Source organism: Carica papaya, chromosome 4 (genome assembly GCF_054855325.1).
Source record: "Carica papaya isolate Zhongbai chromosome 4, ASM5485532v1, whole genome shotgun sequence".
NCBI lineage: Eukaryota > Viridiplantae > Streptophyta > Magnoliopsida > Brassicales > Caricaceae > Carica > Carica papaya.
The window spans coordinates 29047556-29169731 of NC_142312.1; the positions used below are offsets into that span (position 1 = coordinate 29047556).

The following is a 122176-nucleotide window of genomic DNA, read 5'->3' on the forward strand; positions in this document are numbered from 1 at the left end:
TATCAATATTTGGTTTTCTGTATCGGTGTTAAGTATGATATTCTTACAAGATTAGTGTAGTTTATTTCGCTATTTAACCATTTCAGATTAAGAAGACCAAAATGCGTATCCTAAACAGTAAGAGGGTTGTGAATAAAGATTACCTTCTAAACTCCATCAGAGTTGCCCGACGGAGACTAACTCCATTATTTTGTTTTATTATAACTATTTGTTCCACTACTACGAACTTTTATAGAAAGATATTTACGTAGCCCTATTGGACATCCTGATTTACTGTGTAAGAAATATAAACCCTAAATTCTAAATTACTTCCGCTTATAGTTGATATAATCCAATATTTAAATTTTCTTGAGTATTGGGCTTTTACAACTATACTCTAAAAATATCATGTCTTCCCCCTTCATATGCAAAATGCTATATAAAAAATCAAAGACAAATAGGGTTCTAAAATCAAAAGGAATAAAACCTACTTACCAACCTCACTGCAAGAATCTACTCCTTGCAAAATTCAGAGTTGGATCTAGCCTTGGATTTCTTAATTAGAAAGAACTTTAGAAAATGAACATTCAAGAGCTTTATAAGGTTCTATAGTGGAGACTTTTATATACAAGTGTCTTAGGTATATCTCAAAAATTCAAGTTTTGGTTGTTAGAAGTGTGTTGATTTCTTCAATGATAACATCTTTCTAAACATTAAATTTAAAGACTTTTAAAGAACAACTTGGCTCACTTATTGAATTTTCAAACAATTTTTTTTTTCTTATAAAAATTGACATGCAATAAGTAAGATTCGTTGTAACACCCAACATTTGCTTTTTATTTTTATTTTTATTTTTTAAATATAGTTATTTATTTATTTTATTTATTTTAATTTAATGAAAAAAGAGATAAAAATTTGTTAATGATTAAATTAAAAATAATTTAAAAAAAAGATATGAAAATTTGGGTTATGAGGATATTTTTTAAAAAAATCGAAAATAAGGGGTCAAAACACAATTTAGAAAAAATTACGCTACGTCAGAAGCCCGGTCAGTAGCCTCGACCAACCAGAACACGTCAGGTCGCAGAGGCGATGATGTGGGAGGCCACGTGGGCGATCCGCGTGCGCGCAGTCGAATGGCTGAGGTCCATTCCCGCGCGCACGGACGACCCAGATTGAAATCGCGCACGGAATTCCTAGATTGAATCGCACATAGAATTCTCAGATTGAATCGCGCATGGACGACCCAAATTGAATCACGATGAACGGTCCAAATTCACTCTCTATTTAATCGCAATCGGACGATTCATATCAAAAGCGATGGACGGCCCAGATCAAAAGTGGATGGGTATAAATAACCCTATCCGCACCCAAACCCTAACCCTAGCTGCCAGAACCCCTCCCCGGAGAAGATAACCCGGAGCCGACTGCCGCCACTCGCTGCCACACTGGAGTAATTTTTGACCGCCAAACGAGGTAAAAATTTTATGCTTTACTCAGAATTTAATTTTAAACATACTCATGGCCAAATCGGAGTAAAAAGACCAGTTAATTGGCCGAAAAATGCTGACAAAGCCCGACACCGCCGCCGTAGGGTATTTCAAAAAATGCCTCCATTGATGCCCTTTTCGATTCCCGTTCGATGTGATTTTTCCACTGTTGTGATTACCGTTTCCTTCTCTACAGGTTGACCGGAGCGAAATACCTAATTGCAACGTGAGCCGGTGGAGCCACCGCATCAAAGAGCCCCGCCACTAGTGAGTTTCGATTTTTTACATTTTTTCGGTCAACCGATGGCCCTAAGTGTGTTTTCTTGCAGGAACTGATGTAAATTTGGCTGAATTCGACCAAAAATAGCCAACCTGAGACGGATCACCATCGCCAGAGCACGGCGGGGCCGCCGTGCCGGGTTTTCAAAATTGGTCGATTAAGCCCTAAGACTGATTTTTTTAGGTTATTTGGGACATTTGTAGGTACAGTAAGAGCGTTTCAGTTTCGGAAGAAAAATTCATAGAACCTAAGAACCACCCGTAGTCGCAGTAAACCATATAGCTTTTCAGTGTCAAATCAAGTAAGGACCCCTCACCCTATTCCAATCATAAAATTGAAGTTTGAATAAATAATAATACAGTATTTTGTACAAATTAAATAAATGTGCATAATTAATTACGGATTTCTAATGGAGCCTGAACTGGACATTATTTTTTGTTTATTTCTTTTGATTTATTTTACAGTCTAAAGGCATGATGATATCTGCTTTATGGTTTAAATACATGTATTACTGCCTTACTTGATCACTGTTTGATTTTGGAATTTAAGATATGATTGTATTACTGGATGCATGTTCATTTGTTTATGTGATTATGATTGATTTGGTAACGGGGACTAAGGAAAAACAGGAAAATGGTGTGATCAAATAAAACAGATAAGACGATAGCCTCACTAGATATCTTGGAAGATGGTGGACGGATCGGGTTCATAGGGAACCTTACCATGAATGTTGTCTCATACCGGGTAAGGTATGGAGACTTGGTCATTTGGCGCTCATACCGGACGGGGTATGGGGATGGCCCGCTTCACCCTCATACCGGACGGGGTATGGAGGTTTAATGTCTTGGCACTCATATCGGATGGGATATGGCGACGGCTTTGTAATTAAGATTGTTAAGGAAAAAAGTTCACGTGTAGCGAGAACACCCCTACAGATCCCCATGGATACTAGTGAACTAGTGAAATAAGAAACGGTTATGATTTAATTATTATTAATGAATATGAATTTATGATACGTTCTATGTTACTGATTGTGCATGAAGTTATAATCTATATGATGTTATTGTCTTTATAGGTTGTTTTCATAAATTCCATAATGGTAACTGAACTGTAAATGATTTTACGATTGATAAACGAATTTGCTAAATTTAGTGCTCAATTAGTTGTTTTGATTTTCTACCAACTTTTACTTCTGTACCGGTGATATAGTGTGATGTCCTTACTGGGGTAGTGTAGCTCACCCCTTATTTAACCATTTCAAATAAAGAGGATCTGGTTTCCGAGCCCGATCTACAAAAAGATTGTATGTAGATGCTAGATACTTTATATTTTCCTTTACTTTTCTCATTTCTCGTGTTTCTTTTAGAGAATTTATTACATAATATTTGTTAGTATTTTTAAAATTATTGTGTAAGGGATGTAAACCTTAACCTTTTATTTCAGTTGGTATCAAAGCCGCTTACTCGGACCCATTCCTTATACAATGATACTCAGAGAAACACCAAATCAATAAATTATCACTCAACTCTTCCTTGTGAAATACATGTACATAGAGATGAGAAGAGGAAGACCCCCACTAAACCGGGAAGCTCGGGATGGTTCGCTTAAGGAAGATGTTGACCAGATATTTGAGATGCTAGAGAGACTCATTACTACCCAGCAAGGCCAAGAGAAGAGGAGGGAGCTATCTAACCCTCCCCCATTGCCATAGGTTGAGCCACCCCTAGAGCGAGAGGATCCCGAGCCACCCCGGTACGACCCTGCTCCTCTACAGTACCACCCGGCACTACCGCAGTATGATCTGGTACCCCAGCCATAGTACCACCCAGCACCGCCACAGTATAATCTGGTGCCCCCACCGTATCAGCAAGTACCACCACAGGGCCCCAGTCTATCCTCAGTCTGGCCCAGTCCCTCTTCCACGGGACCCAGTTCCTCCCACGATTGACCCAAACTATATAGAGATGTACAAGAGACTAAACCCATCTACTTTTGCAGGGGGATCCTCTTTTGAAGATGTCAAGTACTGGTTGGCTGAGACAGAAAATGCCTTCAAGACCCTAGAGGTGACTTCTGAGCAGAAGGTCACCTTTGCTACCTACATGCTAGTGGGAGAAACAGACCGCTAGTGGGAACTCAAACAGACCACCCTGCCTGTTCTAGTTACTTGGGAACAGTTTTTAGCAGCCTTTCATGTAGAGTACCTCCCAAAGCATCTCCAATATTTGAAGGAGATAGAGTTTGTCCAGTTGGTTCGGGGGAACATGACTGTGTCAAAATATATTTCTAAGTTCCTAGAGTTGGGTCGATACTCCCCTGAGTTATTGTTGGACGAAGACAGGAAGGTGAGGAAGTTCCAGTGGAGCCTCTGCCCGGAGATCAGGCAACATTTGTTTGTGCTGGAGGTCGTGACTTATTCGGTCATTCTGGCCAAGGCACAGCTAGTGGAGAGGAGCCTCCACACCCTCTCTGAGGCAGCAGGGAACCTCAGACCCTCAATTTCACCCCGCAGACCAGCACTGCGCCTGTCCAACAGAACAAGAGGCCCAAACCGGTGATCTAGGCTCTTCCTCAAGCTCGAGTGGCAGGACGTGATAAGATCTGTTAGCATTGCAGCAGGGATCATGGGGACTGACCTGCTACCGCCTTAACAACACTTGTCGCATATGTGGTAGTGCCCAATATTATGCGAGAGAGTGCCCAATGAACCAAAACTAGGGTAGACCTCCTATCTAGGGTAGGGCTTACAATCTCACCCAGTAGGATGCTGAAGCCAATCCGGACGTGGTACAGGGTATGTACACTATCTGTAACTATCTTGCTCATGATTTAATTGACACTGGTGCATCGCATTCATTTTTTTCACCTGTTTTTGCATCAAAATTTAATGTATTACCTGATAAATTTGATTCTTTGTTGTTTGTGTCTACTGCTGGGAGTATCACACTATTAGGAGAAGTTGTCTATAGAGCTTGTGTCGTAGAGATAGCAGATAGGAAATTGAGTGTGGATTTAATAGAATTAGACACGGGGGATTTTGATGTAATTTTAGGAAGAAATTGACTAGTGACATATCACGCCACTGTAGATTATTTTAGTAAAAAGGTTATATTCAATCCTTCTAATAAAGAGCCATTTACAAATTAATAAAATCATTTAATACTTATTCCTTGATGGTAAGTTTTCTTATTCGTCGAGTACTTTAACCCTACTAGTTTCTCTAACTAGACGAACCCAAGAAATAGAATTTTATTCAAGAGATTCTGGTAGTTTGAGACTTTCCAGATGTATTTCTAGATGAACTACCCAGACTGCCAGTGGATAGGGAAGTCGAATTCACCATAGATCTACAGCCAAACATCCAGCCTATTTCGGTTGCTTCTTATCGCATGAACCGCGTTGAGATGAAAAAGTTGAAAAAATAGATCAATGAATTGCAGGACAGTGGTTTTATCAGACATAGTGTATTCCCTTGGGGTGCGTAGTCACTTTTTTCAGAAATGGAGATGGAACGTTGAGGTTATGTATTGATTACAGCAGACTGAACAGAGTCACAATCAAGAATAAGTATTCCCTTCCCGGGATTGATGACCTCTTCGATTAGTTGCAAGGTGCTGCATTCAGGTTACCATCAGATGAAAATCAGGACGGAAGACATCCCCAAGATAGCTTTTCGAACCAGGTACGGATACTATGAGTTCCTGGTCATGCCATTTGGGCTAACCAACGCCGTAGCCATCTTTATGGATTTGATGAACAAGGTCTTCAGACAATTCTTAGATCAATTCATTATCGTATTCATCGATGACATCCTGGTATATTCAAAAAGTAGAAAGGAACGTGCTCACCATCTAGCTCAGGTTTTGCAGGTTCTCAAAAGAAAGAAGTTGTATGTAAAGTTGAGTAAGTGTGGATTTTGGCTTGAGTAGACTACCTTCCTAGGACACATCATATCAAATGATGGAGTATCAGTGAACCTTGAAAAGGTTGAAACGATGCTCGGGTAGGAGAAATTGACATCACTTAAAGAGATCCGTAGTTTTCTAGGAATAGCAGGCTATTACCGTAAATTTATTGAAGGATTTTCTAGTCTAACTGCTCCCCTGACCCAGCTCACAAAGAATAATATCAAGTTTGAGTGGAATGAGGACTGTACTTATGCTGGCCTTACCGAGTGGATCGGGGGGATATACAGTTTACAGTGATGTCTCCTATCTAGACATGAGTTGTGTTTTAATGCAGCATAGAAAGATCATAGCATATGGATCCAGACAGTTATAGAGTCATGAGAAAAACTATCTCACGTATGACTTAGAGCTTGTCGCAATCATACACGCCTTGAAGACTTGGCGCCATTATTTATATGGTGAGACCTTTCAAATCTATACCGATCACAAGAGTTTGAAATATATATTCACTCAAAAGGATATCAACATGCATCAGAGAAGGTGGATAGAACTTCTTAAGAACTATGATTGTGACATTTTGTATCATCTGAGTAAGGGCAATGTGGTAGCCGATGCACTCAGCAGAAAAAATGCTGGTATATTAGCCCATTTGATGGTTTCAGAATGCAGGCAGATTGAGGCCACATAACAAGTTCGGCTTCAGGACTTGAGAAGAGTCACATGTTTGGGTCATTTGACCGTTTAGCCTGAGTTAATCTAGAGAATAAGGGAAACTTAGTCAACCGATCTCGCCCTAGTAGCCCTCAAGAAAGATGCAGAACAGGGAATTAGCTCAGAATTTCGAGTCTCCGCTGATGGGTTGCTCCGATTTCAGGACATGGTGTGTGTTGTAGGTGACAGTGAGTTAAAGAGAGACATCATGACAGAGACCCATAGCTCAAAGTTTGTCATGCATCCCAGAAGTACTAAAATGTACCAAAGTATACGACTCCGATTTTGGTAGAACATGATGAAAAAAGATGTAACTGACTTTGTTTCTAAATGTTTGGTATGTCAGCAGGTCAAGGCAGCGCATCAACACCCAAGTGGGCTACTTCAGCCATTACCGATCCCAGAATAGAAGTGGGAACATATCACTGTAGATTTCGTGACAGGATTACTTAAGGCATACTCAGGACATGTGTCATCTGGATAATTGTCGACCAACTTACGAAGTCTTCCCACTTCTTGGCCATCAGGATGACTGATCCCTTGGACAAGTTAGTAAAAATGTATATCCAGAAAATAGTCAAATTGCATGGAGTCCTCGTGACAGTGATGTCTGACCGGGACACCAGGTTCACTTCTCGATTTTAGAGTAGCTTTCAGCAAGCCGTGGAAACAAAGTTGTCCCTCAGTACTGCATTCCACCCTCATACTGATGGACAGTGAGAACGGACAATCTGTACACTTGAGGATATGCTTTGAGCTTGTGTCCTTGACTCTGGGGGCCATTGGGACGATCATCTACCCCGATAGAGTTCTCCTACAACAACAGCTACCAAGTTAGTATTGGCATGGCTCCGTATGAGGCGTTATATGGGCGCCCATGCAGATCGCCGATTTGTTAGGAAGAAGTGGGTAATAGAAAATTGTTTGGCCCAGAGCTGGTAGAGGAAACTACATCAAAAATATTTAAGATCAGGAAGAACATTCAAACGGCTCAGAGCAGACAAAAGAGTTATGCGAACACCCGAATGAGAGATTTAGAATTTGAGAAAGGCGACTAGGTGTTCCTTAAGGTCACTTCTTTCAAGGGAATCAGTAAATTCGGCAGGAGGAAGAAACTGAACCCTCGATTTATTGGACCATTTGAAGTCTTATATAGGATTAGTTTTGCTGCCTACAAACTAGTACTGCCTCCAGAACTTTTTAAGGTCCATAATGTGTTTCATGTGTCCATGTTATGCAAGTACAACCCATACTCCTTTAATGTCTTGACCCACAAGCCTCTTCTACTCTAGGAGGATTTATCATACGATGAAGTACCCGTTGGCATTGTGAATCGAAAGAGTAGATTACTCTGCAACTGAAAAATTCTATTTGTAAAGGTCGTATGACAGAACCACACACAGCGGAAGGCTACATGGGAGCTAGAATCAGACTTTATAGCCTAGTATCCCCAGCTGTTCGATTGAAAGTGAGAGACAAATTTGAGGGACCAAATTTCTTTTAGGGGGGGGAGGGAGAGTTGTAACACCCAACATTTGCTTTTATTTTTATTTTTATTTTTATAAATATAGTTATTTATTTATTTATTTTATTTTATTTTATTTTAATGAAAAAATGGGTAAAAATTTGTTAAGGATTAAATTGAAAATAATTCTGGGAAAAAGTTGTAAAAATTTAGGTTCTGGGGGTATTTTTGAAAGAAAAATCAGAAACCGGAGGTCAAAACGCAATTTAGAAAAAATTATGCCACGTCAAATGATCGGTCAGCAACATCAACCAACCAAGACGCGCCAGGTGGCAGAGGTGCTGATGCGGCAGGCCACCCGGTGGGGGAGCCACGTGGGCGATCCGCGTGCGTGCGATCGAACGGCTGAGGTCCATTCCCGCATGCACGAACGGCCCAGATTAAAATCACGCACGGACAGCCTAGATTGAATCGCGCACGGACAGCCTAGATTGAATTGCGCACGAATGATCCAGATTGAATCGCGCACGGACAGCCCAGATTGAATTGCGCACGAATGACCCAGAATGAATCGCGCACGGACAGCCCAAATTGAATCACAATGAACGGTTCAGATTTACTCCCTATTTAATTGCGATTGGATGGTCCAAATCAAAAGCGATGGACGACCCAGATCAAAAGTGGATGGGTATAAGTAACCTCATCCGCCCCCAAATCTAAACCCTAGCTGCTAGAACCCCTCACCGGATAAGATAACCTAGCCGTCGGGAAGCCGACCGCCTCCACCTGCCGCCGCACCGGAGCAATTTCTGATCGCCAAATGAGGAACCTTTGCTCAGAATTTAATTTTAAATGCACTCATGACCAAATTAGAGCAAAAGGACCATCCAATTGACCAAAAAATACTGGTAAAGCCCGGCGGTGCTACCGTGGGGTATTTCGAGAAATGCCTCCGTTGAGGCCCTTCCCGATTTCCGTTCGATGTGATTTTTCTACCATTGTGACATCGTTTCCTTCTCTACAGGTTGACTAAAGCGAAACACCCAACTGCAACGTGAGCCTCAGGAGCCGCCGCACCGGAGAGTCCCGCCGCCGGTAAGTTTTGGTTTTCTACATTTTTTTGACCAACCGATGGCCCTAAGTGTATTTTTCCGCAAGAACTTATGCAAATTTGGCTGAATTCGACCAAAAGTAGCTAAAAATAGCCAATCCGAGGCGGATTATCGCCGTGCTGGATTTTCGAAATTGGCCGAGTAGGCCCTGGACTAATTTTTTGGGTCATTTAGGACATTTTTAGGTACTGTAAGCGTCTTTCAATTCCCAAAGAAAAATTCATATAACCCAGGGATCACCCGTAGGCGGAGTAAACTATTTAGCTTTTTGATGTCAAATCAAGTAAGGACCTCTCACCATATTCCTATCATAGAATTGAAGTTTGAATAAATAATAATGCGGTATTTTGTACAAATTAAATAGATGTACATAATTAATTACAAATTGCTAATGGAGCTTGAACCGAACACTATTTTTCGTTGATTTATGTTGATTTATTTTACAGTCTAAAAGTATGATGGTATCTAGTTTATCTACTTTATGGTTTAAATGCATGTATTACTGTCTTACTTGATCACTGTTTGATTTTGAGATTTAAGATATGATTGCATTACTGGATGCATGTGCATTACCGGATGCATGTTTATATGATTATGTTTGATTTAGTGACGGGGACTAAGGGAAAACAAGAAAAAGGTGTGATCAAATAAAACAAATAAGACGACAGTCTCATTAGATATCCTGGGAGATGGTGGACAGACCAGATTCATAGAGAACCCTACCATGAACGTTGTCTCATACCAGACGGAATATGGAGACTTGGTTATTTGGTGCTCATACCGGACGGGGTATGGGGACGGCCCGCTTCACCCTCATACTGAACGGTGTATGGAGGTTTAATGTCTTGGCGTTCATACCGGACGGGATATGGGGACGACTCTGTAATTAAGATTGTTAAGGAAAAGGGTTCACGTGTAGCGGGGATACCTCTATGGATTTCCATGGATACTAGTGGGCTGGTGAAATGAGAAATAGTTATAATTTAGTTATTGTTAATGAATATGAATTTATGATATGTTCTATATTACTGATTGTGCATGAAGTTATTATCTACATGATGTTATTGTTTTTATACCAATGGTAAATGAACTGTAACTAATTTTACGATTGATAAACGAATTTGCTAAATTTAGTGCTCCATTAGTTGTTTTGATTTTCTACCAACTTTTACTTATGTGCCGGTGATATAGTGTGATATCTTTACTGAGCTAGTATAACTCACCCCTTATTTAACTATTTCAAATCAAGAAGACCTGGTTCCCGAGCCTGATCTGCAAGAAGATTGCAAATAGATGTTAGATACTTTATATTTTCATTTACTTTTCTCATTTCTCGTATTTCTTTCATATAATTCATTCCATGATGTTTACTTAGTACTTTTAAGGTCATTGTGCAATAAACCTTAACCTTTTATTTTATTTCCGCACTTAAATTATTATATATTTTCGCTTGTATTTACGGAGTCGTTACATTAATATTAGAATTTAGATCAAATTTTTAATGTAAAAGGTACTTAAATTTGATTGAATAACATACTCTATATACTAACTAAAATCGTTAAAATTTTTAATTTAATTATTAAAATTTATATCACATGAGTGATTTTTAAAAAATATCTTTTTAGCAAAAGAGAAAAATATTCATAGCTTTCATATATAACTATATAACTATATACATTTACATTACCAAACTTTATTATTAGTATAAATAGTAACCAATTTGATTTTAATTTTTTTTTTTATGTAATATATGCCTCAAATTGAAATAGAGTACCTAGAGAATTAAACAAGAAGCATAAATCTTTATTCCCCAAATAGAAGGCATAAAATCTTTTAAGGAAATTAACAACACTTTAACTATCTCAATGTTTAATTGGAATGTTGTGTGTGAATAATAAGCTAATAAAGTTATAATAAATATTTATTATTTTATAGGTTATTTATTATAGGTCTAGAATTAATTGAATTTTTTGATAAATATAAAAAGAAATCATTAATGCTATGAAATTTCCTTGTGAAAAAATATATAAAGAGGAGGCAAAATTCAATAAAGATAACCTTAGCATAATTCGATAATTTATTATCTTATCCTATCATTATTATGTAATAGTAAATTTAATATAAACAAAGTGGTAATTAACACGAAATTTTCTTATGACAAATTATGATTAGATTTTGCTTAAATGTGTGAATAACCTTAAATCTTAACTTAATCAAATTTTGTATTTGAATAATTCATAATTTACATATTAAATAACAACAATTCTACAATTCAAATTTATCATTTCAATATTGATTTTTTATATTTAATAAAATAAATAATAATTTGTAATGATAAAAATATAATTAAATATATTATATGGGAATATAAGAAAAAAATAATAATATGTCGGTCACATATCACCGACTCGATAGTTTTAGAATTTATCTCAATTTTTTCAGTCAGATACTATCTGCTACAATTGAAAGTTGAAATAAACGTAATTTTTCACATTATGGAGTACCATACATTAAAATTCTATTATCTACCATGATCCAAACATAGTGTAAAATAAAAATTATAAAGAACAATATTTTATTTAACATTATGCAAAAAGTTGGATTACATCATTAATACTATGAAATTTCCTTGTGAAAAAATAACATTAGTATTGAAAAAATTCAATAAAGATAACCTTGGTATAATTCGACAAATTATTATCGTATCTTATCATTATTATATAATAGTAATAATAAAAATAAAGTGGTAATCTTAACTTAATCAAAAATTTTATTTGAATAATTCGTTTCTTTTATATTAAATAACAACAATTGTACAATTTAAATTTATCATTTCAAGATTTAAAAAATTTTGAAGTAAATTAATACGAAACACATGCTAATAATCTCAATCTTAAATTTTTTTACTTTTCAAGAAATTATAGGATTTGACAAACTTCTCGATTACAATAAGATATTTAAAAATTTATAAAAATTAGAAATAAATAATAATTTTAAAAATCAATTATTTTATTAATTATTATCTATGCATATAAATTGTATAAAAAAATTTAAATAAATTTATATGTCATAATTAATTATTACACTTGACCTTTGGTCAAATAGTATTTATTTACTTTTAACTAAAAAATAATTTTTATTTATTATAAAAATATAACAGGAAGAATAAATATAAATATGAAAAGGAGGTGGCCCCACCGCAGCTGAGGCACGCACGTGAACAACATTGATTGGTGATTGCGCAGCCCATAGCGGCTTGTGAACGTTGATCCGGCGGTGGGTCCCAACGAATACTTTCAGTTTCCATTCTTACACCTGTCTTGCACAGATTCCACAATGAGAGATAATTATAAAATAATAAAATACCAAATTACATTTTATTTTTAAAATTTATTAAAACTATCAAATTTTTCCCAACGTTCCTATCAATTCTAAAACTATTTTTCGAATTGATATTATTATTATTATTATTATCTAAAAATCTATTATCACTTATTTTTATTTAATTATTAACAGAGATAAAAATATAATTATTTCATTTAATTTTTTTAATGAATTTATTGATTTTCTGATAATATTTACTTTATAATAAAATATATATTATTAAAAAAATAATTTGTGATAATTGTGTGTGTGGCAGTACCATCACACATTTTATCACTTTCAATTTTTCCTTGAAGTTGATATATTTTTTGAATAAATTTAAATTCGTAAATTTAAATACCATGTAAAAATATGAAAAATACTAAATTAAATTCCATTTTTATAATTTTTTAGACCTCCGATTCACTAAAAATATTTTCAAAACAGATTTAAATTTTAGTTAAGTATAAAAAGTTATAATTGTCATATATATTAAACTATAGTTATAATCAAATCTCCATCATGCTTGCTATTGAAGTATTAATATGTATCATTTGGAGGGATGACAATGATGATTACAGGAATACGACGTCGTGCCTGCTAGGAGACAGATCGATCAACCATGGTATTATGGTAATTATGACTCTTAAAACTACGTCGTTTAAGAAAACATCTCTAAGCTCCAATTAGCATAATAATTTTAATTTACCGTATAATTAATATTTAATTAAGAAAAAGTACGTAATTAATTTTTGAATAGAAGTAAAGATAATATTTTGTAGGACCCACTGGGTAACGAATGACGGGACAGAGAATGGTGGATTAATTAGCTACGGCATCTAATTATGTTTTCTAATTAATTTTCCACTAACAACCTTCTGCTTTATTTTTTGTTTTCAAACTTAAATTAATTAAAAAATTAACTTAAAAGAAAAAACTAATTAGTTTGATAAAATTAGAAATTTAGGGAAAAAGAATTATTTTTGAAGGTTTATTATTTATATACCAAACTAAAAATTTAGGAGAATTTATTGCGTTACGGTTGATAAAAAAAAAAATATATATATATATATAATATTTTTAAATTGTAATTTAAAATATTCTAATTATTTATTTATTTAGATAGAATAATTTTAATGAGACTTATTATTTTTTTGACTTCATATACTCATCTTGTCTTGAATGATATCAATTATTTTCGCTATTTTAATTATTATGATACTATTCGAGTTCTCTTATTCAAGTACTAAAAAATTTAGGAGAATTTATTGCATTACAATTGATACAAAAGTGTATATATATATATAATTCTTAAATCGTAATTTAAAATATTTTAATTATTTATTTATTTAGATAGAGTAATTATTACGCTGATAGATTAACGTTCGAAATTTATTATCTTTTAACCTCATATACTCATCTTGTTTGGAAGGGCATCAACTACTTTTCCTATTTTGATTACTACGATATTACTCCTCGAGCCCTCTTATTCAAGCACTACTTTTTTTAAAAAAAATATTATATTTTCTTTTTTGGTGAGGAAAGAAAATTCTATTTACATTTGACTTTTGATAATTATGCTATAAATTAGGGTGTTAATTTGTGATTTATTTGATGGGTTGGCCCAAAAAATCTTAAAATATTTGGATTATTTTTGGGCTTACAATAGGAATATTTGGTCATTGAGTTTTGACCCAACAAGAATTTGAGGAATACAAACAATAATATAAAAAGGTTCATTGAATTGTTTTGGATAGTTTAGGAAGAAAATAAATCATGGTTAATTGAATTCTAAATTTTATTTATTGGGTTATTATAAATCATAAAAATAAATATATGTATTTTTATATCATTTTATTAAAATAAATAAAATAGTCATCATTATAATATATTAATATATAATTTTTTAAAATATAATATAATAATAATATTATTATATATTAATTATTTACTACAAAATTTATATAAACAGAATATTAATATACTAACAAAATAAAATTAAAAACACAAAAACGGTGCGTTGGCTCGGAAAGGAAAAGGGAGTCCCTACTTTTTCATCTTCACCGTCAAAAAGCATCTTCTTTCTCGAGTCCTCTGCTCCAAGATCGAGGCCATGTCTTGTTGTTCTTCTTCGCTTCGATTATTTGCAGCCAAGATCCCCATCTCTCTCATCCAAAAACAATCGCTAATTGGACCAGCGAAGCAGCTAACGAATCTGGCCATTTACAGACCGATCTCCTTCCAGAAGATCCCAACCAGAAACCCATCGACATTAGCAGTCTCTGCGTCAGCATCGAGCTCCATGGACCTGCAACCCATTGAAGAGCTACCTCCAAGGCTCCAGGAAATCGTCAAACTCTTTCAATCCGTTGAAGAACCGAAGGCCAAGTACGAGCAACTCATGTTCTACGGGAAGAATTTGAAGCCACTCGATACGCAGTTCAAAACTAGGGAAAACAAGGTTGAGGGCTGCGTATCACAGGTCTGGGTTAGGGCTTATCTCGATAAAGACAAAAATGTTTTCTACGAGGCCGATTCCGACTCGGTTCTTACCAAGGGTCTCGCTGCTTTGCTTGTTCAAGGACTATCTGGAAGGTCCGTCCCGGAAGTTTTGCGGATCTCGCCGGATTTCGTGGTGCTCCTCGGGTTGCAACAGAGCTTGACGCCCTCGAGGAACAATGGATTCTTGAACATGTTAAGGCTGATGCAGAAAAAGGCTCTTGAGTTGTCAATGGAAGCCGAGAAGGGTGAAGGTTCCTTTGCTAGATCAAATTCCGCGGCGAGAGAAGATGGTAGCTTGGGGAATTCGAGTGGTGGGTTGAACGAAAGTACCGTGACAAGTTCAGAGAGTGAAAACCGAGTTACAGGTTCGAATTCGGGAGGGAACGCGGATGGGTCGAACTCAGGTGGCTTAGGGAGTAGAGGGACGAGGATTAGAGAGAAGTTGGAGAAGGAGCTCAGTCCTGTTGAGTTGCAGGTGGATGATGTATCGTATCAACACGCTGGTCATGCTGGTGTGAGAGGCAGTGATGGAGAGACTCATTTCAATGTGAGAGTTGTCTCTGAGGCATTTGAAGGGAAGAGTTTAGTAAAGAGGCACAGGTTAATATATGATCTGTTGCAAGATGAGTTGCAGACAGGACTGCACGCATTGTCCATTGTGGCAAAGACACCATCTGAGGTCGGTGCAAGATGAAAAAAATTAGTTTTGCTTTTTGCTATATCTATCTTTTCTTTTATTCAATTGGGATGAAATTATAACGAAATTTTATGTATTAGATTTGTAAAGGAGTTTCCAATTGTTTGGAAAAGTCTTAAACTTTGAACAAACGTGTCTTCGATTATCGTAAGATAAATGGGTTGCAAATCTCTCGATACATATAATTAAATTAATCTCATATGTGAATATTTTTTATTGTAAAATTCATTTGCATCTTTTTTTTTTTGCTACGGCTTAAAATTTCCATGTCTTTGTCTAAAGAATGGTATTGGATTTATTCTATAGGAAGGGTAGATAGGTTGTGTAACTATTATGTTCAGTAATGGGAATCTATCTCTCATCCAGTCTAAGAAACTCTTTCCTAGCGTTTCAGAACTGCTTGTGGATTATAAGGTGGAAGAGGAAATTATCTAGTTATTTCTTAACAAAGCTCTAGGTGAGTTGCTAGTGTATTTCAAGGTCAGGATGGTCTGCTCAATCTTTTGTTAGTGGTGTCTCAGATAATTGGAAATAGCTTGGAGGTTGATAAGAAGTGGCATGCTAACTAAATTAGTTTCATGTACCTCGAAATAATGTTTAAACCATATGGAGTACATACAAAGGGTCAAAATGCGATAGAATTTTTTTTAAGGAGTAAAATTTAATGGAAGAAGGTTGATATTGGAAAAGAATGAAAGTTGACATGCACTGGAAAACCTAGTTTTTATGTGCAACAAGCTTTATCTTTTAATTACTTCCAATTTTGTTTGAGATAGTTAAGGTAGATTTGAAGGTAATGATCATTATTCTCCAAATTCGGACAAAATGTAGCCTCATGTGCCCTACTAGGGAAATACTAAGGTGGCTTTCTGCTTGGATCTACTGTTGGTAATTTAATGTTAGGTTCATCATAATTTCTTCTAAGGTAATGGATAGGTAAGTTATAATTGGCTGAAGTATATTATATTCATGGGATAAAATGTTTATAAAAGTCTCTACTTTTTCAAGTGTTGAAGTTCTTTACGGAATAGGTGGTATTCCTCGATCATTTTTCCTGTTCTTCATTGAAAAATTAGAGGATCCTCTGCAAGATGGTACCAGAATCTTGAGGATGGAGAATTTGTTGCAAACTGTATTTTTCATTTATAAAGTTACTGAATGTTTCTCCATTAAAGATTGCATATGGTGTAGATGGTAAATTCGAACACATTTTTGCAGCAGAATACAACAAATACTTTACAATTTATTAGTTATTTGGCTTCTGGTGAAGTCAGTGATTTGTCCTCTATAAATAAAGAACAAAAGGTCAAGTGATTTGTCACTTAACGTGCTCTCCTAATTTTATCTTTATGTACTTCATTGATTGATGAGATAGTCATGTACTGCTCTGTAAACTTATAATTTATGAACTTAATATCTTATATTCAAAATATAACCTGCTAGAAGATATCCTCTGCTACTTGAACTTAAATTTCTTTTTTATCAAATTCACGCGTGCTTATGTACTGTGAATATGCAGCAAGGCATCAGGTTACTTCTGTAAAAAAAATCTCCATGTGAGCAGGTAAATTATTTCTTGCAGCTCATTCATAGCCTCCATAGGTAAGCAAAAATTCAGCTTGAGCGAAGTATGTATAGTGTAAAATGAAATATTCTCTCTTTAACGTTCCCTTTCTGTCAATTATTCTGCTGCTTTCTCTGCTTGTTTTCCAATTGATGCTATTGTTGAAATTATAAGGATTCATCAGGGTCTTAAAGAGCCCTCTGTTTTTTCCATGTTTATGCAAAAGAAAGAAAAGGCTTAATATTTAGATTGATTTAAAACCTGTTTGATTTTTTTTTTGATTCCACCCTTTTCTTATAACCCCATGTTCGTAGAGTTAGAAAGTTGGTCAAGAGTTTCTAAGATTAATGGCTTTATCGGTTAAAGAGAAAAGAAAATGAGGGAAAGAAAAGGAAAAAGAGCATCTTAGAACACTGTGGAACCATATTACAAAAAGAAATCAGAATGTTGTGTACATCAAAAACTGATCTCAATTGAGTCGGAGGAGGCTAAGTTGTTGAAGCAGCTGAGAGAATATCCTTTGCATCTTCATCTCCTTGTTTTGCAGCTATGAGCAACTAGAACACCTGTTGGTGGACCAGTCATCTCTAACTGGCATCTCCCATGCAGCCAGTAAGAAAAATGGATCATACCCAGACTGGCTCTTACTTTAAAGGTACCCCTTATGTTGTACCTAATCCTGTTGTTTAGCACCTGCTTCCGAAGTTCCATGGAAAGATTTTGTGGTAAATAGACCAAACTTGATATGAAGTGTAGTGATTCCAACCTGGTTTCTCCTCTTCTTTGAGAGAAAGGTTGAACAGCTTGAGTACCTATGAGTCTGTCCAAAAAGTAGAGCTCCATATCCAGATACTCGAACCTCACATCAATTTTCCTGTTTGGGTTGGAAAAATTTGCCAGGAAGGTGAAGTCCCCATTAAAATACTCAGGTGAGTCAAAGTAGATGCTGTTGAGGCTTGCTGAGGGAGCATCAAACACAGGATTCCTGGGTTTTATGCCAAGGAAGATAATCAAAGTAGCAATTCCAAAAAAGATTAGAACAAGGCTGAATATGAGACAAAGCACTGCACCACACCATATAAGAGGATTTGTCCGGTTAGGTTGGGGTTGCCTGAGTGGCAGCTGCCTGAGCTTTTCTGATTTTGCAGTGGCAGGATCTGTTCTCCGCACTGCTGTTTGCTTCGATATGACTATTTCGTTAAGAGAAACTGGAGTTGCTTGCCTTGCTGGTGGTGGAGTTAATGGAGGTGGAGGTGGAGGTGGAGGTGGAGGTGGAGGTGGGAGTGAAAGCATCTCTTCTGATAATTTGGTAAAGAAGAAGAAGAAGAAGAGTAAGAAGAAGAAGAGAATGGAAGGGAGAGAAACTTATTGGGTAAGTTATATAATATGAGAGATGTGTTCAAATGTTTAAATAAACTGGTGGGATATGGATTAAATAAAGCAGAGAGGGAGAAAAGAAGCTTTTGATGGTGAGGTAGTGGGGGCTGATGTTTTGTTTTGAGATTGGGAAAAGGAGGTATTAGTGGATTTATAGCTAAGAAAACTACAGTGTTTGAGCTTTGATTGCCACCCTTTAGCTTTTCCTCATTTCTGGATTATTTGAAAACAGAAATGTAATAAAGTGATTTGGCCAATTCAGTGGTTTGGATTCTGTTAGATGCATCAAAAAATGGTTTGCCAAATTTGAGACAGGTTATTGCATAGTTTTACTTTTGACTGAGAGTGTTTGGGACCATTTACCTTTTAAGTGTTCCATAGAAAACTAACTTGTTTATCTGACAAATGAGGTTTTAGACCTGAAATATAAACAGCTGATGATCATGCAAAAGCTTAATTTGTTTTGTGCAATGTGCAAAACAGGGAAGCTTACTTTGTTTCTTATACTTTTAAAAAACAGTTGAAATTCTCGATCTCTATTTTCTCCAACTAACATTATTTTGGAAACCGTTAAGATAGCAGGTGATTCGTGAAGTAACCTATCACTTCGTTTAAATTTACGGAGATAGATTCCGCGTCAGCAACATATTAACGTTCACGCCCGCAAATATTTTTTTACCGTCTTCCCTTTATCCGAGTAGGTCATCATCTTCTCCATCTTCTTCGGCCCCAACACAGTGTGTAAACCGATAAATTTAAAAAAGATAATAAGTCACTTGACACGTTACTTATTACCTCGGAGATTTTCAAAAGATATTAAATTTGCTATCATTGTTTAGCCCTAAAGTATTGTTAGCTAAAATTGTTTTTAGTTTCTTTATATATTTACCCATGTTTGTATATTTATATCAACATATTTATACATCCTCTTACTTTGTCAATCATTTTAGACTAATGAGATAGTTATAATTTATTTATCATTAACGTGTAATAATTATCCAATTTGATTTTAATTCTTTGTTATTCTTTTATGTTACATAGATTAATCGAGCTTCTCTTCGATAAATATATTTTTTCACTTGTATCATATATGTCATTAGATAGAGATATTCAGTCTCCATAGGTGGGAATTTTTAGAATTTCATGACCATCAGTACTACGTAATGCATATATATATATATATATATATATATATATATATATGGTATATCTTACTAAAAAAATATGTATTGTGTATAAGTATTTGTTCATGGAATTCATTGAACAAATATTTATGTTGCAATTAATTTTATATTGTTATTCAAACTAATATTTTAGCCATTGTTATGATATTCTTCATATGTAAGTAAATGTTGGGTGTACCATCTTTGTCAAATTACGTATTTTCACGGCACATAATGAAAATTACACACACATATTATATATATATATATATATATATACGTAGTAGTGTTCTTTTTATTTTATTTTTCGATTTAAAAATTGCTAGATTCACATATAATGTACCTCAGTTACATCACTTCGTCTAATATATACATATGTAATTTTTTACAGATTAGTTATTGACAAGTCTTCTAATTTACACCATATTATTTAATTATAATTAAAATATACAACTACACACATATATATAATATATATATATATATTTATTACCGACTAATTAAGAAGCTTCATTGAAAAGCAAGTTTGGCTTTTTCTTAAATCAGTCAAATCAGTTTATAAACTGCTTTGACTGTAAAAAATTTATTTAAAAGTCCAGTATATATGACTTCTGACCGATATATATATATATATATATATATACACACAAATATATAAAGCTTACTAATTTTATCAGCTGTAATTTTTACAAAATTAAATAACCTTAGAATGATAAAATGATAAGATTTTGTTCTTATCGATATCTTTATTCAATTTACTAACTTTTCAATCGATGGTTGAACACTTTATTATATACATATCAGAGCCGCCATACATATAATATATATGTATACGTCTGGCCGGGGGTTGTTCCTTTATGTTTTTTCTCAGTTTTTTCGCAACAATGCTAATCTTGAAAAGGATACCATATATTGACATATATATATGTATATATGTATGTACTTACAGAACTGTAGAAGGATCAGAGGAGCAATATATTAATAGGTACAGAACTGTAGAAGGTGAATAATTAGGGTATAAGAAAGACCATATGCATTTTAGTTAGAAATATTGAGATTAATTAATAAAGACTAATGAGGAGAGAGTTGTATATATCATACACATATATGATTATGTGTACTTACATATATATAACTATCTAAATATTGGGGAAACTTATTTGAATCTTCTGCAGTGGTTTTGGAACCGGTCTCCGGAATTCACGTGGTTTTGATTACGAACACACGGATATATATTATTATATATGCATATATAATAAGCAAGGACCACTGAGCCTCATATGTACACGCACACACACATATATATATATATATCCATCTATATATACTTAATGGCACCCAGTTCTTGTGTCGTGTGTTGAGAAGAAACCTCCTCTACTTCTGCTGTCTGCTCTTCCTTCTATCTCTCGACAGACACACACACGCACATACATATATAATTCTGTTCATCCTTGCGGTCTGCATATATATTATACATATACCCGTGTCAGGTATATATAAGATCTTAATCACAACATGAAGGTAACTACCCTCGTTTTGCTTAATAAATTTTCGTTAATTCTTCTTCTAACTTCTTTCTTAATTTCGTATATTATCATATATATGTGTGAATCAAGCATATATGTATACCTACCAACCAATATCATACATTAATATATACTTGGTGTACATATATATATATATATATAATAATAATCAAATTTTTATCATGAATTATTTCAGCAAAAGATAGTGATGAAGGTTACAATGAACTGCCAAAAATGCAGAGCTGAAGCCATGAAAGTTGCTGCCAAAACAGACGGTAAAACTTGATTAATATATAACCATCTCAAACCCATATACTTACGTAATGATATATATATATATACATATACGTATATAGATGTCCATTTATATATGGGTAATTATTGCAGGTGTGGCATCCGTGGCAATAGAGGGTCCGGATAAAGACAAGATGGTGGTGGTGGGAGATGATATTGATACGGCGTCGTTGAGTCTTGCCCTGAAGAAAAAATTAGGTCACTCCGTCATCCTCACCGTGGAAGAAGTAAAACCAAAGCCTCCTGAAAAGAAACCAGAAGAAATTATTAAGGCACTTTACGAATATTGGCCTCCACCTCCATATCGTCCCTGTCCAATCTACTGTTCTGAAATTTACAGTGAACCTCAGCAATCAAATTGCTCTTTGATGTGATGTATATATATAATTATAATTATAGCTATAACTATAATTTCATGTAATAATAATAATATTTATCGTTTTAAACTATTTATTACCTAATATTTTTAATTCATCGTAATTTGGATCAATTATATTGTTTGTACCCTCATGTTTCTTAATTTCCAAGCATATTCCTTCTTATTTCTAATTTATATATTTAAGTTTATATACTGGTTAATTTGTATTATAAGTGCTGCCTTGTGTGGGTTTAATTTGTAACTAATTAAGTTGACTCTTTCTTAATTTAAAAAACCAATTACGTATGTGTGTGTACAATAATATATCTATACATACATATCACATGCAAAGTTGACCTTAATCTTGTATATTGCAAAGGTCAATCTTCAATTATTGCTAATTCATTTGTTAATTAGACTAATCAAATATTAAAGTTTGATTTAACTAGATAATAATAAATAAAAAAATTCAAAGTCTCCAATAAATTTTCTTCCATCAAGACTAAATATATTAGACTATAAAATTATTTTTACAATACTAACTATATGTAATAAAAATAATATAATAGACATTCTCGTATCAGTTTAAAATTTATGAAAAATTTAATTTAATTTTTAATACGATCGGAACTAATAGTGTTAGAATTCTAATTTCGAGAATCTCATTATCATTTTTTTAATTTTATATACAAGTAGATATAATTTAAATGTTATATACATATATATATATATCTATATCTATATATGTATATAGATTACTCCTATCAAGCTCGGTTTGATTCATGTTTTAGCATCAAGCAAATTCAAACTTTGGAACTTAATTCCAAGCAAGTCCAAAGCTTGAAGGCGATTAAGAAGGTCAATATAAAAAATATGCTTTATATCGTTATAATTACTATTACATGCATGCTAAGAATATTAAATTTTGTAAAATTATATGTATATATAGGATATTAATTTTAGTTTTATTTTTGGTTTTTACTAATTTTTTTTTCTTATATTTCCTTTAAATTATAGTCTTCAATTTCTAAAACCTCCATATTTAGAATTTAATTTTTTGATCATATTTTTAAATAAATAATAAATAAATCATATATATGACTATATACTAATAATGGATTATTAGGTTAAGTTTACATATGGTAAGTCAAGCTGCTCAAGTGGATGGGGGATTCTAAATTTAGCCACTAATTAATCGGTGAATTAATTAGTATCCAATAGCATTTAACTAGGATATATGTATGTATATACATATATAAGGATGCTATATATTAGTTGGGGGCATTAATATTTAAAGATCCAATTATTTTCCAAAAATTATAAGTTAATGGTTCTTATAATAATATTCAGAGCTCGTATAGTATATCATATATATGTATATATCATATAAATATAGAAAAGTCATATATATATATTTAAAAAAGTTATGAATAGTCGATTGAAATTAAATAAGCTAAGAAAGTGACAATTCTATAGTACTACCTAGACGTATTAACTCTTATTAAATTCAACTATTTACTTTGTTGATATTTGTATATATTTCGTTACTATTAATTATGATTATATATTTGTTAATATCAATTTCAAATATGCTGTATCGATCGATTGATAATATCTATAAGGCCAGCGATGAAGATTTTTGTTGAGAATATGATTGTTTGTGGTATAACTTTTATTTAACGAAATTGATTAGATTGAGTAATTCACTGAGTTTTTAAAATATTCTCAATAAGTTTACGAATTTTTAATTCGGATTTGATCATATAAAAATATATATTTTTCTCTAAATTAGAATCCCTCCAAATCGGGCACAACTAAAACGAATAACATGTAAGGTAATAGTGGCTTGTTTCTCATAACAAGCATGTGTAGTCGTGAACAATTTGATCCCTGCCTTCTCCAGCTCTCTGTTTTGTCGGAAAGAAAAGAGAAGACTTCTTTTCGAGTCTCCCTTAGCCGTTGTCACAATTTGATTCTAGAAATTAGAAACCATTCGCATTTCTCCTTTGTTTTCTTATTTTTCTCCTAGTAAAATGACTTTTTATCGTGTCCTTTCTTGTTGCTTCCTTGCCTCATCTTTGGCTTATCGTCGATCATCTGTTCTTATCTACTTCTAACTATTCGAAATAAACTTGTTATTTTTCAAATTAATTCTCTTAAAATAAAACGAGATTAAAAATGATTGAGATGACGTCCACGTAGTATCAACATGTACACTCAATCAGCAGCTTCAGAACTAAAATACACGTGGCTTGTTATATCTCGTGACACGTTATGATGTTGGAAAAAACTTAAAGAAGATGGAAAATTTTGAAGAAAAAAAAAAATACTTCACACACGAATAATTTTGAATATTTTTGTATAATTTAGAGGAGATTTTAGTATTTTAACCAATATATTTCTTCCTCTAATAATACTATTTTTTTTAATTAAAAAATTATCACTCTATAGTTAATTAATTCTTGTAAACTTTTAAAAATCTTAATCAATAATCATTAGCGTGTCCTCCAAATTGCTTAGCCACCTTGTCAAGATTCCAAATCTTGAAATGCAACTATATATATATTTATATAAGTACATCGATGATTCATTATATTATTATAGTCATAATAATTATATATTGATCATATACTATTCCTACTTGACTAATGTACACAGTAGTTGAGGATAACAATTATGAGAGTAATCATGATGATGATTAATGTGATTATTATTCTTAATTAGATCATTGCTTAAATCACGACTTCAAGTCCGAAGATTTTAAAAGCTAAGACTAATTCAAATATTGTACGGAACACAATATATAAATATATATATATATACACACATATATATATTTAAATCATCCACATCAAAAGTTTCTTCTGCATGACGATGATAATTATGTTAATATAATTGCAAATTAAGCAAAAAAAAAATTCCGACAGTTAGCATTAGAAAAATAAAAAATTAATTATCATAATTAATCAGCAATCGAGACCCTAATTCCATAATAAGCATATATACATATATATATATGTATAATTTAGTACTTCCATGGTCGTACAAATTAAAGAATATAGATATCATAATTTAATTCCAAAATATATTAACTATAGTAAATTTTGTGAATAATATACAATATATATATATATATATACTTATGATTGAAATCATAATTCACAAAAATTGATTTCAAATATTAATAAATTTCGTTTACTTACCAATGAACAATTCATTATTGGAGTGTTATATATATATATATATATTTATATTGATTTGATTGAGTCTTCGATATATATTATATAAATTTCCAAATGACTTGGACTTAGATCATTTAAATTTCCAAATCACCATTTGTCAAATTGCTACATATGTTTATTATTATATTTTGAAAAGGACTAAGATTCTTAATGATTAATTAATTTTTATTTGAATCCTCAATAAACTACTACCTGTTTGTTTGGTAGGTGCGAACTCAATCTGTTTGTTTGCATGTGTATATATACATAAATATATATATATATATATATATACACACACACACACATTTATTGAAGTTTATCTCACTGTTTAAAGAAATTAGTCTAGGCTAATTTAGTTGAAATGTTGTAATCATTGTCTAAACTTATTCCTTTGTAAAATCTTTTAAAAGAAGTATATTATACTCCGCTAATCATATGCGACCCATTGAATGCATGATGTGGAAGGAAAAAGTTAGTTCCTACGAAACTCGACAAATGATTAATGGTTAGTTACCTGATATTGACTATTTTCATTATTGATATTGTAGATTTGAAATGTAAAATTAGCATTATTTCTACGATGAAAGTCCTGAAACGATTGAATGTATCTTTATTTGGTGCACAAAGGTTTAGAAGGTTAGGGGTAGATGTCTCGGATGGTGGAACATCATGTGGATCAATCTTGGTTTCTTGATAACCTTATTAACGTTTTGGTATACCGTTGACGAGAAAACTTCCCCAAAGAAAATCATGGAGGTGCTATTTTTTGTTGTCACATGGTATTTGTAGCTTGCTAAAAATAAGATACTTTTATAGAACAAAAATATTATTAAAACGAATATCAGTAACCTTACTAAAGTCATATTAGTATGGTGGGTAAGGTATTTGAATAAAAAATTTACTTCAGTATTCGATAAATGGTCTTATCTCCTTATATGTAACACCCCAAGTGTATTATTATTTTTTTAATTTATTTTATTTTGTAATTATTGGAATTTTATTTGATTTTTAATTTAATTTAATAAAAATAAAAATAATAATAATGATAAAATTGGGTAAAAATATTATTAGGAATTAATTGAAATTGATTTTCGGAAAAAAGGGTGAAAATTTAGATTCTGGGGGTGTTTTTGAAAAGAAAATCGAAAACCGATGGTCAAAACACAATTTAGAAAAGTTGTACCACGTCAGCAGTCACGTCAGCGGCCTGGTTAGCAGCCCCGGCCAACCAGGACGCGCCGCGTGGCAAGGAAACGCTGATCAGGGGACGAGTCACGTGGGCGATCCGCGTGCGCGCGATCGGACGGCCCAGATCCGTTCCCGCCCGCACGGACGGCCCAGATTTAATCCCAATTAAATCGCGATCGAACGGTCCAGATTTAATCTTGATGGACGGTTGAGATTAAAAGGCAAAGGGTATAAATACCCCCATCCACACCTGACCAAAGAAACCCTAGCCGCCAGTGCTCGCTGGAGAAGAAGAACCAGAAGCCGGAGGAGCCGGCCGCCGCCACTCGCCGCCGCACCGGGGAAGTTTCCGACCGTCGATCGAGGTAAATTTTCTCCCCCTTGCTCGTTTTTCGACGCTGAGTCCACCTATGGCCAAACTAGAGCCAAACCACCAACCAAATGGCTGGAAAACCCAGCCGAAATCCAACGGCGCCGCCGCGCCCCTCCTCGGTTTTTGCCTCCGATGAGGCCCTTCCCGACCTCCGTTTGATGTAAATTTTATACCACTGTGATCACCGTTCTTTTCTCTATAGGTTGATCGGAGCCAAATATCAAAACACGACTCACGCCGGAGGAGCCGTCGCACCCGAGAGCACCGCCGCCGGTAAGTTTTAATTTTTCGTAATTTTTCGGCCCACCGAGGGCCCTAGGGCTGTTCTATCGCAGGGACCGATGCAAGCGTGACCGAATTCGGCCGAAAACGGCCAACTCAAGGCGAATCGCCGCCGCAAGCGGTGTATATATCACTATTTTATTGACTATGAGTTGAATGACTGAGAACCCGATGTTGTGTGTTGTCTTGTTTGGTATAAACTACTGGTTTGCATGTTTGTGTGTGATTTAATGATAGTGAGTGAGGAAAAAAGGAATAAAAGGTTACGTGAATTGATAAGTGGATAATATGGACAGCCTGACTAGATATCCTGGGAGATGGTGGACGGACCGGGTTCCTAGGGAACCCTACCGGGAACGTGGTCTCTCATACCGGACGGGGTATGGAGACCTTATGTGTTTTGCCGCCCATACCAGACGGGGTATGGGGACGGCCCGTTTCACCCTCATACCGGACGGGGTATTGAGGTTCATGGTTTTGGTGCCCATACCAGACGGGGTATGGGGACGGTTCTAGAATCAGGTTATAAATGTTAAGGGTTCACGGGTAGCGGAACCCCTATGGATCCCCATGGATACTAGTAGGTTGGTAAATGAGGAAAATGTGTTGTTTAATGTTTGGAATGCAAAGATGTGGTAAGTATTATGTTATACAGTTCATATGATTTCATGATGATGATAATGTCATTGCTTTCATATGTTGTTTTATGGATTTCATCGAGGTAAGTGGACAGTAAAGATTTTTATGTTAATAAACGAGTTTATTATAAATTATGCTCCATTGGTCTTTTTTGTGTTTTCTATCCACCTTTACCTCCATGGTGGTGAGATAGTGTGATGTCTTTACTGGGCTGGTGTAACTCATTCCTTATTTAACAATTTCATATCAGGAAGACATTGTTCCCGAGCCCGTTCCGCAGGAAGACGGCAAAGGGGACGCCTAAAGACTCCGTAGTTATATTTATAGTTCTTATTTTCGAGTATCTCTTTTAGTTAGTTTGTTCTTTTATATTTTGAGCACGTTTTTGGTTTTTTGTGTAAGGGATGTTAATCAAAAATTTTATTACACTTCCGCATTTGACATTTTTAATACACATATTTCATTCTAAATTTCCGGGGCCGTTACAGTTGGTATCAGAGCCGCGCTCCCCGGACCCATCTCTTACACAATAATGCTTAGAGAAATATTCACCGATAAACCGTTACTCAACCATTTCTTATGAAATGCGGGTGCAGAGAAATGAGGAGAGGAAGACCCCCACTAAACCGAGCGGCCCAGGATAATTCACTTCGGGAGGATGTAGACAGGCTATTTAAGATGATGAAAGGATTCATAGCTGTCCAGCAAGGGCGAGAGGAGAGAAGAGAGTTACCCAACCCTCCTCCACTACCGCAGGTTGAGCCTTCGCTACAGCAGGCTGATCCCGAGCCACCCCGACACGAGCCTGCTCCTCCACAGTACCACCCGGCACCACTACCGCAGTACAACCCGGTGCCCCAGCCACGGTACTACCCGGCACCGCCACAGCACGACCCAGTGCCCCCAGCATATCAGCAGGTGCCACCACAGGACCCCCCCAGTCTATCCCCAGCCAGGTCCAGTCCCTCTTCCACGGGACTCCGCTCATTCCTTGATCGATCCGGGCTACATAGAGAGGTACAGGAGACTGAACCCCTCCACCTTTACAGGGGGATCCTCTTTTGAAGAGGCTCAGTACTGGCTGGCGGAGACTGAGAGAGCTTTCAGGATCTTGGGAGTAGTTCCTGAGCAGAGAGCTGCCCTTGCTTCCTTCATGCTGGTAGGGGAAGCAGGATGTTGGTGGGAGCTCAAGCAGGCCACCCTACCTACACTAGTCACTTGGGAGCAGTTCTTGGCGGCCTTCCATGTGGTGTATCTCCCTGAGCACATCCGACACCTAAAGAAAATAGAGTTTATTCAACTAGTTCAGGGAAACATGACAGTATCTGAATATGCTAGTAAGTTCCTAGAGCTGGGCCGATACTCCCTGAAGACATTGATGGATGAGGGCCGAAAGGCCAGGAGATTCCAGTCGGGTCTCTGTTCAGAGATCAAGCAACACTTGGTAGTACTGGAGCTCAAGACATATTCAGCAGTCTTAGCAAAGGCACAGATTGTGGAAAGAGGCTTCAGCACCCGTCCTCAGCCAGGAGGGAATTCCCGACCCTCAGCTCCGTTCCGCAGGCCAGCACCTACGGCGCCTGCCCAACCAAACAAGAAACTCAGACCAGTTATCCAGGCCCCTCCTCAGGCTCCAGGGGCAGCATGTGGGAAAATCTGTCAACATTGCGGCAGAGATCACGGGGAGCGACCCTGCTACCGCCTTAACAACACTTGTCGCATTTGTGGCAGTGCCCAGCATTATGCCAGAGAATGCTCGAGGAACCAGAATCAAGGGAGGCCTCCTATCTAGGGCAGAGCTTACAACCTTATCCAGCAGGATGCCGACGCCGACCCAGATGTGGTACAGGGTATGTATACTATCTGTGACCATATTGCTCATGTTTTATTTAACACTAGTGCATTGCACTCTTTTGTTTCACATGCTTTTACTTCTAAAATTAATGTATCACCTGATAAACTTGAATCACCGTTGTTTGTATCTACTGCTGGGGGTGAAACACTACTAGGGGAAGCTATTTATAGGGCTTGTGCCGTGGAGATAGCAAATAAGAAACTGAGTGTAGACCTGATAGGGTTAGACACGGGGGATTTTGATGTAATCTTAGGAATAGATTGGCTAGCGGCGTATCACGCCACCATAGATTGCTTCAACAAGAAAGTTGTATTTAATCCTCCTAACGAGGAGCCATTTACAAATTAATAAAATTATTCAGTACGTATTCCTTGATGGCAAGTTTTCTTAACTTCTAGTGCCTTAATCTTGTTGTTTTCTCTGACTAGGCAAGCCCAAGAAGGAAATTTGTATTCAAGAGATTCTTGTAGTCCGAGACTTCCCAGATGTGTTTTCGGACGAACTGCTTGGTCTGCAAGTGGACAGAGAAGTCGAGTTCACTATAGACCTACAGCCAGGTACCCAGCCCATTTCGGTTGCCCCTTACCGCATGAGCCGCGTTGAGATGGAAGAGCTAAGGAAACAGATGACTGAATTGCAAGACAGTGATTTTATTAGACACAGTGTGTCCCCTTGGGGTGCCGGAGTCACTTTTGCAAGGAAGGGAGATGAAACGTTGAGACTGTGCATTGATTACAGAGGATTGAACAAGGTCACGATCAAAAACAAGTATCCCTTTCCCCGGATTGATGACCTCTTTGATCAGCTACAGGGTGCACAAGTCTTCTATAAAATAGACCTACGATCAGGTTACCACCAGGTGAAGATAAGAACAGAAGACAAGAACAGAAGACATCCCTAAAACGGCCTTTCAAACCAGGTACGGACACTATGAGTTCCTGGTCATGCCATTCGGACTAACTAATGCCCTGACAATCTTTATGGATATGATGAATAAGGTCTTCAGAGAGTTCTTGGATCAATTTGTCATCGTGTTCATCGATGATATCTTAGTCTACTCAAAAAGCAGAGAAGACATGCTCACCATCTGGCCCAAGTTTTGCAGGTCCTTAGAGACAAGAGGTTATATGCGAAGTTGAGTAAGTGTGGATTATGGCTTGAGCAGACTGCCTTCCTAGGACACATCATATCGAAGGAAGGGGTATCAGTGAATCCTGAAAAGGTTGAAGCGGTACTTGGTTGGGAGAAGCTGACATTAGTTAAGGAAATCCGTAGCTTCCTGGGAATGGCAGGTTATTACCGCAGGTTCGTTGAAGGATTCTCCAGTCTAGCAGCTCCTCTAACCCGACTCACAAAGAAGAATGCCAAGTTTGAGTGGAATGAAGATTGCGAAAGACGTTTTTCAGAATTAAAGAAGCGGCTGACCACTGCACCCGTGCTAGCCTTACCGAGTGGATCGGGAGGATATACAGTTTATAGTGATGCTTCCTATCTGGGCCTGGGTTGTGTCCTGATGCAGCATGGAAAAGTTATAGCATACGGGTCTAGACAGTTAAAGAATCATGAGAAGAACTATCTCACCCATGACTTGGAACTTGCCGCAATCATTCATGCCTTGAAAACCTAGCGCCATTATTTGTACGGAGAGACTTTTCAGATCTATACCGATCACAAGAGTTTGAAACACATATTCACTCAGAAGGATCTCAACATGCGTCAGAGAATGTGGATGGAACTCCTTAAAGACTATGATTGTGACATCTTATACCATCCGGGTAAGGGTAACGTGGTAGCAGATGCCCTCAGTAGGAAAAGTGTAAGTATCTTAGCTCATTTGATGGTTTCAGAATGCAGACCAATTGGGGCCACACAACAGGTTCGACTTCATGATCTGAAGAGAGTCACATGTTTGGGCCGCCTGACAGTCCAGCCCAAGTTAATTCAGAGAATAAGGGAAGCCCAGACAATTGACCCCGCCCTGGTAGCCCACAAGAAGGATGCAAAACAGGGAGGGAGCTCAGAATTCCGAATATCTGCCGATGGACTACTTCGTTTCCAAGACAGGCTGTGTGTCCCAGGTGATAGTGAGTTAAAAAGGGACATCATGACGGAGTCCCATAGCTCGAAGTTTGTCATGCATCCAGGAAGCACCAAAATGTACCAAAGCATGCGACCCCGGTTTTGGTGGCATGGGATGAAGAGAGACATAGCCGACTTTGTATCTAAATGTTTGGTATGTTAGCAGGTCAAGGCAGAGCATCAGCGTCCAGGTGGGTTACTTCAGCCTTTACCAATCCCGGAGTGGAAGTAAGAACATATCACCATGGACTTCGTATCAGGGCTACCCAAGGCACGTTCAGGACACGATGCCATATGGGTAATCGTTGACCGACTTACTAAGTCTTCCCACTTCCTAGCCATCAGAATGACCGATTCATTGGACAAGTTGGCAAAGATGTACATCCGGGAGATAGTCAGATTGCATGGGGTTCCAGTAACAGTAGTGTCCAACAGGGATCCCAGGTTCACTTTCCAGTTTTGGAGTAGCTTCCAGCAAGCTATGGGAACAAAGCTATCTCTTAGTACTGCTTTCCATCCCCAGACTGATGGACAATCAGAGAGGACAATTCATACACTTGAGGATATGCTCCGAGCTTTTGTCCTTGACTTCGGGGGCCATTGGGACGACCATCTGCCCCTGATAGAGTTTGCCTACAACAACAGAGCAAGTATCGACATGGCTCCATATGAGGCGTTATATGGGCGCCCATGCAGATTACCGATTTGTTGGGAGGAAGTGGGTGATAGAAGATTGTTCGGCCCGGAGTTGGTAGAGGAGGCCACGTCCAAGATAGTTAAAATCAAGAAGAACATTCAGACAGCTCAGAGTAGGCAGAAGAGTTATGCAGATACCCGGAAGAGAGACCTAGCGTTTGAGAAAGGCGACCAGGTGTTTCTTAAGGTCACTCCTTTCAAGGGAATTAGTAGGTTCGACAGGAGGGAAAAATTAAACCCCCGGTATATTGGACCATTTGAAATCTTAGACAAGATTGGTACTGCTGCCTACATACTAGCACTGCCTCCAGAGCTCTCCAGAGTCCACAACATGTTCCACGTATCCATGCTACGTAAGTACAACTCGGACCCTTCTCATGTCTTGGCTCATGAACCGCTTCCACTCCAATAGGACTTGTCTTATGAAGAAGTACCAGTCGATATCACGGACCGAAAGAGTAGAATACTCCGCAACCAAAAAATACCATTTGTAAAGGTCGTGTGGCAGAACCACACGCCCAGGGAGGCTACTTGGGAGCTGAAATCAGAATTTAGAGCCCAGTATCCCCATTTGTTCGACCAAGAGTAAGAGGCAAATTTGGGGGACCAAATTTCTTTAAGGGGGGGAGAGTTGTAACACCCCAATTGTATTATTATTTATTATTATTTTTTCAATTTATTTTATTTATTTTATTTATTTTATTTTGTAATTATTGGAATTTTATTTGATTTTTAATTTAATTTAATTTAATTTGATTTAATTTAATGAAAATAAAAATAATAATAATGATAAAATTGGGTAAAAATATTATTAGGAATTAATTGAAATTGATTTTGGAAAAAAGGGGTGAAAATTTAGATTCTGGGGGTATTTTTGAAAAGAAAATCGAAAACCAGGGGTCAAAACACAATTTAGAAAAGTTGTGCCACGTCAGCAGCCACGTCAGCAGCTCGGTCAGCACTACGTCAGCAGCCACGTCAGCAGCTCGGTCAGTAACCCCAGCTAACCAGGACGCGCCGTGTGGCAAGGAAACGCTGACCAGGTGACGGGCCACGTGGGCGATCCGCGTGCGCGCGATCGGACGGCCCAGATCCGTTCCCTCGCGCACGGACGGCCCAGATTGCATCGCGGTGGATGGCCCAGATTTAATCCTAATTAAATCACGATCGAACGGTCCAGATTTAAACTTGATGGACAGTTGAGATTAAAAGGCAAAGGGTATAAATACCCCCACCCACACCTGACCAAAGAAACCCTAGCCGCCAATGCTCGCTGGAGAAGAAGAACCAGATGCCGGAGGAGCCAGTTGCCGCCACCCGCCGCCGCACCGGGGAAGTTTCCGACTGTCGATCGAGGTAAATTTTCTCCCCCTTGCTCGTTTTTCGACGCTGAGTCCACCTATGGCCAAACCAGAGCCAAACCACCGGCCAAACGGCCGGAAAACCCAGCCGAAACCTAGCGGCACTGTCGCACCCCTCCTCAGTTTTTACCTCCGATGAGGCCCTTCCCGGCCTCCGTTTGATGTAAATTTTATACCACTGTGATCACCGTTCTTTTCTCTATAGGTTGATCGGAGCCAAACATCAAAACGCGACTCACGCTGGAGGAGCCGCCGCACCCGAGAGCACCGCCGCCGGTAAGTTTCGGTTTTTCGTGATTTTTCGGCCCACCGAGGGCCCTAGGGCTGTTCTATCGCAGGGACCGATGCAAGCGTGGCCGAAAACGGCCAACCCGAGGCGAATTGTCGTCGCCGGAGCACGACGGAGCCGCCGTGCCGGAATTGCGATATTGGCTGAATGGGGCCCTTGGTCTAATTTGGGATTTTTTGGGACACGTGCAGGTACCAGTAGTGCGTTTCAGTTTCCCAGAAAAAATTCAGGAAAAATTAGGGACAGCCTGTAGGCGCACTGTAGAGCCGTATTCAGACTCCGAAACAAGTAAGGACCCTTCACCCTGTTTCCTATCACGGTATTAAAGCTAAATAAATAATTAAACTGTACTGTGTGACTTCATAAATGTATAATTAATTAAAGTTGCCAATGGAGCCCGAGTCTGATACAGTGTTGGTCTGTTATTGTTTGATTTAATTTATAGTTTTAAATGCAGTATGATGTCTGATGTTTTCATTTCATAGTTTCGTGTGCATATATCACTGTTTTATTGACTATGGGTTGAATGACTGAGAACCTGATATTGTGTGTTGTCTTGTTTGGCATAAACTACTGGTTTGCATGTTTGTGTGCGATTTGATGATAGTGACTGAGGAAAAAAGGAATAAAAGGTTACGTGAATTGATAAGTGGATAATGTAGACAATCTGACTAGATATCCTAAGAGATGGTGGACGGACCGGGTTCGTAGGGAACCCTACCGGGAACGTGGTTTCTCATACCGAACGGGGTATGGAGATCTTCTGTGTTTTGTCGCCCATACCGGACGGGGTATGGGGACGACTCGTTTCACCCTCATACCGGACGGGGTATTGAGGTTCATGGTTTTGGTACCCATACCGGACGGGGTATGGGGACGGCTCTGGAATCAGGTTATAAATGTTAAGGGTTCACGGGTAGCGGAACCCCTATGGATCCCCATGGATACTAGTAGGCTGGTAAATGAGAAAAATGTGTTGTTTAATGTTTGGAATGCAAAGACGTGGTAAGTATTATGTTATACAGTTCATATGATTTCATGATGATAATAATGTCATTGCTTTCATATGTTGTTTTATGGATCTCACTGAGATAAGTGGACAGTAAAGGTTTTTATGTTAATAAACGAGTTTATTATAAATTATGCTCCATTGGTCTTTTTTGTGTTTTCTACCCACCTTTACCTCCGTGGCAGTGAGATAGTATGATGTCTTTACTGGGCTGGTGTAGCTCATTCCTTATTTAACCATTTTAGATCAGGAAGACATTGTTCTCGAGCCCGTTCCGCAGGAAAACGGCGAAGGGGACGCCTAAAGACTCCGTAGTTATATTTATAATTCTTATTTTCAAGTATCTCTTTTAGTTAATTTATTTTTTTATATTTTGAGTATGTTTTTGATTTTTTGTGTAATGGATGTTAATTAAAATTTTTATTACGCTTCCGCATTTGACATTTTTAATATACATATTTCATTCTAAATTTTCGGGACCGTTACATTATATAAGATAACACGAGACAGAAATGATGATACTATATAATTATATCACATATGTGTAGATAATAATAATAATAATAATAATAATAATAATAATAATAAAACTCTTGATTTATAGCTATATGCTACATATATGACTAAAAACGTATGTGTATTGTGTGCTATATGCATACCAATATATATGTATGTGTATAAATATCTGAATTTTGCATGATTATTTATTTAATCTACATACATATCTACTGTATAATTAAAATAACTTTCTAAATAAATAAAAATTAAATCATAAAAAAATAAATAGCAGTAATTTCAAATTTCTAATACTATAGAATATATAAAATAAGGAAAGGGAAAGTATATATGAATAGAACAATCAATTTAAATTCTAAACCAGTCAACTAAAACCATTAAAGAACATAAAATAAGAAAAATATAAAACTATAGTATATAAATAAGAAATATATAGTATATAATTTTAATTTTCTCTGATTATATATATTTAATTAATTAAGAAAAGATGAAATTAGAATACTTAAAACTAGGAAATAAAACATAAAATTGAAAATAAAAAAAAAACCAATATACCATGGAAAGAAAAAAAAAAAGAAATCGAAAACATGCATAGAAAATACGTTACACACATATATACATATATACACACACACACATACATACATAAATGCATACAGAAAAAAAAAGAACAGTATTAGTTAATTTTTTTGGTCTTCTAATATTTTTATTTGTCAACAGAAGAAATTAACCATTACATTTTAGTTTTAAATACACACTAAGCATCAAATTTAATTTTCTTTTTTTTTTTAAAAAAAAAAAACCCTAATTATTCCCTGAAAAACTCCATAGAATTTATACGTGCTTAACTACAATCGGACTCCTTACATTATGCTTCCCATCTGTCCATGTCAATTGCCCAAACACATAATCCCTCTTCTTCCCCTCCAAACCTTTTGCCTCCACCACAACTTCAAACCTCTTCTCTTCTCCATCTTTCTCGAACTTCAAGCTCGCCGGCTTCACCGCCACCGACACTCCCGCCGGAGCCTTCACTCTCGCTGTATACGTCGCCGGTCCACCGCCGACGTTCTTGACTCGGCGAGTGAGTGTTGCTTTGCCGTCCAGATCAGGAACCGCCATTGATGGGTAGTTAAAGCTCGCCAAGGTGAATGATTTGGGACACGTGTAGTTCTTTCTTGTGAAAAAACGAAGGTTTGTCTGGTTGTAGCCACGACCACATAAGTAGTTAAGGTAGTCATCCTCGTTCATGTCGTAAACCAGACCAGGATCCATAGCTCGGTTTGGTCTGACATGTCCTGCTCCATACCCAAATGGGTTTGCTTTGTTGTTGTCTGAATCAAGCATGGCCTCCGCTTCGTTGTCACGTATTCTCGCTGCAGAGTTGACAAGTTTACTTTTTAAAGTAAAATTCGTATAATATAGAGCACCTACTATAAGGGGTTTGCTTTGATGTTATCATATTAGTGAATTTATAAAAGGAATAATTAAATGAAGAAGATGAGTACCAGAAGTCATGATGGCGGATTTAATGGCGGCCGGACTCCATTCGGGGTGGAGGTTTTTGAGAAGGCCAACAATGCCGGAGACGTGGGGGCAAGACATTGAAGTTCCGGACATGGTGATGAAAGGAACTCGCCGTTTGTCAAGATCGCTCTCAATTGGTCCAGTTGCTCCAGTGAAAGCAGCGATGATACTCACTCCAGGAGCAGTTATATCAGGCTGAAACATATGCATATATATACATACATATCAGACTTAAAGTACGAATTGTGGAACTGTAAATTGTGTATATGAAAAGTAAGACCTTGAGAATTGCTGGGTCAAGAACATTGGGTCCCCTGGATGAGAATGCCGCCATGAATGGAGCTGGTTTGACGGGCATGTCTGTTTTTACTGGAGAAATCTGTGCTACTGGATTTCTATATAGAGAAAGGTAAGGTAATTATAATTTTGGGGAAGATGAATTCATTGATTGATTGAGTAGGAAATTGAATAAAATTAAAAAATTTAATATTATATACTTGGTGGATTTGATGTAGGCATATACGGCCTGACCATCACTGTAATTAATATGTGAAGCTGGGAGAAAATGAGGATCTGGGATAATTTCATTCCCACTTTTTTCATCATTAGCCAAAATCATCCCCACGGCTCCGGCAAGATAAGCAACCGCTCCCTTCTCAGCTCGCCCGTTAACGCCTCGAATGCAGACAATTATCTTCCCCTTCACCTTCTTGCTATCCAATGATCCCGCCTCACATTGTGCACTGTCATAAATCATTAATTCAATGAGATTATAAATGAAAACTCGAGCGTAAAAGTAATGTGTTCGAACCCAAAATTTAGTCCTTACGCCTCTAGAGCCGAAGCATTAGCAGCTTTCGCATCTTTAGCACTAATCAATGGGTAGAACTTTTCCGGCAAAGATTTCGCGGAAAGACTTGCTCCCTGGCATATGCAAAGACAAAATGAATTGGAATTGCATAAAGGGTAGAATTAATTTGAAGGGACTAATGTATGTGTACCTGGTAAATTTTCTTGTTTCCAAGTGTGACAGTACTAATGAACTCTCTATCTATGGTGGAAGCTCCTACTGTGAAAATCCATGGTGACAAATTTGATGCAGTGCCAGCATCGGGACCTGAATTTCCGGCTGATGCAACAACAACAATGCCTCGTCTAACAGCATGGAAGGCTCCTATAGAAATTCCATCTTGAAAAAATTCAGAAGGACTTCCACCCAGAGAAACTGATAATACATCAACACCATCCCAAATAGCGGTGTCAAAAGCCTTCAGGATATCTGAATCAAAGCACTCAGCACCTCCCACTGGTTTCCAGCAAACTTTGTAGGCAGCCACGCGAGCATTTGGCGATCCACCTCTGGCGGTTCCATTTCCGTATCCAAAAATATTGGCTCCCGACACAGGGCTGCCGCCGGCCGTTGATAGGGTATGTGTCCCATGACCCTCTAGGTCACGGGCAGTCACTGTGTTGTTGGATTCGTCACCAACAAAGGCGAGATAACCCTTGTTAAAGTACCTTGCTCCTATCAGCTTCCTGTACATGAATTTTTTTGGCGACGGATTAATTCTTAACATAACAAGTGTCGGATATTAATCAACATGAATTACCCTTTTATATTTCCTGTAATTACATACATATATACATATGCGTACATGACATATGATTAGTAGAAAAAAAAAAAGAAAAGGGAAAAACCTGTTGCATTTAACTGGTTCTTCTGTGTCATCCTGACATGTTCCTCTCCACCTCGAGGGAATTGGGCCCATTGATTCGTCGTTAAAGCTTTCAGATTCCGACCAGACGCCTAACAAAACCAATCAAAATGAAAAACTTATGATCCACAGAAAAGGAAATTTCATCATTTCCCTTTTGCCAAACAGACTCATAGTGGGAAACACATAAGGAATCCCAAAACAATCCCACTTGTTCCTCAGATACCCAGAAAATGGTAGACAAAAAGAAAACTGTACGTCAGCTTTAAATGATGGTTACATTATAAATAGCAAATCCTTCGAAAATTTTTAAGTGGGCTTGAAATTTCTCACCAAGAACGTATTTGATTATGTTCAATAATCTTATAATTTAATTAATTGACATAGTTTATAAGCTGTAATCGTCAATAAATTATGAGTTTTGATTTAAAAAGTCTGCCAGAAAAATCTCATTATATGAAGTAAAATCTAATTTAATCAACTGTTTCTTAAACTCATAAAACCTCCACAGCCTCAAGATAATGTAAATCTAACTAATAACTCAACACATGTTTGCTAGTAAATATCTATATCTCGTACTATATAAATTAAATTTTAAGTCTAACCCGCAATCTAACTCTAAGTAACTCCGAGTTATACGGAAAAAAAAAATCTTGATAATCTCGAAATAAAGAAATCAAACCTAAATCCAACATTCAATTACTCACGGTAGGCTACAAAAGTTTTGAACTTTAGTCTTGAATATTATACCCTTCTCATGATGTAAAGCTTAATGGCAGAATATATTGCAATCAGAGTCAACTTTTTTTTTTTTCTCATGCAATAAGTTAGTGCTCAAACGTGCAGACATCATTTCAATCACCCATAAATCCATGCAAATATACAAAAAAATTGCTTCAATTTCCACAGAAAAATGGATTGGTTAATGCTAAAATATGAAAAGAAATGCAAATTAATAGAAATTAAATATGTTCCAAACAGAGTATAAGTATGATTACCAGTATCAAGGTTTCCAATAATCACATCTTGGCCAAATCTTGCCTTGGTCCAGAGAGAGCCAGAGGGAATTATACCATCTCTTTCCAATCTGAGAAAATCCCATGACCTTGTTGTGTGCAATTGTCTTCCTTTGTTCAAGAAAACAGACACCACGTTTGGATGCTCTGCAAATTTTTGTTTTTTTAATTTCGCATTTTGAAAACAGAGAGATGAATTTTTGTATCTTTGAAAATCGAAGTAGTTCGTGATAGTTCGGTTATGTTTGGATTGAATTTCTTACTGGCGAGTTCTGATGCTTCTTCTTCCTCGAGCATGGCAGCAAATCCATTTATAATGTGAGTGTAAGAGTAGAAGATTTTCTCTTTTGCCTTCTCTTGGCTGCATAAAAAACATACAAAGATTACTATTTGATCATATATATATATAAGGGAAGTGTAAGTAGTGATTTTTAATTTATTCAATGGAAATAACTCAATGACCTTCCCACGTAGGAGCCTAGCAAGTCATAATGAGAATTAGTGGCAATGTCGAGATCTGCCGCTGTTGGGTCTGCACCATGGGAGTGCTCTCCCATGTAAACAACATAGGCCTGCGTGAGGAAGAAGAAAAGATCATCAAACCAATCAAACGAAGAAGATGCAGAGTGTCAAATTCTAAAGCAAAAAAAGAAATGGTGATTCAGACTAGTTAATATAAAACCCAGATGGAAAACAGAGAATAAATGGCGATTCAGACTAGTAAATCAAAATTCCAAATGCCATTACTTGAGAAACAGAGAGCAAAAATGGAGATTCAGAGGAGTTAATAAAAAATCGAGAAGACAATGGTGACTCGGACAAATAATTCAAAAACCCAGATGGAGTCAACCCGTTACTGTAATCCCTCAGAAAAACAAAGAACAAAAATGATGATTCAAACAAGTCAATAAAAAACCCAGATGGATTTTCGTTTTCCCCATAACTGTAATCCTTTAAAGAAAAAAAAAAACAGAGAAGCCATGACTGTAAATAAACACTTGCCTTGGGCACTGCAAAGGCCGGAAAAGACAAAAGAGAGAGAATTAACAACGTTGAAAGAAGATAACAAGGAACACAGCCCGCCATTGTTGAACCTTTGAAGTTCATAAACCAGAGGTATCAATGGTGATAAGATACATATAAAATCACTCGTCTCCTTCGGTCTACTTATAAAGCTCTGGTTTTTCTGGTCTTCTAAGCAAATCCGACTCTTCCTTTCCATTAGGAGAAAAGCCTCTTGATATTTAATTCCGTCTTTGAAGCAAAAAATCCCGGAATCAAAGATAATTTAGGCTTGAGTTTTTAAAATTCAAGCATTCAATTTACGTTTTTATAGTAATAAGGAGAGTTATGGGTATGATCTGGTTGATAATTACATCAATAATTTTTTAATTTTTTATTATTTTTTTTGGGTATATCATGGCTGAAATTATTTTTGCCTCTTGAATCCAATTTTGACATTCCTTTTGTTCTCAACATCACTTCATGAAATTTACTGTAAATGGGTATTCTTTATAAATAATTATTTTTCATGGGTCTCTCTCTCTCTCTCTCTCTCTCTCTCTCCCTCTCTCTCTCTCTATATATATATATATATATATATATATATATACACACATGATGTGTACTCTTAACCCATCAAATTTGAAAAAAGTTTCACCTTTAAGATAGAAACAATGTGAATGGTGTATGTAAGTAAATAAGTATAACTTACTATATTTATACACCTATATGTAATTTTAAATATTTTACATGTATATAAATTATTGACTATTTTTACATCTTTTTGTTTATAAATGGTAAAATATTTTTAATAATTTATATAAATTAAAATAAAATATTATATTAGTATATATCTATTACCTAAACTGAATTTTATTCAATGGGTTTTACTTATAAAAAAAAATAAAGTATAATGAAGTAGCATTACAATTGGAATTAATCATAATGAAATAAGGATATGGATGGATTATAGTGTTTACACCAAAAAAAAATCAAGAAAAATCAGAAGTAATCAAATGAGTTTTAAATAATTAAGTAACTAATTGGGTTTTTTAATGGAGTTATATATATATATAAATACATATAGATTACTTGTATAATCAAAATAAAATTGTTTTATTTTTATTTTTTTTAAAAATCAGAATTCCATATGTATATTCATCTTTATCACATATCTTGATAAGCATATTTAATTTTTAATTAATAAATAATCTATTTGTATTCTTATCTAAATCCCTAAAAGATTTTAAAGACTAATTTTTTTTTAAAAAAGTTTCTAAAAATTTTAACTAACCAAAGTTGGAATCTCCTTGTTTATTGCTACCAATTAAATTAATTGAATAAAATAAATTGGACTAATTAAAATGCTTATTTATTTAATTTTTTATTTCATATTTTAATCATGTAATGACCTAATTTAATGATTTTTTTTATGACTTATATATCATATAAAAGATTAGATTTTTATTTTTTTTTTGACATATAAATAATTAAATTTCTCTACAAATAAATTATTAAATAATTAAATTCAACCAAACCCAAAAAAAAAAAAAAAAGATGCCATTAACTATAAAGATACCAAAATAATATTCTCCCCCTCCGTTTTTGAACTTTCCTTTTAACTCCTCCAGTTCTTAATTTTCTTTCAATCAATTTCTCTTCTAATTCCATTTTCTAAATCAAGATTTTGGAAGAAGAAGAAGAAGAGCCATTTGGGTTTAATTTGCTTCTCGAAAAGGTCAGTACTTCCCAATCCTTTACTCTTGCACATGCGTATATAAACGTATATATCTATATATGAAGTTTCCCATCTCTTCTTCTCTAAACTTGCTAATCTGGATGGATTCTGTATCTTCTTTGTATTGGGTTTTAAGTCATCGATCTGGTTATTTGCATTCTCGGAAATTTAATAGTCTGAAGACAAAGGAACCTCATGTTGAGTTTTGTTTCTTAAGTTTCCCCTTCCTTTTTTTTTCTTTTGCCAGCAAATAAGAGTTTGAATTTCTTTTTCCTAAGTAAACTAAGGATATGTTTTCTTTTTCCTAACATGTGCAGTGTGTGTATGATATTCTTTTTGACAATAAAAAGTTATTTAATTCCAGCTAATTCCTTGTTTAAGTGTTTACTGTTGCAATTTGGGTTTGTGATGTTGGAATACGTGATTGTTGAATTTCATAGAAGTGTTCAATTAGGTTTGCTGGTTTCAGTGTGTAAATTGTTAGTCAAAAGTTACTTGTTTTTCTTTTCTAATTGTAAAATGTTGAATCATTATTACAGAAATCCTAAGATAGAGTTTAGAGAAAGAGAGAGAGATGCAAGGAAAAGGGAGAGATGTCTTGTATTAATTAAGTCAGGAGTACACATATGTATAGATATGTTTAAGTAAGGAGGTTAAGTTAGTAAATTAAGATGATTAACTCTAGTATTCCCGCTGAAGACGGATGACAAATGTCAAGTACAGATATATTGGACAGTAGAGAGAAAAATAAACTTGAAGACGATGCTTTAGTAAAAAGGTCCATGAATTGATGCTAAGAATGAATGGGCAGAAGCTTGACATGACTGCTTGTAAGTGATTCCAAACAAAATGAGGGTCCACTTTGAAGCAATATATATGGCTACCTAGTTATCGCAGAATATTACAGTGGGATCTTCATAATCATATAAGAGCTGTGTAAACCAAACAACCTCATTAGTTGTAGCTGCAAGCGCTCAGTATTTAGCTTTAGCTGAGGAATGTGCAGTAGTTGTTTGCTTTTTCACTTTCCAGGATACCAAAGAGCTTCCAAGGAATACACAGTAACCAGTTATAGATTTTCTGGTGTCTTTGCAGGACACGCAATCAGCATCTGAGAAAGTAGCTTGATTGACAAATCTGAAGGAACATCAGTCCTTGAGCACACTTGTTCTTAAAGATATCTTAAAAGTTGATGAGCTAACTCTAAATGAGGTTCATGCGTTTGAGAGATACATTGGCTGAGTTTGTGAACTGTAGATGCAATGTCAGGCCGAGAAAGAACCAAATACATCAATCAGCCAATGAGCCTGCGAAACTGAGAAGGATCTTTGAGCAAAGGACCTTCTGCAGCACTTAAAGAATGCTTGGAATCCATGGGAAGATATGCTGGTTTTGAAGCCAGAAACACTGTATCTTCAAGAAGTTATTGAGTGTAATGTCGTTGAGAAAGATAAATACCTGCAAATGACTAAGCAATTTCGAGACCAAGTATTTGAAAACTCCCAAATCTTTCAATTTAAAATGGGAATATACAAGATTTTTAACTCTTGTATACCAATCAAAGAAAGCCATGCAATGACAATGTTATCCACATAGATCAAAAGAGCAACAAATGAGATGCCTGATCCCTCAATGAATAAGGATTATCCGATTTAAACTTGCGAAACTCAAACTGAAGAAGAAAATGGGTGAGCTTGTAGTTTCATTGCCGAGAAACTTGTTTGAGTCTATAAATGGACTTGTGGAGCTTGTATACCATTTAGCTATATGAACTGAGATTCTCCACCTAGCTTGGATACCCAAATGGAATGTCCACGTAAATCTTTTCAAAAAAGGATCCATTCAGAAAGGCATTATTGACATCCAGTTGGGTCAGACGCCATTTTTGAGAAGTATCTAATGCAAGCATGACTTTCACGGCAACTAGCTTAGTCACAGGAGAAAGTTCTCATAAGATCGACTTTTTCGGTTGAGTCTATCCTTTTGCTTCCAAACTAGCCTTTCATCGCTCCATCTGATCTATATTTAATTTTATGAACGCATTTACAACCAATAGCATGTTTACCTGGAGGCAGGGGAACAACGGACCAAGTGTGATTGGACTCCTTTGCATCTAGCTAAGCTTGCATCACTTCTCTCCAATCCTTGTGAGGTACCACCTGATGATAAAACCGTAGCTCAAAATTAGAAGACATGGCAAAAGATAGTGACCGCGAGCTGAGAAATTCTGTCATAAGTAAAACGTTGTGACAAAGGAGATCAAATTGATTCCTTAGCAGCTGAACCGGAATGCAGGGACAGATTATTGTGATAATCCCTTAGGTATGATGGAGGACGACTTGTCCTTCAAAACCTTCTTATAATAACATTGTTCTCCAATGCTGTTATTCTTACCAGTATGAACTGGAGAAATAACCTAAGTTAATAAAGACAAAGTAATAAATGTTTAACCAACATTTTAATGTTTAAGAAAATGCTAACTTTTAATGTATTCACTTTTCCAATTGACCAATAATAGTAAAGCGGATGATCGTCAAAGTTTCTTGCTTTGTTATTTACCCGAAATAACAAAGTTGAAATGTTATTTGACAACTTGGTATCTTTGGTATAGGGTTTTTATTACTCGTTCCATTTTTCAAATGGGTGCCCAGAGAAAAGTATACTCTGCTGGAAAAGAAAAAATTTGTGACAGAGAGTGGCTTCATTTGTGGTATCTTTTCTATCTACGTTTCATTTCATCTGCTCTTGACTTTTTGTCTCTTGGCAAGTTGGTAAAACTCTAGGCATTTATTCTTGTATTTATCATCTTTTGGGATAACTCTTTTTATGGACCTGTGAAAGATTGAAACTTTATCACAATTTAGGTTAGAGGTTGAGAATTTACAAAAAAGAAATTATCAATCTAATTTTCTAAAAAATGAAACCCTAATTCTATAGCATATAGATCAACACTACAGATTAATATACTTGAAAGCCATCAACAATGAACTAATGTTTTAGATTGATGAATTCTTGAAATGAATAATAACTTTCTTTTCTTTAATACCAGTAGTTTAGAAATATACTCAGGCTACGGCTAAATAAGTACAGTCTTTTTTTTGTGAATTTTCAAATGTATTCTCCAAAAACTTTTGATTTATTCCAAACATAACCTTAAGGGATACGCAACTTATAATGTTTAATCATTTCATTTCATTCCAAATAACCACGAATTCACATTTCACATGTTTGTATTTATAGTTACACGGGTAACATGTGGTATCTGACATGAAAACCAATATATATATTGTGTACATATAGGTCATAAACAAATTGCATTTGCCAAAAGAATTAGCTTCATATAAGTTTGTCTCCATCCTAAATTTTTCTAACAAGCCATCTTCATTGCCACAATAAATAGCAGCACTGGCTTAACACACCTTCCACAACAGTTTAAGACCATTTTCAGAATCCTTTCCAGGCACCGAGAACTTCATGGAAGACTTCGGATATCAGATCCCGATCTGCACACTGCAAGAAGACGTTGAAATCATTACCGATGTCAAATATTTTGCCAAACCTCACAAGATACCCCATGCAGCTGGCCTTCAGTTTCGGCAATTGATATGTATATGCATTCTGGAGTCTCTCCAGTACATTTTTCGTATCAATATCTTCCAGAAGACTGTCATGGCATGCCTCTTTCAAGTCAGAGATATCATACTTATCAGCAGCTTGGAGTAGTGCCAATCTGTGGGTAAGAAAGTCTTCATGTTCAATGTTTCCATAGATGTAACCGAGGAGTGCCTGGCAAGCTTCGATTGACATGTCGGAGATATTCACAGTTGATAATTCTTTCTCCTTCAGGTCATGTGCAAACATGCTGCGGAAAACAGGTGATCTTGCAGCAAGAATGGCACGATGGGCTCCAATGCTCCCATCAGAGGCGTTAATTACTATATCCGTATGAATGCTTTCTGTTAACATTCGACCAAGGGATGCAAGAGCTGTTGCATTTGATCGTTTTTCTGAAAATCCTGCAGCCCAAATGGAGCAAGGTTCTCCCCCCTGTATATTCAACCACAAGCTCTAATTTTTAGTTAAGGTATGACAATAACACAGACTGTTTACAGAATTTCTACTTTACATCAGTTTTTGCAGCTTACTTCACATTCTAATTTATGACGTGAACCCGAATGTGAAACCGTGGTAAAAACAACCCAGTAATGGTACAAATATCCACAAGTATACACAAACAGATCAAATGGATTTTTCTCAGTTCAGGATTAGGTTCATGACTAAAAAGAGACAGTAAGGTCCTGTTTGGTTCAGTTCCAAATTGCAATTGAACCAAAAATACCAGATTTGTTAACTAGAAAAGGCAATATAATGGAGATAGGAGATGGATGTGTACGTCTGGAGATGTAGTCTTCAAGTCAAGGAATTCAACGTCGATGATGATTTTCCCTGTTAACGGGACCTCAATTGCCCAAACAAAGTCTTCGTTGCTCTTCAACTGCTTATCTGTTATTTCTGCATAAACCAGGAATCAACCAAGAGAAAATCTTCCTACTATTATGCCCCATCCGCATATTTTATGAAATGTATTGTCCTGTTTTCCACTTACCTGGGTGAGTGAGAGCCTTCCGGTCACCAGCAGAACAGACTACTCGAATAACAAATGATGCAATTGGGGGATTGTCTCTTGTTATATTTGATATTTCTGGGTATAATTTAATGCTTAACACTCTGTTCTTCTCCACCGATAAATGCCTTCAAATTCAAGCCAACAAGAAAAAGATTAAAGGGACTGAATGATCAAAAACAGAACATAGATATTTCTAGTTTCCTTCTATTTCCCCACTTTCAACAACTGAGTTTTCAATAGGATAACCATCATCATACTCAATCCACCACACAAAATAAACCCTTTTGGATATTCACAAAAGAAACAAAAACATAGAAAAAACTGACAAACAAACACTACCCATGACTTGAAACACATGAAAGTTTAAATATTTGAGATTCTAGTTTCCTTCCATTTCCCTGATCAAATTTCACTCCCATGACCATCATTATACTCATCCACAATATTCAAAAGTCAGAGAAAATAAAAACAAACACAGAAAACTGATAAACAAACACTAGCCATCTCTTCAAACACAATCAATATTCAATAACTGAGATTCTAGTTTTCTTCCATTTCCCCAGTTTCCAGTTCCAGTACCAAGTTTCACTTCCATCATCATACTCATGCATCATACCCAAACAAACCCTTTAAGTCTTAGTAAGAAACAAAAAACAGAAACACAAAACTGATATACAAACACCAACCAATACCCATTACTTGAAACAGAAGCAAGATTCAATTATTGAACTTCCAGTTTCCTTCCATTTCTCCAAATCTCTAGAAATCAAGTTTCGACCCCACGATCATCATCATACACCCACCGCACACAAACAAGTCCTCCAAATAGCCATAACACACACCAAAAAGAAAAATGATAAACAAACACTACCCGTAAGTTGAAACACAAGCAAGATTCAAGATGATCTGAAAAGGATTCTCACCAGTTCCACTTTCCGATCTTGAAAGGATCGGATTTGCGGTAAGTGCAGGAAGCAAGATTTTCTATCCTCCATTGGGCTAGACGCGACGTCGTTTCCACTCTGTAAGCAGAGTCACTCATCCTAGCGAAGGCAAGAACCGACGCGATCTCATTGATGCAATCCAAAATTCCTTCGAACAAATGCTCCCTTGACTTTCCCAGGTTTACGATTGTTAATCCGCCTCTGGTTATCACCCCTCGTAAACATCTAATTTTAGAACCTTCTAACCCCTGCTTTGTCTTCTTCTTCCACTTCACCTCCCCACCACACAAAACCCACTGCAGTGATCGAAAGAAACAACCGCTGATGTGGGTTTTTATTTTTTCTTTGATGGGTTTTCTGGCACGCAAGAGCTTTGGAGTTTTGGGTTTACGCCATTGATGATAGTTAAGTTTTGGATTGAGCAGAAAGGAAGATTTGGTAAAGATGGTAGTTGGCCTACACTGCTGATGATCAAGAATTCAATGTGTTGGTGATTGGTTTTATAAACGGAGGTTTTTGGATTAATTATTGGAGAATTTTTTTTTTTTTTAAAATTGTCTGATATTCATTAAAGCGCTTATGGATTTTCTTTTTTCTTTTTTTTTTTAAAAATTTTGTAACTTCTAAAATTTGAACTCCATTAAAGCATGTATCAGTCTTACGTAGGATCATAACTGTAGTGGAAAAAGAATTTTTTCAGGTTTCAGTTTTTGGTGCTTCCAAGAAAAGAATCTGTGCCTTGTTTGGTTTCGACTAATTTCTTTGCTCCCAATTAAAGATTTCAATTTTCTTGCAACTTCTGTTCCATGTCCAAACGGCTACCTATACATACATACAGTGTGTATGACTCTATTTTATCAAATGAAAAATTAGTTTTTTGCTTCTTTTTTTGATAAATTAACCTTATATCATTACAAATTAAAATTAATTTTATTTTTAAAAAATAATTTAATTTTTTATTAATACCCATTATTTTTTAGTTAAATATAAAACTTATATAAGTAATTTATTATATATGTATTTGTTTTTGGTTATTGGAATAATCTTGGCTTGAAAGGGAATGGTTGAAGAGTTAAACTCATGAGTAGGAATCAAGGCTACATCTAAAATTTTGATATCCAAACAAGGAATAAGACGGATGAACTTCTATTAATGTCTATGTGTTGTTACCATTAAATTATTATATCATCACCATCATCATCATCATCATCTACCCCATCAATAATTTTTTCTCATTCATTTTTTTTTTTTGGTTACAATTTAAATTCCATTATATTTATAATCTTCATAAAAAATAAATAAATAAATTATATTTTGCCCTATAATTTTTTATATTTCTTAAATAAACATAAATATTGTATCTCTAAGTTATTATACAAATTTTGTCTCTTCAAAATTTAGTATGTTAAATATATATATATATATATATATATTTTTTTTATCATTCATAGCATATATTAATACTTAAAATGACTTATTGTTTAAAATCTTTAAAAAAAAAGATAAATTTTTTTTGTTATTTTATTCATTATTCAAGTTACATTTGCTTTATATTGCATTATGTTTTATTACTTACATAATTTTTATTATATCCTTATCTATGTATGTTATAAAAAAAAAACAATTATATAAAGGCATATATAATAGTTCATTATGTACAAATCTTGGAACCATAATTTATAAAAAAAAAAAAAAAAAAAAAGAGGAATTGAGAGTCTATTGACATTGTATTGTTCGAGGATATGGAAAGAGAAAATTGTGTTCTAGACTCATGATTGAATTTGGGGGTGCTTTGGAATCTTTGGTTCCTCTATTTTTCTTTCAAGTGGAATTAAAATAGATATAATATATACATATGTATATAGATATATGAAGAGAGAGAGAGAGAGAGAGAGAGAGGTTATTTGAGAAGCAAGGTATCTATTTTGTGGGTCATGTGGGAGAAAAAATCAGAATCCTTTGGGCATTCCAATTTCCAAGTAATCTGAAAAGTGACCTCTCATATAATCACATCCATACACCTATACATCCATACACCTATACGTCCATACACCTATACACCCTCTTGATTGTGCCCTCTCATTCTCTCAATTAATGAAATTGATACAAGAGGTATTTCATAAACCCCTTTACACCCAAAAGTATAATAAATTTATTAAAATTAAAAATCTAATTAAATACATTCACAAATAATAAATTTTACATTTTTTTTAATAAATTTTAAACTCATTCATATTTTTTTAAATAGAATATAAAAATTTTAAACGTCAAAGATTAATATATTCTTAGTCTATTAGAATTATTATAACTTTGTGTGCAAGTGGGATATTGGCTTCTTCATGAGTGTGGCTAAATGCAACAAAGCATGATTAAAAATTTATTAAGCACTAATCAAATATTAATCCACTTAGAAACTAATGATGGGTGTTAAGAAATAACCTTTAATCAACACCTTATCAATGGCTTTAGACTCGATTTAATTTGATAATAAATTAGCCGTAGAGTTAGATGCATTGTGGGGTAAAGCATGGTTTCTCTCTTTGTATATTATATATATATATATATATATATAGGGTACAACATATCAAAATCAAGGTTCCCTGTATAGGTGGTAGTTGATTATGTTGTTTGGTATTATTCAACAAGTAATAGTGACATGAAAAGGAAATTTACTAAATAATAATATTATTAGAGAAGAATTTGTATTTAGAAAATATAGAAAAGAAGATTCTTTTGCTACGGGCACATATAATATACATATATATGTGTATATATATGTATATATATATATATATATATATTAGTGAAGAAGATTGAGCAATTGGAGAGTTCAGAAGATGAGTCAAAGTCATGGCAGCCATTTCATATCAACCTACTTACAGTCAAAAGTTGGAAAGTTGGTTTTAATAAGAAGGGGTGGCAGGGTCACGTGGCAACCATCTGCTAATTTAGTTAGGTTCTTCGGTTCTAGAAAAATATATTTGATCTTTAATCATAAATTCCAGTGTGAATTAATCTCAAAATTTATAATTTCCCCATATCTATATATATATATATATATGTGTGTATATATTTGTGTGTATGTGCGATATCATGTCTTTATGTATTTAGCGAGCGAATGTATGTTTTGAGTATCTATATGTATACTTACTAGTGATTATATATACTATTTCCTATCGTGAATTAAAGTTCTAATAAATAGAAATATTGTATTTTTGTAATTAATAAATATGTATAATTAATTAAGATTGTTAATGGAGCTCGAATTAGATATATTTTTCTATCAATTCATGTTTTATTTATTTTACAGTTTTAAATGCATTATGGTATCTGTCTTATTTATTCTATGATTTTGAATGCATGAATCACTGTTTACTTTACTACTGCTTGATTTTGTGAATTTAATATATGTTTGCCTTGTTGTATGCACGTTGCTTGCTTAAATATTTATGTTTGAATGGGTAACGAAGACCAAGGATAAATAGGAATGGGATTGAATTGATAATTGGATAAGATGACAGCCTCACTAGATATCTTGAGAGATGGTAGACGGATCTGGTCCATAGGGAACCATACCGGGAACGTTGTCTCTCATACCGAACGAGGTATGGGGACGACCCACTTCACCCTTATACCGGACGGGGTATTGAGGTTCATTGTTTTGGCGCATGTATCGGACGAGGTGTGGGGACGGCCCTGGAACTAAGTTTGTTAAAGTGAATGGTTCACGTATAGCGGGGACCCCTATGGATCCCCATGGATACTAGTAGGCTGATAAAATAGGGCAATTGTTGTTTGATGATTGATATATAAAGTATGACATGTGCTATGTTACCGAGTATGTATGAATTCATGATATCTATGATGTTATTGTTTCTATAGGTCGTTTTATAAATCCCATCGAGGTAAGTGGACGGTAAATGGTTTGATTATTGATAAATGAAATTGTTTAAAAACTTTTTGCTCCATTGGTTGTTTTTGTTTTTCTACCAACATTTATTTCTGTGACAGTGATATACTTTGACATCTTTACTGGACTAGTGTACCTCATTCCTTACTTAACGATTTCAGATCAGGAGGACTTGGTTCCCGAGCCCATTCCGCAGGAAGACGGCGAGTAGATACCTAAATATTTTATAGTTTTCCTTATAGTATTTCATTTAGTTAACTTATTCTTTGATATTGTTAGTACATTTAAGTTATTTTATAAGGGATATTAATCAGAACTTTTTATTTCGCTTCCGCATTCAGATTTTTTATATACATTTCCTTTTAAATTTTCGGGGCCGTTACAGTTGGTATCAAACCAAAGAATCGTTACTCAACCCTTCCTTGTGAAATGCAGGTGCAGAGGGATGAGGAGAGGAAGACCCCCACTAAACCGAGCAGCCTGGGATGGTTTGCTTCGGAAAGATGTTGACATAATATTTGAGATGCTGGAAAGACTCATTGCTGCCCAGTAAGGCCGAAAGGAGAGAAGGGAGCTACCCTCCCCCACTATCACAAGTTGAGCCACCGCTGCAGTGAGAAGATCTCGAGCCACCCCGGTACGAGCCTACTCCTCCACAGTACCACCCGGTACCACCGCCGCAGTATAATTCGGTGCCCCAGCCACAGTACTGCCTGACACCGCCACAGTATAATCCAGTGCCCCCACTATATCAGCAAGTACCACCACAGGGCCCCCCAATCTATCCTCAGTTTGGCCTAGTCTCTCTTCCGCGGGACCCAGCTCCATCTTTGATTGACCCGAGCTACGTAGAGAGGTACAGGAGACTGAACCCTTCCACTTTTGTAGGGGAATCCTCTTTTGAAGATGCCCAGTACTGGTTGGCAAAGATGGAGAAGGCTTTCAAGACCTTAGGAGTGGTTCCTGATTAGAATGTCACCCTTGCTACCTACATTCTAGTGGGAGAAGCAGATCGTTGGTGGGAACTCAAGCAGACCACCCTGCCTGTTCCAGTCACTTGGGAACAGTTCTTAGCAGCCTTTCATGCGGAGTACCTCCCAGAGCACATCCGATATCTAAAGGAGATGGAGTTTGTCCAGTTAGTCCAGGGAAGCATGACGGTGTCAGAATATGCTCGTAAGTTCCTGGAGTTGGGCCGATACTCCCCTGAGACGTTGATGGATGAGGGCAAGAAGGCTAGGAGGTTCCAGTGGGGCCTCCGCCCAGAGATCAATCAACATTTATTTGTACTGGAGCTCAAGACATACTCAGCCATTCTGGCAAAGGCACAATTAGTGGAGAGGAGCCTCCACACCCTTCCTCAGTCAGCAGGGAACCACAGACCCTCAGCTCCACCCCGCAGACCAGCACCTACTGCGCTTGTCCAACAAAATAAGAGGCCCAGGCCGATGATCCAGGCTCCCCCTTAGGCTCCAGTGGCAGTACGTGGTAAGATCTGTCAGCACTGCGGCAGGGATCACGGGGACCGACCATGCTACCGCTTCAACAACACCTGTTGCATATGTGGAAGTGTCTAGCACTATGCGAGAGAGTGCCCGAGGAACCAGAATCAGGGAAGACCTCCTATCTAGGGCAGGGTTTACAACCTCATCCAGCAGGATGCTGATGCCAACTCGAACGTGGTACAGGGTATGTACACTATCTGTAATCATATTGCTCATGTTTTGTTTGACACTGATGCATCGCATTCATTTGTTTAACCTGTTTTTGCATCCAAATTTAATGTATTACCTGATAAACTTGATTCAATGTTATTTGTATTTACTGCTGGGGGAGGGAAACACTATTGGGAGAAGTTGTCTACAGGGCTTGTGCCGTAGAGATAGCTAATAGAAAACTGAGTGTAGACCTAATAGAATTAGACACAGGGGATTTTATGTAATATTAGGGATGGATTGGTTAGCGGTGTATCATGCCACCATAGATTGCTTTAGCAAGAAGGTTGTATTTAATCCTCCTAATGAGGAGCCATTTACAAATTAATAAAATCATTTAGTACTTATTCCTTGATGGCAAGTTTTCTTAATTGTCAAGTACCTTAACCTTGCTATTTTCTCTAACTAGGCAAACTCAAGAAAGAGAATTATATTCAAGAGATTCCAGTAGTCCGAAACTTTTCATATGTGTTTTCGGACGAACTACCCGGATTGCCAGTGGACAGGAAAGTCGAGTTCACCATAGACCTACAACCAGGCACCCAGCCCATTTCGATTGCTCCTTACCGCATGAGCCGCGTTAAGATGGATGAGCTGAAGAAACAGGTCACTGAATTACAAGACAGTAGTTTTATTAGACACAGTGTGTCCCATTGGGGTGCTGGAGTCACTTTTGCCAGGAAGGGAGATGAAACACTAAGACTATGTATTAATTACAGAGGATTGAACAATGTCACAATCAAGAACAAATATCCCCTTCCCAGAATTGATGAGCTCTTCGATCAGTTGCAGGGTGCGCAGGTCTTCTCCAAAATAGACCTGCGATCAGATTACTATCAGGTGAAAATAAGGGCAGAAGACATCTCCAAAACGGCTTTTCAAACTAGGTACGGACACTATAAGTTCCTGGTCATGCCATTTGGGCTAACCAACGCCCCAACCATTTTCATGGATCTTATGAACAGGGTCTTCAGAGAATTCTTGGATCAATTTGTTATCATATTCATCGATAACATCCTGGTCTACTCAAAAAGCAGAGAAGAACATGCTCATCATCTAACCCAGGTTTTGTAGGTTCTCATAAGAAAGAAGTTGTATGCCAAGTTGAGTAAGTGTGAATTCTGGCTAGAGCAGACCGCTTCCTAAGACACATTATATCAAAGGAGGGAGTATCAGTGAATCCTAAAAAGGTTGAAGCGGTACTAGGCTGGGAGAAATTGACATCAGTTAAAGAAATCTGTAGCTTCCTGGGAATGACAGGTTATTACTGCAGATTCGTCGAAGGATTTTCTAGTCTAGCGGCTCCCCTAACCCGACTCACAAAAAAGAATGCTAAGTTTGAGTGGAATGAGGACTGTGAAAGAAGTTTTTCAGAATTAAAGAAGCGACTGACCATTGCACCCATGCTGGCCTTACCGAGTGGATCAAGGGGATATACAATTTACAATGATGCCTCTTATCTAGGCATAGGTTGTGTTTTAATGCAGCATGGGAAGATCATAGCCTATGGGTCCAGACAGTTAAAGAATCATGAGAAAAATTATCTCACCCATGACTTAGAGCTTACCGCAATCATACACGCCCTGAAAATCTGGTGCCATTATTTATACGGAGAGACCTTTCAGATCTATACCGATCATAAGAGTTTGAAAAACATATTCACTCAAAAGGATCTCAACATGCGTCAGAGAATGTGGATGGAACTCCTTAAAGACTATGATTGTGATATCTTGTACCATCCGGGTAAGGGCAACGTGGTGGCAGATGCTCTCAGCAGGAAAAATACAGGTATCTTAGCCCATTTGATGGTTTCATAATGCAGGCAAATTTGGGCCACACAACATGTTTGACTTCAGGACTTGAAGAGAGTCACATGTTATCTGACCGTCCAGCCCGAGTTAATCCAGAGAATCAGGGAAGCCCAGTCAGTCAACCCCGCCCTAGTAGCCCGCAAGAGTGATGCAGAACAGGGAATTAGCTCAGAATTTCGAGTCTCTGCCGATGGGTTACTCCGATTCCAAGACAGAGTATGTGTCCCAAGCAACAGCGAGTTGAAAAGAGACATTATGACAGAGGCCCATAGCTTGAAGTTTGCCATGTACCCCGGAAGCACCAAAATATACCAAAGCATGCGACCTCGATTTTGGTGGAATAAGATGAAGAGGGATATAGCTGACTTTGTGTCTAAATACTTGGTATGTCTGCAGGTCAAGGCAGAGCCTCAGCGCCCATGTGGGTTATTTCAGCATTTACCTATTCCGGAGTGGAAGTGGGAATATATCACCATGGACTTCGTAACAGGATTACCCAATGCACGCTCAGGACATGATGTCATCGAGGTAATTATTGACCGGCTTACCAAGTCTTCCCACTTCTTAGCCATTAGGATGACCGATCCCTTAGACAAGTTAGTAAGAATGTATATCCAGAAAATAGTTAGATTGCATGGAATTCCAGTGACAGTGGTATCCGACAGGGACCCCAAGTTCACCTCTCAGTTTTGGAGTAGCTTTCAGCAAGCCATGGGAACAAAGCTGTCCCTCAGTACTGCTTTCCATCCTCAGACTGATGGACAATCAGAAAGAACAATCCGTACACTTGAAGATATGCTCCAAGCTTGTGTCCTTGACTCTGGGGGCCATTGGGACGACCATCTGCCCCTGATAGAATTTGCCTACAACAACAGCTACTAAGCGAGCATTGGCATGGCTCCGTATGAGGCGTTATATGGACGCCCATGCAGATCGCCGATTTGTTGAGAAGAAGTGGGCGATAGAAAATTATTCAGCCTAGAGCTGGTAGAGAAGACCACATTTAAGATAGTTAAAATCAAAAAGAACATTCAGACGGCTCAGAGCAGGCAGAAGAGTTATGCGGACACCCGGAGGAGAGATTTAGCGTTTGAAAAAGATGACCGAGTGTTCCTTAAGGTCACTCCTTTCAAGGGAATTAATAGGTTCTGCATGAGGGAAAAACTGAACTCTCAATTTATTAGACCATTTGAAGTCTTAGACAGGATCGGTATTGCCGCCTACAGACTAGCACTGCCTCCAAAACTCTCCAAGGTATATAATGTGTTCCATGTATCCATGCTACGCAAGTACAACCCGGACCCCTCTCATGTCTTGGCTCATGAACCGCTTCCACTTTAGGAGAACTTATCTTATGAGGAAGTACCAATTGGTATTACGGACCGAAAGAGTAGATTACTCCGCAACCGAAAAATATCCTTTGTAAAGGTCGTATGACAGAACCACATGCCGAGGGAGGCTACATGGGAGCTAGAATCAGACCTTAGAGCCCCATACCCCCAGTTGTTCGATCAAGAATAAGGGGCAAATTTGAGGGACCAAATTTCTTTAAGGGGAGGAGAGTTGTAACACCCAAAAATATTTATTATTATTATTATTATTATTATTATTATTATTATTTTGTAAAGGTCGCCGGAGCACGGTGGAGCTGTCGTACCAGAATTCTGAAATTAGCCGAGTAGGCCCTGGGTTTGATTTTTGAGTTATTTGGGGACATGTGCAGGTACCATAAGCGCGTTTCAGTTCCCAGAGAAAAATTTAGGAAATCTAGAGACTGCCCGTAGGCGCAGTGAAAAACTAATTTTAGATTTCGAATCAAGTAAGTATCCCTCACTCTATTTCCTATCATGAATTAAAGTTCTAATAAATGGAAATATTGTATTTTTGCAATTAATAAATATGTGTAATTACTTAAAGTTGCTAATGGAGCCCGAATCGGATATATTTCTTTGTCAGTTTCTGTTTTATTTATTTTACAATTTTAAATACATTATGATATCTGACTTATTTATTCTATAGTTTTGAATGCATAAATCACTGTTTACTTCACTATTGTTTGATTTTGTGAATTTAATATATATTTGTCTTGTTGTATGCACGTTACTTGCTTAAATATTTATGTTTGAATGGGTAACGAAGACTAAGGATAAATAGGAATGAGATTAAATTGATAATTGGATAAGATGACAACCTCACTAGATATCCTGGGAGATGGTGAACGGATCGGATCCATAGGGAACCCTACCGGGAACGTTGTCTCTCATACCGGACGGGGTATAGAGACTTTAAATATTTTGGCGCTCATGCCAGATGGGGTATGGGGACGACCCGCTTCACCCTCATACCGGACGGGGTATGGGAACGGTCCTGGAACTAAGTTTGTTAAAGTGAATGGTTCACGTGTAGCGGGGACCCCTATGGATCTCCATGGATACTAGTAGGCTGATAAAAGATGGCAATTGTTATTTGATGATTGATATATAAAGTATGACATATATTATGTTACCGAGTATGTATAAATTCATGATATCTATGATGTTATTATTTTTGTCGGTCGTTTTATAAATTCCACCGAAATAAGTGGATGGTAAATGGTTTGATTATTGATAAATAAAATTGTTTAAAAAAATTTTTGCTCCATTGGTTATTTTTGTTTTTCTACCAACCTTTATTTCTGTGACAGTGATATAGTATGACATCCTTACTGGGTTAGTGTAGCTCATTCCTTACTTAACAATTTCAGATCAGGATGACTTGATTTTAGAGCTTATTCCGCAGGAAGATGGCGAGTAGATGCCTAAATATTTTATAATTTTCCTTATAGTATTTCATTTAGTTAACTTATTCTTTGATATTGTTACTATGTTTAAGTTATTGTGTAAGAGATATTAATCAGAACTTTTTATTTCAATTCCGCACTCATATTTTTTATATACATTTTCTTTTAAATTTCTGGAACCGTTACAAATATATATATATATATATATATTGAAAATGAACATTAAAAATATTAATTATTCGTACATTAAATAAAGGAAATAATCTCCCTTTACTACATAAAAAGCCTTTTCAAATTTCTGTGAACATATTTAAATATTGAAACATTTAACGTGTAATATTATCACCAAGCTTTATATACATATATACATATATCATTATTAAAACATATCTACAATCTCAAGCTGCAAGTACTGAGAACACCAATTAAAAATTATATAAGTGTATATATTACACCCACCTTATGGATACATATATACATGTATAAAAGAAGAGAAATCATATTTCTCCAAGTTAAGACTATACTAAGTATCAATGGAACCAAGCTCATATGTCTTGTCTTTCTTAATGTTTTTATCGATTGTTTTCATCTATAGCCACATTGCCAATTTTGTTTTTTATTACCTAAAATTATTAATTCTTAATTTTTTTATTTTTATATCTAATATAGTTGATCTTATTGTATACTGGGTGAGATGCGTAATAGTCTGATTAAATGGAGAAATAGAAGATCGTCAACTTTTTTTGTAATTCATTGTTGAACTTATTTCAATTCAATGAATATTCTAATATTATGCTTTAAAAATTACTCGAATTTTATATTTTTTAACACGAGATTCAAAGTCTAATGTGTATTTTATAAATATAATATATATCTAATTTTATATATGAAATATACGATAAATGTGGAATGTTGGAATATTTCTATTGATCAGTCATATTATTTACGTTAGATCAATCATCCAATTACTTTTATTTGAGTTATCCTGAAAATGTCCAATAATTATATATAAAAATTAGACAATCAAATATATTTCTGGATTCACCCTACTTCTTACAAAGTTTTGTTATAATATCTATAAATGTCTTTTTGTTTAGATGTACAGCCCGGTACATAATCATACAGAAGGAATCAGTTTATTAAACTCTTAAATGATACAATAAGAATTGATGCTAAACATCTCTCTAGTGTTTGTACATGCTCCCACAGCAATAACATACTTTCGTTAGTACATTTGTTAACATAAGTATGTAATTATATATCAAATCATAATTTAGCTAGCAAGCATAACGGCCAGATGCATGTTCATTACATATATATACATCCAAGTATAACATCCTTGGTATCATCTTCGGATTGTGTTGTACAAACTGTCTCTACCTACAATGTTCTCCCACCATACTAACGTTTCTAAGCTTCTTGTTCTTAATTATTATATTCACAAGTAATTATTAGAATTTTTGTCTGCCACCTTTACTTAATTACTAACCTAGTTTTCCTAACCACGAAACAAGAACTGTATAATTTGCTACTTTGTACCCTAATTAATCAAGACCCTTCATGGGTACAAACAGTTTTAAGCACCACAAATCAATGGCTTCCTTCTACCTGTTCTTGATCTACTTCTTGATGTTCAGAAAAACCAGTGGAAAAAACTGTAATCAATATTTTTGTGGAAGCCAACCTGTTCGATTCCCTTTCCAGCTAAAAAATCAAACAACTGACTGTGGGTATCTCGGTTTCGACCTCTTCTGCAACTTTAATGGAGAAAGCATTCTTAATCTCCCTTACTCAGGAGACTTCATTGTAAAAAGTATTGATTACGCAAACCAAACTCTAAAAATCAACGATCCCAATGGCTGCATCACCAAGCACTTCCTCAACTCCTTTAACCTCTCCGCCACTCCATTCCATCCATTAACGACGCTACCCCTCACCTTCCTCAACTGCTCATCAAGTAATATTTCGTTTGACCCGTTCGTGGAGTCAACAACGGTTGGTTGTCTCAGCAATGATAATTACACTGTTGTGGTTTTACGCAGCTTTGATTATGAGTTTGCGAGCGAGATGAATCCGAACATGCCATGTGAGAAGATTTCTACTGTTACTGCTCCAGTTTCTTGGTCGTTTGGATCGGATTTAAGTGATGGTGTTAGATTAATTTGGTTTGAACCTTCCTGTGGAGCCTGTGAGTATCAAGGAGGGAGCTGTCACTTAGTCAGCCACACTGACCTAACGTATCTTTGCTCCCTTCCTAACAAACATGGTACACCTTCAATTCTTTTATATACACACACACACATATATATATATATATATGGAGTCTATATATAGATGACTTGGTTAATGGGTTGTTTGTAAATTCAATCTTTTTGCATTTACAGGTCTTTCAAAGCCGGCTTCACTGGTTTTAATGTGTATAGGAGTGCCAGTTTTTATCTTGCTGGCAATTATAGTTCGCATATGGCAGAAGTTGGGGGGTAACAAAGATGAAGGTGAGGCTCCACAGACAGTGACAGAACCGCCATTGCCGCCGGTCAGCCATCAAGAACCGGTTGTTCTTCCTAGGGGTTTAGATGAAGGGAGGATTGCAGCATATCCGAAAATGGTGATTGGAGAGAGTGGGAAAGTAGCCGAGAATTTTGAGAGCAACTGCCCGATATGTCTATGTGATTATAAGCCAAAGGAGACTCTGAAGATTATACCTGACTGCACCCATTACTTTCATGTCGATTGCATAGATGCTTGGCTTAGGGTTAACGCTTCATGCCCTGTCTGTCGCAATTCACAAACAACTTCGTTCATCGTCTAGACCTACTTCTCTATCCTTCTCTGTTTCTTTCCAACATTTTCATCTATGTTTTATCAAAACAGTAGGTATATACATACATATCTTATATATGCATGGTATGTATAGAGATGGGTATTGACGTATATTGGAACTGATATGAAAATATATATGCTTTGCGGCTAAAAATTTCACATCTTTATTTTTATTCTTATGTGTTTCGTATAATTAGAGAACATCTTTGAAGAAAAATAATAGAACCCAGATCGTTGCACTAAGATGTTGTATACTATATATTTAATTAAAACATTTTAAATCAAAAACTTGGCCTATTAGAGTTGGTTAGAGCGTCGTGCTAATAACGCGAAGGTCGCAGGTTCGAGACCTGCATGGGCCATTTTATTTCTTTTTTTATTTAATTAAAGAAAAATCCTAAAAGACAGATTATTATACTAAATATTTTTTAAAGGAAATTTTTGAAAATAATAATAATAAAAGACAGATTGCAATATTAATTTTTAATGTTTAGAGTAGTTATATCTTTTTAAAATAATTTTTTAATATTTTATAACTATTGAATAGGTAGTGAAAAATATATTTAAAAATGTTTAGAATTTTCGCAACTTTCAACTTATTTTTTGACACTTTTTAGTAATTTAATAGCTTTATAAATTCACGACTCTCGACATATTCTTTTGATATTTTATAATAATTCAATAACTTTATAGATTATTATCTAATATTATATAGATTATACCGTATTGTTAAGTAATTTTCTCATGACATAACTTAATTATTGTCAAACATTATAAATATATCAAGAAGTCATTCAATTCTGAAATAAAGAATCCTGTAAAATCACTGGTCTCAACACAAGTACAAATCCATCAACATACAGAATTCATAATTTGTAAATAGCATTGAGAGGGGTGAAATATAAATTGATTCAGAGTCATCTTCCACAAGTAGCTCTCTGAAACCTCTCATGCTTGCTATTTCTTTACCAAATAATGGATTTGAGAAGGAAAATGGAAGATTCTCTCCTCTGTACATTCTCTGTGCCAATTTTCTGCATGCAAATTTCAAGCTACCAAGTGCTGTTCATCATTATATGACCACTACATAAGTTGTAAAATGAAATAATTAAACATCTTTGGAGACATACAGCAATTTGAATGTCAGGGTACCCAACAAATGTAATAATGAAACAACCCAGAAAAAGAAAGGGGGGTGGGAGGAAGAAAGACATAACAATCCACCAATATCACGCCAAGTAGAGACACGAATGCGTTTTAATTTCTATTTGATGTCAACATTTCTGTTGCTAAACAGTTTGAAATAATGCTTATGAGCGGGTACCCAAATTATCAATATTTGTGATGTAAAATATCTTCAAATAAATGGTTTTCCCCGCACTTAAGAAGGGAAAGTCGAGAACTGGCAAGTTATCTTTAACCACCAAAGAGAAATCCTGCAGCCTGCTCTTCATTTCCATTGAATAATTTAAGAGCTTGTATCACTGCACCTCTTTCGAACCCTAGCTCAACAAGCTTCGCAACTTTGGCTTCAAATTTATCTCCCTGCAGTCAAATGATTTTAGATTAGAACTTGTTTACAGAAATTAAACTCAAATCTCAATCCTCCCTGTATGTCCATCTATTACGATTTACACCAGACAAATGGGTGACACCCAAGTGAAAATGAAAATAAGAAGATACTTAGAAGGGAGATCTTCAAAAACAAAAATACAAGAACAATTTACCAGTGATGTGCCACCACTTGCAACTCCTGCGAGCAAATAAAAGAAACAAAGAAAATAGATGGAGTGTTAGGCAGCTAGTTAACAAACAAGAAGCAGTACATATAATAATCTAAACAAAGAAAATAAAATCAGTTTCAAGCAAACTATTTTCACAAATCTCTTTAAAGTTACAAAACTGCTTAGCCAATGGATAAAATGCTAAAATGAAACTCCACCCCCCCAAACAAGAAAATGTTTGTTTCCTCATATTGATAGCTCTAATCGCAAGAACTCTTATGGCTTTCACGAAGCGCCTCTAATTGCCAGGATGCCCAGTAATCATCCTACTAAAGAGGAACAAACAAGCCATTCTCTGTATAGTTTGATTTCTCACTAGGATGTATACATTTAAACAAAGGGGGAGGGGAGATGAAGTTTAACTAACCTGAAGATTGACTAGCCCCAGGCACACCAGCACTCTTCTCTGTTGGCCCAATTGTCACCTGAATAATCACATGCATTAAAATTCCAAATCCATAAGAAACTGCAAAAGAAAGTATTGGTATCTGTACATCTACAATAATTGATAAAGAAATCTTAAGTTCAATGCTCTTTTTTCCATAATCCTAAATAGCAGCATCAACCAAGGAAATCTTTGTCCCAAAAGGCCTCTCCTAAACCCTGATGAGTTTGGGGAATTTTATATTTCCAGCAAGTTGGTGTACTTCATGCATGGGAAGCCATGAAAACTGAGGCAACAGTGCTAAGCAAGGAACTGTGATACTGAAGCCAATGCTGGATTCTTGTGGGAAGTTGAAATTTTGAACCCACTGCCACAAACCAAAAATACACTCAAATTGAAACCACTCTTCTCTGGTTTCTCCTTATCCACATTTGTGCTAGATAAAGGACCGCTGTACTCGAATTGCAATTCACTAACATTGAGAAATAAATAATCCATTTATATTTACACCAGTTTCATCTGGGACTCACATTTAATGGATACCTGTACTCTAATAAGCTTTCTTTTAGGGAAATATTCTACTGGCCCTAAAAACAAGCAGAATTTAGTAACTTGGTTTTCAATAGATGCAAACAAACCTTACTTGTTTTAATTATCAGACAACAAAGAATAAGGAATTATCTACTTAGTAAGAGCACACATAAACAGTAAGCTTACTGCAGTTCCTGAGCTAGATGCCTCTTTAGAGTGCCTCTCTTCATCAAGAAAGCGAGATGGAATGTCCTTTTCTGAAAACAGAAGATATTTTGTTAACAGACTCCCAAATGTTACAGTCACATGCAAGAGAGAAAAATGAGCGGATGCTTTGAGAAACATTTAACATTATACTGTAAAGAGATTGTCAGATCCACCTTGCAAGAACGGTACAGAAACTTCTCCTCCACCAACTTTCAGTACATTTTCCTTCAAATCAATTGTGCACTGGGAGAGAAAGGGTAAAAAGAATTAAAACTCCAACTAAATTTTATTAGAGCCCCGGAATGGATGGGGATCAGCTATTAGACTGATTGATGATGCTACCTGATGCTTGCGAAGCATATCCAGCCCAAAGAGGAATTCCATATTGGGAGAATCCAGCACCAAGAAGGAGCAGGGGTAGAAGTTACTTCCAATCTACAATATAGATGGAAGTACAGGGTGATCAACTAGCAAATGAATATGCAAAAAACTAAAGAGATATCAACGTGTATGCATACTTAATTTAAGCCCATGTAAAAAGAAAAAAAAAAAAGAACTGCATTTATTTTCATATATAGGATTATCATTGGCCCTTAAGGTTCCACAAAGAGATGTGACTCTCTTAACCTCTCCTATGGGACAGATTTGACCCCAAATTCTTATGCATCACATAAGACCACCAACTAAACTACTTCCAACCTAAAGAACTGTGGATGTATCTGTATGTTTGTGTACACACACATAAACAAACACATATACACAAAATAACTCTGTATGTGTATATAAGAATGGTGACTTTCAACCAGAAAATTATAGGCCTCCTACCTTGATTGGAGCAACATGTATCCGGCCCAAGATCTCTGACTGACCAACTCCATGCGCAATACCTTTATACCGTTGATCCAAAAGCCTCAGCAATCTTGAATTGCACAAGGCAACAAAAGAACAATAAACTCTTCCATTTTAAACTTCTATGGAGTAGACAACAGAAATGATAACAATAACCAAGAAGGCAATTATGTTATTCAAATAATTCAATCATATTACAATAAAATGGAATTTCTATAGCTATACTACAGCAGTGAAACAAAACAGAAAAAACAATTATATGTGCTAATACTAACCCACATCGCTCAGCACAGCTTTTTGATATTATCGTTGACTGTGCACCACTATCAACAAATGCCTGAAAAAAGGAAAACAATGTCCATAATGATTCTCTTGCTTCCAACAGATTTAATTGATGTACGTATTATGATGACGCACAGCTTAAACAACTCAATCATTTAATATCTCTGAGGATACTGTCAAAAGATCTCACCCTAATGTGCAAAAGAAAGCAAGGTCATTAATATGACAAGGTATTCAATTTTGTATTGATTTAGCAAATGAAAGAAAAGCAAGGGCAACAACACTAAAAAGATGAAATAGACTAGCAATGTTCCATGCTGAATCAAATAAAACAATACTACTATGCATCAGGAGTATGGGTCAAGCTTATTTCAGTCATCCCCACCTTCAAAGCAACGCCGTTAACTTCCATGTCAACATACAACATAACCTAAAAAATAAAACAAGAAACTTAAATTAGATAGAAGCTAAATTTTAACCATAGCCACACTAGATTGACAAGTTGATATTTTTGAGAGATTCTAACAAGTATACATACCACCCTTGCAAAAGCTTCAGGGTTGTATTCCAAAGCAGCTGCCCAGTTTTCATCAATTCCTCTCTGCAAATGAATTTAACAAGGTAATAAAAATCAATAAAAGATATTAATTAATTTTTGTCTAAAAGATGAAATCCATCAGAAAATTTAGTCATGAAGGCTGCTGTATAGTATAGTTGTACAACTCTCTAAGTAATAAATTTTCAAGATGCTAGTGTTTTGAAAAGAGAAAAAGAAGATGAGAATAGATGGAGTAGGAACTCTAACATGAGACCAATGAACAAAAAGAAAATCTTTGTATCAAATCAGTTCATTGGCAAACAATTAGATTTAAGCCCTAACAAGTGCATTAAAACAACAAAATCTAACAGAGAAAAAAGAAACTTCATCTAAAACTTGGGTATCCATTGTTCTAAATGCTAACCTGGTGAATGGCAGCTTCAATTTTCTTTTGTGCTTCAACATCAAAAGGATCTGCATACAAGAGGGCCTAAAAACAGCAAATAAAATAATTAAATGGGCTTCCATTATTTACTAACTTCACCAAGATAAAAACGGTCTTGCCCAAATTACACACTTCAAAATATATGTAAACTCAACAAGGATCAGAACATTAGGTTGCACAATTCCATTTATTTACTAATTTACATTAAAAAAAAGGTGCTTAAGATTTCAATATCAGTTAGTTTATCAAGACGAGCCAGAACAACTGGAAAAACAGCAGTCAATGCAATAAATTTCAACCAGGAGTATATAACAAATTAAGTGCAACATGACAGCCCACAGGCCACAAATCCAAGATACTTACGAGCTCCTCATCTCGTTGACGTTGTAATTCAGATCTCTGCTGATGACGCTGTCTTAAAAGATCCTGTAACGTATTGAGATCATTCCCAACAATTGCTTGCGCTAGCTCAGGATCAGTCTTAAGTTCAATAACAAAATGAACTGTCAGAAATTATTTATTAACTTTTTTATTAAAAAAAAGACCAGGATGTTACGATGACAACGAAATCCAGCAAAGATTCTTTACTTATTTAAGATCATTTAAACTGCTATTTCTAAAAAATGAATTTATAAGAGTTTGGAATAGCAGAGTCATGGCAACTTCGATTAGTAATAGCATACAATCCAGTTTAAGGATGGAATTCTACTGCTAGATGTGTAGAAGTGAAAAGAATGTTATGGAAAGATCACGATTAGCAAATTTTTCCAGAAATTAGCAGCTAAGCATGCCTATTTTGATAAGTTCTAAAATAAGCATCATATATTATAAATGTTCTTGAGACTATTTTTTCTACCTGAAATAACTGTGCCATTGTATTTGAATCACGTCGAATCTGTTCCTGGAAAGCTTCAGGATTCACAGCAGATCCATCAGGTTTGAAGCCCAAATCATTGGTAGATGCACTGTAGTGGAGTTAGTAACAACAACATACAAATATTTGTGTGTTAAAATTAGGGCATATAAGAATCATGTATCCATGAAAGCCAGTCATCTTTTCACAAATAACACAGAGATCTTGAGGAAATAAATGGTTAAGCTTCAGACAAAACTATAGATGAAAATTCACAGTAAAAATGTAATTACTAGAGATGGCATACAAGTCATGGATGCCAAGTACAATAAATAGTTTGATTGTGAAATTAACAAAATTATATAAGTAATTCTAAAGAAATATAGATGATTCTTTTACACAAAATCTTAAATTATTCTCCATGGTACAAGAAACACTGTTAATAGAAGACCTCATAGGGAATAGCCTTTTCCCAACCCCTCCCTCTCAGAAAAAGTGAAGTGGCAAACGGAAAAGCAACAGGGATTGAAGAAGGAAGTAAGAGAAGGTGAGAAAGGAATGCGAGGATATGCGCAGTGTCTAGCATGGATTAATTTTTAAGGATAAAACTCTACAGAAGGTATCTTTCCTTTCACCATTTTCATTTTCCTTGCGCAGTGTCTTACATGTGGTTTAATCAGTTGATGTCCAAAAAGCATACAATATAAACTCATCCTTCCACAAAATGCCACAAACCTTTCCATGAATTCTTGCATGTCTGCGGGTTCCATTCCGTTAACTAACATCTTAAGCTACAACAATAATATTAACCGAAAAAGCTCTTCTGAGAGAAAAGTCAATCTAAATGACAAATCTTTCAGTTTAAATGCCAAGGAAGCACTGGATGCATGTCTTGCATTTGTATGCAAAGCAAAATGGCCAAAGAAAAAAAGGAAAAACTTATCTGAAGTTAAAATCACTAGAATGATCAAATGTTGAAACAAAATTGCATTTACTAAAATCACCAAGGTAGCAAATAACTCATATACTCGGATGAAGCACTAGAAGATCTTGTTAAAGATATCTTTTTCCCAACCCCTTCTCTCTTGAAAAAAGTAAAGTGGTGAAAGGAAAAGAAGCGGAGATGGGAGAAGGAAGTAAGATAGAGTGAGAAAGGAAAGTGAGGGTATAAGTGGTACCTAATACTGAGCCCTTTTAACGATAGAAGATGTCCTTCCTTTCACCATAATCAATTTCCTTCCATGTAATAATACTTGTGGTTTAGTCAGTTAATTCCCAGAGGCATACAATATGACTTCATCCACACACAAAGTGCCACAAACCTTCGGATGCATTTTTGCGTCTCTCCAGGTTCCATTAACATCTTAATCTACACCACTAATTTTTAATGGAAAAATCTTTTCTGATATAAGAGTAATTTTAAAGGACTTTGTCTACGTAAATGCCAAGGAAGCACTGGATACTTATGTAGCATTTGTATGCAAAGCCAAACGACCAAAAAACATAAACTTATCTGAAGTTGAAATCTATGTGTGATCCAATGTTGAAATAAATTACATTTCCTACAATCGCCAAGGAAGCAAATAATTCACATACCCGGATGAAGTATTTGAGACCATCATCACTAAATCCTCATCCTTAACACCCAAGGCACTCAACTTCTCAGAGTTCCTCATCTCTTTGCCATTATATAGCAACTGCTGTTGCTGAAGGGGCACACTGGTCTGCTCATTAGCAAACAAGCAACAATCTTTCGTTAACAGAAGCTTAAACTTTAGAGTAAACTTTCAAAACAGTGAACTAACTCATTGGATAACAGACTGATTAAATTAAATCATCAAATCTCACAATTTTCGCACTGAACTCAAAATTCAGCTAATAAATCAGAGCAACTTTATCCGTTTCCATCAGTTCTCCACCCAACCACCATTGCAACCAAAAAAAAAAGGAGGAAAAGGAATAAAGGACTCACCTCTACTTCTAACAAAGCTTTTACGTTTTCCACCTGTTAGCAGAAAACGAAATTTGAAAACATGATTGTGCAAATCCACAAACATACGCAGATAACGGATACATGAGCATATGTACTTACATGGACGTATACATGTAAAAAGAATAATTGGTAAGCGGCAACTGAAATCAAGAGGGTTTAAAGGAGGCTTACAGTTTCCTGAGGATCGACGTCTAAACTGAGGATCTGTTCGTCCGCTGTCATTACAGTAATCCTCATCTTCTCTCTCTATATCTCTTCCCCTGATCAGCTTTCCCCGAGTATTAACCCTCTGGTTTTCGGGTTTTCAAATTTATCGAGGATCTTTCCAGTTCACTGACTTGGATTTGGACTGCTAACTGGAGTCTTTTGAGATTTTTTATCGAGTCCGGTTATTTATATATTTATTTATTTGTATCTTGCAGCGAGCTAGCAGATGCAGATAGACTTTTGAGAGGATTCTCCGCAGCGTCCCTCAGCCAGTATCTGCAAGTTTCTCTAAACGGTACCGTTTTTGTTTTTCTTTTTAAAGAATGTTTACAAAAATAATAATATATTAATCCCATCCGTGCAAATATATATATGTATATGTATATATATATATATATATTTTTTTAAATGACAATTTTTCATTTTACCTAAAAATAAAGAGGAAATACGAGGGGGACTCTCCCATACATGAAAATTAGGATAGGGAGAGGCTGATCTAATGTGCCACCAAATTATTACATCTTCTAATCCATTGGATACAAACATTCAATTTAATTTTTAGTAAAATTCTACGGTAATCAATAATATATTTAAATTTAGAATTGTCTACTTTCTTAAAAATAATCGCATTATACATTAGTTGGGCATTAGTTTTCACCACTCCCGGCCCTTAGATATTATCCACAATGAGTTGAACTATGTAATAATTTCGAAAGATTAGAAGACCTGCACCTCGAAATTATGCCTAAAAAAAATATTAATTGCGTTGCCTTCGGGATCTCTGATGATCATTTCATACTCTGCCTTATTTATTGTATTATAAACAGTGTTATTGATATTGTAAGTCCACAATCTCGGTTCTAGATTTTACATCTGTAGCTGATATGCTACGGGACTCTGTTTCTGCATCATCCCTCTACCCTGGACTTTCATTGCTCTTCTCCCTTCGTATAGGTATTTTCGCATGCGTTAGACTGACGTTTAGCTTGCAAATATTCAGTAATTTCACATAAGTTCATTCCGTTCATTCTAAATTCTACATAGACAAATAAAAAGTTTATGCCTTCTCTTACTTTGACCGGCTTCCACTTATTTTATCCAACTTACTATGTTTTGACCCATAATCTGCGGGTAATCAAAGTCCAATATTCCCTAAAACTCTCTAACCTTTTCACACTCAGAAAATACATGTTGTAAAGTCTCTCGCTGTTCACACATCGAACAGTTGGGAACAATTAGCATCCATCTTTCATGCAATTTGGCTTTTACAGGCAGCGTATATTTAGGTACATAATTTATTAAAAAAATTTATAATAAACATTAAAAAAGACAATTTTTTGTTTATATTTTTTTATTAAACTCAATATTATTGTGTATGACATGTCATATATTTTTTCAATTATTAAAATATTTTGGTTAAATTTTTTATTCTATTATAATTATTTCAACTAATAAAATTTAATTGTTAAGAAATGTACTTTTTACTTAAATATATCATGACTCTCTGAGATATCTTAATTTAATAAATATAATTGACTATAAAATAGAAATTGTCATACTATTGAATACAATCATCTTACAATATATATATAATTACTTCTTATAACTAAATAATATTTATTTTCAATAAAAAATAACTCTAATACTAGTTTTTTTTTTATGTAACTTATTACTTCCACAGTCAACTTTCTATTTTACCATATCTATTTATTGCCTCTCACTCTTTTTCCTTTCTTATTATCTTTTATTTTTGTCTATGATCAATATATATTTTTTTAAATAAAGTGATATAATAACATATAGTCTCCTATTAGAACATATTATTATACGACTCTGTTGATTTTTTTTTTCTATTGTTTAAACGTGTCAATAATTAGTTAATTAGTTGACTGACTGTGTATAATCACAAGTTTAAAATTTGTCTTGTAACCTTGCTTTATACCTAGTGTAGTTGGAAAAATAATGGTCTAACTTTATGGTCAATATTAAGTCATGTATAGTCCAAAATACTTTTTTGGTTGTACGATACCAAATGTTTCTTTTCATAATTTATACGTCTAACAAAAGTTTATATTATAAATAAAACGGTACTTAAATTCACATTTATTTTTATTGCCTTTTTTATTATTATTTCATATAGGACTTCAATAATGTTCCAATACTTAATAATCTTACATATATTTATATAGCTTAGTGTAATTATTTCCAATCAAGACCACATAGTCAATAAGATATTAGTTATTTTAAAATTAAATTGATTATTTTTAATTTATTTATTTCAATTGTATACTTAATTGATATGATTTAATGAATTTAAATATATTTATAACATATAATTAATTTAGTTATATGCTTAATATTATTGCAATAATTAACAATATTTTAATTTATATAATATTTTATTTAGTCACGTGGAAAAAATATGTATTTAAATTTATGATTGATGAATTTAAATACATATTACTGATGACAATTTTTCTTTATTAATCCACGTATTAAATTCAGAAATTAATGAAAATTAAAAATTTCCAAATTCTCCCCAAATATTTACAGATATTCTCCTAATCTACCCCTCAGTTACTATTTCTTTTCAAATTGGTCCTCGCCTCTTCCGCTTCCCTTTTTTTAACTCACCTTTCCTCGCCTCCTCCTCCTTGCAGCTTTCATGTTCCTATTCAAATTACTCACTTTAGTTTATCTTTCCCTGTCATCTTCACAAAATCTCTCACCGCCATAGATCTCATATCCATGGCTTCTTCTCCTGGAAACCCGAATCCACAATCAAACCCGCCTTTTGACATGCACAACTTCTTCAGACCCGCACCAAACCCGACCCAATTGCAACCCTCTGGTTCTTACCCTACACCCGCTTCCTCTTATCCTCCACCCGCCGGTCCGTTCCTTCACCACCACCATCATAATCTTTACATGCCGCCTTTCAACAATGGCGATATGAACAATCCTCAGCAGCAGCAGCAGCAGTTTCAGCAGCAACAAGAGCCCGTCGCTAACATGCACCAGCAGCGATCACTCTCATTTCCGACTCCCACTCTCAATCTCACCTCTCCTCGCAGCGGCAACAACAGCAATTCCAATGCCGGTACCCAAATCCTGGCTCTCATCAATAACAACCAACACAGTGCCGTCAGTCAGGATTTGCAGCATCAGTACCCGACCCAGTTACCAGTAACTCACCCGCTTGACTCATTGGGGCCGTTACCAGGCGGTGTGGGTCTTTCCCGGGTGCCCAGTTGCAAGCTTCCTAGGGGAAGGCGCTTGGTGGGGGATCATGTTGTGTATGATCTGGACGCCAGGTTACAGGGAGAGGTACAGCCTCAGCTGGAGGTCACTCCGATAACAAAATATGGGTCGGATCCTCAGCTTGTGGTGGGGCGGCAAATTGCAGTCAATAAGGTCTATATATGCTATGGGTTGAAGGGAGGGAATATCCGAATTCTTAATATAAACACTGCATTGAGGTCTCTGTTTCGCGGCCATACGCAGGTTTAACTCTGAACTTAGCTTGTACTTTTGGTGTTTCACGTTCAAATGAAATACTATCTTCCCGTAGTTGCTCTCAAAGAAGCACCATGTTCAAATGTTTTTTTTTTCTTTCTGTTACAAAAATGATGTTATGGATGAACTGTTGTACTTTATTAATGTTGTGAACTTTAATGGGTCTACTCTTACACCTTCTAAGCCTTATAGAGAAATGGGAAAACAGGACTAGTGAAAAGGTTTATATTTACTTCCTAGTGTTAAGTACTAATGTTTCCGTTATCTGCTTTAGAAGTAAGGAGAAGCCATTTTATCTTCACAATGGTATCTAAAACCTAGTGGTAGAATATGAGGACCTCAGGGTGATTGCATGCAATTATGGAGCAGTTTCTAAAAATATGGTTCTCTTATACCAGCTTTGATGCACTGCCTAAATACAGAACTTCTGCATGTTCTGTATTTAGTGTTTGCCAATGAACCAATATTTTGAATTGCAACGTGAATTTTATGTTTCATATAGTGTTGATATATAGAATTAGTTAAGAATAGAATAGTAATTGAACAACCTGCCGTAAAGTTGTATAGAGAATTTGTGGGATAATCTATTCTCCAGAAACTCTTACGAATATTAGAGCAGAGTACTGAGTTAAAAACTGCGGGAATCCCATAACTTTTTTTTAAAAAATAAAAAGTATGGTATATTCATTAATTCACGAGCATCAAAGTGGTGCCGCTCATGTACAAAATATTTACAAGTCAGTAACTATGTCAATAAAAGTCCCAAAATCCTCTATAGAATGAATAGGATGCCCCATAACAGAGTGTTAGTTATTGTATGCATGCCGCTGTAGTATCACCGTATAGGTTTTTTCTGCAAACCCTGGTATTGTAGCCAAAACTCTTTAGAGAGGAAAAGATATCTATTTACAACAAAACCAAGGGTGCCTACACGTACAAAATACTGTGAACATTTACAAATTAATCAAAATACCAATAAGGTGTCTCAAGTCCTTTACAGAAGAAAGAAGAAGAAATAGAATGACCGTTACAAAAAAGACATCAGGACCTGGGACCATAAATTTCTAACTCTACCAACCAGGTTGCTAGGCGATAAGGGGATAAGCTTTTTCCTCCTCTTTTATCATCCACATGCCTGAAGTTTATCTCAAGACCTAGTTTCTACTCAATGTGACGTGAATCAGTCTAACGTGGTGCACCAAAGGCGGCACGATAAAGGGCACCACAAGAGCAAATAGTTTGACCTTCATCTTCCTTGTACAAAGCAGCAATCATTCACTAAAATTTTCCCCTTCTTTCAAGTCATTCAAATTTTTCATTAGGTCATTACCCTTAAAAACATAATTGACTGTAATAGAATAATGCTCCCTCACCAAAGCCTCCTTCCTTCTTGCCAAAGAGAACATGATATGAACTATTGACATAAGGGCCACCAATTGCACCACTCGTCATTCCAAAAAAGTCAAACTCCTCCTTGAAGCAATTTTCATACAAAGCCCACTGAATGAAGAACTCCTCTTGCCTGTCTTTCCATAAGCTAGTTCTACAGGGGTCCATGGACTATTGACCTGACACTGTATTAGCATAGCTGAAAATTATTCTGTGATCTGATTTGGAATTTGATTTTACTGAGCCTTTCTTTTTTCTTTGGGTAGAAGAATAAATTAAAAAGAGAAGGGAACATTACAAAAAGTACAGCAGGTAAGTTATCCAGCCAAGGAAATTTGGAAAAGAAAAGAAAAGAAAAACAAAATAAAGCAGAACAGTAGATGTAAAACCGGCAATGGCTCACGTGACCATAGCTTCCCAATTCCTATGTGAAACAGACAGGGAGATGTCCGAGTAATTCCCATGAGCCTTAGTCCAAAGGGAAGTCAGGAAGGTTATCTTCTCCCAGATAATTTATTCCGGGAAAGAATGATTGTCAAAAAATACGATCATTTCTTTCCAACCAGATTGTTTGTAACCTTGCGAAAAGTGCACTTTCTATTACGGTCTAGCCTTAGTGCTAACTCCAAAACCAACAATGCTCGAGGTAAAAAAACATTTGCATGAAGGAGAGGCAGCCCAAACTAAGTTGAAAGTGTCAAAAAGCCTGCACCATAATCTCCATGCCATCTCATAATGAAGGAACAGATGGTTATGTGTCTCCCTGTCGATAGAGCACATTACACAAATGTCAGAAGACAAAGCTCAGGTAAGTCTACGAATTTGCAACAGAGCGTTAGTGTGTAACCGATTTAGAATAGCAGTCCACCAATGCCTGAGCCTTTCTAAGTTGACTGAAGAAGGGCTAGGGCATATTAATTTCTAAACCTCTGATAATCTTTTGCAATTTACGACTTAGACACACTGATAAAAGATGACAAAATGTTCTTTGTAATTTTATGCCCCAGTTAATGCATCAAAATTCTTTAACTTATCAGTAAATGGAGCAATTATCTATAATATATATCAGGTTGATGATTTTGCTGGCAATCTCCTACTTTCTTTTAATTATTATGATGTTTGTAAGTTGCATTCACTATTAGCTTTCTCTTTCTTCAGCTTTTACAATTTGATTTTTGTTAGGATTGTAATGAACTGTTTATCCAGTAAAATTTATAATGAGTCGCCAATTCCAACAGAGAAAAGAAACGCAATTTTTTGTTGATGTTTTAGTTATTTTATTCCCATGCTAATTTTAATGTTGTTTTCTTCTTTCAGAGGGTGACAGACATGGTTTTCTTTGCTGAAGATGTTCATCTTTTGGCTAGGTATTGTCTACATGTAATTGGTTATTTTAATCTTTTGAATGGCCTTTTCTTAAGGTAAAGTTTTTTATGTAGTGTGAGTGTGGAGGGGCGAATCTTTGTTTGGAAAATTTCTGAAGGTTCAAAGGAAGAAGATAAGCCACAGATAACAGGAAAAGTTGTCACTGCTGTTCAGATATCAGGAGAGACAGAATCAGCACGTCCGCGTGTTTGTTGGCACTGTCACAAACAAGTAATGTTTTTCTTACTGCTTATCTCCACGAGGAGTTGCTTTATTCTTTTAATGTTTATATGTGGTCTATTTACTCCCTTTGTTTGAAAGTTACAAAATTACTCGTTCTGAGTCTTATGACTGACAAACTCTGTCTTCCAGGAAATATTGGTGGTTGGGATTGGAAAACATGTTCTTAGGATTGATACTACAAAAGTTGGGAAAGGTGAAATGTATTCAGCAGATTCCCCTCTTCAATGTCATGTTGACAAGCTGATTGATGGGATTCAGCTTGTTGGTAAACATGATGGAGAAGTGACTGATTTGTCAATGTGCCAATGGATGACCTCTCGCTTAGTTTCTGCTTCTGTGGATGGCACGGTCTGTAGTTTTCCTAACCATTGTGCTGTATTTGACACTTTATATCTCCTATGGTAGTGTTGTTCTCATTTTTTTTTTCATTTTGTACATCTCGTTCACTTTTTTTTTATGGTTGGAGTACTAAACTTGAATTACAATTTTCCTTCATTTTGAAAATAAAAGTAAGTATCTTATACAGGCATCAAGAGGAGGCAACACTCAATTTAATACTTTTACAAATCTGACAAAATATCAACAAAGTCCCATAAATCCTTAACAGTATAAAGAGTGTGACCTTTTATGGAAAAAAACTAGGGTTTAGAACCAAGAATTCTTGATTCTATTGGAAAAAAATTCTACTCATTTGAAGCCTTCGTTTCTTTAATTCCAAATAACCTATGGGTAGCTAGAGGGATAACGCTTAAATTCTTATTTAAACACTTATCCCTATTAATGTCTCTCCAGACCCAAATATCCTCTCTTCTGTAACTAGTCATTACCTGATTAACCCCCAAAAAGCTGTGGGCCATAGACCAAAGTTTATACGAGAAAGGGCACCAGAGAGAAGTAGGATTTCCTTTTTTCTGGGGTGAAACATATATGAAATGTGAATAAGGTAATTCTGGAAGGTAGCTGAAGTTTTAAGCCAGTAAGAGAGCACCAGTGGCCTCTTCTGATAGACATTCTACCAAGGATAAGCATCAGGAAAAGACAAGATCTTGCTTTGAACTTTGAGCTTCTGGCTGATATATTTCTCTGGTATTCGGCTAGGCTGTTTCCGAAATTTAGTTGCTTATTTTCTTTAAAAAGAAACTTATTTTCTTATTCATTTAATGATTTAGTTTTTCTTGCACATATAAACAAGACTTTATCGTGTATACATATGCTGATGTATTGGTTCAATTGTTTCCTTCCACATTCTGCAACAGATAAAGATATGGGAAGATCGCAAGGCACAGCCACTTGTGGTATTGAGACCACATGATGGTCACCCTGTTAACTCAGCCATATTCTTGACAGCTCCCCATCAACCCGATCACATTGTACTAATCACGGGAGTATGTATCCATTGATATGTTTATTCTGATTGTCAAGTTATTTTATCATAGTTCAATTCCAAGATTGTTAAGAGCACGAGATACTTGGGCAGCTTGTAAATAGCTGAACATATTCTTATTGTTCAGATTTCCTTCTAGGGTTTTGAACTTGTTGATTGTTTAGTAACAATGCATCTTATGCTTTTCCTGGAGCTTATTTTATTAGGATGATGGTTATAGTAAATCTGATCTGGTTTTGCTGCATATAAACCTATTTATAGGGCCCACTGAATCGAGAAGTCAAGATTTGGGCATCAGCAAGTGAAGAAGGCTGGCTGCTACCTTGTGATGCCAAATCATGGAAGTGCACTCAAATATTGGAGTTCAAGAGCTCAGCTGTACTTCGAGTTGAGGAGGCATTTTTCAATCAAGTCGCAGCTTTAGCTCAGGCAGGGATTCTCTTGCTTGCAAATGCTAAGCGGAATGCAATATATGCTGTGCACTTGGAATATGGTCCTTTTCCAGCAGCAACGCACATGGATTACATATCAGAATTCACTGTCAAAATGCCTATTTTGAGTTTTACTGGGACAAATTATCCTCCCGATGAACATGTCAAGGTGTATTGTGTTCAGACACAAGCAATTCAGCAATATACTTTAGAGTTATGCCAGTGCTTACCACCGCCATCAGAGGATGTTGGTGCTGAGAAGTTAGACTCCAGCATCTCACATGACATGACTAATGCTGGAGGAGTGTCTGCTCTGGACCCATCTGGAAGTAAAAAAACCGAGTTGCTTTTAGCTAGTTCAGCTCCCAAGCCATCGTTACAAATAAGTAGTTCTGAGGGTGCAAATGCCATGAGTTCTCCTGTAAGCTCTACTTCTATGGAAGCAGTTACTTCTCAAGACTTTTCCAGTTTGAATGGTGAACCAAGACCTGCTCTTCCAATGGGAAGTTGTGATGCTGAATCTGTTGCTGCTCCACCTCACCCTCTTTCTTTGAGTCCTAGGTTGTCCAGGAATCATTCTGGTTTTTTAACTCCAACAAAAAGCTTTGACCCAGCTCCTCTGCCCAGTGACAATAACAGAAACCAATCAGCTGGGGATTATTCAGTTGACAGGCAAATGGATACCATCAAACGAAATTTGTCTGATGTGCATACCTTGGGTGATGTTTCAAGGAACAATGAGATTAAAGTTGCATCTGGTGATGAATCTGGCATACATAACCTTACCATGGCGTTCAAGCACCCAACTCACCTAATAACTCCTTCAGAGATTTTGATGGCTGTTTCATCCACTGAAACTAGTACCATCATTGAGGGCAAGAATGATGGGAATGCAAATATTCAAGATGTGATTGAAAGCAGTGGTGTGGGTAATAATGCAGAGGTGGAGGTTAAAGTAGTTGGTGAAGCAAGATCTGTGCAAAATAATGAATTTCCCTTCCATGGAGGGTGTAAAAACCTTGTTTCAGAAAACAGAGAAAAGGTCTTTTGCTCCCAGGCATCAGATCTTGGCCTTGGGGTGGCTAGAGAGTGTTTTGAAGTATCTGAGGAAAGTTATATCCCACATGAGGGTCATCAGGTTGATGCCATTGGTGAAACAGAACCACATTTCCAACCTTCCCTTACAGGTGATGAAGGAGGTCATGACTCCAGGAAAGATGCCTCGGCAAAAGTTCCAGATTCAACAGCAATTACTACATTGCAGCAATCACCAGCCCCAAGTACAAAGGGGAAAAAGCATAAGGGTAAAAATTCGCAAGGTTCTGGACTGTCCTCTCCATCTTCAAGCATTTTCAATTCTGCAGACTCCTACAATGAACCAGGTCGCAGTTTGGGACTTCCTTGTTCAGAGTCTTTTGCTCCACAAATATTTGCTATGCAGGAGATGCTAAATCAGGTAATTTGTGCATTATGCTTTTTTAACAACTATTGCAATAGTATATTTTGGTGCTTGATACTAATGTTAATAGGCTAAGTAGAGTTTTATTTAAAGACACTCTGAGATGACCTTTGTATATTTTGGCAATTGGATATTGAAGTTTTACCTGGTACATTAGAGAAATGTCAATGAACAGTGAGAAATTCTGCTCATAGTAGAATATATATGCTTAATTTTCTTAAAAAAAAGATAATTTATATATATATATATATATATATATATATATATATATATACGCTTATCACGTGGCACCATTGAGTCAGTTATCCCTGAATAGGAGTATGCATATGCATTAAAATTTTCCTAACGATACTTCCAATATTTATCAAATGCTCCTGAGAGTGCTCTTTTGTATTTGGCCATAGATAACACTTTTTTCTGTTAGGTTACCTAGATTGGATCTTGTTATGGGTTTGTAGCATAAAGGCTGGTTAAAAAAGACTTCTTGGACTGTTTATTTCAAAAAAACGAAGAAAAAGAGAAAGAGACTTGTTGGATCTTCTAATGATAAAGGCTTCTTACAAGACAAGCCAACAATCTCGTGTAAGAATAGTAATCAGATGGCATACTGAAAAATTTCTTTTTTCCTTTTATTCCTCCATACCTTATATAGTTTACAGGATACGAAGACAAAAACAAACTGCTCCTAGAATCCAGCAAACAACTGACATAATGAAACATTTAAAATTTAAAATAAAACTGTATTTCAAAAAAATTTAAAATAAAACGGAAAAAGAAAGAAGATTTTGCTTGCTTCATCTTATTAAGTTTTTGAAATTTTCCTTTTTAATTTAGCACTCTTCTGATTAAGCCCCTGATTTCTCTCTTTGCTACCTCCTCTTATTAACTAATTACTCTGATAGTCCTCGTGTTTTTTTTCCCGCCTGACAATTGTCACTGGGATTTTTGTTTGAGGTATTCATTTATCCCGCTCGTACCCAATACAAAAAACATTTCATTGTATTTGGTCCAAAACTATTCTATACTCATTTAGTTCCTAAATCATAAGTATCTAAAATATTTAAGTTGTTTCGTAACCACGGATTTGTATTCCTATCTATTAAGGAAGGAATCACAATAATACTTAGAAATGATTCTAATTAGAATATTATTTCCATTCAAATATATTTTATTCCTATTATATTTTCGTTCCTATTCCATGGAATTGAAATTTGAACCAACTTCAATCTTAAGATTTTATATTTCATAATGCTTTAATAATTATGGACGGTATTTCTAATATTTTTATTGACAAATTACTATTTTGGTCCCTGAAAAATGGATTATGTTACAATTTAGTCCTTTTTTATTACGATTTAATTATTGAACTTAGGGTTGTTCATCAGCCTAGAACCGAACTGGGTCGGATATATGACATTGCAGTACACACAGGACTATAATGGACCTCTTTTTTACCCTTGCATTATCATGTTTAATTAAAAATATCTGATTAAAGTAAATAAAAATTAAATCAAACAATAAATTCATAAGCTATAATTATTTATAAAATTCATGATCAATGAAATCAATAAACACAAACAATAATTTATTAAACACCAATCCATAATTAAGATTTTCTTTTGAAATTTCAGTCTATACGAGATCAAATTGGACAAAAACTTTTTATCCCTCCACATTTGGACCAAAGGCTGTGAGAAACTATGTTTGTTTAATCGTCTGGTTCAATCATCCAGTTTTTTTGTTTGATCTGAAATTTGAAGATCCCTTATTAAACTTACAAGATTAGTTCAAAACGTAATTTTTTACTGAAATAGCAAAAGTTCTTTTATTACTTGAATAAAATAGAAAATGACTTAAAAATATAATATTTCTGTTTAGGATTGATAATTAAAGAAAATAAAAAAGTAGTTATTACAAATCTCTTCTTTCTTAATGACTATTCTTGTTATCTGTACCACTTGAATAAAACAAATTATTTTTTATGTTAAGGACAACTATTAGTTATAACTTTTAAACTTCATCAGAAACAAAATATTGATAAAACAAAGAGATTTTTTTTTTTTGTTTCTTTGTCAAAAATTCCACGTTTGTATAAAAAGTCATGATTTAAAGGATAAAATTGTAATGAAAAAAATTATTAGGGCCTAAATGTAATATGGCGAATGGTTCAGGGGCTAAGATAGTAATCTGCTTTATTTCTATATCCATTTTGTTAAGTTTTGAATTTGTACATTTTTTGTGCTTCTTGCAGCTAATGACGACACAAAAAGAAATGCAAAAGCAAATTTCAAGTGTAGTTAACCTCCCTGTTGCGAAAGAAGGTAGAAGACTAGAGGCGGCTCTAGGGCGGAGCATTGAGAAAGCTGTCAAGGCCAATGCTGATGCTTTATGGGCTCGGTTTCAAGAAGAGAATGGAAAAAATGAAAAATTGTTGCGTGACCGGACACAACAAATAACAAATTTGATTTCTAACTTCATGAACAAGGACTTGACTCCCATGTTTGAGAAGGCAGTTAAGAAGGAATTTACTGCAATTGGACCAGCTATACTTCGCACAATCACTCCAGCTATTGAAAAAACAGTATCATCAGCTGTTGCAGAGTCCTTCCAGGTTAGAATTGGGAGAAGACCTTTTGTATAGAAGTCATACCATGGTGGATATCTAATTCATGCTTTGTGTACAGAGAGGACTTGGTGATAAGGCAGTGAATCAATTGGACAAATCTGTTAACTCAAAACTTGAAGCTTCTGTTGCAAGGCAAATTCAAGCACAATTTCAAATTTCTGGCAAGCAAGCTCTCCAGGTATTAAAAATCTTCACTTAATTGGTTGAATGATTAAAGAGAGTGTTTCAACTTAATCTTTATGTTTCGTATTCCATATTAGGAAAAATATACCTGTGTTTAGAAGAAATTCAATTATGACTCTTTTCACGCAGGATGCTCTTAAATCTGGTTTAGAAGTTTCAATTGTCCCTGCCTTTGATGTGTCATGCAAAGCTATGTTTGAGCAAGTAGATGCTACATTTCAGAAAGGGATGGTTGAGCATACAAATGCTGTTTGGCAGCATTTTGAAACCACACATTCTCCATTAACGCTTGCTCTAAGGGTATGTATTCCAATGTTGCATCGTATCATTTGAAATTGGTATCCCCTAAATCCATCTCCAGGGACAAACTTTATCATATCTGTTGTGACAGATGAATCAGAATTCTGAAGTCTATGGACATTGAAGGAATTAATATGTGTTCCATATGGCTGAATAGTGGCATAGCTTTTGCTAGTTTATGGCACTGCAACACCCTTTTTCATTGGTATTCTGTAAGCAAACTACTCACAAGTCTACTATAGGAAGGGTAAAATAGAAAACGACTGTACAGAGGCAAAAGGGTCATTTTGTACAAGGGTAGATTAGTAATTTAATTGTAAACGGAATGCAGCTGGGTGATCGGGAACTGTACCCAATTGGTTATAAGCCAGTTGTGGCTTTTGTAACCTCCAGGCTTGCCTGGGGTTAGACGCTCCCCTTTCTGCTATCAAGGCCGATAAATAAGTGGCCCGATGTGAATGAAGCATCAATGAAAATTTCTCTCAGAATCAGTCTCTCTCTCTCTCTCGACTAATTCCCTCTCTTTTTCTCCCTCTTTTATACTTTTTTTCCAGCCTAAGTCTGACCATGAAAAAAATCTCTGACAAGACGGTATCAAAGCCATTAGAGCCAATGGAGACTTATGCTTCAATCACCTCACGAACTAGATCCAAAGGAAAAGCTGTGATAGTCAAAATCGGCTAAAGCAGTACTTGCTGATCCAATCACAGAAGAAGTCAACTAGAGGTTTATCGACTTCATGAAAGAGGTGTATGAGGCACAGCGGCAGTCCAGGCAACAGCTTGACCAATCATGGAGATGCTATGTGGCGGTGCTACATTTAATGAAGCGCCAAACCTGACAACACAACCCACTCCAGTAAATGTCGGGCGAAGAGGAATTGTCTCCTCCCTGTTCCCATGCGATTTGGATGATAAAAGTTTCCTCAAACCAGACGAAAAACCATGGGAACATGCAACCAACTTGGATTGAATGTTGTTGTTTCTCTGCCAAAAGTGGAAATTCCACTGCTTGAGGGAGTAAAATACCCTTGCCTGGATCAGAAGTCACGACACGTATTTTCTGGTATACAGCAAACCGGATGAGCAAAAGATAAAAATGACACCCCTTTTCCTTGGTGAAGTAGTAAAGTGTGGTATCATGGGTGGTTGACAAAGAATGATGAGTTGGAGTGGGAGTTTTTCGTGGATGAACTTTGTTGCAAGTTCGGTGGTGCCTCAAGAAACGACTTTATTGAAAAATTCAATAAGCTTGCACAAACCACAACTGTTATGGAATATCAAGAACGTTTTAGATATTTATGAGCATGAATAAATGCAGATAATTCTTAGAGAAATTCCATTGATACAGAGCTAATTCTATTAGATTTATTGGAGAGTCCCATTGGCGTGCATCTAGTAGGAATTGAACCTACAAATTCGCCAATTATAAGTTAGACGCTTTAACCATTCAACCATGAATGTGAGATCCTCGTACATGGTGAATAACCAAATTTTGATTGAAATGAAATCTTTAGGATAAATCAATGTAATTTAGGAGGAATTAATGAGAGGACATCAATTCAAATCTTGCACTTTTGAATTGAGAGAAATATTGAGAGAGAGAAAAAATTTTCATTATTTCTTAGATTCATGAACCAAATTTAATTTACTGAGATTTTTCATTCACATTTTTCCTACTAAGAACGTTTTATAAAACTCTTGTACCCTTAAATTTGGAGCATCCTACTTTCATGCAATTTATAGGGTTCAATAAACAATCGATATATCACGATCAATGGTGTAGTACTATTTGTAGTAACAGTCCTTATCTATTGTATTAACAATCGAAATATGGTCGAAATAAAAAATCTTTACTTGAAGTTATCTCCAACTTCATCAATGGTCTCGAATTGTAATTACAACCAAATGATAAGATTGCTCAAATGCCATAGACTCAATCAAGCATTTGAATAAGTCTTACTTCAAGAGTAATTATAATAGAGATGTCCAAAAGCTCGTATTTCACTGAGAGGATCACCTACCTGTCTGGGGGATTAGGAATGTCAGTAACCCGAAATTGTACAAGAACAAGGGAAGAGAAACAGAGGTTAAGAAATCAATGTCGTCCTATTGCAAATATGGTGATCATTAGTTTCCAAGACACTGTTGCCAAAATAAAACCATGATAACAATGAAAGAAGTCCTTAGCCGAGAGAGCCTTGTGACAAAAAGTGCCAAAAGAACTGGCCAACGAGGAAGAAAATCCAAAAGGCACCTTATCCATCCAGACCATATGAGTAGCAGTGTGAAGCACCCTTAAAATACGAGGAATATTGGCAGAACATGATGTTATGGTACCTTTAGATGGATGAAGGTGCTGCCAGGTAACTTAAGAATCAAGTGGTCAGCGACAAACCACTTATTGTGATCGTTGTAAATGGCTAGGGGATTACTGGCAGCATTGAATGCCTAGAGGTTACCTGGGGGATGCAAGGGTGCAGGCCTAGCTACAATTTCCGCGTGATTTAGTTAGGCAGATATGACATAATATTGGAAGTTGATTAGATGAAACAATTTAGTCCAATGATATTTTGATTTTGTCCAAGCCATCGTTAAGTTCAATTATGGTAACTTGCTCATAGTAATCAAAGGGAGCGAGACCAGTGAAAAATTATACACCAACATGAAAGAGGCCACCGCCTGGAAATGGATAAAGTAAGAACACAACATTGAAGGAGGGACTGTTTTCTTTGTCATGGAGGCTGACTCTCGAGAGTTCAGGCTACAGAGACCTCAAGTAAGACCTTAGGAGCCTTACTTGACCAAAATAAGAGCGTATTCGAGGAGCCTGAGGCTTGGCTCCACCTAGCAATTTCAACCATACCATATCATTAATCAAAGAAGAGACAAAAATTAATTTGTCTTTATAGATAGTCATTCTTCCAAAAAAATGAAATAGAAAAAGAAGTACAAAAGCTACTACAAGAATCAATAATTCGTCTAGCCATAGCCCATTCTCATCTCCAGTCCTACTAGTCAAGAAGAAGGCTGGAACCTGAAGATTTTGTGTTGACTACAAGGAACACTACACCCTTGACCATCAAAAATAAGTTCCCTATACCCGTCATTGATGATTTACTTGATTAATTACATGGAGTCTCCATATTTTCCAAAATTGATTTTAGAGTAGGGTATCATCAAATTCGTGTCAAGGAAGAAGACACTCACAAAACAACTTTCAAAATACACCATGACCACTACGAATTTGGAGTGATACCTTTTGGTTTCACCAAACCCCAGCCACTTTTTAGGTCCTCATAAATCATGTCTTCAAAGACCTCCTTCAGAAATTCGTCCTCGTCTTCTTCGATGATGTATTTCTTTACAACTCCAATGAACAAAGCATTTCCACTAACTCGGAGGAGTTCTGAAATTATTACGAAGCAACATACTATATGTCAAAGAATCCAAATGTTGCTTCTTGCAGACTGAAATACAATATTTGAGGCATGTTAGTTCACAACAAAGGGTAAGGACATACCCCAAGAAAATAAGGCTATAGTCAATTGGCCACCCTCACAAACCTTAAAAGCTCTCAGGGATTTTTAGGCCTAAGAGGTTATTACCAGAAATCATATGGAACTATGGGGTAACTGCCAAATTACTTAGAGACTTGTTGAGAAAAGTAGCATTTCAATGGAACTCGGAGGCTGACTAAGCTTTCCAACACCTAAAAAATCTAATGACTTCCAGTCTGGTATTTGGACTAGCAAAATTTGGGGATCCGTTCGCTATAGAAATGAATGCCAGTGATAAGGGAATTAAAGTAATAATAATGCAAGAAGACCAACCTATAGCCTTTATAAGCAAGACCTTGAGTCCCAAAAAGCAAACCAAATCTGTGTACGAGAAAGAACTTGTTGTCATGTTATATGCAGTTTCTCAATGAGACCACTACTTGGAAGAGGTTTCACTCATCATCAAGACAAATCAACATAGCTTGAAATATTTGTTGGATCAAGGAGTGACTAATATGGTCTAACAGAAGGGCATCGTGAAATTACTTGGTTTCGATTAGACCATCCAGTATAAACAAGGATCTTCAACTGCGGTCGCAGATGATTTGTCTAGAAGAGAACGTAAGGATCCAAGTGCGAAGGTTCTCTATAGTATCACCACTACTACCCCTGCTTCAATGTTTGAGGTGCTCACGAGTTACACCGATGACTCATTTACTCAACAGCTGTTTACGGCGTTAACGTTTTTCCAGAAAGCAAGCCACTCTTCAGCCTACTCTATGGGCTTCTCTTATACAAAGGGAGATTGATCATAGGTGACGGTTATGAGTTAAGGGACCAACTCCTATATCAATGCCACAATTCTGCCGTAGGGGGACATCAGGAATTAGGGCAACATATGAGAGAGCAAAACAACATTTCTATAAGCCTAATATGAAGAAATAAATTAACCAATGGATAAAACAATGCTGCACCTACCAATTTTGCAAAGTTGAAAAGGTTGCCATTCTTGGGCTCTAATCATTGTCAATACCTTCTCAAGCATAGACCTAAATATTCAACGGATTTCATCAAACGACTCCCTAGGACTGAGAGTAAAGACACCATACTGGTGGTAGTGAATTGACTCACCAAGTATGGTCATTTCATTTTACTATACCATCCCTTCATGGCTCAACGAGTAACCTGTAGCTACATGGAGATCCTTCACAAACTACATGGAACATTACTAGTCATAGTATCTGACAGGGACACATTATTTATTAGCCTTTTCTGGAAGGAGTTAGTGAGGGCTATGGGAACCAATCTACATTTAGTATTGCCCATCACCCTCAAATCCATGGTCAAAGAAGGTGACTCAATCAATATTTCGAGATGTATCTCTGTTACATGGCCCATAACTGACAAAAAACATGAGCTAAATGGCTCTCCACAGCTGAGTGGTGGTATAACACTACCAACCATACAAGTCTCAAGATGACATCCTTCCAGGCATTTTACGAATATGCACCTCCATATTTCTTGGATTCTATCAACCCTTGCCGAGCCTCACCTTCAGTAGAGGCATTCCTTGTTGAACGAGAAGAAGCCAATCGAATAATTAAACAACAACTCTTAAAGGCTCAATAAAGAACCAAACAATATGCGGACAGTCATCAAAGTGAATGAAGTTTTGAGGTACAAGACGAGGTACTCCTCAAACTGCAACCATTCAAATAGGAATAGGTATGACATGGAAGAAGATGCAAATTATCACCCCACTTCTACGGTTCTTTCCAAATAATACAAAAGGTTGAACCTGCAGTATACAAGCTCCAGCTGCCCCATTCCTCTCGAATCCACCTGATTTTTCATATATTGCAACTCGAGAAATGCATCAAGTGTAAGGAAACAGTGGTAAAAGACTCACCCGTTAGTACAGGAAAATGAGTAATAATTATCCAACTGCAACAAGTGCTGCAACATCAAACCATCCTACAGTTGGAAGATACTCCATCAGAAGAATATACTTGAGAGGATTACAAATACATATGACAATAATTTCTCAATCTCAACCTTGAAGATAAAGTTGCTGCCCAAGGGGAGGATATTGTAAGCAAACTACTCAAAGTCTGTACAATAGGAAGAGGGGTAAAATAGGAAAAGACTGTACAAGGGTCATTTTGTACAAGGGTAGATTAGTCATTTAGTTGTAAACAGAATGCAGCTGGGTGATCAAGACCTATATCCAATCGGTTGTAAGCCAGTTGCGGCTGTTATAACCTCCAGGCGCACCTAGAGGTTAAAAGCTCCATTTCCCTTCAGTGCTTATTGATAAGTAGCCTAATGTGAATGAAGCATCAAGGAAAAATTTCTCTCAGAATCTGTCTCTCTTTCTCAACTAATCTCTTTTTCTCCCTCTGTTCTTTTTTTCGAAGCCTAATTCAGACGATGAGTAAGGTTTCTGACACATTCATTTATTTTTGTTGTTTTCGTTTCCGCTATTCAATTATTTATGTTCCCTAGATTATAGGGAAGGGATATTGGATCTTGGGTATTTTTTCGTGAGTGGTGACACCGAATAAAGTGTTTATGTTAATTGAAGTTATTATTATGATGTTTGACCATTCAAGTTCCAGTTGGGGATGAATAACCTTGGTATCACAGTTCTTGCTGGGGGATGAAATATGCTGGTATCTTGGGCTTTCTTTTAAAGGGCTATAAAATTTCTGGTGGGATTCACCACTCACATTATTTAAAATTGCTGCTCATCTTTAGTTAAGATTTGCCTAATTTGTTGTCCATAATTTCCACGTCTCGCTTGTGATTTTGTGGTTTTTATGTTGGTTGCAGGATGCCATTAATTCTGCTTCATCAATGGCTCAAACTTTAAGTGGTGAATTGGCTGATGGTCAACGAAAACTGTTGGCCGTTGCAACTGCTGGAACGAATACAACTTCAATGAATTCAATGGCTACTCAATTGGGAAATGGGCCTTTTGTTGGTCTCAATGAAAAGGTTTGTCCACACCAAAAAATAGCCTAACTCTTATGTGGCTGTCAAATTTCATTTCTTTGACAAGATTTTGCAAACACGGTTCAGGTTGAGACACCTCTGGATCCAACAAAAGAGCTATCAAGATTGATATCTGAACACAAATACGACAAAGCTTTCACAATTGCATTACAGAGAAGCGATGTTTCTATTGTATCCTGGTTATGTTCACAGGTCATATGATATAATTCCATTTAGTCATTTCTTCCCTGCTCTTTCCTTTTGGATTTCTCCTTTTGCATTCTGATTATCACTATATCTCCTACTGGTTACTGAACCATGTTTGCTTTGCACAATTGGCAGGTGGATCTGCACGGAATACTGGCAGCAGTTCCTCTTCCTTTAAGCCAAGGTGTGTTTCTGTCTCTTCTGCAGCAGTTGGCTTGTGATATCAGCAAGGATACATCTAGAAAGTTAGCATGGATGACAGACGTGGCTGCAGCCATAAACCCTGCGGACCAGATGATAGCAGTCCACGTCCGGCCAATATTCGAGCAAGTGAATCAGATACTCCATCATCAACAGAGCTCGCCAACAATAACTGGTGGCGACATTTTGAGCATCCGGCTTCTCATGCACGTAATCAACTCAATGCTTATGAGTTGTAAATGATAATATAAGCAGCTTGCTCTGTGCCTGTCCTTGCAGAGTCATGGCATGGCATATATGGTTTTCGGTAGGGAAGTAGAAGGGGAAATTGTACAAATGCAGGAGTGACATCTTAGATTTTTGGTTTTAGAATTTAGTTGAATGCTTCTGTAGCTTAATGGAATTAAGTTTTAAGCAATTGGCTTCGGCTTTACATATTTACTTTCTTAATAGGTTCTTGAGGAGCTCTTTGCCGACATGGCATGTAATTCTAACTTGGTCTACATATATGCCATATCAGCATGATCTGGAAGCTGAGTCGGACATGACGTGGCGGACAGCCTATGTGTTACCGGGATAGACTGTTCTAAGAGTATAAATAAATATAAAATTAATCATCTGTCAAATTAGTTTTATTTTTGAAATTAATTTATAATCATTTTTTTTTTCCGAATTTATTGCCAGAGAGAATATCTCCTACATGTTTTCTGAACATCATGAATAAATATAATTTCTTTTTCAATTTTTTTTTTTTTTTTAAATAATAGCAGGTTATTGAATTGTTTTATATACTTAATATAAGATATAAATTTATGGTAACCTGAAAACGATTAAGTAATAATTTGATTACAATTAGCAGCCACACTCTGTAATTTATCAAGTAAAAATTCAAGCTTTTCTAACTTAATGCCAACCAAATCCTATTAGTAGTTACCCTTCAGTCATTAACTACTCCCCATCTTACACCCATTTACTTTCTTCCTAAAACCCAGAATTTATTATTGGGTAATAAACTAATGACACCTCCCAAAAAGAATGTTAATTAGAAGTTGATGTATCTGTAAAAACAAAAATTTATTTACTGTGGAAATTTGGGTAAAAAGAATTTACATATTCTGACGCCTACGTGCCAGGGAGGAGTGCATGGTTGTATAGCTAAATCTAAACCATTTCCCAGTGCCAAACAACAAAAAACCAGAAAATCTCCTACCAGCACTGATCCGTTTCCCATCTCCGGGTCGGGTAAACCCGAGAGTATTGTCCCCTGGCGAACGCCGGTCTCCTCCGTGGTCCGCCGAGGGACAAATCGTAGACCGCTCTGGCGGCCGGATCGGAAAGCGTGGTGTAGGCGTTGTGTAGCTCGATGAAATCTGTGCCGTCCGATTCCGAAGCGTCCGGATGGTAAACCTTAGCCAGACTCCGATACGCTGTCTTGATCTCCGTAAACGACGCCGTTTTCTTCACTCTCAAAACCTCGTAGAGGCTCCCATGCCGCTGCGCCTTCCCCGTCTCGTCAGCGAAAGTCTGAACAGAAGCTCGGCAGGAGACGGGTCTTGTGGCGAAGTGGAGGTTATCGGGAGCGGAATTGAAGGCTCCCGAAGAGAGAGGAAGCGGACTGGCGGCGAAGAGAGGTAGGGTTGAATACATCTGGTGTGGTGTGCTGCAGAGAATGAATTGGGGAAGGAGAAGAGAGGTGAATAAAAAGAGAGCGAAACCATGTGTTGTGTTGAGTTGTCGGTTTAGAGAAATGTAGGGGGTGGGCCCCACTCATGTCCTCCGCTTATTTTATTTTATTTTTTATTACTTCACTCCCTTTTCTAGAAGCTCTTTTTTTTTTTACCCTAACGTAAAAAGAGTAAAAATTTCGAAACAAATTTGTGTTTAATTTTTATTTTCCTTTTTTGGGGGAGAAGGAATAAATTAGGAAAGTGAAATGCGGTGTGCGTGGATGAGGTTAGCTTCCCACGTGTCAGAACTTCTAGAAGCATTTGTCTTTATTCATTTATCTTCTTTTTTTTTTTAAAAAAAAAAAAAAAAATTGATTTGAATTATTATTATTATCCATCATTATCGCAATTCAAAAATAATTTCTAAAAATAATTAATTAACTTTAACCTTTTCGACTTTCATTGGGCACTTGCGACTTGTGACATTGCTTCTAGAAGACATTCCTTAAAGTTTAAATATTATTTTTATAAAATTCATAATTTTAAAATTTTAATAAATAAGATTTTTTGGGAATTTCAATGGGTTGTTCTTTATATTATGTCAATTTTTTTTATTTAAAAAAATAAATTCATCTCATTATAATAATACATTATATATATTTAAAAATAAAAATAAACAATTGGGATAAAGAGGAGAAAAAGGTGTGGACAATGACTATTGGTTGACACTTGATTTGTGCTTTCTAATCTTTAATTAATTATGATTAAACAACTTTTAATCAGGCTGTTTATCTATTAAAGGTCTCCCTCACCAAATGAATCTAACCCTTTTTCTTTACAACATTATGATTATAGGAATCTTTCCCCCAAAGAGAGAGATTACTATTATAAGAATCTCTATTGATTAAATTTTTAATTTAAATTTATTCATTTTATTGACATAAAATAATATAATTTTACGTTCATAAATAAAAAAATATTAATAAATTAATTAAATTATATAAAATAATTCAAAGTAAATTAAAAAAAATTTGAAAATGTAACATTCCGAGCCGAAAATTTAAGTTTGGGACGACATAATTTAATTTTAGTAATAATAATAATAATTAATTTTAATTTTAATTTTTTTAGAATTTTTTGAGATATATATATTTTGGATCTTTCTGAAATAATTTTTAGAAGTTATAACCAAACTGTAAATAAATAGAGAGTATATTTAAAGGAAAAATTTGAAAACAGGAGTCAAATCATAAAAATGAGAAATGCAGCCACGTCAGCAGCACAACAAATCGTTGTGCACCGCGTGACATACACGCCAGCATGGGTTCCATGTAGGAAGCCACGCAGGTAATCTGCATGCCAGGCCAATCGAACGGCTCAAGGCCTCTCCTGTGCGCATGAACATCCTAGATCCATTCATTTATTAGGCGCAATCAGACGGTCTACACTCATTCGATCGAACGATCCAGATCTGTTCTCCTATTAGGCCCGATCGAACGACTGAGGAGGCACCACACAAACCCAAATGGACAACATAGATCGAGGGAAAGGGAGTATTTAAACTTCTGTTCTATCAAAACCCTAACCTTAGACGCACGCATACAAGTCGAAGAAGAAGAAGAAGGGCGGCTGGAGGAGAAGCCCAGCCACCAACGCCGCCGTACCAGAAATCCAAATCGACGCCAATAAGTGCTATTTTCTCTCGTTTGTTCTGTTTTTCCATTTTAAACTACCCAAAACACCTTTTAATATAGAAAAACTAGAGAAAATACCGTAAACAGAGGGCGGAACTCAATTGAGCCGTCACACCCAAAATTGAAAATGGTTCCGGTAAGTTAAATCCTCTTCTTGTTCACTCTTTTTTTCCCACCCCTTAACCGCATAACCTGTTTTCGATGTAGGGTGACCGGCTGAACCGCTACATCAAATATCAAAAAACACTAGAAAGCCTCGATTTTTCCCCTTTTTTTTTTTGCTGATAGACACCCCTTAATCATAATTTAAGTAAGTTTTTATCAAGAACCAGCCGAAAATGGCCTGACCGAGAGGAGGAGCCGCTAAAGGAGGATGAACCGACAGCGCCGTCATGCTGGAACTCTAACTCGACCCCCCAGTGAGGTTTTTGTTTTTTTTTTTTGCTCTTTTTCACGTATTTTCACACTAGTTTGATATAAATTTTGATTTTAGCATAGAAACTTAAGAAATTCAAGAATTAAAAACTGTCAAGAAGCGTAGTGAAAAAAAGTGGTGTTCCAAATATCGACTTAGGGTAAGAATCCCTTACTCATTTTTTCTATTCGGTAAAATTTAAGCTAAATTGATAAATAAACAAAAAATTTAGTTAATCTACGGTCCTCTAATTGATTAAAGTACAGATTACCAATAAAATAAGTAATTGGTCAGTTTGCATCTGTTGAGTTTTTAGTTGTGGTAAATGTCCCTAGTTATTATGATATTTTGTTCATTATACTGTTTACTTTGATATGTTTGTTATGAATTCTACGGCTAAGAAGTCTCATATCGGAAATGGTTGAGAATTATTTTGATTACACTCATACCAGACGGAATATTGAGACAATTATATGTTTTGGCGCCCATTATCGGACAGGATTTGAGAACGACCGTTTGATTATAGAATGAATGTTCGTATCCACGTGTAATGGGAATCCATATGGACCACCAACGACACCGATAGATAAGTTAAAATGATAAAAGCGAATGAGATAGGAATCCAGTTTTGGGGGATAATAAAAAATTAATTGTTGTTTATCTTTTAAAATGTGTATTATAGATTATTATTTTGATTCTTATATTCATAAATGACATTTAAGAACTTACATGTGAGTTAAGAAAATTAACATTTTTAGTTAAACAAGTTTTATTTAAAAATAAACTTCATCGGTTAATTTATGATTTCTACAAACTTTTAATTTTCTATATCAGTGATAAGACATTAATATTCTTATTGAGTTAGTGTAACTCAACTTTTATTATTAACTATTTCATATCAGAATGACCAAGACTCGAATTCTGAATAACAAAATAATTAACTTTAAGATTGTCTCTTAACTTTCTCAGTTTCGAACAGAGGTTAATCGTATTTATTTTCTTTATTACTCTTTTTTATTTATGTTCTTTAAGGATATTCTCATAATCCTATTGAATATTTTAAGTAAATTGTGCAATGAATGTAATCTTATACTGTAAACGGCTTTCACTAATTTATAAATTTTAGTATTGTTTATTTCTACTATTTTTAAGTTATATTCTCAAAATTCATAATAAAGAATTGGGCCTTCACGAAAAATTACCAAATATATATATATATATAAACTCTCATTTAAAAAAAAAAAAGAAGTGGAAATGTATGTATATATATATATATATATATAAATTTCCCTCCAAGGGATATTTTTTTTAAAAAAATATATATATATTTTTATTATGGTTGGTCATGATGCTTATATATTAAATATATTTATATACATAAATATCTATATATGTGACAAAAGAACAGTACTGTGTTCATTTAATGGCACATGGTGGATATCTTTTATGATGTGCGTGGGATTTTGCTGCTGCTGGGTCCAGCTTGTTCTGGCTGCAATTTAAATATATAAAAGCTTTTTTTTTTTATTTTTTTTATATGAGTTATATTTTTTAATTTATTTTTTTTCAAAAAAAAAAATAATATATATATATATATAAATATATGGGGGAATAATATAATAGCCGGTAATTAATAATTAATCTTTAATTAAAGAAATTAAAAAAAAAAAAAAGAGCTTGTCATTTTCCCATAAACTATTCCTCTTACTTCATTTCCACCACAAGCTTCCTCACAGAATCAAAATCAGAATCCAATACATTTCTCTTTTTATAATATTTAAATTTAATATTAATCTGTAGATAATTAGTAACAATTAGCAATAAACTATGTTTTAATTTTTAATTATTTTGGGTTTAATTAAACAAAGTCAAATTTCTTAGTATTCTTAAGATAACATAGATTTATTGGTATTAAATGGTCAATACCATATCAAGAGAATATTTGACTTACTGCACTGAGAGAAAGAAATTGATAAGACGTATATACATACATACATACATACATACATATATATATATATATATATCTTCTGGACTCTGTGATGTTTGAATTAAATTTGGAGTAGAAGCCTGGTTTCCATGATGTTTATGTACCACATTTTATGCCTATACAGCTTTCTTTTTTTGCTTTTCTTTAACAAACTTGATAACTTTATACCAACTAACTGTATGCATGTATATATATATATATATATATCTGTGTACATATGTGTTATTTTGGTATATTGAATTTTTACATACAAAAGTTTTGAAGGAGCATTTTGCCAAAACCAATCTAATAATTTGTTTTTGAAATACAAAATATGAAAGTGTTTTGAGCTGGTTGGGCCCAAGGAAAAGAAAGCAAAGGCCACTTGAGCCCACACGTGTGAAAGAAAAATGGGCTGCGATACCCAGTAGGAGGCACGTGTCCTCTGCAGCACGTGCATGTGTGTGTGTGTGTGTATATATATATATATATATATATATATGTATTAGGTTAAAACTGGTGATGCGTAAGAGTTGCCTGTCTCTCTCATTTGTTGGAGGTATTTATTCTCATTTGAAGTGTCTGGAATAAAAAAACTCTCAAGCCCTATCAGGATAATTATTCTCATTCGAAGAATCCAAAACTAATTATTATTAATAAATAAATTATTATATTAGATGGTATTGGAACATAAATTAATTATTATATCTATTTATATAGAGATAAATATTTTCTATGTTATGTTTGGATGATAGATCATTAATGTGTGTTATGTTAATTCGCTGAGTTTTATCTTATTTGGATCACTTTTAAATAAATGGTACGTATAATAAAATATGAACAAATTGATAATTTAACTAAATATACAAACATACTATTTTATTAATTCAAACAAAACGATGTCATTATCATACGTTAATATACAAAATTCTTAAATATGATCTAATTTTATAATTGTCATTATCAAACTTAATCGTACATTAATTACTCGTAAAAAAAAATAAAAACAAAGTGTATAAATGAATTAATCACATCATATATTTTAGCCAATAACATGTTATTACTTTCACTTGTGTGATTATTAATTCCAGCGATAGACAATACCAAACAAATTAAACCCTTTACGTCATATGTCAATTTCAGAATATTTTTGTACGTATCATCTAAAAAGAATTGGGATATATTTTTCATTTTAAATTTTTTTTAATAAGTTCCCCAATGTAATATTAATATTTTAAAGTATTTAATTTACTAATATATTTACAAAATTATAATAGTCAGATTAGATTTTCTCTCAAATAATTATGATTTGTATAAAAAAAAATATTTCATGAAAAAACAAATTTCTTAATTATAACATTATATATGAGTAATTCAAAACATTATTTTAAAGTAAAAATAATTATATTGATTATGATTATGTTTGGTTAATTTAATTATTATTATTATTATTATTTTTTACCATTTCATCTCTGGTGTGTTATCATATTATCTATTATTTTTTGAATTAATGTAATAATAAGAAATCATTAATAATTTAATATGATGTAAATTAAAATAAAAATATAATTGATCAACCAACCAATGACTATAAATAGTAAGTCTATATATATATATATATGTATATATATATATGTATGTAGGAGAGAGATGGCAATCAGTGAGCACATGGACAGTTGCATAGTGTTTGTAGCCTGCCTTTTTTCAGGTCTACTCATCATGCCAATGAATTTGAACTCTTACCATGATATGAATTCTTCTGCATCACCTTTCTTGAAAGTTACACTATTTTTAAAAAATATTCTATAAGCAAAAATATTAAATTATTATTATTATTATTATTTAACTTAATGATTTATGTATCTCTTTTTATTATGCCACGGATCATACTCCATCTTACTTAAATTATATAAATTCGACTTAAGTAAAATAATTCAACTTTATTAATCATAAAAAAGTCGTAAAAATATTATATCCGTTAAATGTAAAATATAAACATACGTACGACATTCTAAATTTTTTTATTTACATTACTAAACAAAAATATAAAATAATAATATTAATTAAATCTCAAAGTCCAACTTTAATATTTTTTACTGTTCAGTCTGCAACAGTATCTGAAGGGTGATAAAAGGGTAAGATAAAATTTTTCAATAAGTGATATTATGAAATCACAACATAGTACATACAATATATAGTTTCTTTACACACAATAAAATATATATCATATAATTTTTTCAAAAACAAATATACGAATCAAAAGACGAATGCGCAAATCAAAAGATATATTCGCAATTATTTTGTTGTATACTCCATCACTAGTATGGATGATCAATCAGTTATCATACATTATACGTAGACACACATATTTATCATTAGTTCTTCATGTATCCGAACACAAAATGACATACGTGAGTATCTTAAAATACTACTACCTCCCATACACGAAATGGTTAGGGCACGCGGATCAGACTGTTTCCCCACATACCTCAACAAGGAACGGTTATGTATGGGTACACACTTATCACTTTGCTAAAATATCCAAACACGGAATGATTATGTATGACCACATTAAAGTCTAGCATAATATAGGTGCATTCGAAATACTTCTTTTCATAATGAGTGATGCACACATATCAAAATCATATTTCGAAAACATAAAGCAAAATAACATTTATATCAAGATAAAACTTCAACAAATACTTACTTAATAAATACAAAAGACAAATTGAACATTTTTACATTTTTATTCTAAAAATATGTAAAAGACTTCAAAACTATGTAGGCTATGAATCTATAATATTTACTTACCTTAGATTCTTAACAGTTATAATCTTAATTCTGATAGAGTTCTAACTTTATTTATGATATTTTTTCTCAAAAATTTGGTAGAGTTTTGGAATAATTTTTTGTCACTTTGTTGACTCAAAAACATCTAACACAATACTCAAAAACTAATTTCAAAAATTAAAGAGAAATCTCGAACTTCAAAACTTAATAAGATGCTTACCTTTCTAACGGTTTATAATCTTATTTTGACTGTGAGCCTTCTTCCTTTTCTTTTCCTCTTCCTTTACATTTATGAATTTAGCAAAGTTTTTTCAAAATTTTTATCTAAAACCTTATACTCTTAAAAATCACACACTTCATACTCATTCTTCTTCCCTCACCTCTATGTTTTTTGCTATTTTTCTCTAATTTAGAATGTCTTTTCCTGCATTCTCTCATCCCCTATTTATGAGAGTGGGAGCTACGAAGAAAAAGTTGCCACCATTCTGTCATATCATTTCATCTAAAAGTTGTAATATTTCATCATGTTACTCATATAAAAGGTTACTACTTTTCACATACTGCTTTATAAAAAAAGTTACAACTTTTCACATGTCCACTTCATTTAAAAAGTTATCACTTTTCATATGTCACTTCATCTAAAAATTGAAACTTTCTATTATATCACTTTATCTAAAAGTTACTACTTTTCACACGTCATTTTATCTAAAAATTGTGTCACTTTTCGTTTTATCATTTCATTTAAAAGTTACCACTTTTTATTGTACCACTTTATCTAAAAGATTCTCATAGTTTTCCATACCTCTTCATGTTTATTCTAGCTCATTCATCTTTTTTTTATTTGACTTTAAACTATGTTCTTAACATTATTATAAAATTTTAAATATATATAAAGGCTAAATTAAATATATCAAACATCAAAAAATAACTCGGAGGTACGTTCAAGTTATCACATTTTATATAAAAGATTGTTGATTTCAATTGAAATATATTTATATATGAACAAATTTTACCAGATCCATCTTCTTGTCATAATTCCTGTGTTAGTTTTATATATTTTTATATAAGTGGTATATACTTAAATTTTATAACGGGCAAATAAAAGTATATATTAATTATGATATTTTTTTTAGTTACAAGGATAGGTAAAAGTCAAGAAAATTAAGAAGTCGTCATGTACATTATAAGCCAAGAAATGCCATAATATCATCAGTGAGAAGCTGCTGGAGATCATCCAGTACTTGACCATATGGGTGCAGACCCATCTGATGAGAGAAGCCAGCATTCGCTAACTGGTCAATATATTTGTTTCCTTCGTGATAGATATGCTGAACACGAACCTATGAAGCTTGTAGCAGTAAGTGCTCGATTGCACGAATGATGATAACATGCGCATTAGCTCTGTAATCCTCCTTAGTGAGTAACTGCATTGTCAGAGAGATATCCATTTCAATGATGATGTTACGACACCAGGTATCCCAAACGAGTTGGAGGCTATCATAGACTCCCCAAAGTTCGACCTGCAGAGCAAAATAGCTACCAATTTTTCTACTGAAGCTTCTCAGGCAAAAACCATCATCGTCTCTGATAAGTCTGCCATAGCATGGGAGATTGGTTATAGCACAAGAAGCATTATCAGTGTTCACTTTTAGCCATCCTCTAGGTGGTTCCTATCAAGCAATAAGCTCTTTAGATTTGTGCGTCATACCTAAAAGAAAAAAGAGATTCATATTAGTAGGCATAAAAGTATAATCAGTCATAAGAAAAACTTCCTTAGCAAGCTCCTCGATACTGCTGTCACTCTCCTAGAAAATAAATTTATTCATGAGTCCATAAAATCCAGCAAATAAGGCCAAAAGTCACTCTCCAATCTTAGAACATCCTGCATCAAAGTCAACTATTTTTAAGGTTCAACATTAACCAATCCTGTGCTGCAATACTAAAAAAAGTTAATTGGGTTTCGACGGGGATGATTTTCAACCACAGTAGCTTAGCAACGCTACACGCATGGAGGACGTGATCCACGTCTTTGACATGACTGCCACACCTACTGCATTCTATAGTAGAGGTCATGTGATGCTGGTAACGCTCCCAATTCGTCAACAGCTTTCCCTTAGCAGCCAGCCAAAGGAAAGTGCGCATCCGCTGAACACCTGACGAATACCAAATATCTCTCTAGTTCCTATCCACCGGATCCCAATGGTTAATCTCTAGAAGAGCATAAAACGAGCTAACTGAGAAACATCTAGAGCTCGTCATACCCCAATAGCACGAATTTAGGATATTATCGTTGTTAGAAATCGGCATGGCTACTAGCTGGAGCAGCATACTAACTGACAACACCTGATATAGGGCCTCCCAATCCCGTTGTCCAAACGGCACCACGTAATCCGTGACACTTTTATGGATGTAATGCTCCTCAATAGGTGCAAAGGTTAGAAGCTTAAGCAGCCCCAGGTCTCCTAACCAGCAGTCTTCCTAAAACCTAATACTTTTTTTCAGAACCAATGGACCATTTAATGCCCACCTGAAGGTCCGTCTAAAGATGGTTGAGGTTACGTCAAAGATGGAAGGTCGTCCTAGTGGATTTATAGCTCCCCGACATACCAGACCATTTGTACTTGTGGGTGAGAACCAGGACTTAAAGGAGGTTGGGTTTAGCCACCATAGCAAAATCCAATTTCATAAAAAAAACTTGATTTTGCTTATGGATAGATTAAAGACCACTCCCCCTAGTGTCACAAAGCATGCATATATCATCCCAACTGACAAGGTTGATCTTCTTGTCGCTATAAACCTATCCCCAAACAAACTTCCTCACCACCACTTCAATATGATCACATAAGGTTTTTGGTAAGGCTGTTGTCTGCATAACATAGGCAAAGATAATCTTAAGGACGAATTTAGCTAAAGTTAAACGCCCTGTAAAAGGAAAAAGGTTAGTATTCCAATCAAACAACTTCTGGTTAATTTTCTCAAAGATGTAGTAGTAAGTATCTTTGTTGACCCTATCATATAACAATTGAATCCCCAAGAAATCCAAAATTCTTGCTAATACGACTAGCCTCACATATGTTAATGTTGCGAGAAAAGAAGATAAATATCTTATTCGCACTCACTTTGCGACATGAACTAGCACAGAAATCATCCAAAGCCCTTTAATAACCCAAACCTGGTCATCAGTGATTTTCCTAAAGATCACAAGGTCATCCACAAAAAAGAAGTATGAAAGGGCAGGGCCATTTTTGTTAAGGCGGATAGGCTTCCACGTAGCATTTCTAACCAAGTTATTAATGCAATGGGATAGTCTTTCCATGCGTAACACAAATATGTAAGATGAAAGTGGGTCCCCTTGGCGAATGCCTCTAGCAGGTCGGAATTCATGGGTGAGACAACCATTCCACAGCAATTACATGGAGCAAAAGGAGATATAATGCATGATTACTCTGATAAGGTTAGGAGGAAGAGCAATATCAATCAAGGTGTCCTCAACATACTCCCACATATGCGATCATAAGCTTTTTCTAAGTCTATCTTAATGACCATCCACATGTCTTTTTTCTGCAAAATCTGTATTGAGTAGACAACCTCTTGGGCAATAATAATATTATCGATGATATCTGCCCAATAACGAAGCTAGTTTGGGTAGGGCCAATCAAGAAAACCATAAGACTCTTGAGTCTATTCGCGATGAGTTTAGTAACAATTTTATATAGAACAATAAATAAACTAATTAGGCGAAATTCTTTAATAATTTCCAGTCGTGCAACTTTAGGAATGAGAGTGATAAGGTTCTTATTGATCCCAGCAAGTAGTTATTCATCTTGAAAAATACCCTTGACCATCGCACAGACCGAATCACCAATAATCTCCCATTAGTTTTGAAAGAAGGCTATATGGAGACCATCAACACCAGAAGCCTTCAGCGGTTGCATGCTAAATAAAGTGTCATGAATCTCTTGGTCCGTCATTCCAGAGTCTAACTGAGCAATCATAGTAGTCGTTAACTTAGGAAACAAGCCCCTAACATTATACTGAGGTATAGATCCCTCGTCTACTGTATACAAGTGCTCAAAAAATGTGGCAGCCATCCTCCGAAGTTGTTCTTCATCGGTTCTCCAATTCTCATTCTCATCCTTTAGCATACTAATTCTATTCTTCTTCCTTTTAGAGATGGTTTAAGCATGAAAGTATTTGGTGTTCTTGTCACCCCCAAAGAAATCCAATTACAACGAGATTTCTGCTTTTAGAGCATTTCTTCTTGCAGTAACACCTCATCTAATTCTTTAGCCAATGATCTTTCCAACTCTTGAAGCCTACCAGAATGGTGTCCTTCCAGAGCTCGTTGGATCCCATTAAGTCTCGCTAAAAGAATGTGTTTTTTCTTGATGATATAGCCAAACACATTCTTGTTTCAATCCTGTACAGACTCGTTGAAACTGCTAATGCTATCCTAAATGGGGAGATGGTTGTGCTAATTTATCCTAACTAAATTAGGAAAATCAAGGTGGGATAATCACCCAGCTAAAAACTGAAAAGGCTTAGAGTCCTTGTTGGGGGGACAGGTGTAAGGGATGATTAAAAGATGCCTATAATCCGATTACACTTTAGGAAGATGGTGAACGGTAGCCTCCGGGAACTGGTTACACCATCTCTGGTTGCAAATGGCTCTATCAAGGCATTGAAATAAGGTCTCTTGTAGTTCAGGCCAACATAATCAAGTTGCTGCAAGGAGTTGATATCAATGAAGTGATAAAAGAGGGCGCAACCTTTAGACCCTTTAGTCACCCCTCCTTTTCGATCAACTGCCTCCAAAATGGCATTGAAATCCCCAGTTAGGACCCATGGGCGATCGTTGTGCTGCCCAATTACAGTGAGCTCCTCCCAAAGGTTTTTGTGCTTTTGGGAATTCGGACTCCCATAGATAATGGAGATAGAAAAGTTCTCCCGTCCATCATTCTTGCTAACCCTAGAATGGATAAACTGAGGTGATTATATTCATAAAGAACAAAAAATTTTTGGTACGAAATTCTTTAAAAAAAACAAATTGGTACTAGAAATTTTTATTTTAACTAAATACTCGTTACCCCTAAATCCTTTTATTTTGAATTAAAAACTCATTAATTTTTTAATATTTTTAAATGTTCATGCAAATATTCTGAAATCTTTTGAAGATAGGAATTTACATCTAATCACAAAAAGCATTGTGTGAGAATCTCAAAGTTATAAAGTACAAGAGCAATAAGTTGTTATTATTTGAGCCACTCTTTAATGGTACCTAATTGATTAGATCCTTCATAATTAATTATTAACAATAAAACTTAATTGGGTTTTTGGAATGATATATATATCTATATGTATAGATATGAATGATGGCCTATAAACACATACATATACATATACATATGTATAGATTTGCGTTTCTTCAAGTGCATTGTGATGGGTTTAATTATAAAGTATGGTCTTTTCATTGCATTGACCCATTTCATAAATTATTATAAAATTGAAAGAGTCAAGTAAAAGAACCAAAAGACTTAAATGCCAACAAGGATCTGACGTGGTTACACGTGTCTTTGCATTGCTTTAAATCCATTTTGGTCATCCAAAACTTCACGTCAATTTCAATTTAATATTATTTTAAAATTAATATATATTTTTTTATTACAAAAGAGTTTAATAAATTAAACTACATAAAAATTCTTCGAGAGATCATTAAACACTCAATTAGTCTGCGTATTTAAAATTTTAAATTTATTTTAAAAAAATAATTAAATATTTATTAAAAAAACAAAAATATCTATTCCCATGTGAACGAAAAATTTATTTTTATTTTTCACCTTTTCATTAATTTTCTTTTTACGCGGCCAAGTTGCTGCATCAAATTATTTTTAAAAAAAATAAAAAAGAAAAGAGAACAGTTGATTGATTAGCTGATTCCCGCCGCGCCATGAATGACTGCCAACCATTTTTCAATTTGTGATCTTGACACAGAAAAATTCTCTTCCCCCGCCCAAGTTACTCGATTGCAATTTGCTTATTTTCCAGGTACTCGTCAGCTAAAATCATAACACCATCATGATTTGCAGTACACCTCTTCTTTCTCTTTTCCACGACCTTTTCATGATCGTTATAAATACCCTCCACCGGTTATCATTGTTTGCATCTGCTCGTTTTCTCCGCTCTTGTTTCAGACTAAACTCTATTGGGTTGCAGTCGGTTTCCCTATTCTTTTCTTTTTGCTTTGTGTTTTTCTTTCTCAAAGCAAATTGATACTATTGGTGTTGGATTGGAGGAGAGAAGATGACAGTTGGTGCAGGAATCAGTGCGAGTGATGGGGGATTGATGGTGTTGGGGAAGAGAGTATTGCATGATCTGAAGGAGAACATAGTGGTGACGCCTGCATCAGGAGCCGCTCTCATCAATGGAGCATTTATTGGTGTTACCTCGGATCAGATTGGGAGTCGCAGGGTCTTCCCGATTGGGAAGCTTGAGTATGTTCCACTTAGCTTTCTCAGTTTTTCAAATGTTTGGTCATTGTATTTTTCTTCTTTTAATTGCTGTTTGGTTTCCGAGAAAACAGGGAGAGAAAAAGGAAAAGAAAGTCATATGTGATGTGGGTTTTGATTAAATAAACATTGCTGATGAAATTTTCTTGAGTATGGACCGTTTAGCTTTCTGGGTATTCCAAACGTTCGGTCGTTTTTCTTTTGTTTTTCTGTTTGATTCCCGATAAAACTGAGGGAGAAAGAGGAAAAGAAAATCATATGTGAGGCGGGTTTTGGTTAAATAAGCATCACCATAAAATGTTGCTAATGAAATTTGCAGGGGATTACGGTTCATGTGTGTTTTCCGGTTCAAGTTGTGGTGGATGACACAGAGAATGGGTAATTGTGGGCGAGATATACCATTTGAGACCCAGTTTTTGCTGGTTGAAGTGAACGATGGTTCTCATTTTGACAATGGAGATGAAGACCAATCTGCTTTATATGCTGTGTTTCTACCAATTCTTGAGGGAGATTTCAGAGCTGTTCTTCAGGGGAATGAAGATAATGAATTGGAGATTTGTTTGGAAAGTGGTATGTGAAGTAAAAATAAGGAATAACAACTTAAATCTGTCTTTTTGATGAATTTTAACAGATTAGATTATGATTGAAAATAATTAAAAATTAATGGATGATTTGCAGGAGATCCTGCTGTTCATGAATTTGAGGGGAGTCATCTGGTTTTTGTGGCGGCTGGATCTGACCCTTTTGACATCATCACTAGTGCTGTGAAGTAAATTTCATAATTCATATGATATCCTTCAATTTCTGTTGTTTCTTAGTCAGGGTTTTCTCCACTGATGTTCATCTCTGATTGTGAACAGAACTGTCGAGAAACATTTGCAGACCTTTGCTCATCGTGAGAGAAAGAAGGTAATTCTTCTTTTCTCTATTACCTTTTTTTCTTAACTTTGTTGTTAAAAAAAATTATTTATACTGATTAATGATTCACTGACTCATGATGTTTATTTGCTTCATGGTTCAGATGCCAGACATGTTGAACTGGTTTGGCTGGTGTACCTGGGATGCCTACTACACTGATGTCACTGCAGAGGGTGTGAAGCAAGGATTAGAAAGGTAATGCTTTTCACGGATGTGAAATATTAAGTTCCATTATCAATCATTCCAAGGAGGCATTAGGTTTGGATAAGTGTTATATGATCGTAAAGGGTTATTTTTTGGGAAGTAAGTAAAAAATGCATTCTTGTTTTGCCTATAAATAATATTCAAGTAATGAGTGTTTGATAAACAAATATCTATAAATTAAAAGTTTTAACCAAATAAATAGTAAGTACACTCAAATAAGAATTTGATAATTTATAATCGGATTATTTTGCTGGAAATCATAAAAAAGAAAGTTGGATTTTTTACATAGCTTATAAACTAGGAAAAACATATGTTGGTGTTAATAAGTTTTATTTTAATTTATGAGACAGTAGCTTATAACCCAAAAACACAGAACAAACTTACTTTTGTGCATATTTAGGTCAAACTGCAAGTATTGTTTTCCTATGATGGAGTAGAGTCTTCTTTGCTGTACCATCATGAATTATGTGCTAACTGCGATTCTTGCACAGCTTGGAGGAAGGTGGAATTCCCCCAAAATTTGTTATAATCGATGATGGATGGCAATCTGTTGGCACGGACTACAACAGCATTGAATTCAAAGCTGATAACTCAGCCAAGTATAGCACTTGAACTAGAAGTTTGCTTTTTATTTTCTTCTGCATTTTGATATTCCATTTAGTAACAATTTTTGCCACTCTTGGTTGTCTTCACCAGCTTTGCAAACAGATTAGCTCATATCAAAGAGAACTACAAGTTCCAGAAAGATGGCAAAGAGGGTCAGAGAGTAGAGGATCCAGCTCTAGGGCTTCGCCACATTGTCAGCTATATAAAAGACAAACATGCTTTGAAGTATGTTTATGTGTGGCATGCAATAACCGGATACTGGGGAGGTGTTAACCCTGGTATTGCAGAAATGGAGCATTATGAATCGAAGGTGGCCTATCCTGTTTCATCACCTGGTGTTCAGTCCAATGAGGCTTGCGATTGTCTGAACAACATAACTCAGAATGGACTTGGCCTTGTGAATCCTGAGAAAGTTTTCAACTTCTATGATGAACTCCACTCTTATCTTGCCTCATCTGGCATTGACGGTGTCAAAGTTGATGTTCAGAACATCCTTGAAACTCTAGGGGCAGGTCATGGTGGAAGGGTAAAACTCGCAAGAAAATACCATCAAGCATTAGAAGCATCTATCTCAAGAAACTTTCCCGATAATGGAATCATCTCTTGCATGAGTCATAACACAGATAGTTTGTATAGGTAAGGTTTATATCCAACTTATTGCTGACAGAGCTTTTAAGAAAATGTCAGCTGTTCTAATATCTTATTTGGTGAATGCAGTGCAAAACGAACAGCTGTTATACGAGCATCCGATGATTTCTGGCCTAGAGATCCTGCATCACATACAATTCATATTGCATCAGTTGCTTATAATACAATTTTTCTTGGGGAATTTATGCAGCCAGACTGGGATATGTTCCATGTAAGCTAACTTTTTTTTGAAAAAATTCTTCTAAGAATCCCATCCCATATAATTATGGGGTTATTCGATGGATGTAACTTCAAATTGCTTTCTTACGGCAGAGTTTACACCCAATGGCTGAATATCATGGAGCAGCTCGCGCTGTAGGTGGATGTGCTATTTATGTGAGGTAGATATTTTATCATGACTTCATACCAGTTTTACCTAGTGCCAGCTAAGAAATCATAAGTATGTCTCGATGTCTAATATCTTTTACAGTGACAAGCCTGGACACCATGACTTTAATCTTCTGAGAAAGCTTGTGCTTCCTGATGGTTCTATATTGAGGGCAAAACTTCCAGGAAGGCCGACAAGGGATTGCTTGTTTAATGATCCTGCCAGAGATGGGAAAAGGTAAAGAAAGAAAGATAAACTGATCGATACTGTTTCGTGGAATACTCTTCGTCTCTATATGTTCATTTTGCTCTCTTGATGGTTTCAGCCTTTTAAAGATATGGAATATGAACAATTTCACGGGCATAATTGCTGTATTCAATTGTCAAGGAGCTGGATGGTGTCCAGTTGGGAAGAAAAACCTTATTCATGATCAACAACCAGGCACAATCACTGGTCTTGTTAGAGCCAAGGATGTAGATTATCTGCACAAAGTTGCTAATGAAGGTTGGACAGGAGATGCTATCTTATATTCTCATCTTGGTGGTAAGTTAAGGATGCTTTTATTTCTTAAAATTACAGTTGAACTTGTTATTAGTAACAATAAAAGCTAATACAAATAACAAGTTAAGCTTTCTCCTACTGCCAAAAATGGTGTAGGAGTTTGAGATCTGGGTTCAAACTTGGAGCTTCATTTTCCTTGCATATTTATATCTTGATACATCTATCTGTATTAATATTTGCAACTTCGGATTGCTCTTTTCTATTAGTTTAAACTTTTATAAAAATTAGTCGATGAACTTAATGATTTTACATCAAGGATTTCCTAACTAACACTTTCTGGTACGAACTTTTCCAGGCGAGGTAGTTTATTTGCCAAACGATGCATCTTTGCCGATTACACTGAAGTCTCGAGAATATGAAGTTTTGACCGTGGTTCCAGTGAAGGAATTTTCTAGTGGAGTTAAATTGGGTGCCATTGGTCTACTCAAGATGTTCAATTCAGGAGGAGCCATTAGTGAGTTGGAGTATGAATGCAGTGCAAGCGTGAGAATGAAGGTTCGAGGATGTGGGTTGTTCGGGTTCTACTCTTCAGCTCAACCGAAGAGCATAACAGTGGATGGAGAGGAGATGGAGTTTAGATATGAAGAAGAAAGTGGCTTGACCTCACTTAATCTCAGAGTTCCCAAGGAAGAGCTGTACCTTTGGAGCATGCATATTGAGTTATGAACTCAAATTCTTTGCATTTAAATCCCCATTGGATCCAACACTAAATTTGCTCCTCATGTCTTTATCTATATAACAAGATGATAGATTATACATATATATATATATATTTTAATATCAGAGATTCAATTTTAACTCTTATTATACTGCATATTACCTTATACTTCAAAAAAAACATTCTACTAAAAATAAGCTATCATACTTTTTAAAGTATAAGGTAATATGCAGTATACTTGAGTTAGATAAAAGTTAAAATTGATTCTCTAATATTAAAATATGTATATATATATATATATATATACATAATTGTTGGGTCAAAATAGGTTAATTTAATAAATGTAATAGAATTAAATAATTCCATTGTACACAACTAATCTCTCTTCTCCACTCTTACCTCACTTTTTTGTTAGATTTTCTCAAGAAAGATTTAGAACTATTATAGCTTTTTAGTTTAGATATTCTTTTACATAATTATTGTTTTTTACTTTCCTATCGTTGATTTCAAAATTTATATGTTATTTATTAGTAATTTTAATCTTTATGTCAATTTAATCCGATATAATTTTTATTAGGTCATTGTAAAAATTTCATCATATTAGTTTAAAATTGACATTAAATTTATATTTCAAATTATAAATATGTTAACTTTGATTATTTTTTAAAATAAATAGTTCTTTTATTTTCTTCATAATTTCTCCTTCTTAAACCTTAAATGCGACAATAAGTATATATGATTGGTTCTGAAAAATCAAACTTCAAAAATAACTTCTACTAAAATGAGAAAGCTCAAACTTGTATAAATTTCATACTACATATCAAATCTTACTAGTATATAGAATTGTTTCGTATTAACTTTTTTTAGTCAATGATGATCGGCCTAAGTTTAAAAACAATTAACGTTAGAATTTGAATTGACATAAGTTTAGAGAAGTTACGCCTTAAAAGAGCTAACTATTAAGTTTAGGGAATTCAAACCCGTATAAAACTTCATATTTAATTCACATACTTTTGGTGTATTATAAGTCTCATACTTCATATCCCCAATGACTACATCTTTTTAACTACTCCCATGTGAATACTCTAATTATGCATCCCATGATTACAACTTGAAGAAACATTGGAATTCTAATATTATTAATTTAGATTTATGATAATCACATCTGAAAACTATATATTAAGATTTAAGAGCTTAAATTTATATAAACTTCGTATCGAGGTTGTGTACCTCGAATTTGATATCAAAGTCCCACAATTTTAACATAAATTCAAACTTTACACCTTATAATTAGTATATAACACTCCATCGTACTCTCCAAGTATAATATAATTATAACTCAAAAGGGATGATGGGTAACCCTAATATTATTAATACGAGTCATTGAGATATGCATCTCAAAGACTAACTTTTTAAATTGGAGAACTTGAACTCGTAACCTGTACCAAAATTACACTAGTTCGACATAGAATCTACTTTTCTTTCCTTACAATTAGCACAAAATAATATTATTTATCTCTTTTAGTTATCCTCTAACCCTAATCTTTCCTCTCAAATTGGTCTTTTATGTTTTTATTTCTATATTTTCCTCTTGAGTGCTTCTTTGTGAGTTGAATTTTGTCTCCTGTTACGATTTTCCTTCTACTTTCTTGATTTGGGTTTGGGTTGGATTTTGTGAGAACAGAAAAAATAACATACTAGAATTTGAGTTTTTTTTTTCTGGTTTTATTATTAATTGTGTTAGACAAGACAGCAATCAGCTAATTTAGCACATATATATATATATATGTGTGTGTGTAAATGAGGAACTTCATAAATTACTCTTCTCGTTTACACATCCATTTTAACAAATAACAGTATATGTTATGTTAAAAAAAAAAAAGAATATCATATATATACATATATAAAACTTTACGTGAAATTCAAACTATAAGCTTTAAATTTAAATAATTTCTTTATTTTGAAAAAAAAAATTATTTTTTTACTTAAAAATAATTATCAATTCTCAAATAAATTTTATGCCGAAAATTTTAAAATTATCTGTTATTTCCAGGGATAATAACTGGTAGAGACAGAAAAGATGATGTAATCACGTGTCACCACAGGGATTGTTACAGCTGCCATGACAGGAGACTGCCGCGAGAGCTCCAATACACCCCATCTCAACAACACGTCTCGTATTTATATACATATACATATATCTCCACCTGTTAACTACACACACGTCCTTCTCCATGTCATACGATCCACCTCCTTCGCCACGAAAGATCAAGGCGATCGATCCATCCTAATGGCCGACGAAGATCGACAGATTATCATCTCCTACGGTGGACCCAGCCACCATATCAGCCGGACGACTTTAGTCGGTGCCACGGTGGCCGGCGTTTCCGTAGCCGGCCCGCTTGTGGTGATCGTGGGGTTCAGTTTATTGGCGACGGGAATCTTGTTCTTGATAACTTTACCTTTGCTGGTGATATTCGGTCCGTTGTTGTTCGGAGCTGCCTTGGTTATCGCCGGAGCCTTGGCTGGGTTTGGGGCTGCTGCGACCATGGCGGTTGTAGGGCTGTCCCTGCTTTCATGGAGCTTCAGAGAAGTTGGACGACGTCGTTTTGGTTATGGTGGGTGTCCGGCAGCGGCAGTGGTTGGTGTTGAGGAGAGCGGGGACTTGCGGCAGCAGAAGGTGGCGATGGACTCGGCTGGTAACGAGGATGAGATAAATAGAGGGTGATTATTAGGATTATTACATATAATATATATATATATATATATATATATATATATATACAGACACACTTCTTGAGCACTTTAGATCTCTAAGTGTTGTTTTCCTTTTTTTTTTTTTTTTGGGGTGGGGGAAGTGGTTGGTTCTTTGTTTATCTGTTGTTGTTTATTTAGCTAATGATTTATTTTTTTTATTGTATATAGCTATGTTTGCAAATCAACAATGAATAAGAAACTTATCTGGAGCCATGCGGCGAGAGTTCTATATACGCGGTGTAGGCATATATATGTATGTATTGTGTTATGTACGTATATATGTATATATTGGTTTAACCCAAAATTATTGAATAACATTTTTATCAATATTCACCTGAGGTTGAATGACTTGATAAAGGGAGATCTATTCACATTTTATATAAAATGTCTCTTCGTAACTTAATGGGAAGATTAAAATTCCTTCACCCAGGCAATTAGGTCTCTAAACACTTTCAGATCCTTTAACACTAAACTAATCTGCAGAACTGATGATCATTCGGCATGTCGGATAATGCAATTAATTTAAGAACAATATATTGTCTTACCCAAAATTGTAAAACCCAAAATTGTCTAACCAAGCTTCTGTATTGTATATAATATAAGCTGAAAATAATTTATCCAGATAGGTTTTCCAACTTAACCTAATCTCTCTTTGTGTTCTGAAAACTTGTAAGTCAGCAGAAAAATGTTACAACATAAATCAACGTTATGAAGTTGTCAGTATACAACCTGCTCAAGTAGATCGAAACATACCACACCTGTAATCAGATGCGCTCCGATTTGACTGCGCCCTAATCAAGGCTTAGACACCATCAATTCAATGCCAGGTTTCAACTTCTGTTGTTCAAATGGTGGCATCTTTTGCTCTCCGTTGACTTCAGATGTCTCCTGATCCTGTCCGGATGGAACGCATGGCCTCCAGACTGTTTCCGCGCCAACATCCATAAGCGCAATTCCTTTTGCTGTCAGATCAGTTCTGATCTGATCACTCATCTTGAAATCTTTGTTTTTCCTGGCAGTTACTCTTTCTTCAATCAGACCTAATACCTCGTCTTCTTCCAGCCCTGCTCTGTCCAAAGCCTTCTTTTTCAACTCCTTCAGAACCTGTTCAACTGAACTTAATGTCAGATGAGCACTTTTTCCAAAAGGGAGATCTCTATGGATATGTTTCATTCCAAATTTGAACTCAAGATAAATCCAAATAACCACTGTAAATTATATTAATTTTGATAAAATTTAAAATAAATTCCTTCAGTTCCAACGGAATTTTTTTTTAGTGAACTCAATTCAAGTCTAAAAGTTTAATCTAAAGTTCAAATTGAGAAGAATCTCAAAAAAAAATTTGACTTATTCCAAACACATAATAAGGGATGCACAAATAAAGAGTTAGCCGATGCTCATCACCTCAGCATAGTTAAGATTGAACAGCAACCCCAGAACATCCAAAATTTCAACAACTGCCTTTTCAACTTCAAGGAGGGACCGAATAAATGATACTTTTTGTTTAGCTGGCATCTTCTGTAAAATGACAAAAAGATGCACTTTCTTTCTGTTATTTACGTAGAGTAGGGAAAGAAAGAGAGACGAGACATTGAAAAAGGCACACTTAGAAAAGAACCCGGATTCAGTCATACCTTGATCTTCTTCAAAGAACCATTTATGATTTTCAAAGCTTCTTGGAATGTACCAGTCAGTATACTGGCAGTATTTAAATCATCTGACATTTTAGCCTGGAACTCACGTTGTAGACTATTGACACAGTCAAAGCACTTTTCGGCATCAGGCGAAACACCAACCTTTTTGCCATCCTTGGCAATCCCAGCATTTATGCCAACTTTGGATATTTCTTCTTGATATGGTGATATGGCATCATGAAGATCTTGCAAAGTCTAGCAACCACATAAAATTGAGGTTAATAACATAGGATTTCACATGCATTTTTTCTCTTTATTCTAAAAATTGGTGATAAAGCAATCAAAAATATTAATTGACCAGGTTGCACATGCATATCAAACATAAACAGACGGCTCCGAGAAACAGATGAAATTTCAATAGTTATATCTCAATTGACAATGCAGAAACTGCTTCAATATTTCTATATGCAAATGGCTGAAATTGCAAATTTTAATTATAAATCTGCTCAGTGTTGCTTCTACTTCAGAAGCATCCCTGTTGACCAGTCTACAAAATGTCAACATTTTTCTAATTAAATATCTTCGAAGGTTCAATAAAGCTTCTGACCTGGTATACATAATAAACAGCATCAGAAGCACTTTCCAGCTGGGAAATTGTGTAATTGAGAGGAGAGCGATAGTGTGCACTTATCAAGAAATGCCTTAAAGCCAGTGGATGGTACCTAGCAATAATCTGTGTAAAAATGGAGGGGTTACATAACTTAGTATAGATAGTACAACTATCTTTTTTAAACATCAAAAAACACAATTAAGCCACTTTACCTCACGAATTGTGAAGAAATTGCCCAATGATTTTGACATTTTCTCGTTGTTATTAGTCACATGCCCATTATGCATCCAGTAGGCTATATTGCTCTCTTGGCATGCAGCAGAACTCTGCGCAATCTCGTTTTCGTGATGTGGAAATATCAAATCTATTCCACCTCCATGAATATCAAATTTGAATGTAAGATAATGAGCACTCATAGCACTGCATTCAATATGCCATCCTGGTCTTCCAGGACCCCATGGGCTGTCCCAGCTTGGTTCACCAGGTTTTGCAGCCTGAAATTAGTGGTCTAGGTCAAATATCTGACTCGCACACAGCAACTGATGCACATATATTTGCTTGTGGGTACACTAATATACATACAGCTTATTTGGTTGTGTGTGTGTGTGTGGGCGCATATATTGTCTTCTTCCTACTTGGACAACTATCCTAGCCATTAAATTTGTCTCAAGTATTTGGTTGTCCTATCATTTAAATCAAATAAAAGTAAGAAAATGTATATAATTTACAAAAAGAGTAGAAATTATGAATCCTATTACCAGGAAAGCCATGAAAACAACAAATATTATGTATTATCTTTTGAGTACTCGTAATTTGTAAAATTCTTCTCCCAGGAAAAAAAGGTAAAGCTGGTTTTGGAGGGCAGAGGGAAGTCAATTTGAATAGATTATCACACCTTCCACAGTGCGAAGTCAGCTGGATTACGCTTCCTTGAGTCAACAGCAACACGCTCACCAGCTCTATTATGTTCCAGCTTCTGTCCAGATAACTGGCCATAATTTGGGGATTTGTTAACAGAAAAAAACACATCTCCATCAACCACGTAGGCACAGTCATTGTTGATAATCTGCATATAGTCAATAGAGAGAGTTTAGAAAGTTGTTTCATGGTATTGGAGTCACGTCACTGTTCCGAAGTAACAATCTTCTTTGTCATGAATAAAGCCAGAACAAGCACCAAATTTCAGTGAAATTATAGGGCTACTTCTAACAAATTCTAAGCAAGGAAATGATTGCTTATACGTTGTAAGTCTAGTGAAATAATAATTTGCAATAAAGCAACATAGACAAACTTCAAGGGTCAGTAATATTAAGACGAAGGTTCACTCAAGAGTTCTATCTTAAATTTGCTTGTATCTGTAGCTAGCCTTGTAAAAAAATTCTTTTTTTCTATTTGATAGGAAACTCAAAGAGTAAGTGAGCATAGTAGCTAGATGAAAACCTGCTTTATCATATCCTTGATCTGCTCCATGTGTTCACTCACACGAGGCTGATATGTTGGTCGGAGACACTGAAGTGCATCCATGTCTTTAAGATATTCTTCACAGAATCTGTTGCTTAATTTCAACGGATCTTCTCCAGACTCATTTGCACGACGAATTATCTGCAGAGATCCAAAATTAAGCATTCTCTATAAAAGCCTAAGCAAAATTCGCAATAAGAAATTAATAATTCTCTGACAATACATGCTCAGTAGGGGACTAAGGGCTCTCAAGTCATGTCCTAACTAACCCAACACCCACCATTTCACCAAGTACATTATTGATTTTCAATAAAATATTTATACAGAATTTGCTGCCTAGATGTCACCCGGGGAAAAATATTATACTGTTTGTATACAAGTGCAATTTAAGATAACCGCATTCAAATATCTTAGTACAATATGCCATGACATTCCTACCTTGTCATCAACATCTGTAAAATTCCTGATATAAGTAACTTCATAGCCCAAATGTTTTAAGTACCTGCAAAATATCAGCTGAGATCAAGCCCACATAAGATTTTACATTAAGCATCCCTTCTACCTGGCTCAGATAGGGAGCAAATAATCCATTTGACACATCATTAAATTTGGCCTATTGCATATATTTTTTTCTTAATCTCCTTTTCATGATTCTATTCATAATTTGCAAGCAAAAGCTGAGAAGTCATCATCAGAGCAAAATAAATTCCTCATATATCATCTTTTGATTATTCTAGGAAAAATTCATCAAAGCAACATAATTCCTTTGTATCTTCAGCTCCTTCAGAAATCTTATTTCTGTTCTCTCTATGAAAGAACAGCAACTTCTCGGACTGAAGCTGGTGCATATAATCTGTAGAGACCAAATTCAAAAACAAATACCCTACCTCTTCCCATATGCTATCCAAGAAATATAGAATTGGTTCTGTCAACATTGAATTTAACAAAGAAACTGCTTACAAAAGAAGGGGAAAACAACCATATGAGTATAAACCTTCCTCATGAATCTGTGTCAATACAGTCAAGAAAATTCTAACATCAGGGCATACAGGAAATGTAAGTACAAGAATACATGCATTACATGCATTGCATGTACACATGGGTCCACATAAGGCACAGCTCTGAACATAACATTCATGAAACACACATCACAACCGGTATATACCTGTAGAGTATGTCAAAGGAGACAGCTGCACGAGCATGGCCAAGGTGGCTGAGATCATAGGAGGTTACACCACAGACATACATGCCAACCTTGCCAGGAATTTTCGGTACAAACACTTCCTTCTGTTGGGTCATTGAGTTGTAGACCTTAAATTCCTCCTTCTCCATTTTCTCCCAGATGAATAAAATTAAAATGACTCTCTCTTTTCTTGCCAACTATGCAGCAACTGCACATAAAGTTTTTATTTCACTTGAAATGGAAAAAATCAATAGGAGGAAATCAATACCAAAGAAAAAAAACAATACTGTGGCTACAAACCCAAATGACAGTGGGTTAGTATAATAATTAACAACTGGTCAATGCAGAAATATGAGGGAAGAAAATTGAAATAAGAAAGTATTCAACCAAACTTGGACCTTGAACCCTCAATAGTAAAACTCCTTTGGGCTCTAAAACCCATAAAAACTCAAAGGATGTCATAAACCATACACGGAAAAGGTAGATCACCACATCAAAAAACAATGAAGACATGGAGACTGTGAAAAACATAAACAACTGCTCATCCTATACGTGCTTTCATTTTCTTCCAACTTGCACTTACATTGCATTATTGTGGAGAGATTTTGGTTTTCCAAAAAATGGGTAGAAGAGAAATTAGCATATTATGGAAACTACTAGGAAAATTGAGCACAGAACATGGCTAAAAATGCAGCATCAGATTTCATTCGTCGAAATACTAATATTTACATTATCAATTACCAATATATACAGGGATCTTATATTGGTCATCAATGAAACAATCGCCAAAACAAAGTATATTTAACAAGTATGAAAAATAAACAAAGATCAAACCCATACCCTATGAATCTTCAATCACCTACCAAGGGCAATATCATGGAGATGCATGTATACCAACTCAAGGTTGCCGCATATCGAAATAATCAACCCACATGTAATAATACAAACAATAATTATATATACAAACAAGAATGAGTTTATTTCCCAAGGTAGGAATCCATATAAGTAACATTTTCACATACATAACTAAGAAACAACATTGAAAGACAAATTATGTTAAACTATCATATGAAAATTAATACATCTTACAAATAGTGACACCAATAAATGAAGTACCAATGTTGCATTTATGCAAACCTGCTCATTTACATAATTGCCCATATTTGGAGTTGCATACACATATAATGCAGAAAAAAGACACACGAGAAATGGCTCATAAGCCAAAATGTTGGTCAGAAATCAACAAAACAGTCATAACAAATCTGACCAGCGCATTAACACGGAGCAAACATTTACATTGAAAGTCAATATAAATCTTATTCCAGAACCCCAACATCAAAGTGTATGCATATATTATACTGAAAGTCAATATAAATCTTATTCCAGAACCCCAACATCAAAGTATTTGCATATATTAAACTGAAAGTCAATATAAATCTTATTCCAGAACCCCAACATCAAAGTATAAATCAGCCAAAAAATTAAAAATAAGAAATTGACAAAAAGAACTAAAGTTCACCAAACAAGAGAGTAACGCAAACATATGCAATGCCAGTAAGCTTATTTGGAGGACAAACCATCAAAGACTAGTTACAAATAAAAAAAAATGATCCAGGCAAAAAGGTTACGGAGATAAATAATGAGAGGAATATTTAATGCAGAAATGAGTAACAGACAAGTCTTTAACACGAATTAACTAGAGCATGATACGAATCTTAAACCTAAATGCGAGTATCAATAAAAAATCAAACGGAAAAAACCTACTGAAATCGGTTATACCATTCTCACATATCAAATACAAAACTAATGTTATGTTTTTAAGCAAGTAAATTGTTCTTTTGAAATTCATCTGCGGATGTATAGTTGGCTCAAACACTGAAAACCATATCCAAACAAATTTTAGTTAGAATTGAAATCAAATTCTATCAAACTTCGTACAGTTGAAAAGATACATTTGCTCATAACAGACCTAAAAGCAAGAAAACAACAAAGAAATGAAGGATTTTACCAGTCGAAAGAAAAGCTAAGCTTTAAGCACCAAAGCAGATAACGGCCGTTTCTTGTTTGCTGTGGCGAGAAAAGACCAATAGAAGTAACTGTATAAGACAAAAAGAGAATGAAAAAACGAGCTTTAGTGGCAAAATTGAAGGTGATGGACGGTAGATCGTGAGAGAACTGGGAGTTCTCTGTTTAGGGTTTCTATTGCAACTTGCGGTTAGTCTTTGGGAGACGTCAATGATGATGTACGCCACCGAGAAATGATCGAGATTGAGGAAAATTAAAGGCTTCCGGCGGCGAGGAAGCAGATAGAGAATGAATTTCCGGTTTTCACTTTCCTGTAGCAATGGCCGCTGAACAGGAAGACTGAATGAGGGGTTTATCATTTATATTACCTGTTCTCCTCGGGGAAACGGAAATGGGCATTTGGGATTTTATTTTATTTAATGTTTTGTTGTAATAATAATATTTGATTTAATAGGTTAAATAAAAATAAAATATTTAAATTTTATTTTTTATATTAAAATGAGGAGTTTAAATTCTTATAAATACGTAAAAATTATTATTATTTAACTGTATTATGTATTATTAATTGTTGTCTTATAATATTTAATTTAACTGATTTTATAATTTAATTTATTAATATATTAATAAATTTATAATTATTAAATTCAATTTTATTTTAATAAATTATAACATCTTTAAATTTTTGTTTGTATCAATAAGGTTTGAATGAAGTTTTTGTCAAATACATATATATAAATCCGAATGTAAATTTTTTATTTTTTTAGTTTATATTTAATATGATAATATATACAATTATCTTAGTTAAATTTTTTAAATATAAAAATATTTTTAGATATATTAATATAATAATCTCAATAATATTTATTTATTTAATGTAATAGTATGTAGTAATTATTTATTAAATACAATAATAAAATATAAATGTAATAATATTATTATGTAATTAATTTTTAACTAAATATAAACTCTATAAAAAAAAATTTTGATAACATATTTTTTTAATACTAAAGTGTGATAATTTTTTTTTATATTTTTATTAAAAATTTGTTTATCTTACATAATTTTTATTTTTATAAAATAATATTTATGTAATTTATAAATATACTTGTTATAATTTTATATATTTCACTCGACTATTAAATAAAATAATAAGATAAATGTATAAAATCATATATAACATATTTATAAAGATAAAAACGGAATATCGAAGATAGAGATGAGCGCTTGATTTTTTTTAAAATTTTTTATATATTTATTGATAAGACTTATATTACTATAATTACTATAAACAATATATGATTATAAAGAAATACATCTTCAACTTTTACTTGAAATACCCACAATAAGTTAATATTGCACTTAACATTTTATGTATTTAAAATGGTTAAAATATGAAAATGGTTATGTATTTTTTTTCTTGCATTTTTAGTTCATGTTTTTTTAAAAAAAATATTTTTTATTTAATTTAATATTTGTTAATGTATACTAATATAATAGTGTGTTTGTCACATGTAGCAAACTGAATACTTAATTATTTATATATAGATAAATTTAAACATTAAATGTCTCGTAATATTTAATATATAAAAAATATTTTGATTTTAATTATTTTTTATATAATAAAAAATTAAAAAAAAATATTTTTTTTAAAAATAGTATTATAACACAAAAATTCATTTGAGCATTTTAAAAATAATACATGAACTATTTTATTATCTTGGTTAAAATAAACACAATCTTTTTAAAAAAAATACTAACACATTTTTTGTCAAAAAAAGGCCAATAACACATTTAATATATTGATGTTTTCATTTTCACTAAGAGAACTATAATTCTAATTATCTTTTTAATTGTTTTGTTGAAGTAAATTGGAGAATATTATAGTATTTGAAATAAAAATATTATATACATATACAAAATGTGATTTTTAGTAGTTTTATTTACCTGAAATATTGTATTATTATAAAAATATATATCTTTCATAAATTAATTAAACTTTTTCATATCAAGATAGCATTTTAGTATATGAAAACTACATTGTATGTTATGGTGGCAAGCCATTGAGATTGAAATTTACATAAACTATATTGTTAGTCTAGCAACAGAAGAGGATAATGAATTGGGTTTTTGAATTCTAACTACTTTAAATTCTAAAATAACTATTAATAAGTTAAATGTTCATTTAGCTTACCAAATCAAACATTTAGTTCGTACTGCCAACTAATCTCAAGTAGGACTTTTTACCGATTCATATCACTAAGCAATATACAATATAATTTAAAAATAGCATGAGTGCTTTGCCACACGATTAAAGAAAATATGGAGAAAACGCAAGTGAAATTTATGTTGGTTTAATACAACTTATTTCATTATTTAAAGGAATCCACTTAAGAGTTTCACTATTTTCTCCCAAATCTTTTACAATGATAAGAGGATGAAATATTTAGCTCCTCGTATAATATATTTTTAACTTTCAAAAGTACATCAAGAACGTTTATTCTACATTTTGTAATATTCGGGTCCGAAAAAATGACCCGAGATAATTTTTTTCTATTTAATTTTTAATTTAAAAATTTAATTAATCTATTTTATTTTTATTTAAGTAAAATTTTGAGAAAAAATGAATTAGGAACGAGATTAAAAATAATTTTAAGCAAAAAAAGTAAAAATTTAGGTTCTTAAGATATTTTTTTTAAAAAAAATAGAAATAGGGGATCAAAGTGCAAATAGAGAAAGTTTGGTCATGTAGGACCGCCAAATCAGCAGTCTCGATGAATTGGAGCTCGTCGCGTGGTAAGACGTGTTGACATTGGTGCCACGCGGGAGGCACGCTGACGATCCGCGTGCCACGAGATCGGACGACCTAAGATCGATCCCGCGCGCGTGGACAGCCTGGATCCGTTTCTGTTTTAGGCGCGATCGGACAGTCGAGATTAATCGTGATGAATGTTCTATATTCGTTTTCTCCTTAAACGTGATCGGACGGACGAGATCGATCGCGATGGACGGTCCAGATCAATGCGGAATAGTTATAAATACTTTACATCATACGAAAATCTAAACCCTAACCACCAGCCCCCGCTGGAGAAGAAGAACCAAACATCGAAGAAGGAAGCCGACCGCCGATCGTCGTCGCGCCAGAGCTACCTCCGACTGCCAAAAAAAGTAAAATTTTCCTCTACCCACTCATAATTTGATTCCGAGTACCCATGTGGCTAAGTTGGAGTAAGAGGAATAATGGGTGAGCCGAAAACCACAGGCAAAGTCTGGCGGAGCCGCGACTGCTAAAACTCGAAAACTCCTCCGATGAGCCCCTTCCCGATTCCTGTTTCACATTATTTTTCAATCATTATGCTCATCGTCCTTTTCTGTGCAAGGTAGCCGAAGAAAAAACCTCAACTGCGAAGGAAGACCAGTGGAGCTGCCATACCTGGAGGTCCCCCCACCAGTAGGTTTGTTTTTTTTTTAGATTTTTCGGTCAATCGAGGCCCCTAACGTGTTTTTCTGTAGGCATACAGTCAAAACCAATCAAAATCGGCCAAAATCGGCTAGGCTGAGGTTAACCACCACCGTGGGCAGTGGAGCCGGCGCCGGAGCATGGAAGCTTCGCCATGCTGGAACCCAAAAAATTAGCTGAAATGAGTTTTGGACACCAATTTTGGATTTTTGATGTATTTTAAGGTGTGTGACGAGTGTTTTGAATTTCACAGAAAAAAAATTCAGAGAACCTGGTATCTGTTAGGAGACGTAATAGATAACTTAATATCTCGAAACGCTAATTCAGGTAAGGATCCTTCATCATATTCTCCGTTACGATAAATTAAGGGTTAACGATGTATAATTTCAGATTTTGTGAAAATTTAAAAAACTCTAAAAATAATTACAGGTCACTAGTAGAGTCAGAACTGGTTAGTTTATAATTATCTTGATTTCCTATTTATTTTCCTCTACTATCCCACTTATTTAAGTTTCGTATAGTACATGTTCTTAATTTATAGTTTCAATAATTTTATCGACTTATCTTGTTATTTTGGTTATATACTGTAAGTATGAATATAATTCAATTAATCTGTAAAAGACTTACTGAGTACCCAAGAAAAAGGCGGATGAGTCCAGTACATAGGAAACCTTACCGTGAACATTACCTTAATCGGACGAGGCTGAGAAGTCCCTTACCAGAAAGATTTGAGAGATATGATTCATTCTCATATCGGATAAAGTATCAAAGCGATGGAATATTTAGCACCCATTACCAAACGAAGTATGGGGACAGTTAGTTAATTATTAAAATTGGTTATTGGGTTCACGAGTAGGGGAGACACCCTTATGGTCCCCCAGGAGTATCAGTAAGCAGGTAAAGAATGAAAGTTATAATTTCTTGTTCTCTTATGTGTGGAAGTAAAGAGTGATAAGGATATGAGTCTTCATAGATTATTTTGAAAAACTCGTTACGGTAAGTTTGGAATAAATGGTCTTCTTTATATTAAATGAGTTTACTCAAATTAAGTGCTCCATTAGTTGTTTTATGATTTTTATCAATTTTCAGTTTTTCCTAACTATGATTAGCGTGATATTCTTATTGCGCTAGTGTAGTTTACCATTTTATTAACTATTTCATATTAAGAGGACCAAAATCTAAATTGTAACACCCAAAAATTTGTATTTTATTTTATTTTTATTTTTTTAATTTATTTTAATTTTTATTGGAATTTTTGTTTAATTTTA

The 122176-nt window shown here is 35.1% G+C and overlaps 12 protein-coding genes and 3 long non-coding RNA genes across 17 annotated transcripts; 8 read left to right on the plus strand and 7 right to left on the minus strand.

Annotated features, from left to right (window-relative positions):
• The first annotated feature begins 14319 nt into the window (after positions 1-14319).
• CPSUFE (chloroplast sulfur E) lies at positions 14320-15731 on the plus strand. Its single transcript, XM_022050480.2, has one exon. The coding sequence runs from the start codon at positions 14422-14424 to the stop codon at positions 15502-15504; it is 1083 nt and encodes a 360-aa protein (XP_021906172.2). The 5' UTR covers positions 14320-14421; the 3' UTR covers positions 15505-15731.
• A 133-nt stretch (positions 15732-15864) lies between these two features.
• Positions 15865-21880, plus strand: LOC110820707 (heavy metal-associated isoprenylated plant protein 47-like). Of its 2 annotated transcripts, none has more exons than XM_022050286.2 (3): positions 15865-17071; positions 21334-21412; positions 21525-21880. In XM_022050286.2, exons 2-3 carry the CDS (start codon positions 21346-21348, stop codon positions 21803-21805), a joined length of 348 nt encoding a protein of 115 aa, XP_021905978.2. In that variant the 5' UTR covers positions 15865-17071; positions 21334-21345; the 3' UTR covers positions 21806-21880. The 2 variants fall into 2 exon arrangements, with proteins under 2 accessions (XP_021905978.2, XP_088074937.1); XM_088218811.1 differs by lacking the exon at positions 15865-17071 and adding an exon at positions 20820-21132.
• LOC110820708 (Late embryogenesis abundant (LEA) hydroxyproline-rich glycoprotein family) lies at positions 17449-18775 on the minus strand. Its single transcript, XM_022050287.2, has one exon. It carries the CDS (start codon positions 18362-18364, stop codon positions 17600-17602), a length of 765 nt encoding a protein of 254 aa, XP_021905979.2. The 5' UTR covers positions 18365-18775; the 3' UTR covers positions 17449-17599.
• A 14096-nt stretch (positions 21881-35976) lies between the features above and the next one.
• Positions 35977-40794, minus strand: LOC110820622 (subtilisin-like protease SBT5.4). Its single transcript, XM_022050150.2, has 11 exons — positions 40561-40794; positions 40021-40130; positions 39822-39919; positions 39541-39705; positions 38526-38634; positions 37829-38363; positions 37657-37751; positions 37325-37570; positions 37108-37222; positions 36809-37022; positions 35977-36676 (listed from the first exon to the last, which is right to left on the minus strand). The coding sequence occupies exons 1-11, from the start codon at positions 40663-40665 to the stop codon at positions 36135-36137; spliced, it is 2334 nt and encodes a 777-aa protein (XP_021905842.2). The 5' UTR covers positions 40666-40794; the 3' UTR covers positions 35977-36134.
• A 1342-nt stretch (positions 40795-42136) lies between these two features.
• LOC110820624 (uncharacterized) lies at positions 42137-45005 on the plus strand. Its single transcript, XR_002540942.2, has 3 exons — positions 42137-42298; positions 43394-44620; positions 44910-45005. It is a non-coding gene; the product is annotated as an uncharacterized LOC110820624 (long non-coding RNA).
• Positions 43120-44482, minus strand: LOC148266530 (uncharacterized). Its single transcript, XR_015818697.1, has 2 exons — positions 44364-44482; positions 43120-43756 (listed from the first exon to the last, which is right to left on the minus strand). It is a non-coding gene; the product is annotated as an uncharacterized LOC148266530 (long non-coding RNA).
• Positions 45006-45467: 462 nt separating the features above from the next.
• On the minus strand, positions 45468-48393 carry LOC110820623 (BTB/POZ domain-containing protein). The gene is made up of 4 exons (XM_022050151.2): positions 47849-48393; positions 46905-47050; positions 46692-46810; positions 45468-46345 (listed from the first exon to the last, which is right to left on the minus strand). Exons 1-4 carry the CDS (start codon positions 47965-47967, stop codon positions 45743-45745), a joined length of 987 nt encoding a protein of 328 aa, XP_021905843.1. The 5' UTR covers positions 47968-48393; the 3' UTR covers positions 45468-45742.
• Positions 46245-58217, plus strand: LOC148266531 (uncharacterized). The gene is made up of 3 exons (XR_015818696.1): positions 46245-46382; positions 52215-53468; positions 58049-58217. It is a non-coding gene; the product is annotated as an uncharacterized LOC148266531 (long non-coding RNA).
• A 1028-nt stretch (positions 58218-59245) lies between these two features.
• LOC110820706 (putative RING-H2 finger protein ATL21A) lies at positions 59246-61065 on the plus strand. The gene is made up of 2 exons (XM_022050285.2): positions 59246-60350; positions 60469-61065. Exons 1-2 carry the CDS (start codon positions 59645-59647, stop codon positions 60894-60896), a joined length of 1134 nt encoding a protein of 377 aa, XP_021905977.2. The 5' UTR covers positions 59246-59644; the 3' UTR covers positions 60897-61065.
• A 930-nt stretch (positions 61066-61995) lies between these two features.
• Positions 61996-69217, minus strand: DDI1 (ubiquitin family protein). The gene is made up of 16 exons (XM_022050355.2): positions 68946-69217; positions 68754-68786; positions 68378-68505; positions 66785-66893; positions 66292-66408; positions 65908-65973; positions 65484-65546; positions 65331-65375; positions 64939-65000; positions 64640-64733; positions 64157-64249; positions 63988-64057; positions 63794-63864; positions 63059-63116; positions 62635-62660; positions 61996-62452 (listed from the first exon to the last, which is right to left on the minus strand). The coding sequence occupies exons 1-16, from the start codon at positions 69009-69011 to the stop codon at positions 62324-62326; spliced, it is 1230 nt and encodes a 409-aa protein (XP_021906047.1). The 5' UTR covers positions 69012-69217; the 3' UTR covers positions 61996-62323.
• A 2402-nt stretch (positions 69218-71619) lies between these two features.
• VCS (Transducin/WD40 repeat-like superfamily protein) lies at positions 71620-89404 on the plus strand. The gene is made up of 12 exons (XM_022050432.2): positions 71620-72485; positions 75204-75253; positions 75326-75482; positions 75624-75842; positions 76751-76879; positions 77140-78765; positions 81020-81379; positions 81453-81572; positions 81707-81877; positions 88209-88373; positions 88458-88583; positions 88713-89404. The coding sequence occupies exons 1-12, from the start codon at positions 71730-71732 to the stop codon at positions 89019-89021; spliced, it is 4188 nt and encodes a 1395-aa protein (XP_021906124.1). The 5' UTR covers positions 71620-71729; the 3' UTR covers positions 89022-89404.
• Positions 89405-89984: 580 nt separating this feature from the next.
• On the minus strand, positions 89985-90425 carry LOC110820779 (Chaperone DnaJ-domain superfamily protein). Its single transcript, XM_022050366.2, has one exon. It carries the CDS (start codon positions 90423-90425, stop codon positions 89985-89987), a length of 441 nt encoding a protein of 146 aa, XP_021906058.1.
• A 12826-nt stretch (positions 90426-103251) lies between these two features.
• On the plus strand, positions 103252-107921 carry LOC110813618 (seed imbibition 1). The gene is made up of 12 exons (XM_022040834.2): positions 103252-103804; positions 104139-104389; positions 104498-104588; positions 104680-104728; positions 104841-104932; positions 105433-105540; positions 105638-106183; positions 106265-106406; positions 106508-106575; positions 106665-106799; positions 106888-107105; positions 107419-107921. The coding sequence occupies exons 1-12, from the start codon at positions 103614-103616 to the stop codon at positions 107787-107789; spliced, it is 2262 nt and encodes a 753-aa protein (XP_021896526.2). The 5' UTR covers positions 103252-103613; the 3' UTR covers positions 107790-107921.
• Positions 107922-109928: 2007 nt separating this feature from the next.
• Positions 109929-110769, plus strand: LOC110813603 (glycine-rich protein / oleosin). Its single transcript, XM_022040814.2, has one exon. It carries the CDS (start codon positions 110072-110074, stop codon positions 110507-110509), a length of 438 nt encoding a protein of 145 aa, XP_021896506.2. The 5' UTR covers positions 109929-110071; the 3' UTR covers positions 110510-110769.
• A 335-nt stretch (positions 110770-111104) lies between these two features.
• Positions 111105-117837, minus strand: LOC110813611 (Cysteinyl-tRNA synthetase, class Ia family protein). 2 transcript variants are annotated; one of them, XM_088218813.1, is made up of 10 exons: positions 117435-117837; positions 115409-115634; positions 114682-114745; positions 114223-114384; positions 113678-113848; positions 112995-113276; positions 112780-112905; positions 112173-112427; positions 111943-112056; positions 111105-111650 (listed from the first exon to the last, which is right to left on the minus strand). In XM_088218813.1, exons 2-10 carry the CDS (start codon positions 115573-115575, stop codon positions 111636-111638), a joined length of 1356 nt encoding a protein of 451 aa, XP_088074939.1. In that variant the 5' UTR covers positions 115576-115634; positions 117435-117837; the 3' UTR covers positions 111105-111635. The 2 variants fall into 2 exon arrangements, with proteins under 2 accessions (XP_088074939.1, XP_088074938.1); XM_088218812.1 differs by having other exon boundaries at positions 111105-111642; positions 117435-117836.
• Between the last annotated feature and the right edge of the window lie 4339 nt (positions 117838-122176).

Bases quoted from the DNA above. Each gene is read 5' to 3' on its own strand.
- DDI1 (XM_022050355.2), bottom strand. From the start codon at position 69,011: ATGAGGATTACTGTAATGACAGCGGACGAACAGATCCTCAGTTTAGAC. The intron at 68,506-68,753 runs GTGAGTCCTTTA...GCTAATGAGCAG, and splicing joins AAGCTTTGTTAGAAGTAGAG to ACCAGTGTGCCCCTTCAGCA. The intron at 64,734-64,938 runs GTTAGTATTAGC...GTGCAATTCAAG, and splicing joins AGCTGTGCTGAGCGATGTGG to ATTGCTGAGGCTTTTGGATC.
- LOC110820622 (XM_022050150.2), bottom strand. From the start codon at position 40,665: ATGAACTTCAAAGGTTCAACAATGGCGGGCTGTGTTCCTTGTTATCTT. The intron at 39,920-40,020 runs GTCATTGAGTTA...TTTTTTATGCAG, and splicing joins CTAGGCTCCTACGTGGGAAG to CCAAGAGAAGGCAAAAGAGA. The intron at 37,571-37,656 runs GTAAGGACTAAA...GATTTATGACAG, and splicing joins AATGCTTCGGCTCTAGAGGC to TGCACAATGTGAGGCGGGAT.
- LOC110820779 (XM_022050366.2), bottom strand. From the start codon at position 90,425: ATGTATTCAACCCTACCTCTCTTCGCCGCCAGTCCGCTTCCTCTCTCT.
- LOC110820707 (XM_088218811.1), top strand. The intron at 21,413-21,524 runs GTAAAACTTGAT...TAATTATTGCAG, and splicing joins AGTTGCTGCCAAAACAGACG to GTGTGGCATCCGTGGCAATA.
- LOC110820706 (XM_022050285.2), top strand. From the start codon at position 59,645: ATGGGTACAAACAGTTTTAAGCACCACAAATCAATGGCTTCCTTCTAC. The intron at 60,351-60,468 runs GTACACCTTCAA...TTGCATTTACAG, and splicing joins CTCCCTTCCTAACAAACATG to GTCTTTCAAAGCCGGCTTCA.
- LOC110820623 (XM_022050151.2), bottom strand. From the start codon at position 47,967: ATGAGTGACTCTGCTTACAGAGTGGAAACGACGTCGCGTCTAGCCCAA. The intron at 47,051-47,848 runs GTGAGAATCCTT...TTGAATTTGAAG, and splicing joins AAGATCGGAAAGTGGAACTG to GCATTTATCGGTGGAGAAGA. The intron at 46,811-46,904 runs GTAAGTGGAAAA...TGGTTTATGCAG, and splicing joins GAAGGCTCTCACTCACCCAG to AAATAACAGATAAGCAGTTG.
- LOC110813603 (XM_022040814.2), top strand. From the start codon at position 110,072: ATGGCCGACGAAGATCGACAGATTATCATCTCCTACGGTGGACCCAGC.
- LOC110820708 (XM_022050287.2), bottom strand. From the start codon at position 18,364: ATGCTTTCACTCCCACCTCCACCTCCACCTCCACCTCCACCTCCACCT.
- LOC110813611 (XM_088218812.1), bottom strand. From the start codon at position 115,575: ATGGAGAAGGAGGAATTTAAGGTCTACAACTCAATGACCCAACAGAAG. The intron at 113,849-114,222 runs GTTTTCATCTAG...GACTATATGCAG, and splicing joins TCAAGGATATGATAAAGCAG to ATTATCAACAATGACTGTGC. The intron at 113,277-113,677 runs GTGTGATAATCT...CACTAATTTCAG, and splicing joins CTGACTTCGCACTGTGGAAG to GCTGCAAAACCTGGTGAACC.
- CPSUFE (XM_022050480.2), top strand. From the start codon at position 14,422: ATGTCTTGTTGTTCTTCTTCGCTTCGATTATTTGCAGCCAAGATCCCC.
- VCS (XM_022050432.2), top strand. From the start codon at position 71,730: ATGGCTTCTTCTCCTGGAAACCCGAATCCACAATCAAACCCGCCTTTT. The intron at 72,486-75,203 runs GTTTAACTCTGA...TTCTTCTTTCAG, and splicing joins TGTTTCGCGGCCATACGCAG to AGGGTGACAGACATGGTTTT. The intron at 81,380-81,452 runs GTTAGAATTGGG...CTTTGTGTACAG, and splicing joins CTGTTGCAGAGTCCTTCCAG to AGAGGACTTGGTGATAAGGC.
- LOC110813618 (XM_022040834.2), top strand. From the start codon at position 103,614: ATGACAGTTGGTGCAGGAATCAGTGCGAGTGATGGGGGATTGATGGTG. The intron at 104,729-104,840 runs GTAATTCTTCTT...TTCATGGTTCAG, and splicing joins CTCATCGTGAGAGAAAGAAG to ATGCCAGACATGTTGAACTG. The intron at 106,407-106,507 runs GTAAGCTAACTT...TTCTTACGGCAG, and splicing joins CAGACTGGGATATGTTCCAT to AGTTTACACCCAATGGCTGA.